Source organism: Gossypium hirsutum, chromosome D06, assembly GCF_007990345.1.
Source record: "Gossypium hirsutum isolate 1008001.06 chromosome D06, Gossypium_hirsutum_v2.1, whole genome shotgun sequence".
Classification (NCBI taxonomy): domain Eukaryota; kingdom Viridiplantae; phylum Streptophyta; class Magnoliopsida; order Malvales; family Malvaceae; genus Gossypium; species Gossypium hirsutum.
The window spans coordinates 3,243,558-3,387,736 of NC_053442.1; the positions used below are offsets into that span (position 1 = coordinate 3,243,558).

At 32.3% G+C, this 144,179-nt stretch overlaps 9 protein-coding genes and 4 long non-coding RNA genes across 16 annotated transcripts; 6 read left to right on the forward strand and 7 right to left on the reverse strand.

Annotated features, from left to right (window-relative positions):
• Nucleotides 1-20,982: 20,982 nt before the first annotated feature.
• On the reverse strand, nt 20,983-22,240 carry LOC121218720 (uncharacterized). Its single transcript, XM_041096410.1, has 2 exons — nt 22,184-22,240; nt 20,983-22,080 (listed from the first exon to the last, which is right to left on the reverse strand). Exons 1-2 carry the CDS (start codon nt 22,238-22,240, stop codon nt 20,983-20,985), a joined length of 1,155 nt encoding a protein of 384 aa, XP_040952344.1.
• Nucleotides 22,241-29,302: 7,062 nt separating this feature from the next.
• LOC107942179 (probable beta-1,4-xylosyltransferase IRX9H) lies at nt 29,303-32,182 on the forward strand. The gene is made up of 4 exons (XM_016875819.2): nt 29,303-30,228; nt 30,851-31,100; nt 31,212-31,426; nt 31,673-32,182. The coding sequence occupies exons 1-3, from the start codon at nt 29,474-29,476 to the stop codon at nt 31,380-31,382; spliced, it is 1,176 nt and encodes a 391-aa protein (XP_016731308.2). The 5' UTR covers nt 29,303-29,473; the 3' UTR covers nt 31,383-31,426; nt 31,673-32,182.
• A 307-nt stretch (nt 32,183-32,489) lies between these two features.
• Nucleotides 32,490-36,599, forward strand: LOC107942180 (putative disease resistance protein RGA1). Its single transcript, XM_041095026.1, has 2 exons — nt 32,490-36,063; nt 36,214-36,599. The coding sequence occupies exon 1, from the start codon at nt 32,490-32,492 to the stop codon at nt 35,655-35,657; it is 3,168 nt and encodes a 1,055-aa protein (XP_040950960.1). The 3' UTR covers nt 35,658-36,063; nt 36,214-36,599.
• A 318-nt stretch (nt 36,600-36,917) lies between these two features.
• On the reverse strand, nt 36,918-40,999 carry LOC107942178 (putative disease resistance protein RGA1). Its single transcript, XM_016875818.2, has 2 exons — nt 37,381-40,999; nt 36,918-37,130 (listed from the first exon to the last, which is right to left on the reverse strand). Exon 1 carries the CDS (start codon nt 40,851-40,853, stop codon nt 37,383-37,385), a length of 3,471 nt encoding a protein of 1,156 aa, XP_016731307.1. The 5' UTR covers nt 40,854-40,999; the 3' UTR covers nt 36,918-37,130; nt 37,381-37,382.
• A 485-nt stretch (nt 41,000-41,484) lies between these two features.
• Nucleotides 41,485-42,515, reverse strand: LOC107942175 (uncharacterized). The gene is made up of 2 exons (XR_001695784.2): nt 41,948-42,515; nt 41,485-41,837 (listed from the first exon to the last, which is right to left on the reverse strand). It is a non-coding gene; the product is annotated as an uncharacterized lncRNA (long non-coding RNA).
• An 84-nt stretch (nt 42,516-42,599) lies between these two features.
• Nucleotides 42,600-45,043, forward strand: LOC107942174 (uncharacterized). Its single transcript, XR_001695783.2, has 2 exons — nt 42,600-42,730; nt 44,408-45,043. It is a non-coding gene; the product is annotated as an uncharacterized lncRNA (long non-coding RNA).
• Nucleotides 45,044-46,418: 1,375 nt separating this feature from the next.
• Nucleotides 46,419-47,902, reverse strand: LOC107942176 (F-box/kelch-repeat protein SKIP6). Its single transcript, XM_016875817.2, has 2 exons — nt 46,850-47,902; nt 46,419-46,720 (listed from the first exon to the last, which is right to left on the reverse strand). Exon 1 carries the CDS (start codon nt 47,831-47,833, stop codon nt 46,856-46,858), a length of 978 nt encoding a protein of 325 aa, XP_016731306.1. The 5' UTR covers nt 47,834-47,902; the 3' UTR covers nt 46,419-46,720; nt 46,850-46,855.
• A 2,762-nt stretch (nt 47,903-50,664) lies between these two features.
• LOC107942173 (ubiquitin-fold modifier-conjugating enzyme 1) lies at nt 50,665-52,863 on the forward strand. The gene is made up of 3 exons (XM_016875816.2): nt 50,665-51,202; nt 51,283-51,344; nt 52,557-52,863. The coding sequence occupies exons 1-3, from the start codon at nt 50,870-50,872 to the stop codon at nt 52,684-52,686; spliced, it is 525 nt and encodes a 174-aa protein (XP_016731305.1). The 5' UTR covers nt 50,665-50,869; the 3' UTR covers nt 52,687-52,863.
• A 12,721-nt stretch (nt 52,864-65,584) lies between these two features.
• LOC121218194 (uncharacterized) lies at nt 65,585-66,666 on the forward strand. The gene is made up of 2 exons (XR_005914402.1): nt 65,585-66,051; nt 66,500-66,666. It is a non-coding gene; the product is annotated as an uncharacterized lncRNA (long non-coding RNA).
• Nucleotides 66,667-69,662: 2,996 nt separating this feature from the next.
• Nucleotides 69,663-72,218, reverse strand: LOC107942181 (E3 ubiquitin-protein ligase WAV3). The gene is made up of 2 exons (XM_016875820.2): nt 71,685-72,218; nt 69,663-71,600 (listed from the first exon to the last, which is right to left on the reverse strand). Exons 1-2 carry the CDS (start codon nt 71,916-71,918, stop codon nt 69,846-69,848), a joined length of 1,989 nt encoding a protein of 662 aa, XP_016731309.1. The 5' UTR covers nt 71,919-72,218; the 3' UTR covers nt 69,663-69,845.
• Nucleotides 72,219-115,854: 43,636 nt separating this feature from the next.
• LOC107941326 (auxin-responsive protein IAA9) lies at nt 115,855-119,755 on the reverse strand. 4 transcript variants are annotated; one of them, XM_016874882.2, is made up of 7 exons: nt 119,492-119,755; nt 118,332-118,793; nt 118,058-118,251; nt 117,757-117,983; nt 117,522-117,663; nt 116,871-116,932; nt 115,855-116,293 (listed from the first exon to the last, which is right to left on the reverse strand). In XM_016874882.2, the coding sequence occupies exons 2-7, from the start codon at nt 118,740-118,742 to the stop codon at nt 116,256-116,258; spliced, it is 1,074 nt and encodes a 357-aa protein (XP_016730371.2). In that variant the 5' UTR covers nt 118,743-118,793; nt 119,492-119,755; the 3' UTR covers nt 115,855-116,255. The 4 variants fall into 4 exon arrangements, with proteins under 4 accessions (XP_016730371.2, XP_016730373.2, XP_040950961.1 ...); XM_016874884.2 differs by having other exon boundaries at nt 119,258-119,499; XM_041095027.1 differs by having other exon boundaries at nt 119,194-119,498.
• A 14,425-nt stretch (nt 119,756-134,180) lies between these two features.
• Nucleotides 134,181-135,002, reverse strand: LOC121218195 (uncharacterized protein At5g65660). Its single transcript, XM_041095028.1, has 2 exons — nt 134,680-135,002; nt 134,181-134,592 (listed from the first exon to the last, which is right to left on the reverse strand). Exons 1-2 carry the CDS (start codon nt 134,899-134,901, stop codon nt 134,425-134,427), a joined length of 390 nt encoding a protein of 129 aa, XP_040950962.1. The 5' UTR covers nt 134,902-135,002; the 3' UTR covers nt 134,181-134,424.
• Nucleotides 135,003-141,404: 6,402 nt separating this feature from the next.
• On the forward strand, nt 141,405-143,033 carry LOC121218196 (uncharacterized). The gene is made up of 3 exons (XR_005914403.1): nt 141,405-141,556; nt 141,939-142,611; nt 142,718-143,033. It is a non-coding gene; the product is annotated as an uncharacterized lncRNA (long non-coding RNA).
• The last annotated feature ends 1,146 nt before the right edge of the window (nt 143,034-144,179 follow it).

Consider the following 144,179-nt stretch of genomic DNA (forward strand, 5'->3'; position numbering starts at 1 on the left):
CTGATGAATAGCTTTTAACCCTTTTCCTAGGGCCAACTAACCACATTGCGATTGGATCCCTTCATCAAGCAACGAGGGGATTTTAATAGGTAGAACTACCTCAATCCTGTAAACCAAAAAGAGAAGTGTTGCCCCAATACCGATGTTCGACAAACAATTAGGGTAAATGGTAATTTCTCACGTCAATCCTCGTAAGTCTCAGTCATTTTCCTTCAATTTTTGATGTTCAACTCTAGGAACTTCAGTGACGAATCGTGGTGTCCACTTCTGAGCTAATTTGAGACTTCAGCTATCGTGCTATTGTTTAACCTCAATGCATTCTCCAATACTCTCTTCTCTAAAATTCTGTATCGGTATACGATGACTTTAGCTCATGAAGTAGCCTCTCAAAATGAAACAATGCCCATTAGAAGTCTTCGATAATGGTGATGTCCATGCCCCATTGTGCTCAAAATTTGAGTCACCTTTTTCGGGATTTCATCTCAAAACCTTATTTGGTCATAAAATGCCCTTTGCGGGCTTTCGCTTTGGCCTCTCCCTTTTTTTCTTTTCTTTTTCATTCTGATTTTTCATCTAGATTTCTCTTTTTCATTCTTCTTTCTTTTTCTCATTTTCATTTTGATCTTGATTTTGATTTTTTCTTCTTTTTGTTTTTTATTCTTAAGCCTTTTGGGGCGCAACTGCGACAAAAACTTTGGATCTTCCTCTTTGATCAGGATGGACCCAACAACAACCTGAAGAGATGGAAATTCGACTTCAAATGGGCAAAGCTATGCTGAATTGACGAGAACGGTATTGCCCCGGTAAAGAATTGCATCGTTCGCACTGTAAATTTCTGACATCGTACTGTTGTGCAGGTTTTATTATAAGAATCGAGGCATACCCTGGTATGATCATACAAAGACATCTTTGAATTTTTCGTCTCTGTAGGCAGGTCAATTCTAGTCTTCATCAAGCTCACAATTTCTAATGATTCACTGAGAGGTAGGATCTGTTTATCCTTTTGTTCTACCATCCTCAACAAGTTTGGAGATAAGCTACGATCTGTGTCATCTTCAAAGTCGTGAGATCCCTCAAAACACATATCTCGCTCAAAAGGAGGTTCTAAGTCTGTAGCAGTGTCATTCATGTCGTTGATATCCAGGGACCTATTGTAGGTACAAAATAATATATAAGAATGTATGAATTTAAGAATAATTATCTGCATAGTATGATTATGAATGAATGAATGAATGATTTGGATGGAAGAATAGAAGTATAATCAATGAAAAAAATATTAGTTCAAAAGATCGCAAAGATGCATTCCATAATGACGTTCAGACATAAGCCTTTTTCACAAAAGACTTCTTGTTGCTCTAGGCTGAAAGCAACAAGTGTGTTTTGAATATTACTCTGAGTAAGCTCTAAATACTACAAAGGTTTCTTTAGAAAACTCCCAGGTTTTATAAGAGCGAACATCTAATAAGATCCTTTTTCAATTATGCCTTCATATATGGTATTGATGTGACAACTTCCCAACACTTTCTCATATATTGCGTTCACCCCATTGTTAATCATGATTGGGTGGCGAATTTTCTGCATTAGATGAGTCACCAAACTTGACGACACCCATGTTGATGAGCTTTTCAACCAGTTTCTTGAAGGCTATGCAGTTCTCTATGGAATGCCCCGTATTTCCCGCATGATATTCGCAATGTGCATTCGCATCGTGCCATTTGGGGTACGGTGGCTGTGGAGGTTTCGTGTAGAGAGGGGCAACAACACGTGCGTTGAATAAGCTTTGATACAACTCCTTATATGCCATCGGAATTGGCGTGAATTGAAGGTTCTCAGTGCCTTGCTTCACATACGATTCTTGTCTAGATGAACCTTGCTGACTAGTAATCTCCTTTCTTGGCTGTGTAATCGATTTGTTGTAGGTGTTCACATTGCTCACATCATTTTCCTTCCTCTTTAAGTCTGACCTTCTAGTATTCTCCCCAGCATCAATCTTTCCACTTCTCACGGCACTTTCAATCATTTCACCGCTCATGACTATGTCTAAAAAACTCATCGAAGCGTTTCCCAACATGTGAGTGATGAACGGGGCCTTCAATGTGTGGATGAAGAGCATCGTCATTTCTTTCTCCAGGAGTGGCGGCTGAACTTGAATAGCGACCTCCCTCCACCTTTGTGCGTATTGCCTGAAACTTTCATTAGGCTTTTTCTCCATATTTTGAAGGGTAATTCTGTCAAGGACCATATCAGCTACATGACTGTATTGTTTCATAAAGGCTTGTGCTAAATCCCTCCAAGAACTAATCTGGATACGCGTCAATTGATTGTACCACTTAGACGCTGCCCCTGTGAGGCTATCTTGAAAGCAGTGTATGAGCAGTTGGTCGTTGTTGACGTATCCGGCCATACGCCTACAGAACATAGTAATATGAGCTTCTGGGCAGCTGGTCCCATTATATTTCTCGAATTCCGGCATCTTAAATTTGTAAGGAAGCACCAAATCCGGAACTAAACTCAGATCTCTCGCATCTATTCCACGATAGCCGTCGATACTTTCTATCGCCCTAAACTTCTCTTCAATCCATTTCCATTTCTCCTCAAACTGCTTTGGTAACTCCTCCTTCATCTTGTCTTTCTCCGCTACTTCATCGAAGTCCGGGACAACCAGATTATCGTCAGGACTAGAACCAGATCTGCCCTGAAGGTTCTTCGGTATTGAAGCGTCACCTTGAAAGTGCTGAGGCCTAATCGAAACAGAAGATCTTCGTGGATGTGGTTCAATCTGAATTTGCGCTTGCGGAGGCGTGTATCCTGGAGAAAAAAGTGGCTCATCATTGTTTCCTTCTTCATCGCAAACCACAGGATTTTTCCTTTATCCACTCCATTGGTTATTAATTGCGTTAATTTAGTCATTAGTTCATCCTGAGACTCCTTCATCTTTTGTGCCATGTCTTTCTGGATCTTTTCCATATATTCTTTCATTTGCACCTGTAACTGGTCTTGCATCTCTTTTTGCGTTTGCTCCAGTTTCTCTAATCTTTGATCCATTTCTTTGGCTTTGTGACGAGTACCGTAAGGATGTTTGGTTGATTGGTTTTCCAGATTAGCTGAAATAATTTTACATAATTAGGGTCACTTCGTGAAAATCTAATGCATATGATGCAATGTAATGCAGATGCATGAAATGAATGCCTAAAGAGACGTTGATTCTGATTCAATTACATTTAGGAAACTTTTCTAGAAAGCAAATTCCCTTACATAAAACGGATACATGTACGACCTTACCCTCATATTCCAAGAAACAACATCGATTTTTTCTTCATCCGCATGTTTGAGGTAATCTCACCAATAGATGCCATTGCTAGCTCATTTTCTTGATCTTGGTCGCGATCCATCATCTGCCCATCTTCATAAAGCTCGTCAGCTTGTTGAAGGTTTTTGGACAATCGTCTCGAATCCCCAGGCCACCAAGCAAGGTCACGAACTCTTCCATCGCCATTCTTGTGTTTCTCAGAATATGTTTGGGAAGTCGTATTGTTTTCCACTTTATCAAGGAATTCGTATTCCATGACAAGCTTTCTAATTTAGTAATTGGATTTGAATCCATATCTCTTTCCTAAGATGCAAATGCAATGTAATGCAATCATAATCAAAACACAACAAGAAGGGTTAGTACAAAACATAAGCAAGCACAGAAAACAAAAAGTACCTAATCGGGTAGATAATAGGGGTTTGGAGTGGCTCTACCTAGGTTAAGTTCCTAAGTCTACTATATGAGGGTTGGTTCTAAAGTAAGGGTACCCGAACCAGCAGATTCCTCGATCCTCACCCATTATAGGCTCATACGGACTGAGTTCAGTTCAGGGGAATACATTTCCCTATGGCCATGCGGAGATGAAAATCTCACGAAGACATAGGTACGGATGTATCCCGAAAGCGATTCACTATCCCATGCGGAGGTGAAAACCTCACGAAGGCGTAGCTTCTCACTCCCACTTAAAAGGGTATGACCAACGGTCATGCAATGCAATGTGCAAAAATACATCTGAACTTAAACACAGCAATTATGAATCACAATGACGAAGATCATAATAAAGATAAATAAAAATACAATGAAAGGATCGTATATTTAAACTAGGTTTTTGATTTTTGACAAAAAGACAAAAAGTAATCAACTCATGGCTTGACTCTTGTGCTTGTCCCCAGCGGAGTCGCCAAGCTGTTGACACCATTTTTCGGATAAAAACGGGGTCGACTTGGATTTTGAAAAAGGAAACGAAAATGGGAGTCGCCACCAATCTTTTTTGATGAGGTGTGATCGGGTCACCTCGAAAAGTGGTTATTTTTAATAAACAATTTAATTTTTATTAAAACAACGCTTTTGGTCTACGAAATTCAGAAAAACAGGTTCGGGAGTCGGTTACGCTCGAGGAAGGATTAGCACCCTCGATACGCCCAAAATTGGTACCTAATTAATTACTTAATGTCTTGGTGTCGGAAATTGAGAACTTTAAAGAATTTAAAATACGATCCTTCTTATTAATGTTATTTTAAAATTACTCGAATAAATCAAAATGGAAAAATGCCTTCTTATCTCGAAGTAACAAAATGTCGCATCCAGTAAGTTAGGACACAACACATCGTATTTTTGAGAGTAAGCTTGCTTTTTCATTTTTATTTAAACCTCATTTATTTTAATTTTAAAAGGATATTCGATTATTTAAGATCAACGCGAGAAAAATCGAAGCTCAGAAAGTTAGGGCACGATTTCTCGAATCTTCTAAATACGGAATATTGCCTTTATCTTTGAAATTTTACCCTTTTGAATTTTGAGTATGATTTAGTGGAAATTTTTTTAAAAAACAAATGCGTGCGATTTTGATTATATTTAAAAAAAAAAAATTGTTCAGAAGGAAAAGAATACCGTACACGACCTATAATGAATATGCAACATAGACTTAAAATCCATAACATAATATGCGTCATAAAGTATACACATAACATAGATACAAATAAATCGAAATGCATGAATAATAATGTAAGAAACAATATAACAATAATATTAATATAATAACAAAACAAATACAATTCTAATAGATTTAGATTTTAAAACATTTGAAGATGACAAATAAATAATTAATAGAATGAAATTGCAATAATAATGGCAAGGATTAAAATAAACAAAATTAATATTTAAAATAGTGAATGAATAAATAAAATAAAACCTAAAGATAGGCATATATATATATATATGTTTATTTTAAAAAAAATAAAACGTATATTTATATATATATATATTAAAATGTATGCTTATGAATTATAAAAAATAGAAAATACATAAAAAGAAATAAATTTTAAAATATAAAGAATATGTATAAATATGCGTGTATATATATTTATGAAAATAAAAGAGGATATATAAGTATGTACATATATAAAATTTTAAAGTATGCAGGCAAATACATATATGTATGTAAGTTATAATATATAAATGTAAGCGTATGTGTATATAAATATTAAATATGTATATATATAGTAAAATTTGAAGTAAAATAAAAATAAAAAATAAGGATAATAACAGTATGTAAATAAAAAAATAATATCACATTTATCAATTTAATTAATAAGATAACCAAAAAATAAAGGAAAAATGGGTTAAATTTAAAAGAAACAAAGGAAAGAGGGACCAACTCGCCATACGCTGAAAGTATGAGGGAGCGAAGGAGAAAATATCCCAAGCCCCCTTGTGCGCGGCGTTTCAGTGCAAAGGGCACACATGGTCAGAGGACCCAATTGAAACAGGCACAGAACTCGCATCCCAAATTTAAATAAATAAAAAGGTCAGATTGCATTTCAACGCGAAATGGAGGGACCGAAGGCGCAAATTACCCATTAGGGCAAAAGTGCGCAGGTTTCCCTTTTAAACGGCGCCGTATGGAATCTTATAAATAAAAATAAATAAATAAATAAAACCCTAAAAAACAAATCAGCCCCCATTTCTTTCTCTTTTCTTTCAGACGAACTGAAGATCCCATACCCCTCAATCCCTTTTCTCGACCGCTCCAAATCACCGCCATGGCCGGTGGCTGGCGTCACGCGACGGAGTTCCCGGTCTGCGCAGTTGAAGCATATTCAGAGGGCCTGAACTTTTGAAAGGGGAGTCGAGGAGAAAACAAGACCTTTGGCCCCTCTCGAGCCGAATCCGACGACGGCAAAGGACCATCGCCGGCCAGTCCAAGGGCCGATTCAGGTATTCTTTTCTTTTCTCTTTTTTGATTTTTAATTACTTTAGAATAGATTTGCAAAGAAAAAAAACAAAATAAGATCAAACAAATAAGAGAAAACCAAGAAGAATAGCAAGGATTCAACCTTTTAAAATTTCTATTCCCTTTTGATTTCTGATGTGGGTTTTACAAAAAAAGAAAAAATCCCCCTAAATCCCGTGATGAAGCCCCCCTTTTATCCCCCGAAAATGATACAATAAAATGTTATTTTCTCCCCTTGGTCTCTGCTTTGCGTGTTCTTTCATTTGCAGGGAGTTAGAGGGCAGGTGAGGGAGTTGGTGGTGGCGTGGGACAAGGCGATGGCAGAGGGATGGGCACGGCGCTAGGCTTGGCTAGTGTTTCCGCCCTAGTCTGACTGAGTTTGGGGCCGGTTGGGCTTATTGGGCCGTTTGTCACTTGGGCTTGTAACGGGTAGTGGGCCACCGAGTAAATGGGCCTGCAACATACATTATCCTTAAAATATATCAATTCAAGATAATGAATTCTTGACAAGCGAGGCTAAGATAAAGGAGGTAGGCTATTAGGGATGAACCACTGTGTATAGCTTTTATACCCTTTCTCATATTTCAAAAAAAAAATTTCAAATCCCAATTTACCTCCCTCTTAGTATTTTTTTAGTTTAATATATCTAAACTAATTAGCTACAACAAACAATAATAATTCACTTAAAAAAGTTGTTTTTATTTTTAAATTTTAATTATTTTTATTTTAAAATTGATTATTTTTAATAATTATTATTTTTAACTCACATACACAAATTCTAGTGTTGGAGACCTTTGACATACTAAGTTCACACTTTACCATAATAAATAAGAAAACCTAAAACATGTAAATCTTTGAAAATTACTAGTGTTTCAAGGACACTCAAAATCAAGGTAGTCAATATTATACTAGTCGGCGTATTGTTATTTTTATATGAAACTCGATATATTTCAGTATATTATTTCGGGCTTATAGATGTTTAAATAATTTTCACATATTTATAGTTTATTTTTTATCTTAATAAATTATATATTATATATACATGCAAATATATCTCAAATACATTCATATAATTATTTATATGCAACTCTAAGTTTTAAATTTATTAATTAATTTCAATAGCTTAAATTTATAATTATATTTTAATTTAAAATGTATTTATAGAAAAATAAAATGATTAAGATGAAAAAAGAGAGTAAAACTTGGTTTAAAGTATCAAAACTTTGTACCAAATAGGAGCAAGTACAAGCCATTATTAGCCAAAATGGGCAAAAGCACACCAAAACGGCCAAATTAATGCACCCAAATTTTAAGCAAGACGAAACTTAGACTACTTAATACTTGTTTAGATTATCCAGAACGACACATACTGATTGATATGACTAGTACTGGTACTATACCGACCACCATATTGAAAACCTTTACAACAAGGAGCAAAACTCAGACAAAGATGCAATTTTGCAATTTTTTATGCCATCCAGCACCCTTTTTGGGTTAAAAAAAAGTTCTATTTCGATTAAAATTGCATTTTGGTTTAAAAAAATTAAGGTTTAGAGCTTATTTATAACGCAAATGCTAAGACTTGTTTGAACCAATGGTTAAAGTTTTTGTCTGGGATATAGTTGATATGGGTTCAAATTCAGTCATCTTCTTTTTCTCTCCCAAAATCAGAGGCAGTACTAAGGGGTAGACAGAGGTTTTGGCCCCCCTAAAATAGAGAAATTGTAGGTTTATCCTCTAAATTGTATAAAATTATAAATTAATACATGGTGAAATTTTAATTTAATCTTTTAAAAATTTTAAAAAAATAATAGCTAATACAATGATAAAAAAACATATATAACTTAATTCCAGTACTTTCAAAAAGAATTCCGACTTCACCTCTACCCAAAATTGTAAAATGTAATGATTAAAAAAAAAACTACACTTGCAAATTAAAATTTCATAAAGTTTAAATAATTTTGCATCGTCGAGTCTAGATCATATAAGCCCTTGCAGGCATTGGCATCACCTTGGGATTGCATGCAATCAATGCATATATCTAATCGTCCTTTTGCATGCAAATTGTCATTATTCCTTCTTCATGTATCGTCAAACCTTTGTAAACCCTAATGCATAAATGCATTTCATTTCATCAATCAAGTTGCTTAAAATAGACATGTTTTTCAAGTGACGTTTTGGTATTTTCATAAATAAAAATTTTTAACCAAGAAACGACAATGCATGTACTAATTAATTGATGAAATGTTGAATCAAAATCTTCTGTACATGATAGATGCCAATAAATGGGTTTTCATTGTAAGAAAAAATGGAGTCACCAATTCGTACATATCTTATCGAAAATCTATCTATAAGATTATGAAATAATGGATTGGTGATGAAAAAGAAGAAATTGTCTGACCATTCTTTTGTAAAAATGCTAAGTGATTATATAATGTGTAAACGTTAAAAGTTAGATTTTTTAGAATTGAAATTAAACTGACACAATATATAAATATTGAGGATTAAAATTGTTATTATGTTAATTCTAAAAGCTATCAGTGTTAGTCAATTGGTGAAAAAAATAACAAATTTGAATAGTTGGGTGATCAAAAAAGAAATTTACTAATAGTTAAGTGACCATTTTGTAACTTTTCATAATTGGGTGACCAAAAAAGAATTTTGCCAATAGATCCTTGATATATTGAAATCTTATTTTATTTTATCTATCAATTTATTTATCTATACATTGTAGGAAATCATCAAGTTATATCGTATAAGCTTAATGAATGAAATTAAAAAGGGACATTTCATAATCAATCATTTACCTCTTCAGTAAATACCTATGACAAGAAGATTAATTATTATTGTCGACATTAGATATCGAATAGAATTAGAAAGGAAAGGTAATAGCTATATATTGAATGATATGTTGGTTCAAAGATGGCAATCGTGTGGCATTAGGATCACCAAAGGACACCCAATTCCTTGTAAGGTTGCATGTTTGCAAATGTTTGGACCATTTTGCTTATAGTAATTTCTTTTTCTCGTTTTGTTTTGTAGGACAAATGGACCAAAGGACCGACAATGTCCACAATGATATTTATTTTGGTGTTAGGTGTAATGGGTACCACTAGAAGCAAACAAGAATAGTCATTTGTAGGCACCAAGGGGGGCTTTTAAGTTTTGGTGCTTTTAAGGAAATTGTTGTGTCAAATTTTGCTAATATATAAGTTGTAGATTTAGTTTATGTATTTTAATTTGATTAATTTTAAATTTTTTTATTTTTTAAATTGAAAATTTAATCCCGACTCAATAGAGTTGTCCATGAGTTGGGCTGTCTGAAAAACGAAAAGGTTTGGGCAAAAATATAGGCTCGGAAAATGGGCTTGAGCAAAAAAGACCCGTTAAAAAAAGGGCCAGGCCTCAGGTAAGATTTTTGCTTGAGCCCGGCCTTACCCAAATTTTCAAAAAAAAAAAAAATCTTGCTATTTTTCCACTTTTTGCCATTGTTTTGTTACCATTTCACTAGTATGTTACTACTATTTTGTTGTTATTGTATAACACTTGTTTTATTGTTAATTTTGCTACTATTTTAGAGATATTTGCTTGTTAAGTTACATTTATCTTAGTGCTATTTAAGTATAAAGACTTTTTTAATTTATTTTCAATTTATTGGTAAAAATTTATTTTAATATTTTGAATATATTTGGTGTATTAAATTTTAAAATTTTTTATATAAAAATAAAAAATTAAAAAATTAATACGGGTCGGGCTCGAGTTTTAGTATTTTTATCCGAGTCGAACTTGGACAAAAATTTAGACCCATTTTTCAAGCCAGGTCCACCTTGAACCCGGGCCTAACAGTTGGGCCTAAAATTTTGTTAGGACCCGGCCCGACTCATGAACAACTCTACGACTCAAACAGTAACAATTAAATCTATTTGGTTAGATTTTACTATTCGTCCTATACTATGACTAAGATAGTTATTAAATCTATTACTTGACTTTCTTTTTGTAAGTAATATGTAGAAATATACTAAGCTATCATGACATTACATGACAATATGTTTGTCTCATCGGATTCTGAAAATAACAAAACTTAATGAATTTAATAGTTATTAAAAATTCATAGCTAAATCAATCGCATTCACTTTTTATTTATATTTTCGTTTTTTTATCAATTCATAACTATTTGTTATCTTTTTAATTATACCCATCACTAAAACTAATTAAATTTATCGATTCTCAATTTAATTGATCTATTAAGTCGAATTTTAGAAATATTTGTGATCAGTACTTGCAATACTTTTAAGAGATAATGTTTAAAATTTAAAGAAATAGAATGTTAGAGTTTACATTATTTTCTTTATATAGAATAGAAGTCATCATGTACACTTTATATGATGATATTTTTGCTAATGAAAGTCAATTACAAGACAACCACTGACCGACCCTCCATCATCAAAGATAAGTCACCCACACTAGTGCAAAGTCTGTAGGATAATATTTATGAACTCTTTTGGCCGAAATACATGTGGATGATATGCTTAATAAATGGAGTTGTAGTAGGAGAACCTTGTTTAAATAAGTAATTTTGCTTTCAAACTTTGAAAGTGAATGAAAATAAAATAGGGGAAATGTATTGCGGAGGTTCTTGTATTAGGAGTTAGATTGTATTTTGTTATTTTTTTATTTAAAAAATGGGCAAATACATTTAGATTAAAGTGCGAACTGATTCTATTTTTAAAAATTTCATCCATTTCTACTGTTAAAAACTAGTCACTATACTTCAAAATAAGTCACATATGGCTCGCCACGTGTAATTGTGTAATTATTCTGTCAGTCAAACTAGTTTTTAATGGTAAAAATGAACGGAATTGTGAAGAGAAAGGACTAGTTTGCTCTTTAATCTAGCGTATAAAGATTAATTTATCCATTTTTTAAATAAAGAGGATAAAATACAATCTAACTCTTGATAGAATGATCTCTACGATATTTTACCAAACAAAGAGAGATGACTATATACATTTATTCTCATTTAGTGGTTTGACATTTTTGTTTGTTTAGCTTTTATTATATATGAGTTTTAAGTGTTTTTCAACCTCATTATTATTAATTTCTCCCTTTATTCGACAATCCAACAACAAATAATAAAGGGGGAAGAGCTAGAAAATGGAGTCCAACAAGCCAAAAACTCTTTTTTGAACCAAAGGAAAAAAACAGTAGAAGTATGTTGGATATTTTTGTATCACGAGTAACATTATATTTTATTTTTTATTCAATAAATAAATAAATTAGTCCATCTATATTAAATTAAAAAATAACTGATATTTTTGTTTAAAATTTTATCCATTTTTACTATTAAAAGCTGAAAATTAGAGCTAAAAAAAATTCAACAAGCTATGAGCTCGAGCAAATTTTTTTTTTATTATCAATTCTTACTATTAAAAAGTGAAAAACAAAGCTGGAAAAGTCAAACAAGCTAGAAGCTTGAGCTGAAGAATAGAGTCCAACAAACCACAAGCTCAAACTAGAAAATGGAGTCCAACAAGCCATAAACTCTTTTGCAACCATAGGAAAATAAAAAGAAAATATACCCAAACTTTCCTTCTTAATATTCCCTTTTAGACTTGATCGTAATGGGTGATGCATGATTACGTTGATGACCAGACTTGGTCAAATTCAAAGGAGAAAATAAGTACAAAGATTTGGGCCTTTCTAATGCCTGAGTCTTAGCAATGTGTAATACGAAAGCATGCCCACTCCCATCAATTCCCCAAGGACCGATGTTCATTTGGTTCAACTTTCATAATGTTGTTGTACTAAAGACTAACTTTTTCAAAGAGAAAAATTATGATTGGTCTAATGAAAAAGAGTTGTTCTCGTACATGAAATTTACTCGGATTCGAGTTTTCAAAGGAATTAGTGGTAGATTTTTATTCAAGTCAACTCTCTTTAGATATAACGTGTAGTGTATATGTAGTATGGATATTTTTCTACAATATATATTAACCCTCTAAATATACCCAAAAAAAATAAGTTTCTTTAAAATACCACCTTCAGAATCTTAGGTTAGGTGATGGTCTTTGCAATGAATATCACGAAATTATCCATACCAGACAAATAACAATACAATTTTCTCTCAAACAAACTCATATAGGCGGCGAGACTAAGTCCAAGTTTGCAGCTTAGAAGTCAAGAAACTTGTGTATATATCCATAATTGAGCATGTAAGAGGTTCTCTATATTTATATAAGATTATCAGACATTGTTGTATTTACATTCAAATATCTTAAGTAGGGACTTATGGCCTTAAATCTTTTAGGTTTAAAGTAAGTTGCAACCCGACCTTGTGCTGTTTGTCATATTTTTTAACATATATTTTCAAAAGAATTTGATTAATCATTTATATATTTTTTGAGGATTTTAAGCAATAATATACGAGATTATAGTTGGTTGAGTGATGGGCGAAGATATTTTATCAAAGAAATGAACTTTTTAAGAGTTCAGTGTGACTAATTTTCTCTGTTTGAAAATATAAGTGCCAAAGATTTCTGCTTATTTTATATAAGACCAAACGGAGCTCAATTTTAGCGGCTTATTTCGGTCATATTAGTTCACTAGTAGATCTTGTTTTAGTGCAAAATATTTTGTAAGTGAACTTTTAAAGAGAAATTGTTGGTGAAAGAGTGATATTAGTTGAATGTATAAAAATGGGATTGTAATTGGATAAGTTAAATTTAAATCATTATTTGTATTGTTCGTTCATAATGGATTTATTTCCGGACAAGACCTCTCACTAAACTTAGAAAAAGTTTTTAGATCCACATAATCGTTATTTAATATACAACCCAACACTAACAATTAACTTATTAGTTTAAATTACTTACTTTTTAAATCAATCAGATATATATAATTACTTTAAAGATTGACTTTTCATCTTTCATATGTCTATAAAATAAAATAAAATAAAATAAAATTACAACACTATAATATTTAATACAAATTATAATTTTAATAAAATTTACTTTACATATATGCAACATCAATTATAAAAATTAAAAAAATATATATTTTACTTAAAATTTATTTATTTTTTCTATGATGTTAATATTATATATAATAATTAAATTTGATATTTTTATATTAAAATTATTCATGGGTCAAAAGTCAAAAGCCAATTTTTTTCTTTCTCAATGCTCAGTTTAACATATTCAGTTTTTGAGCCTATATTTCTTAAATATTAAAAAAATATTTTTTTAGAAATATATTTTAAGATATAAAAATAAAATTAAGTCTAGTTTTAGTTTTGAAAAGTTTATTTAAGTTTATTTATTTTATATTTTATAAATATTTTTATTTTAGTGTCTCGATCTCTCTCTTAACTATATTCTTAACCCAATTTTAAATTACAATTATCGTATAGAACAATGATATTTTGAAAGAAATTATCCTTTCTTGACCCCTTACTAAAAAGAGGATCGAAGATTGTTCAGGGTTTAAATTTTGAATGTAGTGTCAATTATAAACTTAAAATTAATTTAAATTATCTGTCGTGATATTAATGATTTGTCGACAAATTTTTCTAGTTAAAAGAATTTTTTTTTTTTTTTGGGAATGTGAAGAAAGTCTAATTGAGTGGATGATTTGTAAGTAGGACAAAAAGAATAATAAGAGCATAACAAACTTAAAAACAACACACATCACTTTCTTTTGGTGCCAATAGAGTGCCGCATTGGGATAGTGATCCCTTGGGACAATTTTAGATACGGTAACAATGACATAGATACGTTGATCTTTACACAAAGACACTAAATCCCAAGAAAGCAAAAGACTGTCCAAAGAGGAGAAACTGAAGAGAGAACGAAAAGATGTTAAAGACAAGGTAGCTTTTTGGTTAAATGCAACCAAGCTTTGTCGGTTCATACATTCAACGTTTGACTGAGAAATTCTTGCCCTTACAAGTCACGATTACCACTTTTTTATGCATTTTGACTGGAAATTGTAGAAAGGTTATGGGGATGGGAATGGGGACCTTTCATGTAAGGGAATGGGGAAATGTCATTCAAGGAGCCAATGACCTAGAAGGAGCTACAAAGTAATATATACTTTTTTAGGCCCTCCAATGATAAAACTTTGTGATGATAAATCATGCAATGCCCACGTATAAGAAAGAAGAAGAGGGATAGGGGGGGGAGAAAGACAAGTGGCATAGGTTTAGTGGAATTAGGTAGCTGTTATCGTTAAAGTGATGAAAGAAGAAGAGGGATAAGGGGAGGAGAAAGGCAAGTGGCATGGGTTTAGTGAAATTAGGTAGCTGTTATCGTTAAAGTGATGATGTGAAATATTAATAGATTACATATGAACTGAGTTCGAATCTTGAAATTATTATTATTGAGAGAAATTTATCTGAATACTACTCTCAATTTAAAAGAACTCGAATCGTAATACAAATAAGAATAACTATGGACATACCGAATAGTGATTAAGGTTTTTTGTTTCCTATATTGTAATTATACCCAAAAAGAAAAATGGTTCAAAGAGAGAGAAACAAAGTAGGCATAGACAACTATCTTATTATTTAATTGGCATGTTGGCCTAGTAAGGAGCACCAATTTGAGCCCATAGAGACAAAGTTGATCCATCAATGCCGAAATACATGATAGGAGAATGCACTAAAATATATAAAAAAATATTTTAATTAGATAAAAATATATTAATATTTTTACCATTTTCCATGCATAGAATGGTGTGTTTCAAATATTTATTGATATCCATTATTTTCACTAAGCATGTAATTTACTACTAATTCTCTAAAGAAATGGGCTTGTCCCACTTTTATGATATTTCGGAAGCCTAATAATTAAGAAAAAGAAAGAGACAATATGAAAGCCCAACACTGTCATGGGAAAATGGCTACTATTGGCCTTACCGTTTCTTTTCATTCCCCATCACAACATTTCATGTGAAGTTGGGCTTTTTTCAATACATCTACCGATAATTGTCGGTGGAATTTTTAGATTCGTAAGTAAGACTGAGAGAATGATATAAAGTCGTAAGATATAATAAAAATAGTTAAATATATAGAAAGAGACACATGACATTATTTCAATCCCTTTTCTTTTTAGAGTCTAAAAATAATTACTCATGATATTAATCTTAGGTTTTCTTATACAAAGGCAATTTCAACTTATAACCCCTCACCCTTAAATTAGAGAAAAAGGAGTGCTTAAGTGCATTCAAATCTGTATCCTATTGATTGTTGCAATAACAACGATGCCAATTAAATTGAGGCTCAATTAGCATATTACTAGTTATGTTGTTGAGATACCTAAAGATCCAGTTAGATTGGAACTATCAGATTTCAGTACAAATACTCAATTGGAACCATGGGTTGCTCCCACAAACTTGGGAAAACTTATCACTTTCGAACCATGAAAGTTTATTTTAATGTTGTTACTAGAGAAATACGCGCATGGAATTTTCTTGAGTACCCATGTGAAAGAGAACTTTGGGATTTGATGATATGTAATGACAATTTGAAGTCTCTAGAATATAGTTATGTCAGATTTTGATTTGATCGGGAGAATTGAAAGATACAAGAATTTTGAACATTAGAAACCTATCGTTGTTGTTTTAACTATTAGTTTATATACTTGATGTTGACAAACTATCATTGTTTCTATATTGATATTATCATATGTAATTAAAGTCAAGGCCGAAACGTCGAGGGGCAAAGACAAAAACAGACGACGTGCAATGAATTTGGTTTGTGTTCGTATAATTTCTATCCTTTACATATAACTGTTAAATAGTTTGTTTTATAAGAGTATTAATACTAAATAATGATGCAGATTAGTGAGTTATGCCTTGCTGAGTTTGAGCATGAAAAAGGTAATAAGTGTTGGTTGAAGTGATGTCAAAATGACTTGAAAGTAATTCATAAAAATACCAAGTATATCTAAGAAATTGAGTGAAGGCATGAACAAGGTGTTATGCTCCTTGCGAGGAAAATACAAGGTACCAATTAAGTATCTATATAAACATCAATATGATGTTATGAATAGAGTTACATGTGAAATCATGAATGGAAACATATTGAATTATGCCATAATATTAAACAATAATGAAAATTGTTCGATTAACAATATCAAATAGAGTTCGGATATAGTTGCAATGCATTTTGGCACCTTGAAGCAATGCACTCTTGCACTTCGATGCAATTAATTCAAATACTTCGACGCAATTCATTCTGACACTATGGTGCATACTATGGAGTGTTAGGGGATTAATCTGTGTATCCATACTTTAGTTTGTATTCAGTTAATAGGGGCACATTAAGAAAATGATACATAAAATTATTATGAGCATGATATGAAAATCAATTATGCATATGAAATGTGATTGAAATAAGACTAAGAAAGACAATTAGCATTGAGAAATGATTTCATTATGATATGAATTATAGGGGTTTTTTACCAAAATATTACAAAAAAAATAAAAAATATATCAAAATATTATAAACTTTTTTTTATTTACCAAAATAATACCAAAAAAAAAAAGAGGCCGATGGAGGGGAATAAAAAGGCGGCACCAATGGTGCCTGTCCCATAGGCGGCACATGATTAAAGTATAATGATCTAAAGTTTCAAGGACCTGATGTGTAAATTTACCATTTTGAATTTTGCAAGTGAATTGGTGCCGCCGGGTGTGGCGGCACTAAAGTTGAAATGTGGTTAATTACCTTCTAAGCCCTCATTATTTATTATTTTCTTTTTATTCCCTTTAAACTCACTTTTTTATTTAATAAACAAGCCTCAACCTATTTTTGTAGTTAAATAAGCTCTTAATCTATGGTTTTTACTCATAAAAGCCCTTTATTTTATTATTAAAGTAAATATATTTTATGTTTATGTGAATTTGATGAGAATAATTTATCAAATAAAAAAATTTACTAAATTTGATAAGAATAGTTTATAATTATAATTTATTTTTTCTATTTGGGTTACATTTATGGGTGATCAGTTTTATTATTACTTTTAGTTTTTCAATAAAGCATGCCTGGTATTTATATTAATTTTTTTAATTAAATCTAATATTAGTTAAGTGATAATTAAGAACTTAGAATTCTAATTAAGTAATAACTCTACTTTACTTTAATAAAAGTAGCATTCAAATTTTTTAACTAATAACAATAAATTATAATTATAATTATCACAATTTTTTTTTATCTTTTTTCCTATATTTTATGCTTAGAGTTCTATTTAAATAACAATTCTATTTTAAAATTAGCACAATATTTTTAATAATAATTGCAGTTTAAATTATAATTATTTTGAAATATATAATTCTCACAACTTCTATTAAATTATAATTATTTTTAAATTTATAAAGAGTATTTATATAAAAAAATATTTTTATTTAATTAAAAAACTTGAATTCTTATTATTTTAAATTCATCCCATTATATTCAATGATTTTATAGGTTTATAGTTTTATTAATTAATAATATATTATGTTTTTTTTAAGTAGAGCCTTTATAATATATGACCAAATTAATTAATTTCACATTAATATATTATTATTTTAATTAATCTTACTTTTTATTATTATATAATAATATTAATAAATTATTGTTCTAATGTAGTTTAGTAATATAATTAACAATAAAGGATATTTTTGTCAGTTCAAAAGTTTTTTCAAGATTCGTGCTTTTATATATATTATAGATAGATATTTTTATGATTTTTATCGGAGATATGAAAGATTAAATCACAACCTGTCATATTTCGTCATCGAATTGGTCCGTTAATTGATTTTAATGGTTAATGTAACGAAATATGAAAATTATTAATGTAAAAGCTTAATTAATTTTTCAGGTTAATAATAAGGGCTCAACTGGGTTCAAATTAAGTCAAGGGGCTTAATAACTTTTTTTTGTTTTTTCTTAAGGGACTATTATAGCTATAAGCCTTTGATAAACATAAATTTTTTTATTTAATAAACTATTCTCATCAAATTCACATAAACATAAAATGCGAATTAGTTTATACTTTTTTAAATAGCTTTACTTTAGGTAAAATATATTTACTTTAATAATAAAATAAAGGGCTTTTATGAGTAAAAATCATAGAATAAGAGCTTATTTAACTACAAAAATAGGTTGAGGCCTTGTTTATTAAATAAAAAAGTGAGTTTAAGGGGAATAAAAAGAAAATAATAAATAAGGAGGGCTTAGAAGACAATTAGCCACATTTCAGCTTTAATGCCGCCACACCCACGGCACCAATTCACTTTCAAAATTCAAAACGGTAAATTTACACATCAGGTCCTTAAAACTTTAGATCATTACATTTTAGTCCTGTGCCGCCTATGGGAAAGGCACCATTGGTGTTGCCTTTCTATTCCCCTCCATCAGCCTCTTTTTTTTTGTATTATTTTGGTAAATAAACAAATTTATAATATTTTAGTATTTTTTTTGTAATATTTTGATAAAAAAACCCGAATTATAGACATGTAATGTGATCATATATATAAGAGCAAATTATGATGAGACAATCAATAAGGTATAAGAAACATTGAATGAAATATGATTTATAAGTGACATTGTGATTTATGGATATGAAATGATTATATATATATATGAAGAATCATGAAATGAGACAACAATGATATATGTGATGCAATGTATAAGAGATCATTGCAAAGTTAATTTAATGACTCAAGTAACCTAATGTTGTGAAATTGCAAGACATGTTAAGTACTATTGAATTGAAATGGATGCATTAAAATTAAAGATTATTAATTTGTTAATTTTTATAATGCTTTAATGTTTTGAATTCGAATTATGTTAGCATCATTAAGCTCTCTATGTTCAACATGTGGATATGTTTGTTTCGTGCGCATATGACAAATAGGTATCATTAGCTTGTGATTCTCAATGGCATCCAAGATCCTCGTCTCAACTCATCCAAAGTTTGTATTACTAATTTTGAATATTAGAAGTGTCTTGACATGTACCTAAGTTAATAGATAGTAGTTGGAATTTACTATGTTAATGTTAGCCCTTTTGGTATTTTGGGTGATTGTATAATTTGTCATAACCTAAGTTCAAAGCACGTATGCATATATTACGTTAAGTTTCAATGTCCTAGTTGAAGTATGAACTAGATGCACTTGAAAGCTATTTTAGCATATATGTGTTCACTTTGATTGGAGTTGTTAAAATATGTTTGAATGATGCTTTTGAAATTGATTTTTGAGTGTTATGAGTCATGGCTTTGATATGAGCATGTTAAGGCTCAAAATGTTGGAGCATGCCCAAAAATCAGTCATATGATAATTGTAATAATAAAAATTTACCTAATTTATTAATAAAGGCATTGCCATTATTGTTTTTAGTATTTATTTCTATATTTGAATAAACTAAATAATGATGATGTCTAAAGAATAATATAATTATTCTTAAATGTCTTTAGTCAAGTATTATTAATGTGAGCTTGGACAACAATAATACATTGAGACGGATACATGTTTGATTAATGATAAGTCTTGCTATAGATATGTGATATCAAATTAACACATAAGTAGATGTTAGAGAACAATTTACTGATTTGACCTACCATGAGAATGTTTCTTGAATTATTATGTAATAGTCACAACATTTTTCATAGTGATAATTGTATGTATGATCCTTATATTTGAGATCATCATTGTTCCAACATTGTGAGTCGTATGCTTTGACATAGCCAAACATCTTCCGTAAATAGTTGTAATATAAAGACTAATGTTTGGTGTGCCACAATCTGTGTAGTGAGCTGTAAGTGATCAAGATAAGATTTGTCCCTTCTACATAATGGGAGAAATAATTCAGGCATCTTGATCGAGCGAGACTAGAAATGCATGGCCAAGATTAAATTAATTGATATGAGATATTACACTTATTTGTTTATCTTAGTCTTCTTCGGAATCAATAAATTTGAGATTGGATTATACAAGTGTGACTATTCTATGAATTGTGTTCAATCTAGATATAAAGGACAAAAGGGATGCAGTACATAATAAAGTTTATCATAGAAGACCATGTCCAAACATGACTTCTTGCGACTTGGGTAGCAGTGATGCATTGCTAGATGTCAGTCATTGTTTGTAACGTTAGAATTGTTTTAATGTTACTGTCAACATTACAAGATCTCATAGGGTCACACCTTTTGGTTGGGACAATCAGAATGTAACGAAAGTTGAGATGAAGTTTAACATATCATAAAAGTTAAATTGATTATAGAAATGTTCTAATAATTAATTTAATTTGATAATGTTAAAATTATCATAATATATGCACATACTTGATACGCATATATAGAGGATTAAATTAAAATAATGTGATATTATGCTTCATGTATTTTAATTTATAAATATGTGTTTTTTTTGAATAGTTGACTGGGCTATTATTACATAAAAATCAAAATTCGAAACAAATCTCCAGCAGTGCTGGGCTGAACCAAATAAAATAAAGCATAGGCTACAAGCCCACATAAGCAAAACAAATAAAAAGCCTAAAAAGAAAAAAAAAACAGAAATCAAAACGTCATTTCCCAGTCAAGTCATCCAGCCTGGCCTCCATTATTTTCCAATTTATCATTTCCAAAGCACCAGACTCTTCAACTGATAGCCTTTTCTAAGAAATCATCTGCTTTAGCTATCACTTGCCGTTTCACTTCCTTCCCATCAAACCCTTTCAATTAGGATTTCTTGGCCATCTTCCTCCTGCATCCAGAGTTTCTCTCGTCTCTTCCACCAGGTAACTTCCCTCCCCTTTTCTTAGTGCCTCCTTTGCCAGGTCATGCGCTTTAACATTCTCTGCTCTTTGTATGTATCGAAAAACAATTCTTTGAAATCGGGTTTTATTGTTCTGAATATCGACTATAATCGCACCTAGAACCGATTTATCTCTGACTCCCATTTTGCATTTTTTGATTATTGTTTTCGAATCCCCCATTACCGTGACTGAGTTCAAACCCATACTGATGCCTAAGTTAGTTGCTTCTAAACATGCTAATGCTTCTACTACATATGGAGAGGAAACGTTGGAGTGAAGAGTAGACTTGGAGGCTGCGATTTCCCCATTCTGACCCCTGACTACCATTCTTGATGCGGATATGGAATTGTTGATATCGAAAGTTGCATCAAACTGTATAGACTCCCATAGTTCCTCCTCTCTGTGTTCAGATCTAACAGCCGTGGTTGTAAGTTTTCTTTCTCGTACACCTTCAAGCTCTATTAAAAAATTCTGCACTTTAAAAGCTAGATCCCTTCCTGATGAAATCTTCTTCTCATGGAGCATCTGATTTCTCGAGTTCCATATAACCCATAATGCGTAACAAAAAATGCGGATTTGCTGCTTTGTTCCTCTACTGAATACCCAGGTGAGCCATGTCCATGCACTCTGGTCTGTATGTTCTGTTACCCATGCCATATTGAGACTGATCCATGCATCCGTGCTTACAGGGCATTGCCTAAACACATGAAGGCTATCCTCTTCTGCAGAACAACCACGTGGACACCTTGCAATAGTGGTCACTCTCTTAGATCTGAGATTAACAAGTGAAGGGATGTAGTTCCAAGATATTCGCCATATGAAAATTAGGATTTTTGTTGGTAGCTGTAAATTCCATAATTTCCTGTAGAAATCTTTAGTATCTGCCTGTAATAAATAATTACTAGAATCCAAGTTAGCTTCTTGTAATAGTTTATAGGCACTTCTAACTGTAAATTCTCCGGAGGGTTCCCCTTTCCACACTTTCGTGTCATCACAGTCCGTTCTCGCAAAAGGAATCTGCAAAATTTTTTGAGCGGTTTCCCTTTGAAAGGTATTCACAATTACCTCTGTCTTCCACTTCTTGTTAATGTTATCAATGAGATCAGAAACCTTAACTCACCATTGTCACGTCTGTTTTGCCACATCTCCGGTTCCATCCCTGGTATCTAACGGTCATTCCAGATAGATATTGCATCTCCTCTCCCGACTCTCCAGATGAGACCGTTCAAAAGGAGCCTTTTTGCTGCCCAAATGCTTCTCCAGGTAAGAGATGGTAAGTTTCCCAACTGTGAATTTAAAAAACTGGACCTTGGGTAGTATTTGGCTTTAAAAACTCTGGTTAAAAGTGAATTTGGATTATTAAACAAACGCCAACCTTGTTTTGCTAACAACGCGATATTAAACTGATTAAAATTTCGGAAACCCAACTCGCCGTTTTCCTTTAAAAGACAGATTTTCCAAGAACACCAATGAATTCCCTTTTTTCCACTACTCTTTTGCCACCAAAATCTCGCAACAATACTCTCCAGTTCTTCGCATAATGACTTTGGGAGTAGAAAACAAGCCATTGAGTATGTCGGTATGGCTTGCAATACTGCCTTAATGAATATTTCTTTTCCCCCTAGCGATAAAAAACGAGTACTCCAATTTTCAATCTGCTGTTTCAATCTGTCTTTTAAAGCCTGAAAAGATTGTTTCTTTTTCCTACCTATCATATTTGGCAAACCCAAGTATCTTTCTGGCTCATCTGAACTTCGAACTCCCAGTAAATTGACTATTAGCTGTCTTTCTTCTTCAAGCGTATTTTTGCTAAAAAATACAGTTGATTTGGAAAAATTCACACATTGGCCTGAACAACTCTTATACTCGCTAAGAATCTCCTTAAGTGCTAAAGCTCCTTTCCTCGTCGCTTCTCCAAAAAGATTACAATCATCCGCAAATAGTAAATGGTTTACATACGGACCATTTCTGCTTGCCTTTACTCCTTTTAGAAGACCTTCTCTAGCTTTCATTCTCATTAGAATAGATAGTCCTTCACCACATATTAGGAAAAGAAACGGGCTCAAAGATAACCCTGTCGAAGTCTCCTTTTTGGGCAAAAAATTCCTCCAATACCTCCATTAAGCACTACTTGATAAGTGACTGTAGATATGCAATTCATAATAGAGGCGACCCATTTTTGCTCAAATCCCATTCGCAGCATTACTTCCTTGATAAATCCCCATTCCACTCTGTCGTAAGATTTGCTCATATCAAGCTTTACCGCCATGAATCCCTTTTTTCCCATTCTTTTCTGCTTAATAGTGTGCAGTAACTCATAAGCGAGCAGGATGTTATCAGAAATTAATCTCCCTGGTACGAATGCACTTTGTGCACTGTTAATACATTTGTCAATGACTCCTCAAAATCTGTTTTCTATTGTTTTGGCCATGATTTTATAAATAACATTGCATAAGCTAATAGGCCTAAAATGGGTCATAGTAGAGGGATTTTTGATTTTTGGAATACGAACAATATGGGTTAAGTTTATTTGACTGACCTCCATTTTGCCATTAAGTAGGTGTGGACAAAAAGCAGCCACCTCATCTATAAAATGCCAACATTTCTGATAAAAAAGAGCAGGAAAACCATCTTCACCAGGTGCCTTCGTAGGATGCATTCCAAATAAAGCCTCCCTTCTTCTTTTGTGTATTTCGCTATAAGATTCCTGTTATCATCCTCTGAGATACACCGCTCAATTCCGGAGCGTATACGCTCATAATTCGTTTGATTTTCTGACAAGAACATTTCTTGGAAATATGATTGTACAATTTGCTCCATCTCTTGACTATCATTGGTTTCCTGCCTGTTTCTATTCTGTAGCTTGCTTATCACATTCCTCCTCATCCTATGCGTTGCTTGACTATGAAAAAAGGCTGTATTCCTATATCCAAGTTTTAGCCAATTTAGTCGAGCTCTTTGTTCCCAATAGGCTTAATCCTTTTCAATTTCAAAGTTAAGATGGATCTTCGTGTCAATCATCTCAGCTAAATTTGAATCATCCCTGTCGGTTTCAATCAAAGTTGACAGTTTGGTTGTGAGAAATTCTTTCCTCCCTTATTTTTTCCTTTGCACCTGTCCCATCCACTTAACAAGCCCTTTTCGAAAAATTTCTATTTTCTTAAAAAAATCACCAGATGTCATCCACCATAAACGCTCAGCTTCATCAACAAATGAGTCTTCCATGATCCACTAGGCTTCGAATTTAAATTGATTATTCTTTCCCGTTTCTCTTTATTTGTGTTAACAAAAATAGGACAATGATCAGAAAAAGAATGAACCAAGTGTTCAACTCTTAGCTCAGGAAACATGGAGATCCAACTCTCATTAGCTAAACCCTTATCAATGCGCTCTTGAATGTTTGTGTAAGTTTCCTCTCTCTCAAGTGAACCATCTGCCGAAATATCCCATATCAGAAAGCTGGCAAAAGTTGAGAGCTTCTTGAAACAACTCTATTCTTTTTTCTTCTCTTGGCAAGCCTCCCTTCTTTTCGAAATCAAATAATATTTCATTAAAATCCCCACAAACCAGCCAAGGGATATCTTCCTCTCTATGGAGATTTTACAAAGTAGACCATGAATCTTCTCTATCCTGCGCATATGGAGCTCAGTAGAAGCCAGGAAAACGCCATTTCACACCCTTTTCATCATCCTCCACCTCCACATCCATGTGTCTTTTAGAGAAATTCTTCAGCATAACGTTTATGTTATAGCGCCATGCTAGACACAGACCTCCTCGAGATCCCTCAGAATCGACTTCAATGCCATTCCCAAATCCACATCTTCGTCTAATTCTTTCCATTCGGTTTCTACAAAGCTTAGTCTCCATAAAGAAGACTATTTGGGGATTTTAAGTCTTCAGCTTATGCTGAAGCCTTCAAACTGTCTGTAGACTCCCCAATCCACGGATGTTCCAACTTAGAATTTTCATTGCTGTCGGTCGGCTTGCCATTTGGCAGCTGCCGATGATAAATAACTAATGTCCACCATTTTCCTATTTCCCAGTATGTTCCTCAGTTCTTCTTGCCTTGTTATATCATTAGTTCCCCTCTAGGCCTCTTCTTTCCTTCCTCCCCTGCAAGAGCAACATTTTCTGGGTCCTGGTCCATCGCATTAGGAGTTAAATTCTCCATACCTCGTACCGCCTGAGATGAACCTCCCGTCAAATTTAAGCCAAGAACTGGATCAATATTTTGCCCATATCTTATTTTCCACACCAGAAGCTTATGTTCTTTTCTAAGGTTTCCAGATTCTACATTAATCTCTCCAACGTCCCCATCTCCTTCCTCCCGTAACCAGATGCTATTCATTGCTAATGACCTTCGTGATTGGGCTCGAATAGACAAATCCCAGCCCATTTCTGTAATTTCCACTCCAAGGTTCATTCTTTCCTCGCAAAACGAGTCATTATGTCCAAGTCTTCCACAATAGAAACAGATTAAAGATAAACGCTCATATTTAAAAGTGACATATGAGCAGTTTCCGCCAAAAGAAATTATCTTCCTCCTTTTCAAAGAGCGCCGTATGTCGATCTGAACTCTAATTCTCATAAAATTCCTGTTTCCTTTCCCCAAAAGTGAAATATCATGTTCCATGAAATTCCCCAAGAAATTACCTAATTGGACAGCCAGACTATCAGAAAAAAGACCAGTAGGGATGTTGTAAATCTGGACCCAAAAAGGTGTCAGAACTAAAGGGATCTGTAGAGGATCCTCCCCCAATTGCAATTTATAAAGCACCAGCAAATGATTGTTGAAGGTCCAAGGTGAACCTTTCAAAACCCTATTCGTATCCATAGCATGAAAAAACTGCAATAAATACCTTTTTTCTCCCAGATCACAGATTCGTACTCCCTTAACCGGATGCCACAAATTTGACATTGTACTTTTCATTGCAGGGAAGTGAATCGTGCTTGCTGTGAGAAAACATCCTACTAATTGAAAGATTTCGCCCCTATTTTCCGTGTTTGGATCTATTGGGATGTGGATAACTTCCTCCTCTTCATCATTAAGCGACAGTTGGGCTAACTCATTCTCCATTCTTTGCAGGTGAAATTCCAGCCTTTATCGATCACAAATCCTATTTCAAGAGGAGGACGGAAGCATGCCACAGATAACAAAAGTAGAGTAACAAGAAAAACAAAACTTTACGAAAACCTAAAAACTCTTGCCAGTGGCGGCAGACAAAGGCTTGCTAGGGTAGCAGACTTTTTAAAAAAGAGAAAAATGAATATAAATATGTGTTTTTAAATTTATTAAATATTGTATTTAATAAAATTTAATTAAGCAAAAAATGTTTAGGATTTAAATTAAATCGATAACTCGTTGGGGAGAAAATCTCGTTTTAAGAGATATATCTTATTTTTCTTCCTGATGATTGATTGCCCTTCAAAATAGTTTTGAATAAAAAGGAAGGCAAATCCCAAATTCAAGGTTACCCAAAATACTATCTTTTGACTAGTAGCTAAAAAAAAGAGTTTCTTTTTTCTCTCTAAAGTATTATGAGAGATTTTCTGATCGATTTCATCCAGGGTGGATACCAATAGAGGCCAAGACTTTTCTGTTGCGGCTATGGTTTGCGACACGGACAAAAGAATTAACGTCATACCAATGCTGCTTTCATATCATTAAAGGTATATTTTTCGTCATTTTTGGCGCGAGTTTATTCCTCGTACATGTATCCCTGGTTTGTGGTAGCCATAATATTTTTTCATTGTGCCAAGGGGTGTATTGACGATCCAACATAAAATAGTTGTATCAATGCTTGGATTGTGTTGATACAAGCATGACAGTGAGTAAAAAGCTACAGTAGCAAGGACTTGTATTGGTACAAAGTCCTTGGACTTGTCCTGAATCAACAAAGGTAGACTAGGGTCCCTTTCTTGTTTTGAGTTGTTTCAACTCCCAAGATTCGTAATTGGTCTTGGACACTTCCAAACATCTAGAAATCGTTTTAAAATGTTTCCAATATAATTTTAAAGACTAAAAAAATGAATTTTGATTATTTTAAATGACAGATCTAAGTGGTTTTAGTTTGGATTTCTTAATGAATTCAATGTATGATTAGACAATGAATGTGATATCTCGCAAGCTAACTTCGAACGTAATAATCACTTCCTTATATTGTATTTTGGGTGTGAAGTAAAATATTTATAGAGTAGAAATATTCTGTCATGATTGTCAACTTCTACTGTATTTAATAGGTGGGTGAGCCAATGACCAAATGAATAGCAAATTTTTGGTATTAAAACCTCCTCTTTTGCTCTTTGTCTTCATCATTCCATTCCATTCCATGTGTAAAATTGCAGGTTGTTTAGTTGCTCAAATGTGCAATCAAGGTGCCAAAAATAATATAAAATAAAATGTGCAAGCAATTCATAATTTCTATAAATTCAATCTTGATGGGTTGCTCAGAAAGTTTCCATTTTTTTAGGGTAAACTAAAACATCATTTCATTATCTTTTGAAAAAATAATGGAAGTTTGATAAATAATATTTATATTAAAGTGTCATAAGTATATAATTATCAAAATTTCAAGTTAAAAACCAATTATTATGAAAAATTATAAAAAAATTTACAAAATAAAACATAGATATAGTAAACATTGTAATTATTTATGTTAGATTATAACATATTAAATACAAGTGAAAATGATTATATAATAAATTTATTAAAATAATTAATATAAAAATTTGATTGAAATGATTAAGTTGAAAGAGTAAATGTTATTATGTAAATACACTAAAAATTAATTTTTAAGGTAAATTATATTTATAGTCACCAAATTATGATAGAATTTTTTTTACCACCTAATTATAAAAAAATTTAAAATAATCATCCAGCTAGGTGAGTTTATTTTTTCTAATCATTTCCCACTAAGTGCGGTTAAATCTATGATAATTTTAAAATTTATTTAATAACACGTTTATTAGTAGTTAATTGCCTTAAAATAGAGCACAAAATTATTACATTTTTTATATTATTATCTAATGATTAGCAAAAATGCCACGTAACCCGACAATAATAATAACACGGAAGGTGGCCACTAAAACATTTCCACACCATCACTCGCCGCGTGTCCTTTTATTTCCCGCATTATAATTCATATAAGGTTTAAACATGCTATTAGTCCCTGTATTTTTACAGAATTTGAGATTTAGCTCCTATAATTTAAAATCTTCCTATTCTTTTTTCAATTTAAAAATCGTAATTCAATCATTGTCTTGTTGATAGTTTTTGTCGGAATATATTTATCTTTTATCAATCAAATGTCATATCATATAAGAGTAGCCTAATTGATATGTCAAGTTGACAAATTTCAACAAAAATATTTAAAATATTAATAATTGAATTGAGATTTTTAAATTATTAAAGTACGAATTACTTTTTAACTTTTTAAATATCGAGACTAAATTTTGTCAAATCATGGTTTTCGCCGCTTTATTATATTTTAGCTAACTTTAATCCGTACACTAATTTAACCTAATTTGATCTCTTTATTTTTGTAATACCAGTATTTTACCTAAATAGTTAACATAGTTAAATTCTGATGTATTTTTTCACTTACTCTAGCTTACCCTTTTTTTGGATAAAGTACAGTTGGTCACTCAATTATTAAAATTTTTAATTTAATCACTAAAGCAACAAAATTTGCTTTTTTTAGTTAGATGACCTGGTATTTTTTTGTTGACATGGAAGCAAAAAAAATGTTTTATTGATGCCACCAAATTTCCACCTAATTTATTAAGATAAATAATAATCTCTTTAGTCCTTCTTTGTTCTCTTCTTTCAAACCCTAGCCACCGACTGCCGTCGTCGCCTAACCTTTTAGTGAGCCTCTCAGACCAACAGTGGCACCACCGTGATCCTCTTTGTTCTTAATATAAGATAAATATTTAAAAGTTTAGTGACTAAAAAATAATTTCTTAAATATTAATGACTAAATTAAAAATTTTCATAGTGGAATGAACAAAATAAAAATAAAATAATATTAGGTGACTAAACATGTAGTTTACTCTTTTTTTAAATGTTTGTTTTTAAGAAACATTCATATCAATATTTTAACCGATATATGATATTATATAAATAGAAGGATCAAAATTATGTTAAATTAAAGTACAAAGGCTGGATCTCAAATTCAAACATAATACAGGGACCAAAACTAGAATTAGATCTAAATAAATAAAACAAAATTAAGTCCACCCTCTCTCGAAGACGAAGAAAAGACGAAGACGAAGACGAAGACGAAGAGCCCTTTACTCAGCTCTCAAAAAATAGAAAACCAGTTCAGACTTCGGCCGCATTATGTAATTTATTAATTTTTTTAAAGATCCGGTTATGTAATTTTTTTTTGTGATTTTTTCAACCAATCAGATGGCTTCGATTCGTAGAACTCTGTCGCCGGCATATCACCACCGTTCTTACCAGAACGGCGCCGGATTCTCCTCTCCGTCTCACAAGTTTTTACCCAACGGGAACAGCAAGCATTCCTCTTCAAGGCATTTACCATTGTTATTCACCGCCGTAAATCTAGTCTACCGCAAAGGATGGCGGCGATCTTTGTGCTGGTGTCTCTTCTTTTTCCTTATAGGGTTCGTTTTTGGAATCACGCTGTTTGGAAACATGGATACCGATATCCGAGCCAAGGATTTCGCATTCCCGGAACTCAAGCCGCCACATGTTGACCTCCGATTGGACGATCAGATTGTTACCTCTGTGTCATTGGGCATTCATACCAGATTGCAAGAACCAAAGGAAGTTGACGATTTAATCGGGCCACCGTTAAAGCAATTAATCGTCGTTACGCCGACTTATAACAGGGGATTCCAAGCGTATTTCTTGAACAGGTTAGGGCAAGTTTTGAGGTTAGTGAAACCGCCGTTGGTTTGGATAGTGGTGGAGGAGAAAGTAGCGTCGTTTGAGACGGCAGAGATTTTGAGGAGAACCGGTGTTATGTATCGGCACGTGGTGTGCACGCGCAGTCCTAGTGAACCGAAGGATCGAGGTGTTCATCAAAGGAATGCCGCTTTGGAACATATTGAACGGCATAAGGTCGATGGGATCGTGTTTTTCGCCGACGATGACAATGTCTACACGGTGGAGTTGTTTGAAAGCTTGAGAACTATTAGGTAATTTTAGCTTTTTTAATTTTCTTCATTAATTTTTTTTGGGAATGTTTTGTGATTACAATAATTGTTGATTTTTTTTATGAACATTTTGTTTTGCTGGCAGTCGAAAATGGGATGTATTTATCGAAAAAAGGAAGTAATTTTGGTTTATATTTAGTGATTAACTATCTGAATATTATTGTCATTACTTAATGCATTAGTATTTTTGTTTATGAATCATATCAGCATGTTACCTCTTTACTATAGTAACAAGATCTAGTTTCATTTTCATATAACAATGGAATCATATAGCTTCGATGATCCTATAGTTCTAGCCTTTGCTTCATCTTCTGTTTATTGCAGCCTTGCCGGTTGCTGATGAATGTCGTTTTGCCGGTTTGTCATGAGATTTTAAATAAGGAATTAACTTAAGATTGTTTGCTGTTGATTAGAAGTTTTCTCTTTGTAAGAGGTTAATGAAGATGTCCATTAACTGTTTATTTTGATTTTGTTTAGGGTGATATGGCTTTTCAATTTTGGATTGCTTTATAAATTTTGTAAAGTAATTGTTATGAATTACTTTATGTTATTCTTGTGTTTCTATTTTACAATGAATCATAATATTTATCTTATTTTGTTCTAGACGATTTGGAACTTGGCCTGTTGCCATGCTTGCACCAAGCAAAAACAAGGCAATCCTGGAAGGTCCGGTATGCAATGGAAGTCAAGTAATCGGATGGCACACAAATGAGAAAAGTAAAAGACTTCGTAGGTTTCATGTTGATATGTCAGGATTTGCTTTCAACAGCAGCATTTTATGGGATCCAAAGAGATGGGGACGCCCCTACTCAAACCCAATTCGACAATTGGACACTGTGAAGGAGGGTTTCCAGGTATATATCATACTGTTGCATTTTGTAGTACTCACCTTGAAGCTGTTGTGTAATTTCTCTAGAAATGTTGCAGCACAATTCTGGGCTTTGCTCACAGTTTCTTTTATGCAGGAAACTACGTTTATAGAGCAAGTGGTTGAAGATGAAAGTCAAATGGAAGGTATAATACCTGGTTGTTCCAGAATCATGAACTGGCACCTTCATTTAGATACCAGCAATCTAATTTATCCCAAAGGCTGGCTACTTGAGAAGAATCTCGAGATTACCTTGGCTATCAAGTGACAGAAGTTCATCTCTACAATTTTTTTATGCTGAGGGCATAAATGGTATGCATTTTGATTCTGCATTTTATTTGTAAGTTTGGCTCTGGTTATCAGAGAGGTTGCCCACCTCAAAACAAGGGACCGTGATAAACACATAATTAGATGGAAAAAAGAGAAGTAATGGAAACAAGCAAATAAGTGGAGATCAGCCATCTCTTTAGCTGCTGAAGTATATATTAATTTATACATTCTGGCTTGATTTTCGTACGGAAACTAAGTAATCTTATACTGAAATATTTGTGATTGCAGCTAGTTTCCTATCACGGTTCTGCCTGTATATTTTGCTGGTGGCTCATTAGTTCAACTTTCATCAGCAGAATTTACTGCAACCATTTTCATATAGCAGGGCCTACATTTATTCATCTGGCAGTAACGAAGAAACAAAAGATTTGTGATTTTTTGTTTCTAGAATTTTGTAGTGTGACTGTGCGAGGTATTCATATAGAACAAATTCTTGTAGAGTTGTGGTGCTTGGTGTTTTGTGGGGTGGGAGGATTGATTTGTCTCATTAGGTGGTGTTTGATGGGGCTGCTTGTGGATCCATAATCTATGCCCTGTATTGAGGCATTGTATCAAAATCAAGGGTGATTTGTTACCTATCCAAGCATTTTTTCTTTACCTCATTCTTTCAAGGTCAGGTTCATTTGTTGTTTTCTCCCCCAATTGTGGGTATTGTCCACAATTGGGATGGTTGACAAAGTCTTACATGTTGACATTATTTTACTTTATTGAATAAAAGAAAGTGATTATTTTACTTTATTGAATGAGGACTGGGTATTCACTGTTCTTTTTACATAAAATCAGTAGCAATTTTGCTGATATGTAGGTCCTCCTATTGTTCGGTTAAGCATAGTTGGAGATTCAAAACTAAAGTCATTAATAAATAAATGCACCGTCAAATCAGGTACCTGATAGGTTGCCATATTGTGGAAAAGAAGTGAAAGTTGTGAACGATTGACCAAAGCTGCGTTGCGTGAAAGACTTGTACTACAGAGTCCACTTTACCACATAGAATTGTAGATAGGAGCTTGAAACCTTTTTAACTCACCAGCAGTGTGAAAAGATTATGGCGGAGATAGTTTTGTGTCCTATTCTGCAGGTTGTCTTTGAAAAGCTAGCCTCTCGGTTCCTGAAAGAGATTGCAGATCGATGTGGATTCAAGGATGAAATCAAGAAGCTTCAACGCACATTGGGCGCTATCCAGACTGTTCTTCAGGATGCCGAAGAGTGGCAAGCTACAGACAAAAGTTCAAAGTTGTGGTTAAGTGAGCTTAGAGAGGTAGCTTTTGATCCTGACGACTTGCTTGAAGAGTTTGGTCCTGAAGCGATGATACAAGAAAACGATAATAGCTTGACTGAACAGGTGACAAACATTGTTCCTTCTTTGAGACCTTTCATAACATATCTTAAAAAGTTGCCTGAACTAAAACAGATTAGGGAGAGATTGGATGTGTTATTGGATGAGAGGTCTAATTTCAAGCTCAAGAGAAAAGATGGTGATAAAGCGATTAAAAGTCAACAGAAAAGAGAAACTGGTTCTTTTGTGATTGAATCCGAAGTTATAGGGAGAGAAGAAGATAAAGAAAAGATAGTAGACATGCTACAGTTAACTGCTGAAAGTAGAGCCAATGAGGTTGTCTCAGTTATTCCCATAGTGGGTTTAGGGGGACTTGGTAAAACCACACTTGCTCAACTGGTCTATAATGATGAAAGGGTGATGGGAAATTTTGAACTCAGGATGTGGGTGTCCGTTAATGATGATTTTCATGTGAGAAAGATTGTTAATTTGATGGTAGAATCTGCAACTAGGAGAAGGTGTGATGATCCCATAGGGATGGATGTTCTTCAGTCGAAATTACGGGACTTGTTATTCAAGAGAAGATATTTGCTTGTACTAGACGATGTATGGAACGAAGATGCTGATGAATGGGATAAGCTTAAAAGTTTGCTGAAATTAGGTGCAGAGGGAAGCAAAGTCATAGTCACAACAAGAAGTGCAAAGGTTGCTGCAATTATGGGAACAATGTCTTCTCACCATTTGAAGGGTCTGTGTCATGATGAATGTTGGGGTTTGTTCAAGCAACGTGCCTTCGCAAATGATCAAGAGGACTACGCAAACCTGTTGCCTATTGGAAAACAAATAGTGAGAAAATGTGGGGGTGTTCCTTTAGCAGCGAAGGCACTCGGGAGTCTGATGCGGTTCAAAAGAGAGCCAGATGAATGGTTATCTGTGCAGGAAAATGAGATTTGGAATGTTTGTGAAGGCGAAAATGGGATATTACCTGCCTTAAGGTTGAGTTATAGTCATTTGCCACTACATCTGAAAGGATGCTTTATGTATTGCTCGATCTTTCCAAAGAACTACGTTATCAAGAAAGGGAAGTTAATCCATCTTTGGATTGCGGAAGGCTTAATTCAGTCTTGCCAATACCCTTTGCGAGGCACTCAATCACGTAAAGAAGGAACATCTCTTGAGAACAGCGGGAGCAATTATTTTAACGAATTAATGTGGATGTTTTTGTTTGAAGAAGTGAAGAAAAACAGCGATGGTAATGTAGTTGAGTGCAGAATGCACGATCTCATTCATGATCTTGCAAAATCTGTTGCTGGAGAAGAGTTTTTCATATTTGAACGTGGTTGCCTGCCGAAAAATCTAGCTAGAGTTCGATACTCGTCTGTAGTTTGCCATTCTGAATCTTGTACCATTCCAGAAGCCTTGTATGAGGCAAAGAAGTTACGGACTCTTATCTTTTTGTTTTCCAATGGTGACTCTGGTGAAATCCCAGCCGAGCTGTTTACACATTTTCTGAACCTTCGAGTCCTAGACCTCAGTTGTAGTGGCATCAAAAGGTTGCAAAGCACAGTTTCTTGCTTGAAGCATTTGAGGTACCTTGACCTGTCGAATACCTTTATTGCAACATTACCAGAAACTATAGGTAGCCTCTGCAAATTGGAGGTGCTAAACATTTCAGGTTGCTCTGATTTGACTGGTCTGCCAAGTAACTTAGCTAGATTGTACATGCTAAGACATCTGATCATAAATGATTGTGAAAGGTTAACTTGCTTGCCGGACAACATTGGTAAGCTATTTCATCTTCAGACATTGCCGATCTTTATCATATCAAACAAGACCGATAACTTTAAACAGTTGGCGAGGCTGCAGCTTAGGGGTGAGCTGACGGTCAAGAACTTGGAGGATGTGAAAAAAGAAACTACAGCAGTAATCTTGGGTATGAAAAACCTTCATTCACTGGAGCTGTCATGGGGTGATGATCATAAGCGGCTGGACTTGAATGTTCAAAACGATTCTAACTCCAAATTAGGTGAGAACGTGCTTGACTGCTTGCAACCATCAAAAAATCTCAAACATTTGTCAATAAAAGGGTATCCAGGAATCCATCTTCCAAGCTGGATAAAGACTCCTTCACTGCCTGTTTTAACTAAAATAGTGTTGATGAACTGCAAAAGATGTGAACATCTCCCTGCTTTAGGTCAACTTCCAGTACTAGAGATCATCCATATGCGTGGAATGGATTGCGTGAAGAATATAGGCAGAGAGTTCTACGGGGAAAACGAGAAGAAATTGTTTGCATCATTAAAGGAGTTATCCCTCATAGACTTCCCTGATCTGGAATTCTGGTGGGGTATAAGTGGAGGTGAAGAATTCCCCTCCCTTGTCAAATTAATCATCAATAAATGTCCTAAGTTGATGAACATGCCGCGATTTGCAGCGCTTAGGCATTTAGAGTTGCAGAGCTGCAATGAATCTATATTAATGTCAGCAGGAAATATAACCTCGCTATCTGTCCTCATCATTGGTGGCTTTAATGGACAGTTAATTCTATTGGATAACTTGCTTCGGAACAATGTTAATCTCTTGTCTCTAACTGTCAGCTCTTGTCCCAACCTTTGCTGCATCCCACAGAGTTTGGGGAGCCTTGTGTCCCTAACATCTTTGACGATTCGTTGGTGTGACGAGCTCTCATCTTTGCCAAAACAATTGCAGAATCTAACCTGTTTGCAGTCTCTAGAGATCAGTGAATGCCATGGCCTTTCTACTTCACCCCAGCATATCGATGGGTTAATTTCCCTCAAATATTTATCCATCGAGAACTGCAGTAACCTAATATCATTACCCATTGGACTGCTACATCTTACTTCTCTCGAACATTTAACCATCATGTACTGTCTCTGGTGTGTTTGCCAACTGAGTGGCATAACCTTTCCATGCTGAGGAGTTTGTCCATTTTATGCTGCCCGGAGCTATCATTTTTGCCCGAAAGTGTTAAACATGTTACAACACTGCAAAATCTTGAAATACATGGTTGTCCGGGTTTACACATGTTGCCAGGGTGGATTGCAGATCTTTCGATTCTTAGGTCTTTGGCAATATCAGATTGTCCTAATTTGAACTCACTTCCAGAAGCTTTTCAGAGCCTGGACACCCTTCAGCGTCTCTCGATTCATGAATGTCCAAGGCTTGAAGAGCATTGCAAGAAAAACGTAGGTAAGGATTGGCCCAAAATAGCTCATATTCCACATATTTACATCGGATCACCAGAGCTCGGGAAAGTTAATAATGTTGCTAGCAGCTCATCGCGTTAATGTCGAATACAAACAAAAACCTGATCGTGCTGTTGGTATGTCAACTTCATTCTGCCCTTGCATCTCATTAGTTTTTTCTATTATCTTCTATTTTTTTCCTTGTTCCTCCACTGTGTTGTTGCTATTGATAACTATGGGGTTCCTCAAATTTTGTAACTGATGAATTCTTCTTGTCCAACTTGCAGACAAGTACGGCAACCCTGAACCGGCAATGCCGCTCGTAAATGGTACTCTCCCATTGAATTAATTGATAAAGATACAAAGAGAGTATGGATCCACTTATACTGTAAAATCATTTGGTACAAAGTCATGATGCATGAAGGTGTCTTTCAAGAGATGATCGTGTGCGTAATGGGCATGAGTTTTCGTTCGGGGTTGCCTGTAGAATCATTTGTACTGCTGCCTTCGGCCCACCGTATGTACCGTTTTTGGGTTTTAAACTTTCAATGAACTTCGTCTTCCCATTTGCCTAATTGTTTTAAAGTTGAATCATTCCTTATTTATATATGTAATACAAACAATTATGGAAATATGTGAAAATAATTATTATCAATATGATAATATTTCTGTACCTATCTTTCTTTCTTTTTTATGCAGCCAAGTTTTCACTTTGTAAATACACACAAAAGATGATAAAAGTACTATAGAGACCCTTGTATTAATAGTTGAATTGTACTTAAAAAGTGAACAAATCAGTCTTTGTATGTTAGATCAAAAAATAAATTGATCTTTCTATTAAAAATTTTCAATTTCTACTATTAGCATGAGGTAAAAGTGACATCGCCACAAGTTACTTTCTGGTTATTCTATTAATCACGTCAGTTTTTAACAGTATAAATGGATGAAACTTTTTAACAAAAATGATCAATTTACTTTATGATTTAACAAATAAGAATTAATTTGCACATTTTTCGAATAGATGGGTCAAAATGCAATCTCACTTCTAGTACAAGGACCAAGACTCAAATTTTTACACTTGATATTTGAAATATCTACAGTAGTAATTTATTTCTAAAGAAATATCTACAAGAACATCATCCATTGCTGAACTCGTTGGTCTTGCTTCAACTACATTAATAAGCAAGCAATTGCAGTTCCCAATCTGCAATTTGTTCAAGACATTAAAGAAACCCTTGGTAAGACTAGATAAAAATAATATACATTTGTACATACATACATACACACATGGCCATGCACATACATGCATGCATGCATGCATACATACATATATACACACACGTGCATGCACACACACACATACACATCACGCACGCATCCATACATAATACATGCATGAAATGGAAAGTAAAGAACTGGCAAAACAGATAGCAATGAAAGGAAATTTTGCAGACCTTTAATGAGATGAGCTGCCTTGGGACTCTCTTGATCCAATATAGACATGAGCAACATGGCTTACTTTAGGCCAATCTTCACCAATATCCTTCCTGCACCTCTCTTCCAGAGCTGGACATTCTAGAATAGACAAATGCTGAAGTGAAACAACAGATTGCAGACCACTTGGGAGGGAACTTAGATTATGACAATCTGATAATGCCAAAGATCTAAGTGAGGGTAGCTCTGCTATCCATTCCGGCAGAGCGAGCAGACCTGGGCAGCCGCGGATTTCTAGATTCTGCATTGAAGATACATATTGCAACCCATTGGGGAGACATTTCAGCTCTGGACAGTTCAAAATCGATAAACTCTTGAGGCTCGACAGATGTTGGAAACTGTCAGGTAGAGAAGCCAAATTTGGACAGTACATTATGGTTAAGTGCTCAAGGGCTGTAAGGAACTGCAACTCTATTGGTAAGGACTTGAGATTACTGCACATCTCGATTGATAATGATCGTAGGGACCGCAGGCCTTGTATATCCTCAGACAAGGAAACAAGACTAGGACATTCAATGATCTCCAGGGACTCCAACAGGGTAAGATTTTGCAATCCTTGAGGTAATGAATGTAGCTGTTCACACCAGCAAATTGCTAATGATTTCAGGCTGGTGAGTTTCCCTAAACTTGGAGGGATAGAGTGAAGTTTTGGACAAGAACTAATCTTAAGAGACATGAGAAGAGGATTGTTTTGGAGCAGCTTCTCCAAGAAGATCAAGTGCTCTACAAAATCCGCTACCACAAGGGTGCTTAGAGAAGTCAGGTTAGATGCCGACCGTAGTACCATTTCGTTGCAGCTGTGCAGCTCCAGATGTTGAAGCGATGGCATCCATGGCATGTTTTGCAACTTGGAGCATTTCTTGATTGTCAATTTGACCAAAGAAGGGAATTCTTCTCTCCTGTTGAAACCCCACCAGAATTCTAGAGAAGGGAAATCTATTAGTGTTAGCACTTCTAATGAAGGGAACGGTCTACCCGTGCTTTCTCCATAGAATTCGGCTCCAATGTTTTTCACCGCTTCCATCCCTTGCAAGTACAGGACCTTAAGGCGGGGAAGCTCTCCCAACAAAGGGAGATATTTACATCTATGGCAGTTAATCAACTTGAGTTCAATTATATTTGGTTTCTGAACGGTCATCCATCTAGGCAAGTAGATTCCCTGGTACCCTCTGATAGACAACTTTTCAAGAAATTGATGTGGTTGGAGGTGGTTGAGCACTTCTAGCCAGTCATCATTGGAAAAGCTGTCATTTAGACCGTTAACATCACTTTCCCAACATAGACTCAGTGACTGAAGGTTTCGTTTTCCGATCAAGTTAGCTTCCATTGCCTCTGTTGCATCCCGTACATTCTGTAACTGTCTAATATTAAGCTCTCCACCAAGGTTTAGATTTTGCAGCTGGTTAAGATGTTGACCTTCACCAGTTCCAACAATAAACGTATGCAATGTTCGAAGGTACTCAAGTTTTCCTATCCAAGGGGGCATTGTAATGAGTCTTTCACAGCCATTTATCATCAAATGTCTCAGTTTATACAATTTGACTACATCACATGGTAGTGCAGTGAGATTATAGCAATCGGAAAGGTTCAACACTTGCAAGTTACGAAGGTTGCAGATACCTTCCGGCAAATTTTCGATATGGGTGTTAGAGATGTCGAGATATCTCAAAAATATAGTGGAAGAAATCGAATCATGCAGCTTTTTTATGCCACTACCACTTAAATCCAGGACCCTCAAATGTCTAAAACTTGAAAAAATTTCACTAGGAACTTCTCCAAGGTCACCTTTTGGGAGCAATAAGAGGAGTGATCGTAACTTTTTTGCTGCATACAAAGCTTCAGGGACTGTATATAAGTTGAAATTACAAACCACCGTTGAATGACGAACTTCAGATAGATCTTCTGTCATATTATCATGCTCCAACCTCTTGAATTCATGTCCCACTATTGACTGTGCAAGATCATGAATAAGATCATGCATCTTGCAATGGGTTATGTAGCCACTTCCACTCCTTTGAACGTCTTGAAAGAAAAACATCCATACCAAATCCTCGAAATATTCGTTTCCCAAATATTCTAATGACCTTCTTCCTTCCGGTGATTGAATTACACCGGCTGCAATCCACAACTGGATTAACTTCTCTCGTTTTATTATGTAATTCCTAGGAAATATTGCGCAGTACTCAAAGCAAGCTTTCAAATGTGATGGTAAGTGGCTATAACTCAATCTTAAGGCCGGTAAAATTCCATGTTTGGTTTGGGATACATCCCAAAGATCACTCTCTTGAACAATCAACCACTCTCTTTCGTTTCGTTTGAATCGCATTAAGCTTCCCAAAGTCTTTGCAGCTAAAGGCACACCACCACACTTCTTGACAATTTGCTTACCGATTGGAAACAAATTGTGATGTTCCTTTCCGTTACTTCCAAAAGCTCGTTGCTTGAACAAACCCCAACAATCATCATCTGATAAACCTTCCAATTGATGTGTGTACACCGATTCCATTATCAATGCCACTTTTTTACTACGTGTAGTGACAACAATTCTACTCCCTTCTACACTGTTTCTCAATGACATCCGTAACTTCTCCCATTCCACGTCGTCTTCGTTCCAAACATCATCCAACACTAACAAGTACCTCTTCCCGAGAAGCAATTCTTGTAATCTAAGCTGCAATACATCCATCCCCAAAACATCACATCTACTTTTACTAACAGATTCTATAATGGAAACCATGATTTTCCCAACATCAAAATCATCATTAACACAAACCCAAATCTTCAAATCAAATACCACTATGGGATTATTATACACTAATTGAGCAAGTGTCGTCTTCCCAATACCACCCAAACCAACAATGGAAACAACTGATACATCCCCCATTGAAGACCCATTATGGCTTGATAATAATTCTTCTATTACCCTAACTTTATCCTTTTCTCTCCCAAAAACCTCTGATTCAACTATAAAAGACCCAGTTTGCCTTACCCCTCTTTTTCTAATACCCTTATTACTCAAATTGAAACTAGACATTTCTTCAGCTAAAACCTGTAATGTCTCCTTGATTTGTTTTAATCTGGGTAATAAATCTATACAATCAGCTGCTTTTACCAAAGAAGGTATAAAAGAACGTACCTGTTGAGCAATGGTACTATGGTCCCTATATTGAATAGATTGAAGAGAGAATTCGTCAAGCAAATCTTCCATTTCATAAGCAACTTCTTTAAGTTCAGTTAACCAAATTGTGAGAGCTTTATTGGTTAATTGTTGCTCTTCAGCATCTGCAAGTACTGCTTGAATTATGAATAAGATTCTTTGAAGATTCTTTACCTCTTTTTTGAGGCCAAGTCTGTTGGCAATCTCGTTTATTAAAGGGTTGGCTAATTTTTCAAAGACTACTTGTAGAAGAGGAGATACAATTACGTCGGCCATTAGTGAAAAAAAATTTGAAACAAGTGGAGATGATGGATTTTAATGTTGATTGTTCATATTTGGTGCTATCAAGAGAGAAGGAACTCTCACTTGTCGGGGAAACGTTTAACTTTGGTAAAATTTTGATATTAGACGCTGTATTTTGAGTATGATATGGATTTCCTGCCTTTAATTTAATTTGATCAATTTTAGATCTTATATTCACCTTTATATGAACTAGATCGGATCAAGACTCTACCAAGGTATTAGTCTGGAGAAAGACTTCAAACCGGTTGAGTTATGAACCGATATAAAGCAGTTGAATTGATTTTTAATATTTTTATAAATTTTTTAATGATTTATTTAATTGAACCGTCCAGACTACGAATTGGTAGCCAGACCAATTCGACCACCATTCCGATTCTAAAAACCTTGCCTGTGCTTTTAAAATTTGTTGATTTTAGTCCTTGTACTTTTCAAATATTGAAATTTTAGTATTGACGAAATGGTAACAGTTAAATCTATTTGGTTAAATTCTACTATTAATCTTGTATTATGTGTAAAGTTGTAGTTTTAGTTTATGTTCTTCAATTGTATTATTCTTAGTTCTATATTTTTGAATCCGAAGGTTCAATCTTAATGCAAAACGACAAAAGTTAAATCTATTAACTTATTTTCTTGTGAATAATATATAGAAATAATAAGCTGAAATCACATTACACATACAATAATACGTTTATCGCATCACATTTTGAAAATAAAATAAATAGCTTTAATAGCTACCATTTGGGCAAGACCAAAATTTTAAAATTCTAAAAGTATAAGTATTGAAAATGACCAAATTGAAATATAAGGACTAAATCCATAATTAACGCATAATATGGGGACTAATAGCAGAATTTATCCTTTAAATTTCCTGTGGCGTAGGGAAGTGGAGACTTTTGGTTGGAATTGGAAGACTTGATGAGCCGCCACGCCATTGCTATCTGGTTCCCAGTTTCCTGGCTACTTCCAAGTAATTATGTGAATTAATAAATTACATGACTAACTTATTCATAAAAGTCAACAATTTAATTTTGAAATAAGTAAATTTATAAAGAATTAGATGATCTCACATGGTGAAAAAAATCTGGCACCAGGACATGAGGATGCAGCTTCAAGGGTTACCCCACCGGAGCAGAAAGGATAGACGAGGAGTGTGGCCAGAAGGAATGGACGTAGGTTCCCCCATCCATATGGCCAGAAGGATGCAGCTTCAAGTTGCCAAAGGAAACATATCGGGAATGAAGGATCTGCATTAATATAAGAGCTATATGAGGAACATTGGCTCTTAATTTTTATCTCAATTTGTGACTGCAAATACATGACTGGAAGTGATCAACTCCTCCATGTCTGCATGGCAGTGGTGTAGTTTCTTCGACTAATGTTGGCAGGATACTCAAATTGTGAAAGTGTGTTACATTGGCAGTGTCGTGAAAGCCTTTCAACAAATGGAATTGGACAAGCAGCAAGTAAAGTAGGCTAACTCCATCTATGGGTTTGCTAATCAAAGCAATGAGGTGAAAGGGTCGATCATGCTTCTAGCCACTCTTGGGAAGGAGAACCAAACATCAGCATACAAGGCTACTTTTAGGCGTCCACCGCTGAAAGTGGCCCTAACAACCTTCTGCGTGCAGGCAAAATTCCTCACCTCAAAAAGGGGAACCAGAAGGGTAGAGGCAGATTAGCATGTAGCAAGGCAGTGCCACATGGTGTCATTACAAATGGCATGAACCCAAGCAAACAAGGAACCATTTGGTGCCCGCCTTGAGAGACACACAATCAACAACTTTCAAGGAGAAATTAGGTGTTCAATGCAGAGCCAAGAGGGAAAATTGAAAACGTCTACTTACAACCAGGTTTGTCAATTATTAATATTTTTTCATGGAGTTATTACTTTTTGTCGAAACTTTTTTTTTGAAAAACAAAAATATGTTATCGACTTTAAAAACAAAAATTAGAGTCGCCACCGATCCGTGATTTAGGTGTGACCGGCTCACCTTTAAAACAAATTTGGTCTACGAAATTTGAGAAAACGGGTTCGGAAGTCAGTTACGCACGAGGAAGGGTTAGCACCCTCGTAACGCCCAAAAATCGGTACCAAATTGATTATCTAATGTCTTGGTGTCGAAAATTAAAAAGATTTTGTTAAACTCAAATATTGAAATCTGAAAAGGATAATCAATTATTCAAGTCATGCGAAGAAATTGAGACCCAATACGTTAGGGTACAATTTTTCAAAATCCCCAAATTTTGAATATCACTTTTCAATTAAATTTTTTAAAGAAAATCTTCATTTCGAGAAAATAATGTCATGCCCAATGCGTTAGGACATAGCATATTGAATTCCCGAAAATGATTTTTGTTTATATTTTAAATAACGAACATTCTCGATTATACGTTAGGGCTCAATTTTCCTCGAGAATCCCTAACTTTGAATATCATTTTTTATTTTGAAAACCTTCGAATCATAAAAAATAATTTTAATGTTTTGATAAAACCAAAATATTTATTTTTTAAAGTATATTAAAATATTAATGCAATGTGAAACAAATATTTTAATTTAAATTATGTGTATACAAAATAAATTATGACATATAAGTAAATTTTAAAATAAAATGCCTATGCATACATTAAACGTATATATAAAAATTATGAAAATGAGGTATAAAATATGTATAGGTATAAAAAATATAAGTAAAATCTATTTATAAAAATATGAAAATGTGTGCATATGTATGCGAGACAAATGCAAAAAAAATATATTTAAATACTTATGAATAATGTATATACATATATATATATATATTTAAAAAAACGTATATAATTGAATTTCTTTAAAATAAAGAAAATGATACGAAAATTAAATAATATAAAAATATATATGCATATGTATATAAAACTAAGAAAAATAAAGTGATAATAAAATGTATGATACGTATATAATATATATAAAAAAACAGAATTGTAATAAAAAAAACGTACTACATATATATTTAAATTTTAATATATGTATTCACATATATATATATATATATATGCGCGCACATACATACATGTAATAATATAGTAATAATTAAAAATAAATAATAATAATAATAACATAATAAAAATAAAAAAACAAATTAAGGACTAAATTAAAATATCAAACAGAAATGGAGAACTAAATTTGAAAATAAAAACAATAGAGGGGTAGATTAAAACAGGTGCAATAGATAAAGGACCAAAAGAGAAATTTTCCAACTCGGCCTAAAGCACTGCGCGGTTTTGGATCAATTTGAAACAAAATTAAAAATGCATGGTGAAATTTAAAATAAATAAATAAGTTAATTTTAAAACACCATAAATCATGAGGACTAATCGAAAAAATAGTCCATTTTTTAAAGAAACGCGGATCTTTCTCGGGTCGGATCAGGTTGCATGCGGGTACAATCAATACGACGCCGTTTTGGAGCCTCTGAAACAGGCCCTAAACGACGTCGTTTTTACGACCTATATACACATAATTTTGAAACCCTAAAATCATTTTTCCTCAGCCCCTCTTCTGGTGCGCCGCAAATTCTCTCAAAGCCCCCTTCTCTGCCGCTCCGACTCCCACCAGAAAACGGCGAAAAGCGGCCTTCAATCGCCTCCAAAAAACAGTAAGCCCTCCTATTTTCCCCTTATCCCTTTTTGTTATTCAAAGAAATCAAAGAAAAACAAGATAAAAGAATAAAAACAGTAAAAAGAAGCAAGGAAAAGAAACCCAAATTCGTCACCTTCAAAATGTTTTTTCTTTCTCTGGTATTTCTTTTTCAGTTTTCAGTAAAAAAAAAATTTGCTCACCCCTTTACAAAATTTTGAATGGCTTTTTATAGCCAAATCCGTTTACAAATTGCTATCCTCTCCATTTTGCTTGCTGTTGTTCGTGATTTGCAGGTACGCGCGAAGGGCTGAACGTGAGCGACGTGGATGTTGCCGAACGTGGGGGCAACGTGCGGCGCCCAAACTGCTGTTAGTCACTGCTTAGGGTTAGGCTGGGATTTTGGCTTTAGACTTAATTGGGCTGGGTCAAAAATTGGATATTACACTTTTAATTTTAAATTAATTCAAATATTTGTTTCCAAAGCAAAAGAAAAAAAAAATTGCAATAATTTTTCCATCCTCTTAATCTAGAAAGTATAGTTATTGTTGATTTTTTTTTATTTCATAATATCTATAAATTTATGGCTTGAAATGATTTACTTGATCAAAATCATTTCTTTACTTTGAATATTATTTTGTTGTTTAAACTATTGAATTTTTCATATGTTTCTATTTTAAACATCGAACTATAAAAATTTTTAATTTGATCATTAAACTATTCAAATTTAATTTTTAGTGCCACTAAATTTGAAAAGGATGGATGACGTGATTAGTATAAATTACATGAATAGTCATTCAATTATGACAGTGTTTCTTCATCATCCAACTATAAAATTTTTTTTGATTTAGTCGTTAAAGTTTTCAAAATTAAATTTTTTAGTTGCGGTGCCATTAAGTTGATAACGTAAATTTGATGTAACCTTTTTTTATTGACTTAATAAAAATGTTTTTTGTTTAATATTTGTACATTCTATCAATTTCGTCCTAATTTTAAAAATAAATAAATTTGGCCCTAATCATTCTTACTAGCATTTGGTGCTAGTGCTTGTATAAATAGTTTTGGCACTGTCAATGTAAATTACACCGTTCAAATTAATCAAGTTATTCAATATTCGAAAATTTTAATCAAAAAATTCAATTTTTGAATTAATTCGGATCAACTCGAATAAAAAATCAAAATTTCGATCTAACTCAAATATAATTTACACAAATTATCTAAATATCCGAATAAGAAAATACAAAACTTTGCCATTTGGATAAATATTTAACTTCTCTAAAGTTAAAAGTCAAAACTATTCAGTTTAAAGACAAAACTATATTATTTTGATAAATGTTTACCCATTGAGTATAAATGATAACATTAGTTAACTCGAAATTTTTTTACTCACTTTAATTAAAAAAATTCAAATTAATTTATATTGTTAAAATAGGATTATCAACTCAATTAACCCAAAATTTTTTAAATCGATTCGACTTGACTTAATCAAATAGAACAGGAGTGTCTTTCATAGTAAGGTCCACCACATAAGAACCAACCAATTATGAATAAAAAAACATATGTTTTACATTATGGAAAGATTGAAGAAAACGTATTTAAAATTGACCATTCAAGTACAGAGGTTGAATATCAGATTCTGGCATTTTTTTCAAAATTAACGATTTAATATAAAAATAATTTAGGTGTAAAATTTTGTACGAAAATAACATATTTTCTATAATGATACCATCATTCCATTAACGACACCACTCAATCATCATTTAGCAACCATCAATTTAAAAAAAAAAATTCGAGTGCACATATTTAAAATTCATTCAATTAGTTGTTTTATTCAAATATGACGAACAAAACAAGACATAAATATATAAATTAAATTTTTATTTGATTTTAAAAATAAAAATAAAATATTAAAAAATTAATTATATAAAAAATCAAACCGGTGATATTACTAGTTAATTGATTATATATAGAAGGGACCTTAAAAGAAGTGAATAATAGTGAAAAGGACTGCAAAATGAGAACAGTATATAGTCAGATGTTACTTTTGTAGTTTTAACTTGTTTTTTTTTTATGCTTCGTCAATGTGTCAGTCTGGGTATCCAAATGAAAGTACCCAATTCGTTCAAAGTTTCAACCAAGATAATTGACATTGTCTTCAAAGTTTTTCCTTCACCATCAAACGTGAGTCTTGACTCAACTCTATACACCAATGCTTTCTGGCTGAGGCCTACAAGAGGGGGGGAAATCTTCATTTAGAGCAAAACCAAATATAATGACAAGCAGCATTTGGCAAATGCATAATCAGTCACTTTCCAAGGATAGAAATAATTATGATGTGAAGGGGGGGGGCTCTAACCTTCATTTAGGGCATCAATATTGTAGGATTAACGGATCCAAATGAAGCAGAGGTTCTATATCCATCCACTGCAGCTGCATAAATCCCTCCATGCCCGTTGCGCCACATTCTGAATATAAGGTACTCAAAACAATTAAGCGTAATGCTGCGCCAAACCATAGACCACTTGTCATTGCCCAAATGAATCAGAGGGGCACCCACAGGGGCAGTGAATGGTTGATATAATGAAAATTCTGTTAACCACTTGACGGGCAACCATTTCTTATCCTGCACATCATACGCCTTCCAAGAACAGATGTCGTCAGAAATCTCATGGAAAACATACAGCACATTGCCCACGATTCCGACTGTGGGAGACCAGTAAGGAAATTTTCGATCGAGGCAAACCCATGATTTATCATTATAGTAATAGGCGTAAAGAGATCTATATCTATCGCCAGAGAAGTGCACCAAAATCCGAGATAGGGAAGAATCTAGGAGAACAGGGCGACTTACTTCTGAATATTCCGCAATAGAAGGGACGCACAATGGAACCCAACTATCCCCACTTATATCGTAAACCTCGCCAAAACAATCACGAGATCCCTTGAAGACGTAAATCTTTCCTTGTGCAGCAAGAGCCTCGGGAAGACCCCGAGGGTACAGCATAGAACTAACTTTTCTCCACCCACGTTCAGCGTGCTTAAAATCAAAGCGGAAAACATGGTTTAATGAATGAAGGATACCACCCTGAAGGATCGTTCCCCCAATGGTGTAAACGTGGTTGCCACAGGTAACCACAGTGGAACCAACAGGGACATCAGGTGGCGTCGTACTCAAAACGTCAGAGATTTCACCTCTTTCCAGATCCAAAAAGTGCAAATCAGTCCTGCGTTTACCTTCGGTATCGCGCTGTGTCTCATCGAGGAAAAACAAGCCCTTGATCTCTCCATATCGTTGTCGCGCATCAAAGTAACTCGAGCAATTACGAGTATTGCCGCTCATGGTTCACCTGCTTTGTTTTCAGTTTTAGGGTTTAGTTTTTGGCTAATGGGATGATATGCATGGCCTTTCGCTCTAGATAGGAGTGTTGTTGCTGGGGCCAATAAGTTTTGCGGTTTTCATGGGCTCCACGTTTCTTGCAATCCGATCTGATGGCCCCGACCTTAGCATAGTTTAGCTTCTCTAGAACATTCTAACTTTGAGTTGACTATTGGGTTCTATTTTAAAGCCGTAACCATATAAGCCCGTTATGTGTTGCGGGCCCAATTCGGTTTAAACTTAGGTCATTTTCTAATATTAAAATTCGCATGAATAATTTTTAAAACTTTTTTCCTGGGGTAAATTACCAATAAAAGCTCTTTTTTTTCAAAATTTATCGAAATGGGCCGATTTTCTAATTATTTTCTGGAATGGTCCATTTTTCGAGAAATCGCGTCCACGTCAGCGCGATGTCAGTGTACGCGTCAGGACATCGCGTCCATGTCAGCATTTCGAGCTGACGTGGACGCGATTTCGGCCTGTGAGTGAACAGTACCCAACGGTCAAAAAAATAAAATATTGGGCCCATTTCGATAAATTTTAAAAATATAGGGCTTTTTCGGTATTTTGAAAAAATAAATTTTGAATCTTTTTGTACTTGTATTTATTTTTTTAATCAATTAACTCTTCAATATTACATCAATAGCAACAAGTACAAAACAGATTCAAAATTGTTACCAACAATATTTGAACCAAGATACTAAGGGAAAGGAGCAAGTATCTTAACCAACTAAGCCAAACTAATTAATTGACATATTATAGAAATACTGTTATTATCTTAATTATATTACTTACGTTCTAACGATTTATCGGATCCATTCCATACATGTGTCAAATCAGAAAAAATAATACAACAATTCTGTAAAAAAATCCGGTGTTTACTTCAAATAAATAAGGAAAATAATGATTTGAATATTTCAAAATTCAATTTTAAACCGAAAAAATCGAAATTTAGGGGCAAAAAAGGATCTTTTTCGATGAAAATTGAGGCAAACCGCCTTCAGCTATTTGTCAGCGCGTAGATCTCGAAAAGGTGTTCTAAATAAAAAAATCGTCTCAATCGGACAACCGAGCCAAAAGTTATGGCCTTTCAAAGTTTTCCAAGCTAAAAAACATAAATTGTTCATCCACGTCAGCAAATTGCGTCCTCGTAGGCGCGATTTGTGTCCACGTAAGTAAAGCGCGCTAACGTGGACGCGATGTTCTGACACGTCTCCTGACATCGCGCTGACGTGGATGCGATTTCCCGGAAAATGGACCATTCCGATAAATAATCAAAAAATCGGCCCATTTCGATAAATTTAAAAAAAAGGCTTTTATTGGTAATTTGACCTTTTTCCTGAATGATTATAAATTAAATGATAAATATATTTTTTTATTTTTATTTTTAATTCATACTAAATATAAGTTCACCAACTCTGATTCAAAGTCGGCATAAATGCAATAATATTTCTCTATGATTTTAAAATATCAAATCTTTAAGTTAATCTAAGCAGTCTTAGGATTTTTTTCTGTTCTATCAATAAAAGAAAGTTTTTGTTCAAAAAATTTTAAGGTTTCAAATCATACCAAAAGAAAGGTTTATCAAGACAAAGACGATAGAAGATGATCCATCAAGACTCAATATTGCTGATGAGGAGGAAGAAACAGTTCAAAGGTAAGACTCGAATTGAATTTTGTTCACCCTAGCCGCAAACGTAGTGGTAAACCACCAAACGATAGCTTGGTCACTTCGTTAACTCTACCGTTGGGTTGAATTGGGGTATGATTTTGGGATGGTGACTATGGTTCAATCACGTTGATACAAGAGGTGGTGGGTTTCGATGCGATTTTGAGAGTGCTGTTTGTAGGAGCTTTTGGTGGTGAGAGCCGTAGGTTGAGATGGTGATGGAGAGGGCCAAATGATATTATAAATGGAAAAGGTAATGAGCTATCGGTTAGGTTGGTGAGGGTTCAAGGTTTAAACGATATGAAGGAGCGAGCAGAGTGGTGGTGCTGGAATTTGGAGTTAGTGAAGATTGAGGGAAATGGTGACGAGTTTAGTAATGGGGGTGGAGCTTTGGAAATTGATGGTAATGAGGGTACGTAGATTTTCGTAAGGTAATGGGTGAAGGGCTATAGTGATGGTGAGGGTTGAAGATGATTTGGACTGTAAGGTGGCAAAGGGTTTTTAGGACTTAAAGAAACAATTCTCTCTTTTTCTGTTTTTTGCAATGATTTTTCTGGGTAATGAGATACAAAAAGAAATTTTAAGGTTTCAAACATGATTCAGCAATTTGGTTATTTTAGAGATTCAGCGACAAGCACAAGGCTATGATCTTTGTAACCAATTTATATAATCAATATCAGGGTTGAGTAAAATTCGATTCGATTCAAAAAACTTGATAAAAATTTAAATTATCCGAAAATCAGAATAAGAAAAGGCAAAATAACGTCGTTTTGATAAATGTTTAATTTTTCTAAAGTTAAAGTCAAAATCATTAAGTTAAACAACAAAACTATGTCGTTTTAATAAATATTTACCCATTAAATTAAAAGGTAAAATAATTTTATTGTTTATATAGTTAAATAATATTGTACTTCGTCTACTATGTAAATACAACAATGAGTATAAATAATAGGATTCGTTAACTCGACTCGATTCAATTCAATTCGAAAAAAATTTAAATTGAGTTCAGTTGTTAAAATTGGATTCATCAACTCGACTAACTCGAAATTTTGACTCGACCAAATGCTCATCCCTAACTTCAGTAACCAAAATAGAAATACATGAAAAGTTCAGTGACTAACGAGGAAGTTTAACCTATTTTATTTTTGCATGCTAAAGAATGAATTTCCAATTATAACCTCGTCGAGTCGGTATAATAACATACGAGAAAATAATGGAACTTTTTTAACGGATACTTTCAAACTGAAACAGGCGCTGATGCTTCAATTTTTCATCTTCTATCAAGAATAAAATCTAGGGTTAGGGTTAGCTAAAGAGGGTAAACCCGGAAAATGGAAGGCTGGGACCCGAATACGAAGTCGACGCTGACCCAGATCCCGCTATTGACGACGAAGGCGGGCCCCAGAGACGGAGCGGCATGGACTCAGAGGCTTAAAGAGGAATACAGAGCTCTAATAGCCTACACCCAGATGAACAAGTCCAACGATAACGATTGGTTCCGTATATCGGCAGCCAATCCCGAAGGTACCCGTTGGACAGGCAAGTGTTGGTACGTCCATAATCTCCTTAAGTACGAGTTTGATCTCCAGTTTGATATCCCCGTTACTTATCCCGCCACTGCTCCCGAGCTTGAGTTGCCCGAACTCGATGGCAAGACTCAGAAGGTGAAATTTTTAAATTTTTTTGCTTCTTTGTTATTTGTTTTGATGTGATTATTAATTGTTGGTTGTTTTTTTTATGGCAGATGTATAGAGGAGGGAAGATTTGTTTGACCGTACATTTCAAGCCACTTTGGGCAAAAAATTGGTATGTTGAATTTTAGGGGTTTTTTTTGGGTTTTAATTCGTTGAATTTTTTGTTTTCATGATTATATTAGGAAATAGAAGAATTTAACTTGTTATCTCATGTGTTTGTAGTGTGTAATTGCTAATATAACTATTGGGTGTTGATTGGAATTGGCATCCAAAATCTAAATTGGGGGCATAATATAACCTTTGATCAAGTAGAGGGGGATTACATATTGGCTGTGTTCATAATCATTGTTGGAAAATTCCATGTTAAAGTGCACCAATTGTCTGTTTGTCCGTGTAAAGTATCCCCTATTTCGAGTTCGTAGTTGAACAGATTATTTTGTATGTTCAATGATTGTCCAATACAAGCAAATAATCTTCAGTGTTGTGTTCTTCGGTAACAGAACCATGGAGGCTCTTGTACTAGAAGTTAGATTGCATTTTGCCCCTTTTACTCAAGAAATGGGCAAATTTGTCCTTGTACATTAGGTCAAAGAGCATATTGGTCTTTCTGTTAAAATTCCATCTATTTCTACTGTTAAAAATTGGTTACTTTACCTCAGCATGAGGCACATGTGATATGCTACATGTCACTATCTAGTTATTTTGTCAGCCAAGTCAGTTTTAACAATATAAATGAATGAAATTTTTAACCGAAAGGACCAATTTGCTCTTTGATCTAACATATAGAGACTAATTTGCCCCTTTTGTTTAGTAGAGGGGGCAAAATGCAATCTGACTCCTAATACGGGGGCCTCCATGGTACTTTTACCTGTGTTCTTCCTAAAGCTGTATTAGCAGCAAAACTAGGTTCAGTCAGATTGAAAATTAGAGGAAATATAATCTGGAGTCATATAAAGGAAGATAAAGAGAGCAATTCTGAGCAAGTCAAATAGAGCAAAGAGCCGTAAAAAAATGAGATTTGAATGTGTTTGTATTATGCAGCATCGATGTTGGAAGGCTGCTTTTTCCAGTTTATCTAGTTTAAAGGGTCAGTATGTTTCATCATTATACTCCTTTAAATCATTAAGAGGTGGCTTGTATTGAGCAAGTAATGGATGTTCACGTATCTGGTTTCTTAATCTTTTGTTATCGGATCAACCGGGATTGAGCCATGTTTTGAAGGATAATCAGTGTTGTAACCCTTTTGCACTTATTCATATTGTTTATGCTGTAATCTTTGCTCAGTAGTTTCTTCTTTTCTGAATTTGATGATTTTGTTGTGCAGTCCTCGGTTCGGTATAGCGCATGCACTTTGTTTGGGACTTGCTCCATGGCTTGCTGCAGAGATTCCCATTCTTGTGGATTCTGGTATGATCAAGCATAAGGATGATGCGACCACTTCGGATGAGTCTTAGCAGTTCTGTTGTTGAAACTTTTAAGGTGTACCTTGAGTTTCAAAAATAAATGCTTATACAATTTTACAGTGTTTTTTTTTTTTGTTAAAGTGTCAAATTATCTGTCAAACTTCTTGACTTTGTACTTTTAAATGCACATATGATCTGATATATATATAATTTAATGCTTTTGTCAAAGATTGTATGTGAAGTCATGGTCATGGTTTGTGTTTTAAGTCTTTTTTTCCCATTAAATGGTAAAAGTTAGGGTTAGTATATGATTTTAGGAGAGTTTTTTTTTTTAATTTCTCTAAGTGGATTTCCATTTTTTTTTTTGGAAGCAAAGGCTCTGCAGGACTAATGGGCTAAACAATGCGCAACACCATTGGTTGATGGATAGGCATAACAAAAAGAAATATAAGCAAACCAATCATGTAAAATACAGTGCTCTTTAATGATTCGGCCATAAATAGATAAATCCAAACAATTGCTATTAAGTCTGTTAATAGTAACTAAACAGTTTAACTTAACAATGATGATACAGCGGAAGTCCGAAGTCTCGGGCCATCCCAAGGATTTCAACAATGGCCATTGCCTCGGTCGCCAAAGCATCAGAGGCACCCTTAACCTTGCATGCGCAACTAGCATGCACCATACCTTCCGAATCACACGGATCACCACATCATAGGACATTGCACGCTCCCTAGCCCTCTAAGCCGTGTCAACATTGATCATAAGGTGTTCACCATGTGGAGCCTCCCGTCTCTCGATCTTCAATCTCCTAGGTACCAACGGCGTACAAAGACGATAATGAACCTGAAGTCCTTATTGAGTGCTTGAGCACAAATGAAAGCATCCCGAGAAATCGTAGTATTTGCTTGCACAATCTCCAAGTTTCTTGCCTCCTATAACTATCAAAGAACCACCAAAAGGCTAGTAAGGGCATCCTTATCAAATTTCCTCATTGCAAACTCTAGTCAATTCACCCTGCAAAAAAGCAGCACTTAATAAGTTATCATCAATACCACTCAAAATCAATACCTTTTTGAGAAAAGGACAGTTGCGGACAACATGCACTAAGTATTCTATCAAATCACATCTCTTGCACTAAAGGTCATTGACCAATAAGAATTTCATAACTCAACCTCCAACCAAATAATTTAATCTTAGGAAAGATTTTTAATTTCCAAAGTTACAAAAAAAACTCTCTGAGGGCCAAACCTCATCGAGTTAAAGAAAAAGCCAATTATAATCAAATCTTGTTGAATAAACATTTGTAGAGGCATGTCCCCAGACCAAGATGTCACCATGAGTATTATCGCACAAAAGAATAGCCAAATATGATCCTCATTCCATCTAGGCCTATCCTCTACTAATAGATTTGAGACCATGGAATGAAGGCAAAGAATATCATTATGCACAAGATCCTTCCCATCAAGACCCTTCACTCCCCTCAAATCAAGTCCTAGCTTTGTTTTTGTTTCCAATGTGCTAAAAAAAGCCTAGACATAAATGAATCCAGTGTAGTCATAAATCCTTTTCCAAACAAAAAAAAAAAGGTTAATCAACTTATTTGCAAAGAAAGATGTCACTTGATGGAAAGTATTTGGTTGACAACACTCTAAAGCACAAGGTATCCTTTTGGTGCAAGAGCCACCAAATTTGCTTGCCGAAGAGTGCTATATTGAAAAGTCTAACATTTCGAGAGCCTAGGCCCTCCATTCATTTCGGTTGTCTCATAGTGCTCGAAGCCAACATAGCCCACATTTTATCCGTGCCACATTGAGCCTACCAATACCTGCAAATAACCTGAACAATATCATTGGTGACACATTTAGGTAATAAGAAAGTACTCAATGTAAGAAGGAATAGGGCAGAGCCAGAAAATTTGAAATATGGGTCAAATTTTGAAAAATAAAAATATTTATAGAAGCTATATAAACTAATGTACGTATTTCTTGATAAAACAATGTATAATATGGTTAGATATAAAACTATTACATAGCCCTCAATTTTTTTGGTGAAAGTTGTGATTACGAGGTTAACAAGGTACCTTCTGCAAACATGCTATTCTTATATTATTTCTATCATTTGGATGATAATTTGTAATCTCACTCTGAAATTTAGATAAGCTGGAAGGTTTTAAAGGCTAAACTTAACTTTTTTAACCCTTTTTTTATATTGATTTGTATTTCTTCTACTTCACTAGTAGACTTTCATTTAAAATATTTTTCCATTCTTATTAAACATTTAGAAACAAATAAATCTATGCCTTAAACACTAAAATTTTCACGAAATCAACAAACAACTAGTAATTTTTTTCACAAAAAAAATCACGTAAATGCTTTTTAGCGTCATGGGTATGCAATAAGTCAATTTTCAAACACAAGATTCACAGAAATAATACTAGTAATAACAATTTATAAATAAAAATACTAAATTTCTAGTCAATATTCAATAAACTTAAGATTATAAATACAATCAATCTCAATTTCTTCAAAGTTTAAACTCAAAAAACTTATTACCCAGTCAAGATGTTAAGGAATCTCATACAAAACCAATATCCAAAATGGTTCAATTAATAAAAAAAATCTAAATCTTGCATAAAAATCTTAATCTACTAGAAGAAAACCACAATCTTAATTTTCTAGATATTAATAATAAAGCTTGAAAAGAATAAAAGAGTTGTTACCAATTAGGGAGGACTCACTTAAAAATATTGAAAAGAATAATTTTCAAATTTTTGTGGGATCAATTCACCCGTTATTATATATGTGTATATATATTGTCGAAACTATTTTTTTGATAAAAGGGGTTGACTTGGATTTTGAAAAACGAAAACAAATATGGGAGTCGCCACCAATCTTTTTTGATCACCTCGTAATTTAATCATTTTAATAAAAGTTTAAATTTACTAAAACTATAAATTTTTTTTGGTCTCAAAAATCCAGGAAACGGGTTCGAGAGTCGGTTACTCAAGAGGAAGGATAAGCACCCTCAATACGCCCAAAATTGGTACCTAGTTGATTACTTAATGTCTTAATGTCGAAAATTGAAATTTTGAAAAAATTTTAAAATACGATTCCTTTTTTATTAATGTTAATTTTAAAAACGCTTGAATTAAATTGAAATGAGCAGCAAAGACCCACTCGTCCCGCGATAACAATATGCCACATCTTGTAAGTTAGGATGCGACATTTGAACCCTCGAGAATAAGCTTGCCTTTGATTTTTATTTAAAACTTGGGTATTTTAAATTTAGAAGGATGATCAGTTGTTTAGATTTAACGAGAAAATCGAAACCCCGTAAGTTAGGGTGCGACTTCTCGAATTTCCAGAAAACGAAACATCGCCTATTTTTTTTTAAAAAAATTTGTTTTTTGAATAATAACAATTACAAAACCTAAACGATGCGTGCTATTTAGTTAAAATATATAAAATGGCCTATTATGGATAAAGGGAAAAAATTAAGCGCGACCTTTGAAGTGATTTCAATGAAATGTGATGAAATGATAATATATAACATGGAGAAATAATTTACGAATAAAATGTTGCACTAATGAATCACAATAGCATGAAAATACGAATAAACGAATTATAATACACATAATGACAATAATCACACAACACATCATTTTTTAATACCAATATTAACAAAGAAAACGAAACAAAATAATATATATAAAACAATTTAAAGTAAATAATAGTTTAAAATAAATAACTTATAAGAACAATTCAAAATAAATAAGAAAAAGTTTCAAATAAACAATATATAAAAAAACTTAAAATGAATAATAATAAAACAGTTTAAAATAAATAATATATATAAAAATAACATATAAAACATTTTTTAAAACAATAATGTATAAAAATTTAAAAGATAATATATATAATAGTTTAAAATAAATAATATATATAATTTAAATAAATAATATGTAAAACAGTTTGAAATAAATAATATATGAAAGAAACTTAAAATAAATAATAATAAAGAGTTTTCGTTTTTTTTAAAATAAATTAATTAAATGGATTAAGGACGAGATTGAAATTGAACTAAAATTTGGGGTTTAAATTATATATAAATAAAAGAAGGTTGCTAGGGACCAAAATAGAACGCGCTTAAAGAATTAGGGACTGACTGGGAAAATATTCCTAGCCCTTATGCGCAACGTTTCAACATGGACCAAAGTGAAACAAACAGAAAATTATGCAGCAAAATAAAAAAAACCAACAGGGGCCAGATTGCACTACGTCGCAAAAGCGAAGGGACCCCGCGCGGAATTAGCCTATTCACCGCAGAAACACGCAGATCCTGTGGACGGATTGGGTCGGTGCATTGATCCTAGGGGTAAAACGACATCGTTTTAGGGCTATTGTGGCAAGCCCTAAACGACACCGTTTAATGGGTTTATAAAAGTCAATTTTTTAAAAAAATTTCACTCTCTTCCCTTTCTTTAAAAAAAGCCCAAAAAAACTCTCTCAACCTCCCTTCTCCTCTCCAAGCCTCGGTCATAGAGTGCCACCATCCGTCCACCGTACTACCGTACAAAAATGGGCTTTTTGGCCCCGTTTTCAACAATTTGAAGGCCGAGCCTCCTTAACCCCCCAAAAAATCGAAAGAAAAGGTCCCTCCCCCCTTTTAGGTCCAGTTTCGATGACGGAGAAGAGACCTCCGACGACAAGACCGCGGGATGTTCAAGTGAGTCTTTTTCTTCCCTTTTTACTTTTATTATTATTCATATGTAAAAAATTGAAATAAAAAAATGAAAATAGAATCAAACAAGAATTTAAAACGAAAGTAGAAGTAGAAAATCACCTCTGAAGTTTTGTTTTGTTTTGTTTTTTTAATGTGTGTAAAAAAAATTACAAAGATGAAGTTCGAGCTTTTATAGCCGGATTAAACAACTCTTTGTTTCTATTTTTTTGTTTGTTTCTCCGTTGTCTGCTTCTGCTTGGCCTCTTGTGTGTTGTTCTTTTTGTAGGTGGTGGTAGAGAAGTGTCAGGCACATGCGGCGGCGGCAGGCCTAGAGGCGGCTGCTAAGAGCGGCAGCTGAAGCTCTTAGGCTAGCCCTAGGGTTTTCTTTTTCTGAAATATTAAGAGTGGGCTAGGGTTTATTTGTTTTGGGTTTGTGATTGGGTAGTGGGCCCTTTTTTGTAATGGACTATTAATCTTTTTGGACTTTTTATTTTTTGTTTTGTTTTTTTTTATTTGTAATTTGGGCCCAGGCTAAAATTGGCTTATTACATATATATATTAAAAAATTATAAATAAATTTCTTTCTCTTTCTCTTTGTAGGGTCAATGGACCCCTATAACCAATGTAGCTCTGCCTATGGCTTAAAGGAAAGATTTAATGAAAATCTCCTTTCCTACCAAGGGTAAACCCATGTACATATCAAGCTCCTCTACCACCCAAATATTATGGATGTCACTCAACAAAGCTCGAGACTCCATGTAACACCCCTTAATCGTATTCGACACCGAAATAGGGTACGAGGCATTACCGGAGTTTACTAATTAACTTTCAGACATTTCATTTTTATCTAACATTCATATTTATAACCAATCAAAATCAAAACATTAATGAGCTAACGTTAACCAATATAACTTATACACGCCATTATAACCAGAATCAATTCATCTAAAATTACAGAAAGAACCAATAGATAATGTGATATATCTCCAACAAGCTTCCGATAATCATTTCACTGCATCTAATAATTGTACATATTACCAATAATAATTCAATTTTAATAATAAAACACATATCTATTTAATATTCATCATCAAATAACATTCACTTTAATTAAAATTATATAGAATATAGTTCATACGAACTTACCAGGCTAAATTGCAGAAATATCAAAATTTAGGGACATTTTAGAAATTTTCTACTTTTCTCGAATTTCCACCCAATCTTGATCTAAATTAATATTTCATTCAATTTACTAACTTAGATAATAATAAAAATTCATTTCATGCAATTTGGTCACTTTTTGACATTTTTACAAATTTACCCTTAAATTTTACTTTCATTCAATTTAGTCCCTGAAACATATAAATTGGTCATTTTTTTTTTATAAAAACTCATGCTAGTTGAATAATCATATATTTTCCTCCTCCTCCTCCTCCTCTCCATTCCACATCCTTAATATATATAACATGCTTATATGTAACATTATCTATAATCTCACATGTATTTATATTCATTCAAAGCTGTCCACTTGAGTCATAGTCACTAAATTATTTATATCTTGAGCTACAGAGCTCCAAATTGATATACGTTAATTTTATCTGAAACTAGACTCATATATATTCTTACCATAAAATTTTTAGAATTTTTGGTTTAGCCAATAAGTACATTTTATTCTATAAAGTCATCCCTATTCTGCAGTCTGACAGCTCCGACCCTTCTTCACTAAAACTTAATTATCTCCCCATTAAGAATTCAAATGATGTTACCGTTTGTTTTTATTGAAAATAGACTCATTAAGTATTTAAAAATATAAATTTAAGCCTCTAATTATTTTTCTCAGATTTTTGGTGATTTTCCAAAGTTAGAACAGAGGATTTCGAAATCATTCCGACCCTGTCTCACTAAAATTCAAATATCTCAAAATACACTATTCTTTTGCTTTCTCTGTTTCTTTTATATGAAAGTAGACTCATTAAGATTTAATTTCACATCTTATTCATATTCTAATTTGATTTCCATAATTTATGGTGATTTTTCAAAGTTAACCTACTGTTGCTGTCCAAAACTGTTTTAGTTCAAAATGTTGATTACTAGGTGTATAACTCCCTTTCTCTATAATATTTCCCATCACTTCTACTTATTTTTCTTCACTAATATATCAAGAACATAAGACCATATATAAGAAAACTCTACTATAACATTATTTCCATGCTTTTTCAATAATATCAAACTTAAAAGTAAATTGAAATCTTGATGTTCTTACCTTGTGCTATTGATTTCAATCTTTAACTTGATTTTCTCTCTCCTCCAGCTTCTATTTCTTGAATCTAACTTGATATTCTAGCACCCCATAGTCTCTTTATCAATTTTCTCTCTTGGTGGCTATGGAAATTTCTTTGATTTCTAAGTGAAGATGGTGAATTTTTGGTGGGAGGACCAAATTGTAAAGAAAGGAAACTTCTTTCTTTTTCCTCTCTTCTCACGTTAGTTTCATGGAAAATGAGATGATTTCTCGTCATCTTTCCTTCCTTTTATACTAATCATTTATTAATAAAATAATACTAAAAACATTAATAAAATAATAATTAAATAACATTTATCTAATTAATTAATTAAAAATATCACCAACATCATCATTACCTTCTAGAATTCTCTCTCCTTCTAATTGACCATTTTGCCCTTCATAATCTTTTGAAATTCCATCCTTGAGTCATCACTTAATTTGGTGAAATTGCAATTTAGTCCCTCAAAAATCTTTACCTTTTCAATTTGGTCCTAATTCATCCATTTTCCCTAGTTTCTAGATTATTCCACCCTTAAAATATTTACACTATTGGTCCTTCAACCTTTTCATATTTACACTTTAACCCCTCAAGTTTTGAGTATTTACTCTTGGGCAACAAAAATTTTCTCACTTTTGTGATTTAATCCTTTTCCTAAATTAATATGTCATAATATACATTCCTATCATAATGCAACCCATGTCAAAATTTTAAAATAATTTTTTTTTCTCGTCAGATTTGTGGTCCCGAAACCACTGCTCCAACTAGACCCAAAATCGGGCTGTTACACTCCACCCTAGTATTAGGACTAAAGTAACATATATTTGCTCAAATTAATGTTTTGCCCAAAGCTCCCTTCAAGTCTTAGCCTCCCCTTCTTAATATGAATGAATAACAAGCTATCATCATAAAATAAAAGGTGTTTCTTCCTCGGGCCATTTTGGCTCACCCTAACGCCTATGAATTTTCCATCCTCTTGCACCCAAGAAAGCAGAGCTAAGAGACCCTACATATAGAAAAGAAAAAAGATAAGGTGACAAGGGGTCAACCTGCCTCAATCCTCTCTCAAAGTCAAAAAATTCAATTAGATTATCATTGAATAGAATACGATAAGAGACAGAGAAAACATAATGTACCATTAAATTAATCCACCTATTTCCAAAACCCTTTTTAGCTATCACGTTCGACAAAAAATTGTCACTCAACCCTATCATAAATTTTGCTCATATCAAGTTTAAAGCACAGCCTTTATTAAAGTCATTTTTTGAGCTTCGCGAGTAGTGAAAATGTAACACTCCCAACCCGTATCCTTCGCCGGAATCGGGTTACGAAGCATTACCGGAGTTTACAAATCAAACAGACAGAAATTTCAAACATTTCGTATCATTAAAACAAGTCATCAAAGCATCATTTTAATCCAAATTATAAAAATATCAAATCCAAATCAATTTTGCCTAGTTCACGAGCACTTAAACATAGAATTAAATTCACATGCACCTATCTAGATTTAGTTCAATTTATCATGCTATAATATGGCTTCAAAAACAAACACATATATATATGTATAAAACCAACCAAAATTAAACTTATAACCTCATTTACAATCAAACCACAAAATAACTATTATTTAGACACCCTAGGTACATGCCGACACAAAGGATAAACATCACCACATTTGAGTTCGGGATCATTGTTGGATGCTGAATCGGTGATCAAAAGTTAAGTACCTAACCTGCGCACGGGAAACAAAACCGTACGCTGAGTATAAACTCAGTGGTATTTCTATAATTCAAATATCAAAAGATAAGAAATTACAAATATACAATTGAAATATGAACACATATTAATATTTAATTATTACAACAACCATATTATATTTCATTTGTTTCACAAATAACCCAATTCTCATACTTGCTATATAAACAGCTCTTCACAATTTATTTCACATTTCATTATACAATTACAATATCCATTCCATAGTCATTTCATGAGTAGATAGCTCATATATTCCATATATTTGCAACATATTTTACATTTTATTTTCAATTCACTATTTCACTTCCATTTCTCATACCATACCATTTCAATATCAATTATAAAACTTTATTATTCATTTACCCTTATTAACACTACTCGGACTCGGACGGATACACAGATCCAACCAAAACACACTAGTTTGATACCCAGTACCTCATCGGATAATTCGAAGTAATAAGTTGACACTCAGTGTCTCATCGGCTAAATTGAAGTAAATTGGCACCCAGTGCCTCATCGAATTAATCCGAAGTAATAGATTGACACCCAGTGTCGCATCGACTCGAAGACGAAGAAATCCCTAAACTTTTCTAATCCTATGGCATGCCTTCTATATCCGACTCAGCCCAATACAGTTAATAGAGTTTCAATTCACTTTTCAAATACAACCAATATTCATTTCAATTCAAATAATCAATATATTCAATATATATACCAATTCAATCAATATAAATTCGATAAATTCATCACATACTAAATCAATCCCTTTCAATTGCAAAACACAATAATTCTCACCTCAACACTTACCATATACATTAAATTGAATTATAACAATTAACAGTTAAATTCAGATCATAGAAATACAAACCAGAAATTTCAAACTATTCCTCATCGACTTTATCTTTTCCCTTTTTAATCGAAGATTTCAGTATGACGTTAGCAATTGAAACAATTGAAACCCTTAGCTTTTCTTTCTCCTTTTCTTTCTTTTTTTTTTCTTTCTTTTTCCCTTCTATTTCGTTTCACTTTCTATTTCTATTTCTTTCATTTATTTGTTTTATTATACATTATTATATTATTATCATAATATATAATATATATACTTATATATTAACTAAACTTATTTTAATATAATATATATTAAATTCACATATATTTAATTTATGCCGCCTCATAAAGAAACAATGACATAATTGCTTCTTTAGTCCTTTTAGTTTTTCTTTAATTTATAATTCAACTTTCACTCTATATGCAATTTAGTCCTTATACCTAATTTACTTTTAATTCAAGAAAATTAACTTAAACCGAAACCTAATTAACTACACAACTAGCTTCGTAAATATTTATTAAAAATATTTACTAGTCCGATTTAAGGGAACGGAGTCCCGGAAATGTACTTTTTTTTAATTTGATCCTTTTTAATTAATTAACCATTGAAACGTTAAAATTTCTTAACGAAACTTTAATACCACCTTAATGACACTCCGTATATATTTATAAAAATATTTAATGCTCAGTTTATAAAAACAATGTCCCGATATCTCATTTTCTAAAACCACTTGAACTTAATAAATCATTTATATAACATAAATTATCAAATCAAAAACCTTTTTTTAAAAAATCACATTTGACTCGTAAAAATTAAATAATAATATTTACGAACTTACTTGTCGGATTTGGTTGCCCCAAAACTACTGTTTCTGACACCACTGAAAAACGGACTATTACAGAAAAATTTTATGAGCCATAATCGCATTATCTTGAATCATCCTCTAATTTTTCTAACTTTTTTTATTGATTTTATTTTTTTTAATTCAACTTATATATTTGAACTCTCGTGATTAGTTTAGTGGTTACGAATTGTTCACCCATAAAACCCACCTGGGTTCACTCCTCTAAGGGAGCAGTGGTAGGCCTTTATTTAGACAGTTCCCTTTGAACTTAGTGTGTGCATGTAAGTATGTCTCTAACGTGAGTGTTCAAATATTATCCCTTTAATTGTACATCACCAAAAAAAAAATTATTCAATTGAATCATTATCAACTATTCTAATATACGATTCCAAGTTTTACAATCATGGCTATAACTCTCAAGCCCCTTTCCTCCGAACTTCTTTCTCTCTAAATATTAAAAGCCAAGACCACACAAAAATCAAACTAGAGGTGTGTGTGTGTGTCCCTTGTTTGCTATGATGTCTGATGTTAGCCCTAACGAACCGCATTTTAAGAACAGTAAGACTCCAAAATTCAAAGGCAATCCCCACTCTACATTGAGACAACAACACAGAGAGGGTCCTTTTGGGCTCCCTAAAGCTATTAACACCCACAAGATTTTGGACCCATACACTTTCTCATCAACAGTTGCACATTCTTTCCTTTTTCTTTTTTTTTTATCAAAATTAAGCATTCAGCACCGAAAATAATAATATTAATTTGATCAAGTCAAGAGTTTTTTTTTGAAGAGTTAAATGGTTAACCATAAAATATGCTCTATTTTCATGATGGAATTAAATCCTCAATCATATAATTAAGGGACGACGGGATAAGCAACCACGCCACACCTTATGGTTACAACAGTTGCACCCTTTTATTTTTACAAAGCTTTACCTGTCGAGGGACAGATTGTAATAAAGGTCAAAGAGCCTTAGCCCATTGTGGAAAATTTTAATTAATCCTTAAAAAATTAGTCCTAAGATCCGCCACTATCAGCCGACATAAAAATAAACTAGCAATATTATTGGTGAATAATGTTTGATAAAAGTGCATTAAAATTAGGACCAATTTTTGGTTTTGTCATTTCGACATGAAAGGGTATTATACGAAGGACGAAGAAGCTGTAATTTGGAATCGAAGGACCAAAATAATTGAAAAAGGAGAAGACGTGCATGTCTTTTGTAACCACCGGTTGCCCTTTTTCTTGCTTGTGTTATTTAAGGACTGCAATTTGGGGTCCCACGATGTCGTTTTCGAAGGATATAAGAAGAATCAGATTCTTTTGTTATTAGTTGGCAATTGTTAAACACTAATCGCGGCAGTTGAGAGAGACTTCCAAAACTGTCTAATTGTGATTAATAATTGGATCAACTACACTCAATATTATTAAATTATTAGTAACTTTAATTTTTTTTAAGTCTATTTAGCGAACTTTAAATGACAATTTAACGATCGATAGAATGGATTAGTACCAGTTAATGAGTAGAAAAACAGACCTTAGATCCAAGTCAATCTGACAGCTAGTTGCGGAAGATTGGAGAAGAAAGTTGTTTGGATTTTGGTTCGTAGATTCATAACATTCAAAGTTATTTTATGAAAAAAATCAAACTATAGAAGAGAAGAAAAAAAGATTTTAATTAGGCGATGCGAGCAGAGAGGATTATACAAGAAAAATTTTAACAATCCAATAACTTAAATGAAAATTTTCTGATAGTTTAGTGATCATTTTATTACTTTTAGAAGTTGAGTGACCACTTCTAGTTTGGTGACATTAAAGTACTTTACCCTTAATAACTTACATTTAGTTCCCTATTTAAGGGCTCTTTGAAGCTAAGCACACTAAAAGGTAGTTTTTAGTTATAATTGGAATTAAAGTATTCATCATTGATAACGGTAATTAATTTATTCACAATAGAAATACTCTAAAGAAGTAAATTGCTGATCGCAAATTATATTTCATTTCATGAGCGAAAATCAAACCTCCAACTAAATAACTAACTAACGAGCTGAATTTTAGAAAAAATAATTAAGTTAAAAATTGTGATTTTAAAATTAACTATCATATAGCATTAATGTTTGAAATGTGTAGTAAAAACTTGAAATTTAAAAATATATATTTAAAAAGTCATTCTATATAAAGTTTTTATATTATGAGTTTTTAAAAAATATAATCTTCCAATTATAATTCAGTAAAAGCCGTATATTCAACATTTTTGTTTGCTTATTGGGTCTTTGACACGTGTAATATTGATAATGTTATCATCATGTTTACAAGTCTGCTAGCTAAAATTAAAAAAAAATTAACAACCTGATAACTGAAATAAAACTAAACTTTTTGAATAGTTTATTAACTTAAATAAAAACCTTCAAATATTATAGTAACTATTTTATTAATTTTTTAAAATTAAGTGAGTAAAATATAATTCTACTAATAATTTAATGACCTTTGGTGCAATTTTCCCTTAAAATAATTGAAGAACCCAAATGTACGTTTACAAGTTATAACAATAACAACAAGAACATGTGGATGACTTGTAAAATCCGATTTCAAGTACTTGGTTCTGCTAACCAAACGAGGAGGGGATCGATCAGCTGTGAGTGATGTTTGGTTGAGAGATGAAATCACCACCGTTTGCTGTGATGTTATGATACGTTGTTTTTAGGGGCCCCAATCCATTGCAGTGAGCAGCACAGTGAAGCAGACTGACACAGAGTAGTAGGTAGCTGTTGAAGTTACTGATCAATCACTGTGTGAGAGTGAGAAGCTGTAAACAAACAATATTAACTACGAGAGCTTAAAGTAGCACTCCAGCTGTTTGCCTAAATGCCACAATGAATCAAAAGGTCACAAAACCCCACGTTGAGAGGTTTTCAACGATTGGACGCTTTGATTTACTGTCACTCCCCATTTCCAATCCCACCTTTTCTTCTACAGGGTTCAGGTAAATGTTTTAATGAAGGATTAGTTTTTGTTTGGGTAAATTGCACCCAAAGTCACTAAACTATCAGTAAATTTAAGTTTTGATCACTCAGTTTTAAAAAGTTACAAATTAAACTATTCAAAAGTCTTAATTTAAGTCATCGAACTATTGAAAGTTTTTATTTCACTGAGCTATTAAGTTTTTTTTTTAAAGTTCAACTAGTTAGCTCCAAGAGACAATTAAATGATCGGTACGGCGGATTAGTACCAATTGACGAGTAAAAGAATATACATTAGATCCAAGTCAATATGATAGTCAGTGTTGAAGATCGAAAAAAAAGTTATTTGGATTTTGGTTCACAAATTCGTGACTGATAACATGTTAATTTGCATGACATTTTGTGTTTAATTCGGTTTATTTCTGAATTTATCCCTGCTAAATTAGTACTTTTATGTTTTAATCTTGTCAGGGATGCAATTGGGACGCTAAGAGACAAAAACGAGCAGAAAAGGACCAAATTGAAACACAATAAATAAAATGAGGTCAAATAAAAATGTAGAGAAAGCCAAGTACTCATCAGATGTTTTGACTTTGTAAAAGCTAAAAATAGAAAAAATATATTATTTTATTTTTCTATTTATTTTTTATTTGATTTTATGTTAAAGTGACTAAGGGTGAGTTTGGATGGGCAGTGCGTTTACCTGCGGTTGGTGTAAAAACAGCGATGGCGGTGAGATTAGATACTGTAGTAATACTGTAGCGTGAGACAAAAAGTAAGCTAAACGCACCGCATCGCACCCAATCGCCCATCCAAACCCACCCTAAGGCCAAAATTAGTAAATTCCATGGCCTTAATGTACATAGGAAGGCACTTAATTATACGTTCTGACTTCAGTTTGGAATTGAATAGAATTATTTTCTTTTTCTTTCAATTTGGCGTGAGCATAATGCTACTTTCATTTACATTTCCTTGTTTTTACAAAATTGGTCTAATTCCTTCCAAGTACCTTTCTTTCCCATTCTTCACCATCATCATCAATTTACCTTTCAAAGTCTACAAAGCATGAATAATTTCATGCTTCACTAAATTTTATCTTAGCTTTAGGCCGGTGTTCTTTTCGGTCAGGAATCGTAAGATACGTATTCGTGCTAAAAATCCTCCCAATCGATATTTATTTTTTTCCTAAGTATCGGGATAGACAACTCATCCCTTAAAGTTAAACTCGATTTCAAGTCAAAGTGCACGTTGGGTTGGAGTCGTGTTTGCTGACAGTTGGAAAAACGAGTCGGCCGTGCTGTATTTGGATCTCCTAGAACAAATCAAGGAATAAGTGATCGGGTTTAAACAACCTATGCGGTTGAGGTCGTTGATTTGAGTTGGGTTCTTCAAAGCGCAAGGCTGCCAGAATCTTGAATCGGGAACACGTGTATATCAGTTAGATAATCTGTAAGGGTTGGTTTGCAGGCCTTATCGAGACCAGCTATGAGAGGAAGAATTGGTGGTTAGGACGTTCTTAACTACTATAACCAACTTATTGTTTGGAGGAGAAAATTAATTTTCAGGGATCGATTCAGAAATCCGGAATCCACTGAGTCTAAGGCTAAGACTTATTATCTCTGTTTACAAAATTCTGAATTTATTTCCCGATCTAAATTTATTTCTAATATTAATTAATTGTTTATTTCCGTTGATTTGAATGTTTACTTTCTAAACATTTCAAAACTCCCCTGATTTATTTGTTTATTTTTGAACTGGTCTGTTTGGAGTCATCGGCACGACTTTTGCCACGACTTTCGACATGACAAAAATTCTGATCACAAGTTAAATACGGAAGTTGATTATAACATTCAATCCATGTGGACTCGACCCTACTACCACTCTTTAGTACTATTTAGAATTATTTTGTAGGAATTATTTTTGATGGTTTTGATGCCCATCAGTGACCTTTAAAGTTGTTCGGTGAAAAAAAATTTTAACTATAGAAGAGAGAGGAAGGAGCACTTTTAATTGGTATAGGTAATGCGAATAGAGAAAGCCACACAACAATTATTTTGAATATCTTAATGACTTAAATAAAAACTTTTAAACAATTTAGTGACCATTTTATAATTTTTTGAGGTTGAGTGATTAAAACGTAAAATTATAAATAAAAAAATTTACAAAGATAAGCACTAACCTATCTTTGCAAGCTCCCTAAAACTCAAATATCAATTCTTTTTTACCATTTGCAGAGTGGGGAGTAGGGGACCATTGTGTTAATTTATAAGAAAGGAGACAAAAAAAAACTATTTTTGGGGTCAAGACGCATGGCCAACTGGCGAAGAGCAGCATCGCCACCATGTTAGGCGGCATCTTTATTGTCAATGTGATTAGTCGATCACGATGACCAACCCCTACAAACATTCTATGTTTTTTTGTTTTGAAATTTTAAATCAGTGTGGCCAACATGTTAGGTTACACCAGTATGTTCAGTCGTATTTCCTCAATATTTCTTCAGCATTTTATGTTTATAAAATTAACACGGTTAAAAATATCGATGTCACCACCCTACTTGGCTACATCACTTAAAAAGTAATTTTTTTTCAACTGAAATGATTTGCTTATGATGGGTGTGTTGTTGAAGTCGGTGTCGCCTGATAATATGGAGTGACTGAATTTTACTGTTCAAAACATATTATTCTTGTAAATAATCTACAACTGACCTCATTTTCGTAAATAATTTTTTTTATGTAAAAAAAAAACCCAAGTTAGATTTTTAAATGGAGTAAAGTTTTCTTTTTCTTTTAATGTTTTCTTCCTCCACAATACTTCAATTAAGAACTTACTTAAAAGATATGGAATTGATGTTTACCATTTGAGTCATATTTTTATATGTATTAAAATTTTAAACATAACAACTCTGATGTTTGATCCATGGACCAAAGGTGTTAATCCTATACCCACGTCACGAGATCAAATGCCAAAAATTACTTATTAATGATATATATATATGTGTGTGGCGGTAATTTTATTGTTTTCATGGAATTTAGCTTCAAATGATATATATATATAGTATTAAATTTATTGTTTTATTTATAACTTTTTTTCTATTTAAAATTAACAAATCTAATAATATAAATGTTAATATTGGGTACGTATTCTTTTTATTCTACAAGCAGTTTTAAAAAATAGTTATGTATCCTTTTTATTAAAACATTTTACTATTCATTTCTTAACCCTACGTAGAGTTCAAAAACTCATTATACCAACTTATTGAGTTTTAGCTCGATTGACATGAACATTATTATCAATATAAGACGTGAATTCGAGTGCGCTAAAACGCATTATCCTCTTATTTATGAGACTATAATAAGATTATTAAAAAAAAAAACCTCATTCTACCAAATATTGTTGTATAATATATGAATATAGATATTAGGTAACTTCAATTATAGGTTATATCATCATTATTATTCAAAGTTGAAAAAAGTAAAATAATAACATTAAATAGAGAGAAAGAATGATAAGAAAATGATTCAGTCATCATTACATTTTCACGTCCTATCCCAATCATTCTTTTAAATGATAGCATCATAATTATGAATAATAAATTCACTTCCAAATATAAAATAATTAATTAAAAGACAAAAAATAAAAACTAAAAGAAATTGTTTGATCATAAAAATTTCCTACAAATACACACATTTTCCCTTTTTACTTAAATTGAAAAAAGAGGATAAATAAAAATCCGAATTTTCCCCTAATATAATCATATATATTCATTTTAACTTCTTCTTTTTTCATTTTTTTATTAAAAATAACAATATTAGAAAAACTAAAATCTAGCATTTTCGAAGCCGTGTAGATCACTGACTTTATTCTTCACCATGGCCACTTTAGCCAACTTCTCAGCCGTTCTCCAAGCCGATGACGGTGTTAGTGGCTCCCCATTCTCATCCATCACCACCATAATCGCCTCCCTTTCTCGTTCCCTCTCGTTCACTCGCCGCCGTTGGATTTCCACCATCTGTTGTTTCATCCGCTGCAATTCCGTCAGCTCGGCTTCTAACCCTCGCACGTACTCCGCCACCGTCAACGAATTCGACTGCATTAACAATGCTCTAGCCGAAGCCAACAGATGGTGTGCACTTGTCAAGTCGTTACCACACTCAATTAACCTCCTCGACTCGGCTATGGCTCGAGTCGTTATGAAAAAGAATCTAAACTGTTCGATCTCAGGAGCCGGTGATCGAACGGCGTTCGGCTGAGGAACGAGAAGGGATTGATCTCGGCCGTATACGACTTCTTGCGAAACCGGATCTTTGTAAAGACAACGAACACACATCACGTGATTGGACCTGACCGCCGACGTCGGAACTTTGAGTTCCACGAGTAAATCCCTTTCTTCCTCGGCGTAGAAATCACCCAGCCGGACTGAGCCGGAAGTTAAAACGGTCGGCTTCCCGTTACATGAGTAAACGGCTGTGATTTCAGCCGGAGCTGAGTCAGGGGCAAAGCTGAGCTGGATTCTCAAATCTTGAACCACGACACTAAATATCCCACTCATACATTTAGCAAACGCGTCCTCAGCCGGGTCATGACTAAACCCACCGGTTTGCCCCAAACCGAAAGAGTGAACCGGGATTTCAATATGAGCGAAACGAGCGGAAGACACGTGGCTTGAACGAAGCCGTTGATTTGAACCTCTTTCATCGTGACCGTCAGATAACAACATAATACCAGCAACCGGATTTCTCTCCCTCCGATCTTCAAGCACTTTCGTAGCTTTCTTAAACGCATCGCAAACGCTAGTCCCTTGACCACACACAAGCCGATCAATAATGTGCCGAGCAGCTCGTTGACCTTGAGCCGTCATCCTCCGTAAAGGCAACAACCGTTTTGAACTAGCCGAGAAAGCCACAATAGAAAGCCTATCAGCAGAGCCGAGCGAAGAAATGACTAAACGCATCGCACGTTTCAACATCTGAAGCTTACCACCGTTCATACTACCGCTCACGTCAAGAAGCGTAACCAAATCAATAGGCCCACGACGTGAAAGGTCCAAAAACGACGCCGTCTTACGTGAAGGGGCTTTTATTTTCAAAGCCACGGCATAAGTTTCATATCCACGGCCAACTGAAACAACCGCCGTTTCAGGTGATAACCGAACTTGTACATTCCTCGAATCACGGCCGTTGAATGGGTGTACTTCGATGGATGAAGGGTTGGGATTCACGAAGAATCCTTGAAACTCCTCTACATCGCCGCCGATTTCTTCTTCGTGTTCATCAGCTTCTGGAATAGGAACGAAACGACCACCACCAGCGGTTGGTGAAAGCAATGGCTCATCGTCATCGTAAGATCTCAAATCCGGTTTGGGCTTTGGCTGGTTAATACTTCTGGGGATTTTATGAATAGAAAGAAGTGGAACATCTTTCCAAGTAGTATTACAAACAGGACAAACAAGTGAATCATATTTACGAACATGAGCAGCTATACAAGGAAAATGAAAAGCATGTGAACATTCCGCCGTGTAAATCGCCGTCCCTTGACCTGTCTTCACACTATTCAAACATATCCCACAAGTACTCTGCCAAAAAAAGAAAAAATTCGAACTTTGTTAACAAGAAGATTCAAACTTTATCCACATTTCGAAATGTTAAAATTCACTTACTCTGAACTTGAAGCTATTACGAAAAAGTGAGAGCTTTAGTGGTGAACGAGGAGAAGAAGGATTTGATGCTTTAGGGGTGTTTTCATTTGTGGAAGATGGTTGAAGACGAGGAGTAGAAGGGTTACTTCCACTACTAAAAAAGCTTAACTTTGCACAATTTTTAGGACTAGGAACAGTGGTTTCAGGTTCTCTAGGGGTTGCAGTACAAAAGGCTCTTCTCCAACCAGTTGCCATTTTCTTTTTTAATTATAAGAGACGAAGAAAAAAGGGGTTGTTTTTTATGGATCTAAGGCTGAGGCAGAAGAGGAGACAAAAGGGTAAAGATCAAAGGTTTTAAAGATACAAGCATGGGAGGTTTTAATTGCAGAAAAAAGATATTATAAAGAGACAAAGTAATGGAATTTTTAGCTTTCTTTTTTCTCTTCTCTCTCTTTTGCTTTAAAGAATGGTTCCCTAAAAGGTTTCTGCAACTAAAATGGGGGTTGTAGAGATCTGCAGCTTCTTTTTTTCTCTTATTTCCGAAACCTAGAGGGAAGGTTCTCTTCCCCGATGAATATTTATATTCGTTGCAAATGATTAATTTAAGGTCAAAATTGTATAAAAAGTCCTTCCACTATGTGGATTTTGCGATTTTAGTCATCTATTATAATAGTCTCTTATTTCTCAAAATGCGTGTATTTTCAATTTTTTTTAACAATTTTATTATAAGTTCTGATTATATTTGTGTTCTTCTTGACAGAATGCCTAAAATTACCTATAGTCCATTCTCGACCCATAAATAGAAGGATAATATGCTTCAGCGCACTTAAATCCGCGTCCTCCTATATTGACAATAATATTAATATCAATTGAGTTAAGACTAAATCTTGAGGCCAATTTGTTTCCCTTAATTATTTCTACTACCTTACCACTTGGCTACACCCCATTTAGATTTCTATTTGAAACTACTAAACATTAGTAAGGGTATTCGTTATTCGTCAATTTCAGTTCCAAATAACTATAGTTATGGAATAGATTAGATTTTTGCTATGATTTTTACACATATAGATGGAAAATTAAATGAAATTTATTCATCATTACATAGAATTTAATTAAGATAAGTGTATGAAAGTATGATTTCTTCTTAAAATATATAGTTAAGAGAATATAGAATTTGACTTTTTTGGCCAAACTATAGAATTTGACCTTAATTAAAAGAGATTTTAACATTGTTTGACCGCCACGTGTGGGTTAATTGTTTTCAACGTTACCGTTCAAACAATGAGGTGAGAAAGTATCCAGTCTTCATTCACCACGTTATCCCACACCGACCCGTTAAAATATTCATGCTCCATGCGCTTTGTGTATCCCTGTCTTCACGCGCCGCTTCGATGCGTGCTCTTCATTCTCGTCTCCTGCGAGTGATTGTTGTTCAGAGGTGGAAAATCCTTTTGAGGGCTCTGTTATTTCATGCATGATTCACATACGGTAGGTTGTCAGTGATATTGTATTTAAATGCTATGCATATCATTGTAGTTTTTTAAATTCTGCTAATCTTACCCGTTCATCAACTTGAATCATTGAGTTCATATTGAAGATGATTTGGAACTAACTACCACATCATCATCATCATTCAACCATTATTTTTCTTCTTTTTTTTCTTTCTAAAATTGGTATAAAAGTTAAATCACAATTTTTATAATTTATTTCAAATTTACAAACTAGTAGCATTCTCGATATTTTATTTAATAGCTTGTATTTTATTTTATCTACTTAAAAATTAAATAAATTGGTCATTTTTATTAAATTTTTTATTTATTTGTACTGTTAAAAATTGGCATGGTTAACAGAATAATCAAACAACGACACATGACATGCCACATGTACCTTGTGCTCACATGCATTGATCAATTTGTAACCGTAGAAATAAATGAATTTTTAGCAAAATGATCCGTTTTGAGTAAAAATGATCAAATGCAATTTGACTCCCAGTAGGCCTCTATGGTACTTTTACCAATAACACATCAATGTGATGGTTTAAGATGTATTCTAGTGAATTAATTTGGACTGCATTAATTATTTAGTTCTATGTTTATAATGAATAACTTCGGTATTAATATAATTGTAAAGTATAACTTCCAAAAAGTCATGTAGAGTGTAATACTAATACACATTAGACTTTTAAATCTTAGAAATAACATTGTTAAAAGAGATAGTCATGATTTCTGAAAAATAAATTTTCATAAATCGTAAAAAGAATATGAAAAATACCTTGATTTCACCTTAAAAAAATCTACTAACATTGTTATTAATATGATAACATTTTATATTTATATATTATATGTATAAACAATTATTTTAAATACCAAAATAGATGAATTAATTTACTTTTGAAGGACACATAATAAAAACTAAAATTTTATTTGTATAATAAAATAAAGATAATTAATTTTAGTAGGAATCTAGGATGGCAGAGTGGCAGGGTAGAGAGTGGTTAAAATTTTAGTAAATAAAATAAAAGTAAGGGAACCATGAAGTCAAATTCAGCAGGCTTTGGGAATTTGCAAATCTTTGAAATTTTAATTATTGGATTTTTATCAATATATATATTATTATCAATACAAGAGAATATATATTTAAATATATTGAAGCGCATTATTTTTTTATTTATGGGCTATGGGTGGTTTTAGACATTATCTTAAAAAAACGAAACATATATGATTAAAACATATAATAAAATTATTTAAAAAAATATCAAATCTTTGTTGAAGGTAATTTCACACTCCTAACAAAATTACTCAATTATTAATTTTATATTTAGTATTGTATTATTATGAGTACATATAACTTAAAAAATATTAAAATCATTAAAATAAAACATATAACCAATATCTAATGATTAAATTAATAATTAACAAAAAGGTTATATTTTACTATTAGTCCCGACAATATGCATAAGCTATGAATTTAGTCATTATACTTTAATTTGATCTTTTCAATCTTTGTACTTTTCAAAATTTGACACGGCAAATATATTATCATATGTTAGTGTTGTGTCTGTTAGTTATTTTCGTATATTATTCACAAAAAAGTTAGTTAATGGATTTAACTACAGTTGTTTGTGTCAAGACTAAAGTTTTGAAATTCAAAAAGTTTTCCAAACTAAGAATGACCCAATTGGAGTACATGTATTAAATCTACAATTTCACGCATAGTATATTATTAATAGCAAATTTTAACCAATTGAATTTAACTATTATTGTTTGGATCATGATTAAAATTTTAAAATTTGAAAAGCTCAAGAACTAAAATTGACTAAATCAAAAAATATAAAGATTAAATTTGATCAAATTAAAGTATAAGACTAAATTCATAACTTACCCAAATAGCAAACTTTAACCCTTAATAAGAATATTAATAAATATCTAATCACACTTAATTTAAATAACTCTTAACCTCTCCCCCTCCAAATAAAAAATAAAAAATTTGGGGGCTTTTGTGTTTTTAGTTTTGATTGATAGATAGCAAAATGGTTAAATAACCTTTTGGTGCTTGAACTTTGCAACTATTCTTAAATTAGAGTTTAAATTATTTTTTTGTCTAAATTAGTCCTTGAATTTTGCAGTTGTTCCTGTTGTTCCAATAGGGTCGGAAGCGTGTAAATTATTGTACTAAAAAATCACACAAAGTTCAATTCCCAGGGAAGAGAGGTGGATCACATGGATCTCTTAAATACCAAGTCTTTCCTTAGACAGAATATCCCTTCTATAGTAATTTAATAGCACAATTAAATACTACTATTATACCCTCAAATATTGAAAGAAAAATAGGACAAGAAAGAACACAAGAGATTTAACGAGGTTCGGTAAATTATACCTACGTCCTCGGGCACTAACACCAGATGATAACTTTACTATCTCCAAAATATTACAAACAAATAGAATTCCTTAAGAATTCTCAAATGGGAGAAGAGAGAAAACTAAGAGAGAAAGATTGGTTGGGATGGTTGAAATGAAAAATGAAAAGGCCTATTTATAGTTGAGGTTCAGGGACTAACTTGCAAATGGCCTAAAAAATTAGGGACCAAAATTGCAATTATCCCATTCAACTTTTCAACATTCGGTGCAACTTGCTCAACCTTTTTAACAAGTTGCTTCCTACCTTTGTTGACTTTTCAACAATCTCCACCTTGAAGATTTGATTAGGATAATCACATCTTCACATACTTCCTTCAACTCCCCAAATTCGATAAAGCTATCTTTTGTAGTGCCTCCAAATGCGCTCTTGAGCGCCATACACCTAAAGGTGCTCAAATTCTCAGGATGTTAATCAAGTTCAAACAATGATTAAACTTGATTGTTGTTACCACCTTGGTCATCATATCTGCGGGATTATCTGCTGTCGGAATCTTCTGAAGTAGAATTTTTCCTTTTTCAAAGACTTCCCGCACAAAGTGATATCTTACGTCGATATGCTTGGTTCTTGAATGATAGACTTGATTTTTCGCTAAATGAATAGCACTCTGACTGTCACAATATAGACTAATGTGACTTTGAACAACTCCCAAGTCTTTCAATAATCCATTAAGCCAAATAGCCTCCTTAACAGCTTCTGTAACTGCCATATATTCTGCCTCTGTAGTAGACACAGCTACTGTAGACTGTAAGGTAGACTTCCAACTCACTGGGGCTTTCGCAAGAGTAAACAGATACCCCGTAGTTGAACGGCGTTTATCTAAATCACCAGCAAAGTCGGAATCAACATATCCAACTACAAACTGACCAAGTGCTTCATCCTGTTCAAAAATTAAACCAACATCTACGGTTTTTCGAAGATACCGTAGAATCCATTTCACAGCTTCTGATTCAAACAAAGCTTGCCTCTCTGTCTATCTCTACTTATCTCCATGCCGAGAATCTTCTTGGCCTCACCTAGATCTTTCATCTCGAACTCTTGATTCAACTGAGCCTTCAGCTTATCTATCTCATTTTGGCTCTTCGAAGCGATTAACATATCATCAACATACAAGAGTAGATAAATGAAAGATCCGTCATGCAGCTTCTGCAAATACACACAATTGTCATATTTGCTTCTTGTGTACTTCTGCCTTCTCATAAAGCTATCAAATCGCTTGTACCACTGCCTCGGGGATTGCTTCAATCCATATAGCGATTTGTTAAGCTTACAAACCCAATTTCTACCACCAGCATCTGTGTATCCTTCTGGCTGAGTCATATAGATCTCTTCTTCTAACTCACCATGCAAGAAAGCCGTCTTAACATCAAGTTGAGCTAGCTCCAAATTCAACTGTGCTACCAAGGCCAACAAAATTCTAATGGAGGAATGCTTCACAACAGGGGAAAATACATCATTGTAGTCAATTTCCTCCTTCTGAGCGTAGCCTTTAGCTACCATTCTTGCCTTGTAGCGAATATCCTTCTTGCTAGGAGATCCATCTTTCTTTGCGAATACCCACTTGCATCCGATTGCCCTTTTACCTTTCGGTAATTGCGCCAACTCCCAAGTATTGTTCTTCAGGAGAGACTGCATTTCTTCATCCATGGCGCTTTTCCATTTATCACTTTCTAAGCTTTGCATTGCTTCTTGATAAGTGATAGGAATATCATCAACAACGGGAAGGGCGTAGGCCACCATATCAGTAAATCGAGCAGGTTTACGAATTTCTCTCCGTGGCCTTGCAACTGCAACTGGTTCTAGTGTACTTAGTGGTTCTTGGGTCAGAACCTCTTCAACCTCTAATTCCTCCATTGTGGCTGGAGAATTAGACTTATTAACTGGGCAAATCCCCATCTGCTCAAACTCCACCTGTTTTGGAGTACACTTCACCTGCTGTGGAGTATTGCTCGTCTGAATATCTTTATCTGCTACCTTTTTCAATGTGGCAGATTCATCAAAGGTAACATCTCTGCTACAGATCATTTTCTTTGTGCTTAAGCACCAAAGACGAAATCCCTTCACTCCAGAAGTGATTCCCATAAAGAGAGCTTTCTTTGCCCTCGGATCTAACTTTGACTCCTTCACATGGTAATATGCAGTGGATCCAAACACATGTAAGGAATCATAATCTGTAGCCGGTTTACCAGACCATACCTCCATAGGAGTTTTTCTTTCTAATGCAGATGATGGCAAACGATTAACAAGATGGCCAGCGTATGTCACAGCCTCAGCCCAAAATTGCTTGCCCAACCCAGCATTGGACAACATACATCGAACTTTCTCCAGCAATGTTCGATTCATACGCTCTGCCACTCCATTCTGTTGTGGTGTATCCCTAACTGTGAAGTGTCGAACAATACCATACTCTTGGCACACATCGAAGAACGGATCACTTTTATATTCCCCTCCATTGTCCGTCCTAAGCCGCTTGATTTTCTTGCCAGTCTGGTTTTCGATCATAGTTTTCCATTTAAGAAAAACTCCAAGCACTTCATCTTTAGTTTTCATGGTATACACCCAAACTCTTCTGGAAAAGTCATCAACAAAAGTAACAAAGTAGTGTTTTCCTCCCAACGAAGGTGTTTTGGAAGGCCCCCACACATCTGAGTGAATATATTCCAAAATACCTTTTGTATTATGGATAGCAGTGCCGAATTTCACTCTCTTTTGCTTTCCCAGAACACAGTGCTCACAAAATTTTAATTTGCAAGCCTTTGCACCTTTCAACAATCCTTGCTTTGCCAGAATTTGCAAGGATTTTTCGCTGGCATGTCCCAACTTCATATGCCACAACTGCATTGAGTCCAAGTCTTTGTTACCGGAAGCTGCAACGACTGCTCCAATAACTGTACTACCTTGGTAGTAATACAAGTTATTTTTCCTGATGCCCTTCAATATCACAAGTGCGCCAGATGTCACTTTCAAAATCCCATCTCTCATAGTAACAACTGAACCATTGGATTCCAAGGCTCCCAATGAGATGAGATTTTTCTTCAAACTGGGCACGTACCGAACATCAGTCAGAACTCTGGTTGATCCATCTTGATTCTTTAATTGGATTGAACCTATCCCAACAGTTTTACAGGCATTGTCATTGCCCATATAAACAACTCCTCCATTTAGTTCTACTAAATCAGAGAACCACTCCCGGTTAGGGGACATATGATAGGTACAACCCGAATCCAATATCCACTCATCTGAATGGAACGACGATGATGATGCAACCAGTGATAGTTCAGAGTCACTAGTATCATGCTTTGCAACACAAGTATCTACAGCAGCTTTTCCCTTATTCTTCAGCTTTGGACAATTTTTCTTCCAGTGGCCTTTCTCATGACAAAAAGCACATTCATCTTTCCCGAGTCTGGACTTTGACTTTGATCTCCCCTTTTGAGTTTTCTTCCGAGTGTATGAACGACCTCGGACTACTAAAGCTTCTGTATCTCTGATTGAGTTTTTCTGTTTGTCCTTCTTTCTCTGTTCATAACTGTATAAGGCCGCACAGACTTCGCTCAGAGATATATCACTCCTGCCATGAAGTAGAGTAGTTTCTAGGAACTCAAACTCCTCAGGAAGTGACCCCAACAGCATCAAAGCCAAATCTTCATCTTTGAATGTCTCATCCATATTCAGCAAATCTGTGACTAACTGATTAAATTTGGTGATGTGATCATTCATTGTGGTACTTGGGACGTATGTGAAGCGAAACAGTCTTTTCTTCAAGTGGAGCTTATTTTGACTGTTTTTCTTCAAAAAATTTTCTTCAAGTGCCACCCACAACTTATTTGCAGAAGTCTCCTTTGAAAAAGCATACCTCTGCTCTCGAGAAAGGCATGATCGAATTGTGCCACATGCCAACCGATTGATCGCCTTCCAATCTTTCTCCTGTACATCATCTGGTTTCTCTTCATCAATGGCAATGTCTAGACCCTGCTGAAAAAGGGCATCTAGAACCTCACTTTGCCACATACCAAAATGGCCTGTGCCATCAAAGATCTCCACGGCCAATCTTGCATTTGCAATTGTCGGTCTTGTCCACATGGACGATGTTGAAGCTCCTACACCGACCGTTTTCTCCATAATCTTTCAATATACCTAAGGAAATCTTTTCTGATGTGGAAGATCAGTTTAAACTGCAACCACAGAGCATACTACGATTAACCTTCGGCTCTGATACCACTTGTTGTTCCAATAGGGTCGGAAGCGTGTAAATTATTGTACTAAAAAATCACACAAAGTTCAATTCCCAGGGAAGAAAGGTGGATCACATGGATCTCTTAAATACCAAGTCTTTCCTTAGACAGAATATCCCTTCTATAGTAATTTAATAGCACAATTAAATACTACTATTATACCCTCAAATATTGAAAGAAAAATAGGACAAGAAAGAACACAAGAGATTTAACGAGGTTCGGTAAATTATACCTACGTCCTCGGGCACTAACACCAGATGATAACTTTACTATCTCCAAAATATTACAAACAAATAGAATTCCTTAAGAATTCTCAAATGGGAGAAGAGAGAAAACTAAGAGAGAAAGATTGGTTGGGATGGTTGAAATGAAAAATGAAAAGGCCTATTTATAGTTGAGGTTCAGGGACTAACTTGCAAATGGCCTAAAAAATTAGGGACCAAAATTGCAATTATCCCATTCAACTTTTCAACATTCGGTGCAACTTGCTCAACCTTTTTAACAAGTTGCTTCCTACCTTTGTTGACTTTTCAACAGTTCCCACTTTATTTTGTCAAAATTAGCCCCTGATATTTCTTTAAAAATCCTAAAGTTTAAGCCCCAATGCAAGAACAATTACCAAGTTCAAAAACTAACTTGGACAAAAAAAAAGTTCAAGCCCTAATGTTGAAACGATTGCCTAGTTCAAGCCTTAATATGAGAACAATTATCAAGTTTAAGGACTAACTTGAATAGTAAACATTCAAACCCCAATGTGAGTTGTTAACAAATTTAGGCCTCAAATAAGAAATTTAACCCATAATAGTAAACTAGTGTTTTTTTTTTCATCTATAAAATATGAACACAACATTTTACTTATAAAAAAGATCAAATTTTTTACTATTAAACCCTAAACCCTATGTATTAGGTGACGTTTTTGTAAGAATAGTCACATGGGGAAAGGTGATGAAAGTTGAAACTGATGAGATTCAGAAGCATTTTTTTGTCAAAATGTCAACTCCTTTGTTCCACACCCAATCTTTAATGTAATCATTATTTACACTTTTAATCCTAGTTAGGCATACCTAAAACCCCACCTTTTCTATTTTCTTGTGAAAAATAAAAAATAAAAAACCCAATTTTTTTTTTACCTCTAGTTTAGGGTTTAGGTGGCTAATAGTGTGTATTTGTAGTGATGTTTTAACTAATTGTTGTGCTTATGTTTTGGGAGACAACACTCAACTATTAGCCAAAGTTTTATTACCATACATAGAAAAACAGAAAGCAATAAATGCATGCAAGTCCTTATTAATTAATGGTGTGAGGGACTAATTTATTAATTAACTTCGGTATTTGTGGACATTCCAAATTTGGGTAGGAATTTGTCTAGCAATGTAGTAGTGAAATAATTGTTTATATGAGGTTCAAATCCCTGGTCTCTAGGGTACATTGGAACTGCAAATTTGATAGTTTCTGCGACAAGCAAAGGGAAGTATAAAATTAGAAAATTTTAGTATACTATATTGATAATAAAATAAAAAATAATGTGTACTATTTTGATGATATGAGTTTGGGAATGGGTTGATTATTGACCAAATGTCTACTTGATGTTGTTTCATTTGCCTAATGATTTTTTTAAATATATAGAATAGTACCATAAATAAATCAAAGGGTGAGAAATAAGAGAGTTTATATTCAAATACCATTAATCCATCTTCAAACTGAGATTTTATGAAAGAATATCTGAAATTTTATCATTTTTAGAGGTTCAAAGTATAATTTTACTTTTATTAATTTAAAACATTAAATGGCCAAAATGGTCAAGCACCTGGCCCTGCCAACCCCCTAGATTCGCCCTTGACCTTGAAGTCATTATTGGTAGAAGTGTTTTTACTTGAATGCCACCTGGAATTAGATAGGACTGTGCACAAACTGTAAAACGGATGAGGACACCTGTGGTCAGAGGCAAATTTTGGGGGGATTAGCAACCGTGCCCTAAAATTTTTAAAATTTCTTTTAAGTCCCTTTAAATTTTAAAAAATTTTAATTTGATATTATAATGTGGTGTCTAAAAAAGGACAATTTTGTGTTAGGCCCTCAAAGTTTTTCAATCTTTTTAATTTGATTTATTTTATAGAATTTATAATTTTTTAGTGATAAATTTAGTAACATTTTTAGTTTAATTTGATAAATTAATATGGAGTAGTATCTAAATATTAATTTGTTAAAACTAAAGCTTAGTAGTTGCAGCATGAATAAGATAAAAGATAACCTTAAATAATTATAATATCTAATAAAAAAATTGAGCATTTGGCTTGTATTATAAACTCAAACCCTAAACTCAAGTTTTAAACTTTGGATTTGAGGTTTAAGGTTTTGAATTTGGGATTTAGGGTTGGGGTTCGAGGTTTGAAGTTCGGGGTTCAAGATAAAAAGTTATCAAAATTATGTATTAATAACAAGAAAAAAATTATTGAAATGTCTTAAATAATTAGAAAAGGGTCATAGATAATGTGGCGAGAGGATATATAAAATGATTTCTCCTCTATTAACCCTCTTTTTGTTTATTTAAATTTTAAGCTTAAAAGTTAGAAAATATATCTGTCACCAAATGTATTTAATTAAAAGGAATTAGTTTCAATAATTAACAATTTTATAAAAACAAAAAAAGACATTGAAAGATTTTCTTTGAGATTTCTGAAAAGTAAAATGACTAAATTCCTTAAAATAAAAGTAAGATGACTAAATTCCAAATACATGAAGAGAATAGAAACTTGGAGCATATTTAAACGTATTTTGATTTGTGTAATACTGTAATCTGTTTTTCATTTTCTTGGATTTTTCCATTTGTAATATTTAATTTTTTTTTATTGAAACTAGGATATTCACCATCGGTAGTAGTGATTAATTCCTTCTTCATGGGTATTCTTCGAATAGGCAAACAACTAGCAATAAAATGTGCTTCAATCTCATAAGTGAAGATTGAAACCTCGATTACATAATTAAAAGATGGGATAAACAACCATCACACATATCATACCTTATAATTCATTTCGGGTATTAATTTAATTAAGTTAATTTCTAAAATAAAATCAGTTCTCAACCACATGAATTAATTTGTTGAATAATTATTTTGGAGGCTATCTTTTTTGTGAAGCACATGAATTTTAATTAGGTTTGGAATCAGATTTGCATCTGATTTGGGTACAACTCTCCATATTAATAAATTTAACTGTCTTCAATAAAAAAATTTATAAAAAAATAGTGTTGATTATATAAAAAAAATCTCACTATATAGAGGAGTTTAGTCCATTCTTATTTTGTTGAATTAATTTGAATAAAGTTAATTATTTAATTGAATGTTTAAAATAATAGTATTTAAAAATTAAATATTATTATGTCGATTCAATATCAATTCAATAAATACTGTTGTTATTATAAAAATAAAAAAATATTTATGTTTGAATGTATTTATATATGTTTTTTTCTCTAATTTAACAAATGAAAAAAAATTATACATAAAAGCAAACATTATATAAAAAAAATTAAACTATCATCATCAAATCAAACCCAACAACAATAAAAAAAATTGGCCTTGAGAGAACACTTATTTTTGTTAATATATTGCTCTAAATGATAACAAAAATAACATATTATATAAGAAATGAAATGGAACAGCTAACACTATTCTCTTTGATGTAATAATTATTAAGATGGTATCATGTTGTCTCATTTGAGAAATCAAAACCTAAATCAATAATAAAATAAACTACGAAAGTTAGGTGAGATTGTAAGGGTCTTTCCTGTCTTAATCAGTGGTCGAGGTTTCGATCCTCACCCTGGGTATGAAGCAACTTTAAAATTCGTTGTCAATATCTACCCCTTAATAGACCTAGACAATACAGAAAATTAATTACTGAGCTTACTCCGATAAATACAATGAAAAAAAAACTTATTCATAACCATCCTTACATTATTATTGTATAATTAATAATAGTCCATCGGAGATCATTTATGTTGTTTCCCATTGGACATACCATTCACACTATTGATTAAGGATTCACATTAAAAAGAAAGGTAGCCAAAAATAGTATTGTAAATCCTCAAAACAAATAATAATTATTTTATGTAACCCAATCTCAACTATCCTTGTCTATTGATATGTTGTTGCATCAATAGTTTTATATGCATAATGAGTGTTGATGTATTAGAAAAATGGGGGGGAAATGTCCACAAATCACATGACCAAATTGGACAACCCATATGGAAAAGATCCCATCATTTGATAACCCCAAGTTGACGATGGTTGGTTGCTTGCAATTTTTCAATGCTTAATTTAATTAATAATACATGCTGCTAAAAGATATCTTAATAATTAAAATTAATGGTTTTGACTTAAAACCAATTCGGACGGAGCATCTGTATTTGGTCACCCATGTTCAATGACCATGCTATCCTTCAATCTTTTTTTTTTCCATTTAATTTCAGTCCATTTATGTGTCTAATTTAATTTTGTTATACTTAATCATTTTGCCTTAACACCTCATCAGTCAACTATTTTGATTATAAAAGGCTTCCCTAGAGGGATTCAATTATAGAAGCGCTTGTCCACCTAAAGGTCATTATGTGATTCTCATGTGGACTGTCGCCATACCATATCAGGGTCTATTCAGAAAATTCTCTTGACACATCTAATAAGTCCCTAAGAAGTTAACTCTACCATGTATTTGTAGGACACTCTATCTTATATGGTAAGAAACCTATTTAAAGGGGACCACACCAAGATCCTCCTCTATGTAAGCTCACTCCATCTCCAAGAGGACTCCAAGCAACCTAATAACATTGACACTCTGTCAAACCACGTTTACAACTTTTCCAATTATTATTTGACCATTATTAACGACTTTTGACACCATATATGAATTGCTCGCAGTTTCTAAAACTAATTGGCCTTGTCTGTGGGGATTAGAGCAAAAATCATGTTTCTACCCGATGAAAACAACCTCAACATCCCAACCAATTACCAACAGCAATACAACCTCGTTGCCTTCTCCATACCATTCAATACCAATACCTACTCCAAACACACAACAATACTCTAAACTACAAGCTTAACTCGAACTTCTTCAAACACAACTCCAGCAATAAGAAGAAGAAACATTGAAACAAAATGCTCAAGTTATCCAAAAGCTTAAGGCACAGCAAAACCCACCCCAAATCAGACAATTGTTAAGACAAAAGGATGATACCTCCTCAATATCGGGCCACCAATGCAAACAGAAAAAAGAGAGAACATGCTAGTCAAAGAAATCACAAAAAGTATCAGTCCTAAGCGATGGCCCCTTAGAACCAAAATGCCCCTTTAAAGGGATAAGTAAAAGCTTTAAAAAGATAGATGTAGTCTCTTCAAAGAACAAAGCTTTACGGTGTAGAATGCGCCTTTTATTTTAAAACCCCCTCGCTTCAGAAATTGTTACGAAACAAATGCCTCACTCCTTTAAGCCATCAAAGGAAACAAACAATGGAACAAAAGACCCCATGGATCACCTTTGCCAATATAATAACTACATGGAAATCTTGGGTGCATTTGACACACTTAAATGCAATGTCTTCTCTATGACATCGAGGTGACACATAAGTGTGTGGTACTTGACCCTTCTAACTGTCACTTTTTTAAGCCTTGAGAAGTTGGCACTTTAGTTTTTTATCCATTTCCTCGCCAACAAAACCACTTACAAAAGCCTTACTAAACTTATCATTATTAAACAAAAGGAAAGTGAGCCATTAAGAGACTATATTTTTCATTTCAACACGGAAACCATGGAAACAAAAGATTTGAACGTTGACTTGGCGATTTAGAGATGTAATGACCCGAAAGTCAGTGGTGTTGAAAAATACGATTTCAAGACCCTATTTCCATAAACTAAGTCTGTAAATATTTATTATTAAATGTTTACGAAGATATTATATAGATGAATTGAATTTTGGATAAGTAATTTAGTTGAAATTGTGTTTAATTGGGGTCCAAGGACTAAATCGTAAGATTCAATCACTATAAATTTTTAATTAGAAAAATGGCTTGAGGACCTAAATTTCAATTAACCAAAGGTTTAGAATTGTAATTAGACCATGATAGAATTCATGATAGTGGACGGTGGTGTAATGGATAGTCAATTAAACAATAATTAAAATTAATTAGCTTAGTTAAAATTAATTACAAGATAAACCTAGTATCAAAGACAAAATAAATGAAATGTTGTCATAATTTTCTTTGGCACAAAATGAACAAGAAAGAAGAAGAAAAGGGGGACAACATTTCTTTTAGGGTTAAGCTTTTAGCTTTAAAATTCAAGTAAGTCCTTAGTTATTTTCTTGTTATTTTTATGTTTTTGAGATCATGAGAACTAAATCTAGCTAGCCTGTGTACCAATTTGTAAAAATGTTAAAGTTTTGAAAGTTTTCATAGTTGAGAATTGAAAGTTTTAGGTGTTAATTTGATAGATTTTAAGCTTAGACATGAAAAAATGACTAAATAGTAAAGTTATTAATAGTTTTGTATATTAGGGACTAAATTGAATAAAATGCATAGTTAGATGTATAAATAAGAAATAGGAGGTTGCTAATAGACAGTAATGAAATTGGATTTCAATTTGGAGTTTTAGATAGAAAGTTATGTTAGTCCCGATTTTAAGGAGTAAATTGAATAAATTTAAAAGCTTACATATAATGAAAATTGATTGTGAAATTGGCCAATTATTGATGGTCTTTTATTTTTATGTTAATCCATAGCTAATGTTGATCTGGATTCCTCGAGAGGGAGAGGAAAAGCTAAAGCCGCTGACGAATAACTCGAAATTTTTTGTTTGTAATTCTATGATTCAAGACTCAATTAAATGTTGCATTTTCATGTAATTTTACATCAAACATTTTTGAGGTAAATCATTAATGATTAATTGAGTTGATTTGATATATTCGGAATTGAATATAGAGGTAAGGACTAAATTGAATACAATACAAAATTTCTAATTTATTCGATACGTAATATTTGATAGGAAATATGGTTGAAACATGCTATGTATGCTATGAATTTGTGAAATGGTGGTGGATTGTGCATATTGGAAAGCTTATTGAACTATATGTAATGAAACAGAAATCGGTTACCCTATTCGCTGTTGGAGTACTTTGTAAAACCATCCTTCCCGGGCAATCCAGGGTGACAAATTGATTGAGTTGAGAAAAACCATTATTTATGGGCAATTTAGGATGGTACTATGTAACGTTATAGCGTCATCATTGCCGGGTAACCCGGGGTGACGGATCTGTTTATCCATATTGAGTCCGTGTCAAGTTAATAGGGTTAAAAATACATGATTTCATTAAATGATATTGAATTGAAATGTTTTGAAAATGTGAAATTCTATGTTATATAGTTTAAATTGAAAATGAGGCCCAAGGGCTAATGGATCAAGATCGAGCTTATAGACTCGGAGATTGTTAATATGATACTTGAAATTGAGTAAATATGAATATGTATTATATGATAAGAATTTGCAATTACACTTGTGACCTGTTGATGAGTTATTTTATATGGAAAAACTATAGAAATGAGAATGCAAATGAATAGGTTAGCATCATCATGTACTTGAGTAGGTAAATGAGATATGTATTTACTTAAAATTTGAAGTAGTTGAGATGAATGGCATGAAATTGTGTACGAAATAAAATTGACTTAATTGTATGCATTTTTGTTATGTTAACTTGAATCATAGTTTACCACTGAGCAATTTGCTCTCCGTATGATTGTTTTTTCGTGAGTAGGTTAGTAGATTCCCAAGCAAGCAGCTAGTAGATCTCAACATCCAAATGACGACCCCTTGACTCAACAATGTTTGTAAATCCTATTTTAGTTTTAGGTTGGCATGTACCTAGTTGAGTCAAATTTTGGATTGTTTTAAGTTTTTGAGACTTTTGGAGTTTGTCATTTAATGATATGAATATTTTATGAAATCTTGCTTATATGTTCTTATTTATAAATGGATATAATGTTAATGGCCTATGGGGAAATTTAATAGTAATGTGTAAAACATTGAAGCTATTGAATTTATAAATGGATATATGTACACATGCTTGCCTATATACTAGAGTAAAGTGTCGATGCTTTGGAAAAAGTACTGATACATTTTGAAAGGTATCGATGCTATTGAATTTTATTCAATTTGTTTAAAACATTGAAGCTTAAATTGCTATAGATACCTGGCTAGGATATCAATACCTATTCTACAATTTTGGAAATGTTGTAATTTGGTCTTTTTTCAATCTCGGGTTAACTCTTGCACGTACATATGCTCGTATAAGTTATGATAAGGGTTGAATATCACGTTTTTATATTGAAATGTTTATATTTACATGAATTATGCTCTATAATAAGAGTTTTGTTTTCGTGCTCCGGCAATGAATGTGACATCCTTCTGCTCAGACTTGATGATCAGGTCAAGTTTTAAGGTGTTACAAGAAATTTATCTCACAGCTCGATCATAGGCATATATGTTAAATGATGTTGCAATGGAAGGGATCTTTGAGTGCTCACCATCGATGAAGCCAAATCGATAAAGACTACATTCTTCAAATAGATGCCAATTCCATAACAATGTAGGGCATCAAACTAAGGATTGTGTTCACCTTAAAGATGCCATCAAAGAAGCTATTAGGTAAGGAGAGCTTAAACAATTTGTAAAACAGTCCACTCACCAATAAGAGCAAAATAAAATTAGAACTTTCAGCTAGGTCAAACATGATGAAGGAAAGAACCCATCAAAGGCATAATCAATATGATAAGGCCACCACTAATGAGTAGGTCACTTTCAATACTAAGAGAAAGGCTCACCTGAGGAGTGCTAAGTCTATTATCTTTTCGATGAAAAAGTCATTTGTGACAGAGAAATGGTGAGTGAACTTTGATGAAAAAGATTAATATCCGATAATCAATGATGACGGTAATGACTCTTTGGTGATCATTAGTATAATTGCTAATTATGAAGTAAAAAGAATCATACTTGACAATTACAAAGCATTAGAAATACTATATTAGGTTGCCTTTAAAAAATGGGCCTCTCTAAACAAAAATTGAAAAGGGAGAACCTTATTTTCGACTTCACTAATTAGCTTATTGAAGTAAAAGTCTGGATAACTTTATCAATTACTATGGGCAATAGGAGACATATTTCCACTATTATGGTAGCATTTTCTGTCATGGATCAATTGTTGATGTACAATGCCTTCTTTGGACAACAACCAATGAAGAGAGCCAATCTTACTTGGGCAGCATCCGCATGAAGGCAAAGTTTCCTAAACAAATGGGGGTAGGTTATATGCAGGCCATCCACCAAATGGCAAGAAAGTGTCACAATCATTTATCTCTAACTAACCCAATAGAATCAGAACTCTAGTAATGCGAGGTCTTTCGAACATGGCAATAAAGAAAGGGGTCGTGACTACACTATACTAGGAAAGCCTAGATGTTATGGGCGAGATGAGTCAGTTTAAGCTAAGCCTTTTCAAGCATCCTGCTTTTTCAACCTTAGTGCGAATGTAAATAATAGCTTTTTAGCATAAAAGCTCAATAATACCAAGAGGGGGTGAATTGGTGCTTAAAAATTTCAAACAAAAAGATAGGAAGATTCAAATAAAAGTGGACACAATAATTTATAATGGTTTGACCGCAATTGCCTACCTCCACTACACTAGCTTCCTTTGCTATGAATTTTCCTAATTCACTCTATTTAAATTGATACCATTCAGGAATAAGATATAACTTTTAAATTTCCCAATCTTTTGAAGGTAAAGATATCACCTCAAAAATTTCCCTAAGGTTTCCTATAAAAAAGAAATTCAAATAATCTCATATATAAGAGAAATAAGGCGCTTAGAAGAACTCTCAAATACAAATAAACATTTGAACAAAGAATTAAACTGAGCCCAACAAGTGCTTAGAAGTAAAATTTGGATGTAAGAAGAAAAGATGAAAAGAATCAAGTCCAATTTTGGGTTTAAATTAATTAATCAACATCCCTAAAGACAAAAAGGTATTAAATACTTGTTCTTGAATCATGAAAAGAATCTAATCAAATATGGCACCTTTCTATGCAATTGTAAGTCATATGGGAGATGTGTGCGTAAAATCAGGACCGAATCCTTAAGGCAGATATCTTCTATAATGATACTAATTGATCTTTTGTTTAATTTGATTATGAGATGCCAAAACTGCATGAGGGGCCATTTAGATTGATTTGAGAGATTACTTAGATTTTGTTATGATAGTGGCATTATGGATTACAAAAGATGGCATTTGTTTTCTCTCTTGGATCATATCTTTGGGTTAGATATGATATTTTGTATATTCCTTTATATTAAATATAAAATATACAAATTTAATACACTTATATACAGCATATATGAAGATGAGATTGTAATTTTTTCAATTTTCAATCTCAAGTATCGGAGTAGGTGATTGGGTGTTCCAATAAGATTTACTCATTATTATAATGATTGTCTAAATATGTTAAAGCGCATAATTATTATATGTTAGTGTACTAAAATTTTGATTTCTCAAACACAAGTTAATTGATCCTATTGTATATTCAATCTGTATTGTATTCAATATTTTTAGAATTATATCGGTGGTCAAATCAATTAGAACACCGGCTCTTGATCTAACCGATTCATCCAATTCAAAATTCATAAATTATTAAAAAATATAAAAATATAAAATCTAATATGATATCCAGTTCAACAAATTCTTTAGTCCAATTCAATCAGTCTATATTGATTCACTAATTTATCGATTTTTTTCTCTCTTTGAACCGATACTTCGATCCCAAAATTGATTTTATTATTTTCACTCCGATCTTCTGAAAAATGAAAATATGGTCGGAAAAAATTGGCCCGCTGGCAACGGCGTGGCCTTGTCATAACCGTCAGCTTAATCATGAAAATTACTATAAAATTTTTATATATGATATAAAGTTCTCAGATTTATAAAAGAAAACGAAGATCCATGATGAAACGATGATGGAAATATTCATTTTAAAAAAAAAACTCATTTGGTGAAACAGGACATGAATGAGAGAGAATGTAAGTAATTTAATCACTGAATTCTGAGAGAATGGAGGAAATTAAAAGTTTAATTTTAGTTTTTCTTTTATCTCTTTACACGAGGATGAAAATAAATTTGAGTTTATGGTAGGGTTATTGAGATTGTTGTGATTAATAATACGTGGCAATGGTTAAATAAAATATGTACACCAATGGTGGAGTCTGAAAATTTTTTGAGATTTGAATTAAATTGTATATTTTTACAATAGTAAAAATATAATTTTATCATTTTAATAGTTTATATCTTTATTATTTTTAAATAGGTAAATAAATTTTTTTTATCATTTTTGGGACCAAAATATAAATTTACTATTATTAATTTAAAGTTTTATAAAGTATAAAGGACCTAAATTAAAAATTTACCATTTTAGGGGGCCGTACCCACTACGCTTCGCCGCTGCTGTACACTATATTTTCTTTAAATCTTTTTGCATGCATAGCATGGCTAATATTCCTGATATTGTTTACTATTATATCATGTGTATATATGAATTTTAATTTTGTGTAATTTTATGTATTGTATTTTGATATGACTCGATTTTCACAAATCACTCGCATCATCATTGATATAATAACATTTTATGTTTACATATTATAGACACAAATAATTGTAGTTATATAATATGAAAATAAATCGATGTATTCATTTATTTAAATGTGTACAACTGAATCAAAATAAAAGTTTTATGCTAAAATCAAAGTTTAATGTGTATAGTTACACAAAATTAAAATTCATGTATCAAATTGTACATTAGATCAAAATTCATATATAGTTTTTATATTTATCCCTTTATGAAACAATTTAAGTGGAGAAGTTCATAATGCAACAGGTGATTAAATAATAATTAAAATAATATTTAAGACTCATTATTGATCACAATAAATAACATTTTCAACTATTTTTGGAATTAATTAAATGTTATCATTTGAATTTGGAACAAATTCTGTTTAATTTTATTTTGTCATTTACATTATTATTAAATGAATGTGTCATTTTTAATTACTATTTTTATAGTTTGTAGGTTTTTAATATTTTGTGTATTATGTTTTTTTTTACTTATTTCTTGTTACTTTTAAAAATATTCATATATATATAATTTAAGCTCAACATTGGCATGGAAGATCCAATTATTTCATAAAATTAAGGAAAAAAAATAAGAAATTTACTTTAACATCTCACATCCGATCTAGACGTTATGATCAAATCTTGAGAAATTATATAAGCTCATTTTAAACATTGATTTTAAATTCGAAAAACTTGTATCTTAACATTATTAATTTTGCAAACCTCTTTCTAGTTTTTAGAAAATTCATGTTTTTAGTTGTTCATTTTACAGAAATTTGTTTAATTGATAACTTTGTTTTGCACCAGAAATTCTAGAGTACTAAATTTTAAAAACTGTGAATCTAGTTTGTAAAAACATAAAACTTTGTAGTTTAAACATATCAGTTATCAGATCCAACAATAAATAAAAAAAAGCCAAAAAGTGCAGAATAGTTTAAAAACGTGAATTATCATATTTAATTTACTAAGAAACTAGTCCGAGCTCCCGACTCCACCCGATCATATTTAATTTAAGGTGAACTAACAAGCTCAGTGTGTAACTCAGCCCACACAAGTAAAACAGATATTAAAGTCGAAGTCAAAAATTGAATAGAATACACAGCATGGCATACTATGCAATGCAACATACACTACAACAGAACAGGTTTTTAGCGGCCTTTTTTTAGGCCTTTAGCGGCTCTTTTTCACGCCACTAAAGCCATTTGCGGCGCTTGAAGAAGCGCCACAAAAAATGCCGCTAACGACAACATCGCTAACTTTTACGGCGCTTACAGAAAAAAACGCCGCCAAAGATCATGTTCTTTAGCGGCGTTAAGGAAATAAACGCCGCTAAAGATCATGTTCTTTAGCGGCTAGCGGCGCTTTGGAAGAAAACGCCGCTAAAAGTAATGTTCTATAGCGGCGCTTGTTCAAAAACGCCGCTAACAGTAGTGTTCTTTAGTGGCGCTTATTTCACAAACGCCACTATTTGATATGACTTTTAGCGGCGCTTTTTTAAAAAACGCCACTAATTTTGGGATTTTTTTAAAATAAAATTTTCTATTTTTTTTCAGCCCTCCTGGAACAACAAATCAAAAGCAACCAAATCTAACCTACTCAAAAATAATAAATTTTTATAATATTTCAAATTAAATGGCTAAAATAATATTAATTGATATAAATAAAAGTGAATTCATACTTTTCTTTACAAAAACGTTAAAAGTTAAAATAATAAAAAGATTTATACAATATACACTATGACGGCGGAAGTTGCGACTGCTGAAACATCTTCATCATAATCTGAAGCTGCTGTTGAAGTTCGTCGTACTTTTTGCTCTGCTCTGCTTCTCTCGATGCCGCATCTTTTTGAAGTCGTAGCTGTAGTTCTTCATATTTCTTTTGAACCTCTACTTCTATCGCTGCTTCTCTCGCTGCGGCCTCTGCTTCTCTTGCTGTAGCCTCTGCTTCTCTCGCTGCCGCCTCTGCTTTAAGTTGTTGCTAAAGTTCTTCATATTTCCTTTAAACCTCAAATGTGGTCGCTTGCATTTGAGCCATCTGGTCTTTTAACCTCTGAACTTTAGCTTGAGATTGACTCCCCAAAGCCATGTATTGGTGCGAGCTGGATCCAAAATATTGGGTTGGGCTGATAAAAGATCCTTGAAATCGAACCCGACCATACTTTTCAGGACCCAAAACTTCAGTAATAATCCGGTTATCAATGTCTTCAAGATGAACATAACTATCACTAGAAGCAATCGCTTCGTACTCCGTCTTTTTTCCTTTAGTTTTTCCTAATAAATAAATCACATAGTTAGGAACGCAATAGATATTAAAAAAAACAAATGCAATATAACAATAGTCGCATTACAAGCAATGAATTAAACCATTAACAAGTCAAATCGTATTAAGTAAACGTACCATAATTTCACTAGCTTCAGGAGTCATAGCAGATCCATCTTTCTTCTTATGTGTAATTTCAAAAAGTTGAAGGCGTCCAACTTTTTGATCGGAGGACCGTTCCTACAATATAGTAGTAAAAGTATTATTTAATAGAAAGTTATACATATTTGAGAATATTAAAAAATTAAAAATACCTCCGCCTCAGCTACACATGCAAAACTTCTCGACCCGGCTGTGTGAGTGAATTTTTGTTGCTACCGGCTGCTTTTTCCAACTCGTTCACGATCCTACGTTATAAAATTTTTAGTACGTAAATAGTAAATACTATAAACCAAAATAATTACAATAGTTTGGAAGTACGTCGTACCTCGCCTTTTTGATAATGCCAAAATCTAACTGCATCTTCCCATTGGTACCTCAACATACCCGGCAGGACATTTTGCAATTTCTCATCGAGGGTTGTTTTTGTCTTATAATAATTTTTCTTTAAAGTACTTTTATTGTCTCTCCATATTTTTCCCAATGCCTTCTTTACATAAGCATCCGAGACCTCTAAAGTAAACCTCACCTACAAAAAACACAAGTTAATAAAGTAAATATAAATGAAACTATTTCCCAAGCATTACAGATGACATTAACATTTTGTTACCTTAATATTATCGAGGGCTTGATTTTTGTTGCTATCAGGCATTTGACGCCATGACTCGTAGTTGATAGGCAACATATTCGCATTTCGTGCTGAAATGCCCATGTATCCTGCTAAAAGTCGAGCTTCTGATCCAACAGGCTGACCAAAACTGTTTCTGCATACCTTGACACGCTCGACTGGATCTAACTCGTATAACTCTCTAAGTAGCGTACGTCCTCGACCTCTGCGCGTCCCACCATTTTCAGCTACAAATGGTATATTATAATATAAGAATTTGAAAAATAAATCAATTATAAGTCAACACGCATGTAATTAATGTAAGTTACTTTGAACTTCCGTAGGATCCTCAGGTGTAATCGGAACATTCGAAGATCCAATTGCTGTTTTTTGTTCAGTACTATTTGTGCCTGTCGAGTTTGGATCATTTTGAACAATGCTTTCCCTTATAATTTTTCTTCTAGGCATTTTATCTGCAATACACATAAAATGTAAATAAACTTAATAACTAATTACAACAATAACAGCACATATAAAATAGTTGAAATATATAATAAGACCAAGATTTAATACTAATTTAAGTTACATTTAATTAAACAATCGTAAAATCTTACTACATCATTATTCGTAAATATCTTCATCCGTATCCTGACGAACCCATTGAAATTGTGCACTAGTAATAGGGATATTATCGTTTAAGTTTTGTTCTGGAAATGGCAAAGTTTCTGATCTGTTGTCGATGTTATCTCTACTTCCACTGCCCATGTCAAACAAGTCTCTAGGGATGTTACGGAGTACAACGTACCAACCCTCATCAGTTGGATCTTCTAAGTAAAAAACTTGTTTGACTTGACTTGAGAATACATACGGCTCATCTATCAGTTGTTGTCCTGTGTTAATCAATCGGTCAAAGTTCACCATTGTAAAACCAAATTGATCTTGCTTGATTCCACGAGCTGTATTAACATCGGCCCAATCACCTCGAAATAAGACAACTTTCCATTTGCCGTAGTAATCCAACTCAATTATGTCAGTAAGATGTCCGAAATATTCCACATTTCCCTCGACAGGATTATTGTCCCTAGCACTAGCATAACTTGTAATTGCAGAATTAACAACTATTCCATAATTTTGCGTTCTCCTCAAACCTCTCGCGATATTTTGTATGAAATCTGAATCAGTTGATGAGGAACGCAATATATCTTTTAACCACTCGATTTGGACCTTGGGAGAGCCATTTAACTTCGTCGTTTACGCTCTTCTCACTCCAAACCTATTGAATGGAAAGTAAACTGAGTAATTAAAAATGTTATGAGAAAGCATTATAATTTGTAAGCGGAAGCTCCAACTGCATATCGTTTGACTTAACCATTCATAAAAAGATTCTGTAAACAACTTATTGATATCTCGATATTGTGTTCTTCGAGAGCGCGAACGAGATCTCAATATTTGTTTGTACTCACTATGTTAAAAAAATGTGATCTTTGTTAGAAGATAAACAATTTTTAGTTTGATAAATATTTATAAAATTTGTAGAACTTACTTCCGTAAAGGTTCCAATGATTCGTGGTGAAACAGAACATATCGATGTGCTTGTACCCACGATAAATGATCTAATTCTGCAATTTCAACTTTGCCGATTGGTTCTCCAAAACTTTGGAACAAATAAGTATCAGCTAAGTTATAGTCCGTGAGTCCAGCATTCCTATTCGGTCTGTTCAACCTTGCTTCGGCATCTTCCAAATATCTTGAGCAGAAGGTCATACATTCCTCTGCCAAGTAGCCTTCAGTAATCGATCCTTCTAGATATCGCTTGTTGCGGCAGTAAGACTTTAATTTGGATAGGAACCTAAACACAATATACAACATTATCAAAAGTTGTAACTAAAGGCATAGAGGTGAATGAAGGAAAATTTTAAAAATACTTCTTTAACACCTTTCTATGGGATACATCCATCGATAGAAAATGGGTCCGCCAAGAATTGCTTCGTGCGGGAGATAAATTATCAAGTGAACCATAATGGTGAAGAAGGAATGTGGGAAGATTTTCTCCATATTGCATAAAGTCAAAGCGGCTCGATCCTGTACCTTCTGAAGTTCTTGAACATCCAAAACTTTGCCACAAATGGCTTTCATTATGTTGGATAGTTCAATGATACAAGACGTCACCTTCTTGGACATACAACATCGTAGAGCAATTGGCATTAAATCTTGCATCAAGATGTGATAGTCATGTGATTTTAGCGAATATAATCTTCGATCTTTAACACTAACACATCGAGATATATTTGATGCATACGCATTTGGAACATTTATATCCTTCAACACCATGCAAAACAGTTCTTTCTCCGTCTTGGACATTGAGAAAATAGAAGGCGGCAACCGATATTTCCCATTCGAAAGTGGATTGGGATGAAGATTAGGCCGAATTCCCATTTGGACTAAATCAAGTCGACTCTGAAGATTGTCTTTTGATTTTCCGTCGACGTTCAAAATTGTACCCACAATGTTCTCGCAGACATTTTTCTCAATGTGCATAACATCAAGATTGTGTCGTAAAAGGTGATGCTCCCAATAAGGCAACTAAAAAAAATACTTCTTTTTTTCCACAAGTCCGCCTCATTAGGATCGTCCTCTTCGTCGGAGCTTTCATCCCCTTCATCATTTGATCTTCTGTTTCTCTGCGTGTTTGGCGGTTGGCTCATCTTCCCATAAATGACATTCATATCTTCCAACATGAACAAGATTTTAGAGCCACTGGTCTGGGAAGGAGCTTCCCTGAACTCTTCAGTGCCGTCAAATACAGAATTCTGAAATCTAAATCTATGATTTTTTGGTAACCACCGACGATGCCCCATGTAAGAAAACTTCTTCCCATTGTACAACCATTGCGAACATGTTTGTGCAGCACAACAAGGACACACATAACGACCCTTGGTACTCCAACCGAATAAATTGGCATAAGCGGGAAAGTCATTAATGGTCCACATCAAAGCCACACGTAAATTAAAGTTCTCTTTTCTCACCACATCGTATGTCTCGACACCAGCCCATAATTGTTTTAACTCTTCAATAAGTGGCTGTAAATAAATGTCGATATCATTCCCGGGCCCTTTCTCACCAGGGATAATCATAGATAAGATAAGGTAAGATTGCTTCATGCAAATCCACGGAGGCAGATTATAAGGAACAAGCAGTACTGGCCAAGTACTGTACGCAGTGCTCATGATCTTGAAAGGATTAAATCCATCAGATGCTAGCCCAAGCCTCACACTCCTAGGATCGCTTGCAAAGCTTGAAAATTTATTGTCAAATGATTTCCAAGCTAAAGAATCTGCCGGATGCCTTAGTAATCCATCATCGGTTCGTCCATCATAGTGCCACGTCATTGACTCCGCTGTCTTGGACGACATGAATAGCCTTTGAAGCCTTGGTATCAGGGGAAAATACCGCAAAATCTTGACTGGCTTCTTTCTCGACTGTGCACCATTTTCATCGTCCTTCTCATCTTCTGTGTTTCTACTAATCCAACGGAATTGGCCGCATACATGACAGCACTGTTGGTCATTTCGATCGCCCCAATACAACATACAGTCATTTGGGCAACTATGGATTTTGTTGTACCCAATGCCTAAATCTTTTATCATTTTCTTCATATCTTTGCATGACTGAGGGATTTTTGCAAACGGAAACATTTCTCTTAAAAACTCTAACAGCATTGTCAATGAGTTTTCGGTCCACCCTCCCAAACATTTTAACTGAAAAAGACGAACAGAGAAAGACATTTTTGAAAATTTTGATCCCTCATACAGTTCTTCGTTTATGTCATTAAGTAGCGCGTAGAACTTCGCCGCTTCTTCATTCGGCTCTTCATGAGGTACACTACTTCCCGGTTCGGTAAAAGCATTTCTCCCAATATTACAATCATCAGAAGCCACAAAGTCCGCTGGGAATGACTGGACACCATGATTGTGCATATTAAATGCATCCCGCAACATACCTTCCATGTCATCCCCTCTATCAGACTGATCGTAAGCAGGACCAGAGTAAGATACATCAATCGTTGAAGAGGAAGAACTAGGCGGGCATTCTCCATGAAAAAATCATTGTTTATAACCCCAAACAAACCCATCAACAATTAGATGCTCGTATACAACCTCACGACAATGCCAGTTTATGTTGACACACTTCTTACACGGGCAAAGAATCATGTTCTCCTAGCTTGCATATTGAAATGCAAAATTTAGAAAATATTGTACTCCATTTCGATAACCGTTGCTAACCCTTGACAAATTCATCCAAGACCGGTCCATTTCTTAATTCTTGAAGTCTGACGTTGACAATAATTTGCACAGGTAAGTTAAAACACCAGTTATAACCATAAATGAATTACAAAAATTTGTGATATGATATATTTTTATGTATTATGTAAGTTATGTAAGTTATGTATTATGTATTATGTAAGTACTGTAAGTAATGTAAGTTATGTAAGTTATTTAATTTATGCAAGTTTATGTAAGTTATGTAAGTTAATTAATTTATGCAAGTTTATGTAAGTTATGTAAGTTACTTAATTTATGTAAGTTATGTAAGTTATTTAATTTATGTAAGTTATGTAAGTTATTTAATTTATGTAGGTTATGTAAGTTACTTAATTTATGTAAGTTATGTAAGTTATTTAATTTATGTAGGTTATGTAAGTTATTTAATTTATGCAAGTTTATGTAAGTTACTTAATTTATGTAAGTTATGTAAGTTATTTAATTTATGTAGGTTATGTAAGTTACTTAATTTATGTAAGTTATGTAAGTTATTTAATTTACTCAAGTTTATGTAAGTTATGTAAGTTACTTAATTTATGTAAGTTATGTAAGTTATTTAATTTATGTAAGTTATGTAAGTTATTTAATTTATGTAGGTTATGTAAGTTACTTAATTTATGTAAGTTATTATGTTATTATGTTATTATATAAGTTATTTAAGTTATTATGTTATTATATAAAGTATTATGTAATTTATTATGTTATTATATGTAAGTTATGTAAGTTATAAATTATGTAAGTTATGCAAGCTTATATACAAGTTATGTATTATAACATAAAGTATTATGTAATTTATGTTGTTATTATATATAAGTTATGTAGATTATGTAAGTTATGTAAGTTAATTAATTTATGCAAGTTTATGTAAGTTATGTAAGTTATTTAATTTATGTGAGTTTCTATATATGTTTATATATTATGTAAGTTATGTACGTGTATAAGTTATGTATTAAGTAAGCTATGTAAGTTGTGTATTATGTAAGTTGTGTCAAATATTTAAGTTATGTAAGTTTTTTGTATTATGTAAGTTATGTTATGTTATTACGTAAGTTATGCAAGTTATGTTTATAACGAGTTAGGTAAACTATGTAAGTTATGTAAGTTATTTAATTGGTATATTAAGTTATGGAAGTTATTATGTAAGTTATGCAAGATTATAATATAAGTTATGTATTATGTTATTATGTATTATGTAATGTATTATCAGATTATATATAAGTTATGGAAGTTATTATGTAAGTTATACAAGCTTATATATAAGTTATGTATTACGTTATTATGTATTATGTAAGTTATGCAAGCTTATATACCAATTATGTATTGTGTTATTATGTATTAAGTTATATACTAAATTTTTGTAAGTTATCTAAAATTAAACTTAAAAATAAATTAAAAGTTTGAAATTTTTTTCCATGATTCAAATTAAATAAAACAAAACAAAACAAACTAAATTTCGGTGATTAAAATAGCAACTAAAAGAAAAAAATTTGTTTTGGAGGAAAACATATAAATATTTGCAAACTATACAGGCTTTTAACCAAATGTTTATATTATTTAGACATAAATAACCTTCATTTTCGAAATAATTTACTTGCTATATGGAATAATATGTATACAACAGTTAACCATATTTGATATCAATGAAACTGAAATGTGAAAAGAAAGTGGATTAATTTGTTATTGAATGTAACGTATAGTTCTGAAATTTCGAATAATTTTAAAATAAAAAATTTTAATCCAATTCCCGGTACAATTTATTAAATTGCTTCTATTTTGCTTAACATATATAGCAATCGTTGATGGATGATAACAAAAAACATAAGTCAGAAAAGTACATGGCAATTGTAAAATAAGTAAAATGAAACATAAGCTAAAGGAAAACAACCAAAACCAATTACATGTATACAAAACCAGAGCCCTAAAAGAAACATTTTTCAAAAATCATCTTGCTATTTGTAACACCCCTTACCCGTATCCAACACCGGAATAGGGTACGAGGCATTACCAAAACACATACACTTGTAAACGTATTTAACCGAGTTATAAAATTTCATCAAAATTAAAACTTTCAAAAATAATTAACATGTTTCTATAACTTTTCACAATATATCCTCAAAATATTATAATCATAATAATTAGGGCCTGCGAGACCCGATACATGCTCATGCAATTTAATGCTTCATTTCCATTTCATTCAATTCGCAATTTCTCATGCTCATAATTTAAATCATATCACTAGAAATTTCCATTTAATTCACGTACAATTCAATGACATCAAATTCAAAACTAATACGTATTTACCATTTAACTCAATGTTTATTGATTATACCATTCAATAACACATTTATGAAGTTCTCAATTTAGCAATGAAAATATCACTTTAGTTTGAATAACAACATCGTCCTGATATAAATACACTACCACTTATCCATTTACTTTAATTCTTTTGGGCCCATTTGTCACTTACCATCCTTAATCAAATTAGGGAACGGTCACGGAAAATTGAGTACTTCACTTTCACTTTGCCATAGTATAACTATGGTCTTACGTATGATCACTTATCACTTGTCCCTTGATCAGATAAGTGTAGCCACTTATCACTTTGTTTCTTGATCAGATAAGTGTAGCCACTTATCACTTTGTCTCTTGATCAGATAAGTGTAGCTAAAGCTATCACTTATCACTTTGTCTCTTGATCAGATAAGTATAGCCGAAGCTATCACTTATCACTTTTCACTTGTCACTTGATCAGATAAGTGTAGCCGAAGCTATCACTTATCACTTTCCACTTGTCACTTGATCAGATAAGTGTAGCTGAAGCTATCACTTATCACTTTGTCACTTGATCAGATAAGTATAGCCGAAGCTATCACTTATCACTTTTCACTTGTCACTTGATCAGATAAGTGTAGCCGAAGCTATCACTTATCACTTTCCACTTGTCACTTGATCAGATAAGTGTAGCTGAAGCTATCACTTATCACTTTGTCACTTGATCAGATAAGTATAGCCGAAGCTATAACTTATCACTTTATCACTTGATCAGATAAGTATAGCCGAAGCTATTACTTATCACTTTCCACTTGTCACTTGATCAGATAAGTGTAGCTAAAGCTACCACTTATCACTTTATCACTTGATCAGAAGTACTCAAATCCGGCGTTCCGCTCAATTTGATCATTTATTCATATATCAGGCTTACCAACATATGTTAATTCATAAACCATTCATGGTATTATTTCATGCCAAATCATATACTGAATATACCATACACACATACTATGAAACTTTATTTTCACACATGAGCTTAAACCATGACCAATAATGCACAAAAATAAGCATCATTCATATTTCATCGTTTATGAGTTATAATCAAACATATGACCATTTATACACGAATCATTCATATATTTCCCAATTTTCCTCCTCCTCCTCTCCATTCCACATCCTTAATGTGTATAACACACTTAAACAACATTAACCATAATTTCAATATTCACTAACATGTATATTCAAAGCTGTTTATCCGAGTCAGAGTCACTAAATTATTTTTATCCGGAGCTACAGAGCTCCAAATTAAGATCCGTTAATTTTCCCTGAAACTAGACTCACATATCTTCATACCATATAATTTTCATAATTTTTTGTTCAGCAAAATAGTACAGTTTATTCTTTAAAGTTTCCCCTGTTTTGCTGTCTGACAGTTCCGACCACTCTTCACTAAAAATTAATTATCTCATTGTACAGAATTCGGATGATGTTTTAGCTTGTTTCTTCTAAAAATAGACTCATTAAGGATTCTAACCATATAAACTATAACTCATAATCATTTCTGTACAATTTTTAATGATTTTCCAAAGTCAGAACAGGGGAACCCGAATTCATTCTGACCTTGTCTCACAAAATCTATTATATCTCATGATTTACAATTCCATTGCTCACATCATTTCTTTTATAAGAAACTAGACTCAATAAGCTTTAATTTCATATTTTATTCATCCTCTAATTCAATCTATACAATTTTTGGTGATTTTTCAAAGTTACACTACTGCTGCTGTCCAAAACTGCTTTAGTGCAAAATGTTGATTTCCATTTTGCCCCAAATTTCACAGTTTATACAATTCGGTCCTTTCTCAATTAACCCCTCAATTAATCTAATTTTCTCAATTAGTACTTTACTAGACATTATAAGTTGTTACACAACTATTGAAATTCAGAATTCCACATATAACTCTATCTTCAAACTCTTTTACTATTAGGTCCCAAACATTCACTTTCTATTCAATTCTTTCAATAAAATCAGCATATGAACAATTTAAAGCTCTAATTTCATGCTAAATCATCATATACTTCCAGCACATATTCATATCAACTTTCAACTTCTTTCATAAAATCAAAAACTAATGAATTTAACAAGTGGGCCTAGTTGTAAAAGTCATAAAAATACAAAAATTTCAAGAAATAGTCAAGAATTGAACTTACTTGTAATAAAAATATGAAGAACCAGCTTGAAGAAGCCCTTCCATGGTGTTTTAGCTGATGAGAATTCAGAAAAATGAAGAGAAATCTAGATAATTCCACTTGGGTCCTAACTTTATTAAGCAAATTTTGCAATTTTCCAATTTTGCCCTTAATTCTCCTTACTTTCTTGCTGATTTCATGCCTCTGCCGTCCAGCCAAATAGACCTTGGGTCTATTTGCTTTTAAGCCCTCTTCCTTTTATCATTTAAGCTATTTAATCATTTCCCAAAATTTTGCATTTGTTACAATTTAGTCCTTTTTGTTCAATTAATTATCGGAACTTTAAAATTTCTTAACGAAACTTTAATACTAACTTTTTAACACTCCATAAATATTTATAAAAATATTTATGGCTCAGTTTAAAATCCCCGAGGTCTTGATACCTCATTTCGATTCTAATTATTTTAATATTTATTTCTAGTGCACTATTCACTATTTCAAAAATTTTCCTAACTTCATATTTAACTTATACTTGCTAAATTAATAATATTTTCTACCCATTTGTCGAATTTAGTGATCTCGAATCACCGTTCCGACACCTCTGAAAATTCAAGCCATTACATTTTTTTTTCGTCGGATTTGTGGTCCCGAAACCACTGTTCCGACTAAGCCTAAAATCGGGCTATTACACTATTTCCATGTAATATTCACAAAAAGTCAGACCTTTTTAGTTTATAGATTTACTGACCACTATATTACAGTTTTAAAATTCTAAAAATACAAGAACTAAACTTGATCAAATTTCTGAATCGGCAATAAGTCCATATGATTAACTGTGCAGTGACTAATAATGTAACTTATGCATAGTATAAAGAAGTTACTTCAACAACAAATGTTATCATTAATCTAGACAATAAAATCAAAAGAATCAAAAAAAAGATTGAATCTCAAAGTTCAGCCTAATAAAGAGGCTGAAAGAAGATTTATACCAAAAATATTACTTTGCTCAGAATGTAATTTGAACTTACAAATATTACTTTGCTCAGAATGTAATTTGAACTTACAAATTTTGAACAGTGCTGTAGTGTTCCGTTCCTTGCCACTATTGGATTTTTGGAATAGTATGTATAGTAGCCCTGCCATAGCAAACATTAATAGATGTGAATCAATAGGTTTTGAGAATGAATCTCAACATCAATAACCTACCCCTCATCCTGAGCTATTTTCGACAGAAAAGAAATAAATGATTAAACAAGGTAGTAACGTACTAAGTTTACAGAGAAGAATTCTTCTCTTAAAACCATTTTCACTGTCTGATCGAAATGGTTAAGGTTATGCAAATTATTACCTAAAAATGTTCTTACTTTCTTAACCCTAATTTGAATTTACCGTATTAATACCTAAAAATGTTCTTACTTTCTTAACCCTAATTTGAATTTTCTTATTTCAATGGCTACTTGTCACTTCAGTGACTATTTCTCAACTAAATACGACGACCCTCGCCAGTCGGCTGGGTAGAATAAAAACTGAAATTTATGTTTAAAAATTAAACTCTACGAAAAAAAAGAATTATGTGAAAACTACTACATTACACGAATAAATATAGATGAAAATGCTGAAATATGTGAAAAATGAAAACACTTGAACTACCGTTGGCAAGAGAACAAACCTCTAAGTTGGCGATTTCAAGGCTGCTGATTTCGGGAAACTCGTTGGGCTGCCGATTTTCAGGTGAACTTAGGGATTTCAGGGGGAATTCTCTAAAAATCTTAAAGTTTGGGGAACTAATTAAGGCTGCTGGGGAAATGAATATCGAAAGTCTGCTGGGGAAGAAGGGGGAAATAAAAATCAGAGTAAGAGGAAAATGGAGGGGAGCAAAACGACGACGTTTTGCTAAATGAAATAAACCCTTGTGGCGTTTAACTAGACGCGCCGCTAAATCCATGGCAATTGCGGCGTTTCAAAACAAACGCCACTAAAAACCCACAAAAACGGTAACGTTTGCATTAATACAACACAAGGAATTGCGGCGTTTTTGACATTGCGCCTCTAAATCCTGCACATTTACGACGTTTCACCAAAAATGCCACTAAAGAAGCTATCAACACGACGCCGTTTTGCTGAAAACAGATTCAGGGTAAGGGCAAAACAGAGGACAGAAAAATGACGACGTTTTAGTAATAGAAATAAACTATTGCGGCGTTTATTAGCAACGCCGCTAAATTCCTACCTATTGCGGCTTTTAATCCAAAACGCCACTAGAGAACCTCCTAAACGGCCGCGTTTGGGTTAATAGAAAATGACGTTTGCATTAATACAACACAAGGAATTGCGGCGTTTTTGACATTGCGCCTCTAAATCCTGCACATTTACGGTGTTTCACCAAAAACGCCACTAATGAAGCCATTAACACGGCGCCGTTTAGATAAAAATAGAATTAGAACAAGGGACAAAATGTAGGAGAGCAAAACGACGGCGTTTTACTCTCTGCAATAAATGTTTGCGGCGTTTAAATAAAAACACCGCTGAAAACACACAAAACACAGCCGTTTTGATAAACACGGCGCCGTTTTCATTAAAATATCTTATCTTTTTGCGGCGTTTTCTGTATTGCGCCGCTATAGGTCCACATATTGCGGCGTTTCCCTGAAAACGCCACTAAATAAGCCTATTGAATGGCATCGTTTTTATGAAAACATAATTCCTTCAGTATGAAATTTGTTTCTATATTTGAAAGGTTTAATTATTTCTTAAATAAATTTAAATTAATTTTTTTCTGTTCCACGCTATATATTTAATATGTAAAATTTTAATTATAATTGTGTACATGAAAATAATTTTAAATAATATCAAAACTCGAGCTAGATACATGTCTTCCTGCTGAAGAATATTATGTAATTTTTTGTATTAAATTAAGAAGGCAAAGCTTATGATGTTACGATAGAATCGAAAAAATTAGAAGGATCAAAACAATCCGAAACAGAAGTTCATGAATATTGGTTAATAGAAAGGATCGATATATATATAATTCTATTCCCTTGACTGATTTTGATTTTAGTTCAACTAGTATTCGTGTCCGCGCGTGTCTTCAAACAAGAGCACGAACATATGACATTGTAAGAACCCTACAATTAGTAAGGGTGAAAAACGCTTAATTAAAAAATACTAATTAATCAAAACCCCAAAACACTAAACCTCAAAATTATACACCCTAAACACTAATCCCAATTACCCCTAAACTTTAAACCCCAGCACTTAAACCCTAAACTATAAAACATAATCACTAAACCCATAATCCATAAACCTTAAATTGTAACTCTTAAATCTTAAGCCATAAACATTAAAGCATAACCCTTAAACCCTAAACTACAAAAACCAAACCCTAAATCTATCCCCATAGCCCCTTAAAGCATAACCCCTAAATCCCCCTAACCCCTAAATCATAACACATAACCCTTAAACCACAAAACCCTAAACCTTAATTCCCAAACCTTAAATCCATACCCCGACCTACTCATTAAACTCTAAACCATATACTATAATGATAATTAATTCAATATTTTAAAATTAATACTACCTCTTTTACTATTATATAAGAAATTATTTAATATATAAATTAAAAAAATCAGTAATGTATCCAAAAAACTTTAAAAATATTTTAAATAAATTTAAATCCCTGAGCATTAGCGGCGCTTTATTAAAAACGCTGCTAAACCCCCTGAAAGCTAAGAAAACGGTGTCGTTGGGTTTAATTTTATTTGCGGCGCTTTCATAAAAGCGTCGCTAGCCCTAGCATTAGCGGCACATTATTGAAAACGCCACTAAACCCCCCGAAAGCTCAGAAAACGACGTCGTTGGGCTTAGTTTTTTTGCGGCGCTTTATCCAAAACGCCGCTAAAACCACAGCATTAGCGACGCTTTACTAAAAATGCCGCCAAACCCCCGAAGGCTAAGAAAACGGTGTCGTTGGGTTTAATTTTTTTTGCGGTGCTTTCATAAAAACGCCGCTAAAGCCCTAGCATTAGCGGCGCATTATTGAAAACGCCGCTAAACCCCCCGAAAGCTCAGAAAACGGCATCGTTGAGCTTAGTTTTTTTGCGGCGCTTGATCAAAAACGCCGCTAAAGCCCTCAGCATTAGCGACGCTTTACTAAAAACGCCGCTAAACCCCCCGAAAGCTCAGAAAACGGCGTCGTTGGGCTTATTTTTTGTGGCGCTTCTTATTTTCAACGGCGTTTTCTATTCAGCGCTGCTAATGATCAATCTTTAACGGCGTTTGTTATTAAAACGCCGCTAAAAGCCAATTTTGGTGTAGTGATAATAATCAAATCTGATACCAATAGCATGGCATATCATGCGATGCAACACTTAATACAGAAAAAATATTGATCCTACCTCCATCCGCTACACACCACCTCCATCCATTCCAACACATCATATAGGATAATAAATACTCATCTGCAATCAAAGCTGCTAGAAATAATGCGATAATTCGCCAGAATCAGATAAGTGTGGTTGAGCTACCAGAATAGATATGTGATTTAAACCACTAACTAAGACATATCATTAAACTGTCAACGCTTCCTCCATCACATCATTATCCCACCCAAATGCACATACAACCACTAACCATCTATCTAGATGCACACAAATCATACATGCTTTTACACATCATAACATACTAACATGTATTCAAAAATTGCACATATAAAAGCAGAATATCATATTTCATATATATAAGTCATACATATCACATAACCGTCCCTACGATGTGGCTAACTTCGAAAGGCACTTCAAATACGACCCTAACTAAATTTTACAAAAAATTGGCCCACGAGCCCATGTGGCGTTGATAATATGCTTTTCGACTTCGCATCGTTCATTGTTTTTCGGGACAGAAAATACACATCAGGTCGTTTTTTGATGACAACACAACAACGAGGGTTCCAAAACCTAAAACGAAATTTAGAATGTGAGAATTATCAATGATATGCTAATTTTCAGGTCACTAATTTGACCGCAAGCACTAACTATTCGACCATAACACCGAGATTCGGCCTTAAATAGGGCATAGATCACTTGCCCTTAAAAGAAAAAATAACTTTGAATAATATCTAGATCGCCGAAGGATTAGACGTCTCGCGATCCTCACTTAGAAAAACCAATGTGATTAAAAATGGGGAACATAACACAACAAAATTGTCAACTATGCATAAGGAAAACTAAAAACCTTATTACCGGAAGAAGGGGGTACAACAATACTTACACCAAGATTAAATTATGATCAACTCGCTCAAAATCACCCTAAGAAGCGAATATTTTAGCATACATAAATACTAATAACATTTCTTCGATTTACAACTACTCTATCATCATCATCATACATCTTTATTGAGCATTTCAGTTTTCACTCATGATTCACAACTGTCATGAGCTTATTTGCTTAAAATCCCATCATTTTTGTATCTCTTTGGCCCATTTGGCAGGCAAATCAAGAGGTGGTTCAGTTAATGGGGGGCCAAATTCTAAAAATAGTAGCAATAAACTGTGTCTAAAACTCTGCTGATTCCCCTTTTACCTACTTGGCCAAATAGATGTAATCCTTAGCCTAACATGGGAAAGTAGGTGCCTAGATTGCCATAAAAAGAACACTTTAAACACATTTTCTTTCTTTAACATGCCTGTAATGAGAGTTCTAGCTACTTCAGTTTCTTAAATCAATAAATCCAAAACTCAGAACCCCTTTTCCTTTCGGCTATTCAACTTTTTGGGTAGTTCATGTTTTTTGATATGCATGTTGTCATAATCTTGAAGTTAAAAAGTGGTCTACATCCAATTAAAATTATGCCCTAATTATTGAGTTTATAAAGTCATAAGGGACAAGTAGGTGTGCCTCTTGAACTCAAATACTAATCTATATTATCAATAAAAGTATTATGGAGATTCTTATATTAAGATTTAGATTACATTTTGTCTCTACTAAAAAAAATAGAAAAATCAGTTTCTATATGTTAGATCAAAGAACAAATTGATCACTCTATTATAAATTCCATTCGTTTTTTCTATTAAAAACTAGCCTATGTATGCCAGCATGAGGTACACATGGCACGCCATGTGTAATTGTCAAGTTATAATTTTATCAGTCACGCTAATTTTTTAGTAGAAATGGATAAAACTTTTAACATAAAAGACTAATTTACTCTTTAATCTAACATATAGAGACTGATTTACTCATTTTTTTTTAAGTGAAAGTAAAATGTCATCAGACTTCCCATACAAAGACTTGCTTTTATCCTATATTATCTTATTAACAAATCAACTAATAACGACTTCAATACTTATCCCTTAAACAATGTCTCGGATTCAAGTCTTATACGAAAAAAATAGCACTACGAGAACTTTACCCCCTTGGTTAGAGGTGAACAGTGAAGATTGGATGTGACTATTGAATATCTATCTTTGAATGTGGTTGGTAATGGTGTGCATGCTTGAAAAGTTGCTTTAGTTGATGTAACCAGGCTAGTATGTATTTCCACTTATTATTTTTCATTGTTTTTAATTCGTCTTTTAGTGCTTGCGTTTCCAATCTTCTAACAGTAACCTTTGAATTTGTCACTATCTAAAAACTGAGCAGTGGGGTTTCAATTTCCCGTTTACAAACTTGAATACATCATGAAATTATACCAAAACAATAATACTTTGAACAAATCATGTGGGATTGTTTTTAATTCAGCAGTAGCAACTGTTAACCATGTTCTTGGTTTTTTTGGATCATTGTCTTAACTATATTTATGACTAACCCTGTTCCATTTTTGTTCTACAAAATGTCATGTCTGAAAGTTGCAGTCCCAAAGCCAATGGATAGAGTTGAAATTGAATGGAATTTGGACATTATCAGATAGCTTACATTATTGTTTATTGCATTAAGAGTCAAAGCAGGCATTATGGAACTTGTTTGGGGGGGGGGGAATTAAAACAAACCAAGAATTTTCCCTAATATATCATTGTTTAATAAACTTTGCTAACCACTTCAACTTTCATTTAGGATATTAAACTACATAATACCCCAGTTTCAATAACTTGTTTGACTAGAAAATTCCATCAAAATTATTGATTATAAATTTTGATTTTATTCGATTATATACATAAATTTTAAATTTTATCTTAATTCATATATCATTAATACCATTATTAATATGTCAAAATAATTGTTTCATGTACACTAAATTAAAATTAACTTATTGCATTATATATTAAATAAAAATTTATGTATAATTTTAAGTTTTAACTCCGATTATAATGCTTTGAAAAATAATGGATGGGTGGAGATGGGGAGGTGGTTTTGGACTAAACTTTTCCAACATTTTGTTGCAGAGGATAAATGGATATGGGATTATAAAATTATGCACTAAAACCAAACTTTCATCAATCTTTTCAATGTCATATGCTTTACTTTTAAATTTCTTTTACAATTTTTTGTTGGCATCTTTACTAGCATAAAATGGGTGCTTTTTATCTTTGCCATTCTTTGCTGTTATATATCTTCTGCAATCTCTCAGTCATCTGCCAATATTTCAGGAAGATAGTATCCATAGATGGAATGGGCAAAGATATGGAGGCGGGTCATGTTGTTTTAGTCCTTTCAATATCCTCTAGTAACGTTAAATCTCTATTAAATTTGAAATCGAGTTAAGTCAGGTCTCTAAATAGAAAATAAAATCTTTTTAAAATTATTTCTTTTTATCTACAAGACTCAAAGTTAAAAATTTGCTTAAAATTCGAATTCCTTATCAACTAACAATTGTTCATGGGTGTTTTTTATTATTATAGAATTTAATAGTATTAATATCATAGAGGCTCTTGTATTAGGAGTTAAATTGTATTTTATCGCCTCTATTAAAAACTGGACAAATTAGTCTCTGTACGTTATATGAAAGAGCAAACTAGTCATTCTGTTAAAATTTTTATCTATTTTTACTATTAAAAACTAGTCTCCGTAAATGAGCATGAAGTACATGTGGCACTCTATGTGTAACTATTTAATTATTATTCTGTTAGCCATATCGGTTTTGAATAGTAAAAATGGATAAAATTTTTAACAAAAATGACTAGTTTACTCTTTAATCTAACGTATAGAGGCTAGTTTATCTATTTTTTTGAATAAATGGGATAAAATGCAATCTGAGTCATAGTACAAAGACCTTCATAGTACTTTTACCACAATTAGATTCATGCAATAAAATGTAATCATTAACTCATGTGAAGTCAAAGAAACTTATCAAATTCATTTGTAAATGATAAATTTAAGATTTGGACATCAATTTTCCTTTAAAATTTCGAACACTCCTCGAAGTACAAACTCCAACATCCCTCATGTTCCGATAGCGTTCCTCCTCTAAAGACTATCAACAAACTTATCTCAATTCATTTGTAAATGATAAATTTAAGATTTGAACATCAACTTTTCTTTGAAATTTCGAACGGTCCTCGAAGTACAAACTCCGACATCCCTCATGTTCCGATAGTGTTCCTCCTCAAAAGACTACCAACAAACTGCATAATTATTAGATGATAAAAGAGAAGGGAAAAAAAAGGTCAATGAGAGTGGATATTATAAAGTGCCAAAAGGACATATACATTATTCTGAAAAGTTAGTAGGTAAAGGTGAAAGGTAATGAATATAAGCAAAAAGAAAAGAGACCAATAATACAATGTTCAAAAGATGTGAAGTTTCAGAATTATTCTTTATATGGTAGTTAGGACCAAATACATTTTTGTAGTTTTGGTGTGTAAGACAAAATTGCACCATCATTGCTCTTTGGCTTTCATTCCCCACAAGCTTTATTTTTTTTGAATCAAAAGATGTGTATAAAATGGTCAAGTTATGCAATGAATGAGGATTTTGACTAAATATTGAAGTCTTTTTAAGTTTAATGCCTACTGCAGAGAAAAAAAATTACTAGTTTTAGCATTACATGATTAAAAGAAATAAAGAAAAAGATGACCCAATCCAGCAAAAAGGCTGTTTTCTATTTTTTGGTTAGCATCGGGGCTGTCTAATGTTAGGCTGTAAACCAAAGAAAAAGAGAGAAAAGGCAAATAATTATCTTGGTGGGGTGAATCCCAATAGTTCATAAATCATTCAAAAATATGAGAAAAGGGTTTGCTCCAAAATATAAAAAAACTAATCTCTTTAAAAAAAAATTAGGTTATTTAATCTCAGTCAAATTTGAAAGTAAGCAATTAAGGGTAATTTATCACGACGTTAATGTCTTTCATCAATTAATATGCATAATTTTGATAAATATAATAACAAATTTAACCCCTCGATGTTTACATATTTATTAATTTAGTCTTGATTCTAAAAATTCAACAAATTTACCCTCACCATTTACACATTTATAAAAATATTGTGGGCTAAATTCGTTAAATCATGACCAAATTGATAGAATTTGTAAATTATGAGAGTTAAATTTGTTATTATACTAGTCAAATTTATGTAAAATTGATGAAAAATATTAATGTTGTGATTAATTATCCTTAGTTGCTCACTTTCAAAATAAACAAGGATTAAATTGCTTTAATTTTTTTAGAGGACCAATTTACTCAATCTCGAAATTGAGATGAACTGAAAAGGTTTTTTTACTACAAATATAATAAGTTTTTACAGGGCGTCAACTATGATGAGATTATGTGATATGTATGATTCAAATTGTTCTTTAACTTTTAGAGAATAATAAAAAAAGAATATATCGAAGTTCTATTAACCATCGATGATATCAAATGAAGAACTCTCTTTTTACCATCAACTAGTTGAATCAGTTATCACGATTTAATTAATTGAGTGCATAATAATACGGGTTATTTTTTGACAAAATCTCATTTTACTCACTTTTGATCGAATAAATTTAAATAATTTGATTAATAAGAATGATAAATATTCTCATAATAAAAGCTGTAAAAACAACCAGTTTTTCAATTTCCTATGCAAATGATGTAAGGGGGGAGAGAATTTGTGAAAGTAGAGGAAAATGTATGAGAGTTGACAGAAAGCTCATTACCTCAGCAAACAACAGCTCTCTTCTCCAACTAAGTTGGCCCAATACAAAAGGTGCTTTGCATCCTTTACCTTTTCACAGCTTTTTCTTATATCTGTGAAGCCTTATTGAGAGACTTTCTATGCCTGTAAAATTTTACTTGAACTCACCACGTTGCAACTCCACTTCTGTGCTTACAATTTTACATTCATGCCAACTAAGTAATGCAAATTATAATATTTTGTCTGCTTTTACTTAATTATTCTTAATGGTTGTGAGAAATTGAACGTCGATAATGGCAATATATCGCAAAAAAAACACACAATTTTACGTAGAAACTCTTTCAGAAAAAAATCATGGGCAGAAGAGAAGAAAATTCACTATGTCAAATTTAAATGATACAAGAGGAGAGACAAATACGTCTATTTATAGTTTAAAAACCTTATTCTAATCAAAGTCTAATAGACGTAATACAATAAGGTTAAAACACATTATTCTAATCAAATATCAAATAGAGGAAGTAAACTTCTATATGGATTCCACTTGTGTAGCCCTCGGCCTTTGATCTCCCTATTTTGGCACTTATATTTTATTTTAATAGGAATTTGAGCCACGCAACTTTAACAATGGTCATTATCTATTCTTATTTTGCAATCACAATTTCATTTAAACCCAACTACATATCTTATCATTAATTTTGATGATGCAGATATAAAACTTAACGTCACCATTATAGTAATTAATTTCACTGAAAACCAAGCAACGAATTTCTCTCCTAAAACCTTACCAAACATTATTTGAAGGACCTTATCAACATGTTACATACAAGGAGACAAGTTAGATTTTAGAATAAATGGATATAAATTTTGTATGTATATGTATATATACATCTATTTTACAAAGCTCATCTAGGTTATGAAAATAACTTTTTACTTCCAAAATCCTTTATTTTATTGCAACAAACAATGGTTTTTAACATTGAATGGACCTTTGTTAATATAAAAAAAATTTTGGGTGTGTTTGATAAATTAAAATTTTAAATGTTGAAAAATTAAATTTCGAATTTTTATTATTAAATTTTATAAGTGCTATCTACCTACTTATCTTATTCAACATTTTTTAAAAATAATTATATTAAATAAAAGACTAAGATAATTATCAAACACATTTAAAATATTAAAAATTAAAAATTTTCATTGAAATAAAACATTAAAATACCTTATTAAAATCTGAGTTTATTTTTCAAGAATTTTAAATTAAATTAAAATTTCATTACATATGTTTTAATAATTGGTTATTTATTAAACATTAAAATACTTAAATATTTTTATTTTATTATTTAAGTTTTAAGTCATTTCTTAATATTGAATTGATTTTATTGTTATAATTTTAATTTTAATTTTAAGTCATTTCATGATCAAGTTAACGTTGAGTCAACAATAAAAGGAAGTAATGATTAAGATTTATTGTTAGCACTCATAATTGGGTAAAAGTATTATGAAAACTTTTACATTAGAGGTCGAACTGTATTTTGCCCTATCTACTCACAAAATGAGCAATTTAGTAACTTAATCCTTCTGTAAATTTACATTCATTTCTACAATTAAACATTGATCTCTATATGTCAACACGAGATACGTACATGTCAATTTTTAACAACACAAATAAATGAAAATTTTTAATGAAAATAACTAACTTGCTCTTTAATTTAATGTATAAAAATAAATTCATCCATTTTTAAATAAAGAGAACAAAATGTAATCTAACTTCTAATATAAAAACCTTCATAGTACTTTCACCTCATTTAAATATCATTATCGATACCTTATAAGTATCAAGATTCAAACCCTGTTAATGTAATTCTCATCCTCGTAACACCCTCATGATAAGGTTTAAACTCTGCTAATGTAATTCTTATTCCCGATTTGTAACTTGACTTTGTCGCAATAAAAAGTCTGTAATAGCATAGATTAACATAGATATAACCAAAATCCACGTGCATTGGGTGAAAGTGTTGTAACTAGTGAAACTGTGTAAAATATAGAGTAGAAAGGACAATCTGATCTGATAATAAAGACAATGTGGCACCGGCAGCTCTTTTCTCAAGGTCAAATACCATCAATGGCAAACAATATGTACTTAGCCTTCACCTTAGTCCCCACTCCCCCCTATTTTTACATTGTTTATTCTGAGCAGACCACAACAATGATGCAGTGTCTCACATGCTTTGATAGGGCTACTTCCCGACAACCATATCTTAAGTGCTGCCATTATCTCTATTGTTTATATACCAGTCTTTGATATCCAATGCATAACGAATGCTGAAATTAATTCAATATTTCCTTTGGCCCCGACCACTTCCCGGATCTTCTTTTGATGGGGTTGAATTTAGCTGAGTATAGCAGCATACTCAGAAAACCATGTTTATATTAAGATCTGGGTCGAGTCGGGACTTGATGTAACTACAGGACAAAAAAACATGCAAGCAAGTCACACACTGTATAGATAATATGTCGAGGTCTTTCATCATTCAAACACGCACCATAAAAGTTCAACAAGCAATGCACTTTACAAACTAAAAAGATCATGCTTTGAAACAGGGACTCGTTCGGACTCATGACTGATAGAATCTTAAAGTTCCTCACAAACGCTAGGACTAGGAAGGTTTTATAACTTAATGTAGACTAACAGGTTTATTTGCTACAAACACCGACAAATGGTTGTGCCTACAATGGGAATTTCTAGTTCTTGCTTATAGCAGTAGCCTTACGCACTGGATACGACTTTTTTCAGTAGAACAAAAACAGGCTTACATGATGATCTCCTACCCACTCCAGCATCATGTCATCTCTTTCAGAAATAATAATCTTCGGTGTGTGGGAAAAGATCATGTATGATGGTAGCTAGTTCCGGTTCCTGCATTTTTCCATGGCCCTCGGAGCTGCTCACAAAAACAAAAAGCTCCATGTAAGCAACAAAATTTATAGGTATGGACAACAGTTAACATGAACAGGCATCATATGGTCTAGACAAAATAAAGCTCTTCTTGCCGGCCCTCATAGTAAGATGATTGAGCACAGTTTATGCTTTGTTTGTTATGACAAATGATGGCCCTTTTTCAGAATTGAGAGACCCTTTAGTCAAACTTGGTGAAGCAGTGATTCTGGCAGACTTTTTAATGAGAAGTAATAGCACTTAGTGATCTTGAGAAGGACATGTAGGAGATCCCACAATGTGTTATAATAACTTTAGATATTAGTATTTACTTATCCTGAAGGGGCAAAATAAAATTAAAACGGCATTATTTCCATGCATTTGTTTTGAGCTTCTTGTGATGGTTTGGACCTTTAGATGTCCAATTTATAAGTTTAGACAAATACGCGTAGGAGATTTCTCATACTGTGAACATGTATGTTAAACATTTCATTGGAACAAGATGTAAATTATTGAAACTGGTTCCTTACTAGCAAACGCCATGACACTAAGTTAAAGGATAATAACCATATAAAAGTATTTACCGAGTCCAATGGCATCAGAGCTTTTCATGATCCTCAACCTTTTGCAGGTGTCAGTGAACATCCTGAAACAAGTACAAACTTTGGGTACAGTGAACAGCCATTATTTGAGTACTAAATTAAACACTAATAAGCTGAATCATATATATACACCAATATTCTGGTAAGGAACTTATGCCAAATGAAGTGAAAGAAATAAACAGACAAATTAGTGGTCAAGCTAATGTTTCCATGCATGCTCAACATTATTACGCAATTTTCACAGGTGCTAAGGAACAAGGGTTCCATCCCTTTTTTCAAGAGCTTCCATGAAAATCTGATAGATACCATATTATAAATAGTTTGCGCCTCGATCTTATTTGTATATCTTACAGATTCTAATAAGCTCTTAGCAATTTTTTTTAGTGTTCAAGACAGATCAGAAAGCTTAATAGCAAAACAAAATTCGTTTCACACCTTGCTTTAGAAGATTCCACTTCTTTCACTGCAATCTGTATACCATACCCAGTAAATGACTGGTATTTTGCTAAATGTTGAAACATACATTCTTATAACCATGACTTAATAGCTAGATATGGATAAACAAAATAATCAAACTGGAAAGAAGCACAAAATGAAAAGCAACGATATAAAAAGGGAAGGATTAGAGCTTACTCCCATGGAACATCACCCACAAGCATCCAGTCACCATCTTTATCCTCGTAAGTAAGAACATATTCTGATCCATGAAGTAGATCCTTGAGCTTGCTTTCGCTCAGCAGCTCCCTGCCCGAGGTTCCATGAGATCCATACTGACCTGAAATTCATAGTTATATAGCAGTAACTGGATCTATGCAAACAAAGTAGTATGAATAAGAGCAGCTTATGAAGTACATGCATAATAGCTCACCTATGGTAAAACAGCTGAACATCTTCTCAAGTGCAGAAGACAGCTCCTGATATTTAGTGTAGTTTTTCAAGTCTACTTTCCTCAAATACGGAGCACCATCCATGCTAACCTTCACAAACAAAGCACCAGGCCCTGCCTTCCCATCGACTTCATCAGTGTTCTTCGACGCCGAGGCCAATGAGTTCTTCCTAAATGATCTGATAGGTGGCCAACCTACAACCTGTGCCCTGCAAATGGAAAGGATCAGATAATCTTCCCATGGTTATGCCCCAAAATTTTATTACAAAAACACAATACTTACTTGTTAGCAGGTGCTCCACTGTTATTGTTTGCAGATGCATTGGGATTAGGCCTGGTCTTGTCAGCAGCATGAGGCCTGTCATGCACCACGTTTTGGCTCGTGATTTCTTTAGCTTTCATTGGTTGAGCCCCGAAGTTTGAAGAAGGCCTAGGTGACAGCATAACATCAACTTTTGAATCAGAAAGAAACTTGCCCTGCAACAAAGATTAAGAACTTTCCATGTTAAACTCATTAACATTAGTCTCGGCAATTCATCAATAGCAACAATTCTTACCTCTGAGAACCCATCCATTGCATCAGAGAACCCTCTTTTATTCCCTGAAACAACACTCTTCTGTGATGCAAAGCAGTGACCATCACTTGAAGGATGCAAAGGGAAAAACGGCTTCTCATCAAGCTGAGAAGAACTTAACAAGCAAAGCTCTGGATTTCTTTCAGGCGACTGCAATCCAGGAAGTCCGAGCCTAAGCTCAGTCGCCTTTAGATTCAAACTAGCCTTTCTTTCCTCGGACGGAGGGGAAAAAACAGAGCTATCCACTGAAGAACAATCAGACAAGCCCATGTAGTTCCGTTCCTTCAAGTCAGCACTATTCTGGCACACACTTTCCATTGAGCCTGAAGAACCGAGTAAAGTAACATTGCTCTGAATCCCTTCCTCCTCCACGCCAAGCAGCGGCGGAGACATCAGTAATTATAAAAAAACAACAAATAATAAACACCCTCAATACTTCACAACCTGCTCATTTTAAAGAGAAACAAAGTTTATGAAACAATCAATTGAACCAAAAGTTGCATATATACAAACACAGAGAAACTTATGATTAACTATTGACTATCTCCAATCAAATTAAAAAACAAAAACTTTCAAATATAGCCTTAAACACAGTGAAACTTATCATTAAATACCTTTTTTTTTTCTTTTAACAAAATCCAGTGAAATAGTTAAGATCATAAAGACAAATGTAAAAGAATGGACTTAAACCAGTAAAGCTGAAGAAATTTCAAGCATTCTTGTAACTAAAAGAAGCATAAATTAAACCATAATATAAATAAAGATTTCGGATTTGTATTAAGAGTTGACAACTGTAAAATGCATGAAAAAAATAAATTAAATTAGAACACTAAACCGTACGCACGCGCCAAAAGGGGAAATAAGAGCAAAAGAGTTTTTTTTTTTAAAAGAAGAAATGATAGTACTACATTAAAGAAGCTTTGTAGGGTTGTAACATGTTTGGTTGCTGAGAAAGAACTGGAATTTAAACTTTCAGCTTTTAACGCTTAACTAAGAACAAAAGATTCCTGCATTTTTTTTAGCTTTCTCAGGAAACAAACACCAGCTAACAAGAAAGAAAGAGCCCAACACAAATTTTTCTCTTAGAAACAGAGAGTAAAGAAAAAAAGAAAAATGAGGATAAGAACAAATTACAAAGATACCTGATTCAATTGGTGGATGAGAAATTGCAGAAGAAAACCAAAATCTTTGAAATTTGTTCAAAGTTTAATTTTTTTTAAATATTTTTATGTGTGATTTTTTTTTTTAATTTAAAAGAGAAAGCTAAGGACCCTCCATTCGTCACAAAGTAACAAAAGCTTATTTGCTGTTGGATGTGAAACTCTATGCTTTTAAAAATCAAACAAAACTTTAAAAATTATAAAATAAATTTACTTTTGTCTCACCAATATATATATATATCCTTCTGCCCCTGCTTTTAGCTCAATTTTTTTTATTCTGTTTTTGGGTAACTTTCACTCCATTTTAGTCCCTTAATTTCGAAAAATTACAAAATAGTCACTAAATTATTCGAAAATTTTTATTTAAGTCACTGAACTATTTGAAAGTTATTAATTCAGTCACTGGATTGTTAAGTTTTTTTTTTTAAAGTTCGGTTAGTGAGCTCCAATAGATGATTTGATGATCGGTAGGGTGGATTAGTACCAATCAACGAGTAGAAGAAGATACATTAGATCTAAGTCAATCTAACACCAATGTCGGAGATCGGGGAAGAGAACTGTTTGGATTTTGGTTCGCAAACTCATGACGTTTAAAGTTGTTTTATGAAAAAGAAAATAACTATAGAAGAGAAGTGGGATGAGAGCTTTTGATTAGTGCAGGTGGTGCGGAAAAAAGAAAGGCTATACAGCAGCAATTTTAACAGCTTTCGATTGACATTCAAAGTTGTTTCACGAAAAAAAAAAGTTAAGTGATTAAAACATAAATTTATTAATAGTTTAATGACCTTGAGTGTAATTTACCCTTTTGTCATTTTATTTTAGTTGTCCGCCGAATATTTCGAGAAACTGCATATCAACGGTTATTGACTGTTGATTGATTCAGCCCGAGCCGTTGATCTTTTTTCTCTGTGATGGATCATTGATGAGGGGGTTTGACCTTCCGTTTGCCCAAATTTTCATTAGCGTGCATTCTAACAAATTTAAAAAATAAAATTTACAATGGTACAATCATAAATGATGAGACTTAAACTTAAGCCTTTAAAATCGAGGCGTTAATGTTTGTCAATTATACCAAAGCCTTGTTCATCTAAAATACTAAACATGATAGAGATTATTTTAATCATCGGAAACTCGAAAAGTTAATATGTATGTTTGTAAAAACATGAACTTAAATTGTTTGAATTTCTATTTCTATGCATATATATAAATTACGTTGATTTCCAAGTCAGTGATAAACATTAAGGTTTAATAACATTACCCAATTAAATTAATTATTCTAATAATTTAAATCAAAGAGACTAATTTTTCAATGTTTTGCGATCAGTGAAAAGTAATTATTTTAGAACTCGTGGCCTTGGTGGGCATGTGTTCTTATCCAATAATACCATTTAAGGGCATGAATTCAAATCCGTCTAAAAACTCATTGGGGCTCTCCTCAAAGTTGGGATACAATACTTAAGACTAGAATCGAGTATAAACACTCCGAGTACAATACCTCTATTATTTCAGAATTCCAATCGGCTACTCAATAAACGACATTTCAAAAACTTATTCTGAAAAAAAACCCTAAATAAACATAAAAATTACATGAGTAATTTACTATCAATCTATAAAATACACACCTCATTATATCAAAATATGAAGGAAGCAATTGATGGAAGGATTAATCATGTATGGATAGAGGGAAAATGTCATCTCTTTCATTATGATGTTCCCCATAAGATATTGATCATAAGTAGTGGGCAGATCAATCAAGTGACCCCACCTTGTCTTTTGCCCACCCTCACTTCTAGTTGCTTCAAGCTAAATTTAACACTAGCTTAGCTTTAATAACTAATAATTGAGTTAAATTGTTATGAAATATTACCTAAATTTAATAAATTTACATGTGATTGTGAATTATAAATATAATTAAAAAAATGTAATATGCAAAGCTAGGATCAATTTTGCAAACACAATTTTAAATTTTCAAAGCTAAAATGGTTGAGATTGGAACAAATCAATGGGCAAAATTGTCTTTTCACAACGACATCCCATCAATCAAAACCTAGGATCACAGCCGTTTCCCACAAGAATTGAGTTGAAGATAGGTCCGATTAGACCATGTTATCCCCAATCAACCATGCCTAACGGATTTCAAATTTTATCAAATTAATCCTTTTATTATTAAATGAATCAATTTAATCCTTATACTGTTAAAAAAGAATCAACGAAGTTTAATTGGGATATAATTAGCATTTCCTGTTTGAAAACTATAATTTATTGTTTATCAGAATTAATGTTTTAAAGTTTTTATTGTTTTGTAAATGAAATATTCTGTTTGAAATTAAACTGCATTTAAAAATAATTTTCAAGACATTTTTATACAATCAATTTTAGCTATGTTACAATTTGAACTAATTCAATTCTTTTTAGTAGTATAGGGACTTAATTGATCCACTTAATAATAAAGAGACTAATTTCATCCAATCCTTATAATATAAGGATCTCCCAATTACTTTAACGAACAAATATGTGATAATATTTGAATTACACGAGTACATTTGGAAATAATAAAAAAAACCAAAAACATATACAACATCTAGATTAGGACATATTCATGATGTAAGTGAAAAGAAAAAATATAAATATATATATATTTATTAAAATTTTATACAATATTTCAAAGAAAATCATTGTTAAAATGGTAAAGTTGATCATGTTAAAATCAAGGTGTTTTAGATTCAAATCTTACCATGTGTGAGATTTTATTAATTTTATATGAAAATATTTTTAAAAGTAAAAAACGCACACATAATAATATAATTTATTTTGTATAAGTAATGCTTCTTTAATCATTTCTCAATCAAGTTGATACCTAGTTGACTCGTAACACCAACTCAGCTAAATGTTTAAATAATATTGTAGATATAGATAATATCATATAGATTTCTAAGCTTGGTTCAATAAAAAATACGAGTCTTAATTTCATTTAAACCAGTCAATATTTATAAATGATTAACACAAATTTGTTTAGGCAATTTCATATTACTTTTTTAATTTATTTTTATACGATATAAAAAAATAAGTCAAGATTGGCTCTGAGCTTCAACATATAAGTTCAAATTTGACTCATTTTAAACATACTTCTTTTTTTTTGTCCGAACTCTTCTCTTTTTTTAGCGTAATATTTAAAAAGTAGCTACCTCCCAATTTATTCAACTCAACACTTTTTTTTTGTTAAAAAATTTGAATTGAGTGAAAACTTATTATTGGTATCAAATATATTTAAAATTTAAATATGTTGAAATAAAAAAATTCAATAATTTATCAAACACACTCTAAATTAACGTGATTTCTAACACAATGGACTAAGTGTGCGTTTGGACGGCACATAGTGATTCAAAAAAGTTTAATTATTAAGATAATAATTACTACCTCTGGTAATTATAAGAAATTATAATTCCTTAGATATGTTTGATTGAAAAGTGTAATTGTATCTCAATTCCTTATATCATGTTTGGTATTTTGTTTCTTTATCAATAAAATATAATTAAAAAAATTTGAAAGTTATCAACGCTAATTGCCTAAGTAATTCCTCTGATTCTCAACCCCACTCTTGATAATTGGAGAGTGTAATTTGGATGCTCTAATTATACTCAATTTAGTGAGATTCACTAATTACAATTGTTACCAAAACATGTCATACATAATTTCAAGCAATTATACTTAAATTCAATTATTGAATGACTTTCCAAACATACCCTAAATTTATCATGATGTAATATAGAGATCAAATTTGTGATAGGAACTAAAATTAACTATCATACTTTTATAATTATATCATTTATAATTCATAATTCGAATTAGATCAATGCATTCGATTTATTAAAAGAGTAATTATTCTATATATTGTTAGTTGAATAAAAAATTATACAAGTGAATTAGGATGTTGTTTTGTCTTTATATAAAAACACAAAACAACATATGGCAATTAGATGTGTTCATGAGTTAAGTAAGATTGGGTTCGGGTCAAGCTTAAGTATGGTATTAGCACAAAATATGCTTGCCAAAGTTTGACCCTACACGAAATATAGACTTAAAATTTGTAAATGGATAACTCTAACCCATTTTAGGCTAGCTTATTTTTTTTATTTAATATTAAATATTTTTATTTATTAAAATTATATATATGCAACTTAACATTTTTTAAATGTTTACATTATAGTATAATATATTATTATAGATTTTTTTCTATGTTACAAATTACATAATATATAAAAATAGAATAACATAATATATTAAAAAATTGAAAAATAAATCTGACTTAAGCCTTGAATGTTAAAGTTCGAGCCCGGCCTATTTTTTAAACCTAATCCCATCTTTTGAATCTAATATTATTGTTCAAATCCTTTCAAATTTCGAACGAGTATCCTAAAACCGGTTACGAAATTTGATATTCCATTCACAAAATAATAATAAGGAATTAACAAAACTCTTAGGAGACAAGTCTACTCAATGCCACACACAATGATGATGCTTTTTTTTCCTTTAAATATCATAATTTTTTTTGTATTTATACATTTAAAGAAATTTTACCAAGGGGGAAAGAAATCCAAAAATTCAAAGTTATAACGAGAAGGGAAAAAAATGAAATTGTCATTTGTTTAGCTACATATAAGAAATTCAACCACCCCACTCAAAGGCTCATATGTCTCATTGCTCAAACTTGCTTCTATTTTAACAAAATGAAGATTCCTTTCTCCATTTGTGCCCTCAATGGCCATGTGTTTGTGTTGCATTGCTAATATTTCCTAACTTTAATCTCATATAGACTCTTTCACTCACATGAATGAGACCCCTGTTGGATCCCACCTACCATTTTCACATGCTTGCGGGACATCTAATTGGGTCCCCATCGGTTTCACCTAAAGGGATATGTATTAATTACTCCTCAAGGTTTTCATTATTACTAGAATTTAAGATGGGTAAAAATTTAATTTTATAAAAGTTAAGTTTTGTAATGGTAATTGTTTATTAAAATTTAAACATCTTAAATACTTCTACTGTTTTTCATTATTCTAACTATGTTTTTTTTTAATTCTTAATTGTTTGATGTGAATCTAGTTTATAATTAACTATATATTTATAAAAAGAATAATTAGGTGTAATAGAAAAATAGGTATACTGTTGTGGCTCGACCCATATAAACAACGAGATAGCAAAAGTGGAAAGAAACGAACATAAATATTTTAAATAGAAAACCCTCAAAGAAAGAAAAATCATGGGCAAAAGAGGTATCGGCTTTTCAGTAAACGAGTAAACAAACGATAGTACAATATGAAAAAAATAAACCTAAATGTACAAACTGTACATTACCCAAAACCCTGAATACAAAGCTCAAAATCTCAAAGAGCAAACCGGTAAACAAAACCTTAAATCTTATAGGGCATTCACAAAAGAGGTACAAAATACTCTCCATAATTATCACAAAACTCTCACCAAAACTCATATGCGACTGCATCTTGTAGCCCTCAAAGAAAAATCCTTGTTGATTGGCCTCTCAAAATAGGGAAACAATGACCCTTTAAATAGGCTTAGATTTGAGTTCTAATCATACTAGAATATTTCTGGAATAATCAGAGTTCAACGGGGAGAAACAGTCCTACTTGAAGTCTCAAACGCGGCTGCATAACTTGGAGAAATCATCACGACGTCCTATGCAAGCTTGTCATGATGTTGCCGTCACGTTCATTTGGGGGTTTCGTTGTGCCATTATGACATCGCCTCTATTTTACCTTTTCTTCGGTAAATCATCGAATGTCTTTGTAACACCTCATACCTGGTCCAGACGTATTATTTTTTCCCTTGTGTTTTCTTAAAGATTTTTCGTATTTCCTTTGCGTTTTTCTAAATTTTTTATATTCTTTCGTGATGGTTTCGAGTTAGAAACACACACTTGATTTAGATTCGATATAGATTCAAGAACAAGAACTCCTAAGCCTAAAAATCATCAAGCAAACTCATCGATTACTACTGAATATTAACACCAAAATGTGGATTTTGGTAAAACACATGTCAACAAACAATTCCCAAAATTAACATTCAATTCCTTACCCCAAATCTCGCAATTAGTTAACAATTACACCCCAGGCGAACCATGCTTCACGAGTATCACCTAACAAAACCAAATTCCTCCAAAATTAACACAACCCTTAGCCATAGAACCAAGTCCAATTACTTGTCAAGATCCAACAACTCAAAACTTACAAATTTTGGGGAGTTCCAGTCTTCTTAAGTGCCTGCAGAGTGTCCAATAAATGCGAGGCACACTCCGCATATACTATATTGGCAGTCATCCAATTATTAAAATAATATTTGTTAATTAAAAAAGTTACAAATGATCATCCAACTATTTAATTTTTTCTTTTTTGGTCTCCAACCATTAAATTACTAATGGAAATTTGACGTGGTTACTTTTAAAATTAACATAATAACAATTTTAACCTTCAACAGTTATACATTGTGCCAACTTAGTCTTTATTCTAAAAAATTGATAGTATCAACATTTACACATTTTGTAATTTGATCATTTTTTGCATTTTTACTTTTCTTTGTGACATTTTCTAATGTTGTTCCTACATTTGATTCAACAGAAAAATGAACAGCAAGAAACAAAATGACCCAAATTTTAAAAAATAGTCAATTCAATTGCTTGAAAAAAAATACTCGTTTTGTTAATTCAACCCAAGTGTAAGTCTAACAATTTAAAAAAAATTGATTTGTTTCATCAATGGCAGTCAGCTCAAGCTAACAGAAAATGAATTAATATCAATGAGAGATACCAAGTTCTTAGTAATTTGAAGTATAAGAAAAATAATGTATTTAAGGATTGTCCGATTTAATAATAAACAGATTTTTAAAAATATATATAATTTTGTTTTTATTTCTATTTTACAAATTATGTATCAAATGATATTTTCATGTAAAAAATATGATAAAATTAGGTAATGTGTAAAGATTGAGGGCTAATTTTTTTTTAAATACTAAATTGGCACGATGTGTAAATGTTGAGGGCTAGATTTGCTATTATGTCAATTTTAAAAGCTGCCATGTCATCTTTCCATTAGCCATTTAACGGTGAGTGACTAAAAAAATTGAATAGCTTGGTGACCATTTTGTAACTTTTCATAGTTGAGTGACAAAAAAAACCCTTACTCATAATTTAGTAACCACCGATGTCATTTACCCTAGAAAAATAGTGGAATAAACTAAATTAACCCTATATATATATGTGTAATTTTTAGAATATTTTCATAATAGCGGAAATAAGAGATATTAAAAAAATATTACTAACATAATTTTATAAATATACTAAATTATTACACTCGCAATGTGGGTGAAAAAATTATATAACAAATATACTTATTAAAAATTAATGTTATGAGCAAATGATGTTTTGGTTGAAATTAATGTTATAAATATATTTTTCCAAGTTTATTCTTGATATAAATTAATATTTTATAAATTTATACATTTTTAAAAATATTTTTTTATTAGGATTTGCCACATGTCATTGCCGCATGTTGTCTTTCTATTGGCTGTCAATTCTACATCAACAAATTTTAATGGAATTATTGTAGAGGTACCAATGTGTGTGGCATAATCCAAATTGAGGTACTAAGTCCAAAAATAATTTAGGTACCTACTAAGTATAAGTGGACAAGTTCAATGGCAAAATACATATTGACCTATATTACTAAATTAAGTGACACCAAATTAGTTAGCCACTTTAATATTGGTGAAAATTTTATATATATATATACTTCAAAAAATTATCATAAATAACTAAATGAATTTTTAGTTGAAATGGTGAGATTAAATTTTTAAAAACCTGGTGTATTAGTAAATTTTTAAAATGTATTCCAATTAAAAGATAAAATTTAAATTAAAGAGTCCAAACAGTAACATTTGTTATTTTGTAAAAAAGAATGGGCTTATAGTAAATTTCGAACTAAGGCAACTTAAACATTTTTTTGGTGTACATTACAAGCTTACAAATCGAGGGAGGGGATGTAATAGCCATAACTCGAACCCGGATTTGCTCCTTCATATTGTTGGAAGATGATAGATAATCGGAAGAAGAGAGAACATTACCAGATAAAACATTTTCAGTAACTAGTGATGAAAGATTTTCAATCGTCGGTATAGTAGGATTAACATCAGAGGGTCCCATAACTCCGAGGCCTGAGAGCTCCGGTCACCAGTAGACGTCTAACTTTGATATCATATCAAGATACACACTAAACATAAATCAAGAAAAATATATGATACTGAAATATCATCCTTATGCAAAGATGATCTCTTTACAATATAGTCTCTATAGCTATTTATACAAGAATATGTAACTGTTGTACCTAACTCTTAACTCCTTAGCAGACCAACGAGTAGCAAAAAGTTACAACCGAACCAACCGTATAATAACTTTGACTAACAACTATTCTTGACTAACTGCTACTAACTATCCTTAGCAAGCGCGAATGGAGACTGGGTGTTGAGTCCTGAATTTGCTCAAATTTGATGGTAACTACTGCATGTGTTATGCAATCTTGATGTAAAAGAAAAAACCAAGAGATTTTAAGTACTAAATGATAGAATTTGATGGTAGTTGACAGCATTTGTCATTGTATTCGACATCTTTTTTACTTAAGATATATATAATCATTCTTGTGATTGGTCTGATCATTTAAGAGAATATTCATCCATAAAAATTGACTCAATTTTGAACCTTTATTTGGGTAACTCCTATTGGACATAGTGTGTACGTATATAATGTACCATAGTGGTGAATTTCAAGTTTTAATCTTATGGGTGTTTTAAAAAATCTTATAAAAAATATTATTTGGTTTTTTTCCATCTTTAATTTGTTAACATGTTTGAGTATTTTTTTTAAATTTATAATTTTTATAATTAAAGCAAATAAGAAGAGTAAGAAGCCTAATTGACAGAAGTTGAAAGGGTTGATAAATAAATTTGTGATTATATCTGATTTTTAAATAGAGTTAGTGGTAAAAGTTAAAGGATGGGCTGAAAAAGAACAATTCGAAAATAATAAGATTAATTTTGAGCAAAATTTGTAGAAATTGATAAATACAAGGACTAGTCTTAAAATATAACCATAATTTTCATCTTTAAAAAAGTTTATTTCATCTTCAATAAAACCATCAACTTTGCTTCATTTTTGCATGAATCTTTTCTTCTAATTCCTCACTCTTTTTTATACACTAAACATATAATTTATTTGTAAGTTTAATTCGCCTAATATGTTTTCTTATTTGTTTTTGCTTCAATCGTTTTTTTTAAGACATTTTGGTTGATTTTTTTATTTTAATAAATTATCATGAGTTTTGAGAAAAATATTTAAGAAACCTTTTTAATTCTTACTATTCATAAATTATAATTTCATGGTTTTTTTTATATTTTTTGAGATTTTAGGAACATTTGATTTTATATATTTTAATATTCATACAATTAAAATTTCTATTAAAAATATATAAAAATATAAAAAGAAAATGTACGGAATTAATTTGGATAAAATGACGTTTAGATTCATTTGAATCTGGATATTCATTTGTTCAGATTTATTTTGAACATGAAATAATTATATATTTTTAAAGATCTATTTTTAATTTTTTCTATTAGTGCTTATCACATGTCATAACATAAGATTGTTACATGTCATCGTATTATTGGTTGACGTTGCCACATCATCACATTCTCACGGTGTTATAATAAAGTTATTAAAGTACGTAACAAGATCTAAGTTTAGAGTACCGCTTAGATTTTTAACAAATACCAACTAAATAGAAGTGGCGAAGTTTAAGGAGCAAAGTATACATCGACGCAAATAAAATTAAAAATGTTTGTTTATTTATTCTGACATAATAAATTAAAATGATTTAAAGTATTGATTTAATATATGAACTTTGATTTCATATAATTATACATATAAAATTTTGATTTTGATTCAACTGTACACATTTAAATAAGATAAATATAATTATTTGTGTATCCAATATGTAAGTGTAAAATGGTTCTACATCGATATTCGTGTTAGTGATTTATAAAAATTGAATCAAATAAAAATTTCACAAAATCAAAGTTTACGTATAGCCTTACACATTGAATCAAAGTTCATGTATAGTTTTGAGATTTATCCCCTTAAATATTCAGATGACACAAATTTAACACTAGTTGAACAGGATTGATTTTATTTTCATTTGACTGTAATTGTGTTACTAGATAACAGTAGAAAAAATCATGTTTTCACTTTAATAGTAACTAACAATGTTATCAATTTGGATATACTAATAACAAGTAGAAGGATCAAGCTGAATCAAATTAAAAAGGAAAAAAATTACATCTTAAATTTCATCATAGTAGAATGACTAAAACCATAATTAGACCATTAAACAGAAGTATAGAAAAATAAGTAAAGAGGGGGACAAAGAGAAACAGATTGAAGCGATATGATGTGTTTGGGGGACAAAGAAAAAAGCTGCTTTATTATTATTTTTTTAAAAAAATTTCATTTTGGATTGCCGGCTAAAGAACGCGACATATAACTTCCTTCACTGCTTTTCTCTCTCATACTCTTCTACGCGCTTTTTGTCAGTATGTTTAATACAGGAACCAATCAGGAAACAAGGATGCTTGTTAGTGGAAGTGAATGAAATATGAACGATGTGGGACCCCTTACGGTTCCAAGGGAGTTTTGATGATGATGGTGGCACGCGTGTTGATATGTGATTTTGTGGGAGTGGGACGACAAGGACAGGAATTCTTTTTAACTTGGCTTAATTTGATCTTAGTCCTTCTATTATGCTAAAATTAAGATTTAATCCGTATAATTTAATTTGGCATAATTTTGTATCTTTAATTTTATTAGTAGATCCAAATTTATTGCCATTAAAGTTATGATATGAATTCTTTTAACTGTTATTTGTTTAACAATCAAGGTTGAGTGAAAACATAATTAATCGTGTTTAACAAATAATAAATTTACATGTCTATTGAATGGGTAAAATTGGTTTAAAATTTTCACATTATCACATTAACGATATCAATTAATTGTGCCATCAATTTAGACATTCTATTAATACTGTAAAAATAGAGAGACTAAATTATATAAAATTAAAAAAGAGGGATTAAAACTATAATTTCAACATAGTAGAGGGAATAGAACTAAAATTGTGTTTTAAATAAAAAAAATTAGCTAAAATATTGCTAATATTTTAGTTTAAAAAAATATTTGTTTTATAAGGAGAGGGGATTGAGAGTGTTTAGGAAACTCGGAGATTTCATGTGAACCAAGATCTCTTTTCCACAAAAATGAAAACCTTAATTCATGTATATGCGTGGTTCAAGAGTTGGACTACTTGTTAAAGTTGAAAGTAATGCTCGAAATTTAGGAGGATTTTGACAAAAATATTAAAAGCAAAACATGACATTTGGACAAAAAAAAGTTCATTTAAAATATTCCTCACATGCCCTGATGCACGGTACGAATGGAAGGTGCTACTGGAAATTTTTAGACTTGAACCCAAAATTTATTCATAAAAACGGCCATTTCACAACGTATTAATTTTATTTAAATCACCACTTGTATCGTACGTTGGGACGGGTGAAGGGTGTTACACATTCGAAGGCCCAATCTCAGTCCAACCAGATATATATTTTTAAGTATGTAATATATTATTTTATTAAAATTTTAATAAATGATTATATATAAAATTATTAAATGTTAAATTAAAAATAATATAAACTTATTCCTTTGAATTTAAAAATAATATGTACAGGCTTAAAACAATTTAGGTTAATCATTTATAAATATGGATAAATTTAGTCAAATTTGAGGTTTATATTTTGAATCAATCTAGCTTAAGCAGACATAAATCATATTCGGTACTTATAATATAAAAGAGTAATATTATATTAAATAATAGTTTAATTTCAAAATAATGGATGACTAACAATCTAATCAAATATAACGAAAATATGTTAATATCGCACGTAAACCCAAATCGACCAATGAACTTCGTAGTTATCTCAAATATTTTAGTTTACGATATGCTCCACCTCATTGCCACGTCATCATCATAAAGTCATGTAACTAAACCTATATATATGTGGTTAATTAAGTCTTAGTTCGTCTGGCATCAACATTATCGTTAATATAGGACAATATAGATTTGAGCATGTTGAAACATGTTTATACTCCTATTTAAGTGTTAAAGAAACTATGAATAGTTCTGAGCATTGTATAAAAAAAAACTTATATATATATGCGAAAGATTTTTCCCTTTTTTTTTTCACATGTTACTTTGTTTATTTGTTATTAAATCCTATAATGTGAGTTTCCTTAATTCGGATTATTTAGGGATGGCAATGGGGAAAGGCAGGGCGGATTTTTGCCCACCCCGACTCTAACCCGAACCTTGATGAATTCGCCTCGACCTTGACTCGACTCCAACTCTTAAAGGAAAAAATTTGTCTCAAACTCAAACTTGAAAATTAATAAGAGATCTGACCCGACCCAACATTTATTTATTTGTTTTATTTTTTATTTTGAAGTAAATAAAAATATTTTTTTTAGTTTGTACTTAAAACTTAATATATATTTATATATATTTATTTATTGAAAGCAAAAACTTAATATAAATATATATTAATGACATTTTTGTAAATATCTCGAGACAGGCAGGGCAGATTTACCTCAAACCTGATCCAACCCGACCCGATTATTTTTTTAAATCCACCCAATTCGACCCTCCACGAACTTGATTTTTTAAAAATAAAAATCTAACCCTAATAAAACGAGTCAAGTCGAGTCGAAACCAATCAGATTAGAGTTTTGTTGATCACTAAAGTTATCTAATTTTATTTGATTTGTATTATATATACACATGTAAACCCTAAACCTTGATAGTGTCACTAATTGTCCTTCCAATATTAAAATGGTTAAAGCTAATCTATTGAAGGGGTAGTTAATTTAATGGTTAAAATAATCCTTTGAACTAATCATGTATTTATTTTATAATAAGCTAAGCCCTTGACATAAACAATAATAATTTTCTCTCAAACATATATTGGTAATATTTTTTCTCAATCCTTTCCTTTGAAGATAATTTAGTTGGATGCCCAATATTTCAGCAGATATTTCGGGATTTTGTCTTGAGAATTTTTTTATAAAAAAAAACATGATAATAAAAATTAAACATCAACCATAATTAAAATTTTAATATTTAATTTTAGTTTAAGCTAACTTAAGTAAAAGCTTGAATTGAGAGAGTTAAAAGAGTAGCCCCATTTTTATTAGATGTTTAATTTTCATCTAAATTTTCAATTAGATATGTCCCAGATTTTCACTTCAATCTGACTACATTCAGTAAAATTATTATAGAGGTCATTTTATTAAAAGTTGGATGGTATTTTATCTAATCTATTTAAAGAATGGGCAAATTAATCTCTACACGTTAAATCAAATAACAAATTGATCATTCTGTTAGAAAGTTCATCCATTTCTATTATACATCACTAGTCTTGTACTTGGCGTGTCACTGTCCAATTATTTCATCAGTCATATCGGTTTTTAATAGTATAAATAGATGATTTTTTTATAAAAAGAACAAATTTATTTTTTGATCTAACATGTAGGGACTAATTTACTCATTTTTTGAATAGAGAGGATAAAAAGCAATCTAGCTCCCAATATATGAACAATGAAATAAATGATCAAATTGGGCCGAATAAAATTCAAACTTGAGCTTTGGGCCATGGCTTGATGGACCCATGAAAATATCTAATTGTTTTTTTTTATGAACAAGTTCTTGGGGTGGGCCTCAATCTTATGGCAACATATGCTAATTTGTGACATTTTTCTTGTTATAAGATCTTGATGATGAACCCATCCAATTGAGTCCAATCTCTATACTTGTGGCCATGTTTTTGGTCCATGTCTTTAATTTTAGTTTGATTTTACATTAATTTGATCATTTCTAAATACAAACTTCAAAAAAAAAAAATGAGAAAAAATATATAAAGAGAAAACGAGTATATAAATTTGTCAAATTTTATATAAATATATGGCTTCAAAATATAGTTATGATACATAACCTTGATGAATGAGGCTATAAAATTATCCACCGAAAATTATTTTTTTTGGACAAAAATAAATATATGTAAATAGACCTATTCATGATTGGGTTGTTCGTTCAGCCTTTAATTGAAATTTGGGAGAGTTTAGATAAAAAATTATGTTTGAAAATATGGGTCAAGTTTAGATTCGAACATTCAAGGCCCGCACCTATTTTCTAAAATCTTAATATATTATATTATATTATATTATTTTTATATATTATGTAAGCATTTAAAAAATGTGATGCTTATATATAGAATTTTGATAAATAAATAAAATATATAAAATTATTAAATACTAAATTAAATGTAATATATTTAAATTTAAAAAAAAATTAAAATAATTTAAGTGATTCTAAAATAAGCTTGAATTAACTATTTATAAATATAGATAAATTGAAGCAAAATTTTAAACCATGTTTAGAACTGCGTCGAAGTTGAATAAATATAAAATGTTTTAGTATGATAGCTTGAATAATTGCAACTTGTTTGTGACGTTAAGAGACATGTATTCCTGTCCATGATATTGATGATCAGAATTTACAATAAACAATTTCTTGAGAAAAAAAAATTACATATAGATATATTCTTTGTTTGGAACATTGCTCTGTCGTGAATTATATACAGCGTCTAATATGCAATCTATCAGCAGAAAAATTTTCATCATCAAATGTACAGTAAAGATGCAATTTAATGACCAATTACCAGTAATACCTGACACGAGTAGATAGTTTTAACGATCACGAGTAATAAAACGGCACCGAAAGAGCCGGAGGTTTTGGTACCGTTATGGTTATCGTCTCCGTTCTTGGTGGCTCACATGGAGAAGCCATTGCTATGAACCTTGGTACCTTATCTCCTGGCATCAAAACCGGCATACTTTGCCCTACAATTTTACCTTTTGGCTTCTGTTTCCAACGTAAGCACAATCACAATCACAATTACGAGTAAACGAATACGAAAGAGAGAAAGAAAGAAAAAGAGAAACACCGTACCATGACAGGAGATGAAACTTCGAGGTCCGGTGAACGACCGATATCCGATTCGATATCGTCCTGATCTTGATCAGACGATCGGAGGATAAGGGCACGAAGCTTCTGCCAGTTTAGGTAACAAAGAAGGACAGCACTTATGCAGAATAATAAGATCAAAAGAAGGGCTAAACCCAGAGGAAACCCTATTGATGGTCTACTTGACGATGATTCTTCATTCTCCATTGTTCTTTTCCTTCATGTAAATGATAGACGTAGCAAAGAGAGGAAGATGGTTGGAGGTGGGTGCATCTTGGGTCATAAAAATACATTGAAATTGATGGGAGTGTTGGTGGTGGGTAGGTTTTGCTTAGTGCTTTGAGCACGTTAAATTTGGTCGTAGCACCTGATCAAGTACGGAAACTATGGGTCCCTTCTCGTCACTGTACTTTGTCTCTTTATAATATGGTTACCAGATCATACAAATTCTTGAATCTCTACAGTGTTTAATCGAATGTACTTCATACGGGTTTACAAATTACTTTATTCTATCATCTCATTTTAAACACAATATTATACTAATCTTAGCTAAAACATAGTGTAATTTATTTACAAGTTTTATTTAGATTTATTTTAGTTTACGTATCTCATTTAACTCTTAAAATTTTTAAAAATTTTATTACCCCCTCAAAAATTTAGTTCCAAGATCTACCACTAATTTCATCTAATTTGTACTTTATAATAATTAGTCTGCTTGTATATACGATTTGTTATAGGTTTCTAGGGATAATCTTGTTTATTAATTTCTTGGTTAAATTATGCTCTTCGTTCATGTATTATGCGTAAGTTGTGGATTTAGTCATTATATTTTAAGTTGGTGATTTTCAATTCTTATACTTTTAGAATTTTAGTCTTGACCAAATGGTAGCTATTAAATTCATTAAGTTAAAGTTATGTTGTTTTCAAAATTTAGAGCAAAAAACATATTATCACAAGTGTAATAACTATGTCAGTTTTCTATTTCTATATATTATATTGAAAATTTATAAGTTACATTCACCATCCAATTAATATTGGATTATATTATTATTTTATATAATATTTAGAATTACCCATAATCTCTTTTTAATATTTAAATATGAGAATAAATATATTTCAACACGTTTGAATCTATATCTTCTTACACCGATAATAATATCGATACTAACTAATAAATTTCATTATTTTAGTACAAAATTAAGATGCTTTTGTGCTGCCCCACGACAGCGCTCCCATTATGTACTGACCCAATCCTTCTACGACTATAATCATGGTGTTAAGCACACAGGTATATTCTTGTAATCTCATACACCCCTGAAACCAATTCCTTCAAAAACTGCAGAATTTCAGTTCATATATCTAAGTGCTGTACAGCTCGGAAAAAAACAACTTTATATATATAGCTTTTAGGTCGCCTCCTTCATTATATATGCTCTCGTCTATTATAAATTACATTTTAAAAACATATAATTTAGTCACTAAATTTTCATTTAAGTTATTGAGTTTACTTAAAAGTTTTTATTTGAATCATTGAGCTATTAAGTTTCTTCTTTTAAAAAAAATTCTACCAATGAGCTTCAAGTAACGATTTGACGATCGATATGGTAAATCAATAGCCATTGATGAGTAGAAGAATATACCTTAGATCCAAGTCGATTTGACGGTTAGTATCGAAGATCGAAGAAATTTTTTTTTGAATTTTAGTTTGGAGATCCGTGACATCCAAAATTATTTCATGAAAAAAAATCAGAATTGTAGAAGAGAAGGGGAAAGAGAGTGTTCGGTTGGTGCATGTAGTGACAATAAAGAATGCCATGTAGTATAGATTTTAGTTCAGTGACTTAAATGAAAATTTTTTAATAGTCTAGTAACCAAATTGTAAGTTTTTTTAGTTAAGTGACTAGAATTTAAATTATTATTATTTGAATCGCATTATAGGTTCCGGTCATATTTGATCTTTTTGACACAATGCCTAAAACTACCCATAGCCCCTCCCCAATACATAAATAGGAGTATAATGCGTTTTAGCGCGCTCGAATCCATATTCTCCTACATTGGCAACAATGTCAATACTAATCGAACTAAGACTCAATCGACTAAATTATTATTAAAATATATTGAATTGATAAAATTTTACATTATAATCCATAATATTACATATTAAAATAAAATTATATGGTTTAAATTCTCAATATTTCTAAGATCAAAAGAAAGATGGTGCGTTTGTATGACTTTGTGTCGTACAAAAGATATAAAATCACGTAACTTTACTAATAACAAAATATGTAAATATTAGGTCCTTTGAAATTGATATATATTAATTAGGTCCTAGTCTATTCCATTGTCTAATTATCCATCAATTCCTCTGCTTCTGCATTCCACTTTCAACCCAAAGTGGAACCTGCAATCATTTAGGATAATAGTAATCAAAGGAATGGGACAGTATACAAATAATTTCTGTAGATTCAAGGGCATCAACTTATCTTCACTAATTAACTTCGTCAAATTGAGTTGAAGACTTATTTCTTATTTGCAATGGGAAATGCACAATTTTCATTTACTACATTTTTATATATTAAATTTTAATTTTAATCCAATTTTCACATTGTTATCTACGTGACATAATTTTCCGTTAAATCATATATAAATTATTGACATGATATTTTATTAGGTTAAAAAAACAAATAAATTTAAATTATTTCTATCTAAATTAAAAAAAAGCACACACTTGGGAGAAGAGTTTCTTATTTTTCTCCAAGAATTTTTTTTAAAATGTAAGTGGAAATAATTTAAATTTATTTATTTGTTTTTTTAACCTAATAAAATGTCATGTCAGTAATTTACACATGATTTAATGAAAAATTATGTCGGATAAATAATGGGGTGAGTGAAATGTATAAATTGGACTAAAGTTAAAGTTTGATGTATCATTTTCGTATTTATCCCTTTTTTTTTCTTAAAAAAATTCATATAAACATTTTACTCAAAATTGTTAACAGCTTTAGCTATTTCAACTAATTCCCGATATTATAAAAAATTATACCAAATTAAAGTACAAAAACTAAATTCTAAGTTTGAGTGTGGTAGAAGGACCAAAGCTAAGATTTTACAGTAAATAAAAAGATTAAAGGCTAATTGACTTAATGACGAAATCAAAAGTGTACATTATTAATGGTTGTAAAAATTGAATGTCGATAATGAAAATATAGAATTATCACAAAGCAATAAGAAAGAAAAATAAAAATATATAGATTTTACGTGGAAATCCTTTCAAGAAAAAATCACGAGCAGAGGGGAAGAAAATTCACTAATGTTGAATTCGAATGATATAAGAAGAGTTTCGACTGCATCTATTTATAAGTTAAAAAATCATATTCTAATCAATGTCAAATAGAAGTAGTATAGGAAGACTGTGATATCAAATAGAAGAATTGTACTTCTATACAGATTCTACTTGTGTAGCTTGTACCGTACCCTCAGATCCTCTATTTTGCCGCTGTATTTTATCTCCTAATGATGAATAATGTATTAACAAATTAAAACAAATCTAATAAAAGCATACCTCCACAATTTTTCATTATAATCTTAATCATGTTAGGTTGGAGTCTCAACTTATGTAAAAATTTATAGTTTCTTTAATTAATTAATTAATTAATTATTCGATTTAATTATTAAATTAATATTTCAATTAAATATTTATAATAATCGAAAAAAAAAGTCAAATTTCATGATAGTCTTAATCATTGCTTGAAGAAATAAAGGATGAATTCCATTGAGCAAGTGTAATAAGTAATCTTTACACCTTCATTTAAAATATTTGAAAAAAAAATCTAAAATGATAAATAGATTACAAATTAAAGCGTGGTTTTGTACCCACCACTGTAATATAGAAAGTCAATTAAAAACTTAATTTAACCTAAATAGGATTAATGCCTTTTTAATATAATTAGGATGTGAGTGAAAAAATTTATACAAAAAAAAGTTGATAGTAAATTTGAGATGTTGAATATTAAGATGTCTTAGGTTTAAATATGATCGTATGTATGTTTTTTTTTTTAGATTTTATATAAAAGTATAAACAAACGAAATTACGGCCTCTAAATGATATTTTTTATTTTGTAAAAGTAATGAAATTTTGATAATTTTACAACTAAATTTTCTATTGATGGATAACACTAAATTAAAAATGACATGAAAATTATTATTATTTATTTGCAAATCAACTACAAACAAAATATTTCATTTGTAGAACTGTTGAGGCCGAAAAAGTTCCCGGACCACAACAATGAGAGCATTGTTTCTCAAGTGTGAAGGGTTATTGGTGAGCGAAGGCGAAATGTTTTCAAAGATGACCTTAGATGGCGACAATGCTCCAGATGATTCTAGATGAGGTGTTAGGACGACGTGTGAACTTTAAGAGGATCTCGAGATGGTTACAAACGGGATGAGGAGCTATGGGAGAGCTTCAAGATGATTCGATGGGTGATCTTGCTGTGGCTAAGGTCCTTCCTGAGGTAGCGAGTCATCAGAGATAGCCTTGGAGATGATCGAGTGAGATGATTCTGATGTGACTTAGCCTCCCAACGAAGTAGATCACTAAGTTAGTCCTTGATGAGATCATGGAAGATGATCTCATAGGAGATGATCAACTAAGATGACCATAGGAGATGATCAAGTGAGATGATCCAGACGAGGCTTGGCCCTTTTGGTGTATTATTTATTATGTTAAATATAGAGAAAAAGAAAGAGATATGCAAAAGAATTGTATAATAAATATTGTTTATTTAGTTTCCATTTTCCAAGAGATAGCTTTGGAAAGTAAAAAAAAAAGAAGGTTTGAATGTAATTCTTTGAATGCTAAAGCTGAAACTTTTTTAAAAAGTATTTGTTGACACCATTTTTTGATAAAAACGGGGTCGACTTGGGTTTTGAAAAATGAAATGGGAGTTGCCACCAATCCTTTTTGAGGTGTGATTGGATCACTTTGAAAAGTGGTTGTTTTTAATAAACGATTTAATTTTATTAAAACAACGATTTTGGTCTACGAAATTCAGAAAAACAGGTTCGGGAGTCAGTTACGCACGAGGAAGGATTAGCACCCTCGATACGCCCAAAAATTGGTACCTAGTTGATTATTTAATGTCTTAATGTCGAAAAGCTGAAAACTTTAAAGAAATTTAAAATACAATCCTTAAAAAAAACTCGAATGGCATGGATTAAAATTCAAGAGAATATTTTGGCAATTTGTCTAAACGAGAAATCGAAACCCAGCACATTAGGGCACGTTCCTCGAATTTCCAAACACAAAACATTGCCTTATTTTAAAAATTTTTAAAAGGATATTTAGCTATTTGGTTGAACGAGAAAAATAGAAACCCAGCACATTAGGACACGTTTTCTCGAATTTCCCAAACGCTAAATATTGCCTTGTTTAGAAAAACCTTCCTTTCGATGTTTGGTGTTAATATGACAATAACGAATATAACAAGTTAAGGATAAATGGTACAAACAATCATAAAAAATGGAATAAATAAATATAAGAGATGAATCGATCACTTGATAACAAGTAAATAAACAAATAGAATTAAAATGTTCTTTTAAAATAATAATGAACGTATACGCAAACAAATAAATGAACATCAAGTAACACGAAAAATGAGATGTGTGTTTCTATATATGTATTTTAAAATAATAAAGTATTTTAAAATATGTACATTGTAAGATATAGGTATATATACGTATTATAAAATGTATAGATGTACGTAGTTTGAGATTATAAAATATATGAGGAACATATGCATATAAATATAGATAAAAGGTACGTATATTTATATTCATGAAAATAAAATGTATATAGGTATATATGGAGATGTATACAAATTATAAAAATATGAAAATAAGTATATGTTTATATAAAATATTTACATACAGATATATTTTACAAAATGTATGCATATATGTAAAAATTTAAGATGTATATATAAATTATATGAGAATGTAAAAATATAAACGTGTATTTATTTATAAAAAGGAAAAATGTACACACGTGTAAAGTATAAAGTATAGATGATACATATTGAAGTAGGTATATTTATACATATATATAAATTTAAAAAATTATGTGTGTGTATATGTATATAAAAATATGAAATGTCTAAAATATAAGAGTATGTGTATACATGTATATTTATAATAAAGATAAGATATATAAGTATATATATATATGAAAAAAAATTATACGCGTATATATATATTATAAAAATATATGATGGATATAGACATATATATGTATGTGTAACAAACGTATGTATGTACATAGCAATAATAATAATAATAATAATAATAATAATAATAATAATAATAAAATAACGGGACTAAATTGAAAACAAAACAAAATCCCAGGGGAGAAACCAAAAATAAAATAAGGCCAAAGATCAATCCGTGACGCGCGCAGAGGGAGGGGGACCGATTGGTCAATTATCCCTAGCCATATGCGTGTCGTTCCACGTGGGACTAAAATGAAACAACTATAAAATTTTATGGCTAATTTAAAATAAAAGAAAAGAATGAAAAGGGGGCTAATTGTAACGCACTGCAAAAGTGGAGGGACCGCACGCGTAAATAACCCATTTCATGCAAACACGCGGATCCCCCCTGGAGCGGGTCGGGTCGCGTGCGGGTCATGGAGGCTAAACGGCGCCGTTTAATGTTTTTATTCAAAACCCCTAAAAAAAACCTAGTTTATTTCAGCAGACTAAAAAAATAAAATAAAAAAAGGCAGAGCCTCCATCTGTTTCGGCCCTCCGAGCTCCGGCGCCAAACTCAACCCCCTCTTTCCGATTTAGACCCGGCGATGGCGCTGGTAAGTCCTCGTCCTTCCCTTTTTATTATTTATTTCTTATGTAGAAGATAAAATAAAAATAAAAATAAAATGAAACAAACAAAAACGTAAATAAAAAAAATCACCTTCAAAAGTCTGTTTTGTTTTTTTTTTATTTCAATAATCGTAAAAGCAAAGGAAGAAGAAGTTCTTCCTTACAGTAGATTCGGTTTTAACCGAAAAAAAGAAAAATAAAAGAGAAAAAAAAATTTCCCCCTATTACAGTGATTTCGCCCCCTCTACATTTTACAATATACTAGGCTTTATAGCCGAAAGAAAAAATGAAAAATCGAGGGAAAATCTCCTCTTTTGCTACTGTTTTCCTAGTCTGCTTCCATTTCTCTCTTTTGTTGCTTGTTTGCAGGTACACAGCAAGGTCAACTTGCCATTTCGGTGAAAGGAGGGCTGGCGGTGGCAGACATCGGGCGTGGTGCGCGCTGAAGGCGCACATGGCGTAGCAACGGCGCGAGGGGCGCCAGAAACCCTAGGGTTTCTGGCCATTCCAAAATTTTTTAAGGTTTTGGGCCACCGGGCTTTGTTTCAGTAATTGGGCTTAATTTAGTTTGTTGGGCTGGAGCAAATTTGGGCTTTGTACAGTATTTATTATATATGGTTAAATCGGTGTATAACCTATTGAATAAGCGGACAAAAAATTAGTGGTTTAATCGATTCAATCAATAGTTTTATCTTGAAAACCATGCCCGACATAGCAAATCAACTAACTTGTCCTCTAGAAATGATCTCAACATGGCTAGGCTTCCCTTGGGGTAGCAAATCTACTAAGCTAGCCTATGGAGATTATCTCAACGTGGCTAGACTTTTCCTAGCATAGAGTATCAACTAACTTGGCTTCTAAAGATGATGTCAACGTGGGCTTCTCCCAGCGTAGCGGATCGACTAAGTTAGCCTCTCGGGAGATGATCAGGTTGATCTCGGACTATGGAGACTTACAAGGACGTCTGTAGAGAAAGGGATAATGTTAGCGGGCACCAGAGGACTTCCTTCCGAGGCATACTCCAACTCAACTCAATGATCAGGTATAACTTAATGCTAGAAAAGAAGAAGTTTTGAAAAAGAGGGGTAGAAGATGCTTTTCAATTGCTATGTAGTGAAGTATATGACTGGTCTTTCTGTGAATGGCAGTGAATCCTTCCATTTATAGCCAATGGTGAAGTAACTTGGTGCCATGTGACGTTTCATCATTAGCTTGGTGTTGAGGTATCTTTCTGAGATGCATTGAACCTTGGTCAAGTGGTCTTGCAAGTGGGAACCAGGTCTTGGAGGGTCTTCCGTTTGGGGCCTTGCCTTGGGCCTAGCTTTCCTTGGATTAGTCATGTTGGGTGCTCTGGAGATCATCTTGAGGGTTTTGGTTGTCCGTTACCTTCTGCGATCAACTTTTATTTTCATCTCAACAAGAACCATAAAATATTTAAAGATATCAACTTTTTTAAATAGTAAATGACATTTTTAAAATTGTAAATGTTAATTATCTTAAAGTTTGACCTTATTTTATTTTTTTAATAAGATATGGATTAAATTGATTCATTTAATGGTAAATGGACTAATTTGATAAAGATCTTATAATAGAGGAACATTTTAGGTAATTTAAAACCATATATATGCTATGTTTAAATATTAATTAAGTTGGTGTAACGAGTCCAATCACCAATTCAATTAATATATGACTAAACAATCTTTTGTTTTTAAAAAGTAACAAATTTTAATATAAGAACAATTTTATCTTTTTATCTTTTTATGTAAAATCAATAAAAAATGTTTAAACCCAATATAGGATTCAACATGAAACTCCAAGATTTTCAAGGCATTAAATTTGCCATTTAAACTAAAATTTCATTTGATTTTAACATCAAAATTTTAAATAAAATATGGTTTTTGTGTAAATTTTTTTCTCACACCGTGCGTGTGATAATATAGTATATCTATACTATAATAAACTCTTGATTGAGTTAATGTCACGAATTAATCAGGTACTAACTTTGTTAAAAATAGTTAAACTACCTTTTTTTTAACAAATAAAAAATATGATTATAAGTGTATTTATGTCTTTTAATAAATTATGTAAAATCTTTAAAAGTAAATATCTTAAAATAAATTATCAAGGTTTGAACTTGAAATACTCCGCGATGTGTTATGTATAATTTATTTATACTATATTTAAGCTCTTGATTGAATTGGTGTCAAGCTAACACGATATTAGCTAAATGATACATCCTTTTTACAAAGTAATAAATATAACTATGAGGGTGTTTTGTTTTTTTATATTAAATAAAACAAAAAATAATTTATCCATACATGATATAATTTAAACATGAGGATCGTAGATTTCAAAGCTTTAATTGTACCATTTCAATTTTCGACTAAACCCATATTTGGTTTTTAATATAAATTTCTTATAGATATACATGATGGTATTAAAAGCATGCATGAATGTTGAATTTAACATCTTTTAACTCTTAACCAACCTTTATTTATTTTTCTTACATAAATGTTCATATCTTTCACTAAAATTTGGATTATATTGTGGCACATTATACTTTTAAAGCCTAAAATGCAACTCCATATTTCCTCAAAATTGGACAATATT

Excerpts from the sequence above, each read along its gene's own strand:
- LOC121218720 (XM_041096410.1), bottom strand. The coding sequence starts at position 22,240 with ATGACCGTTAGATACCAGGGATGGAACCGGAGATGTGGCAAAACAGAC. Across the intron at positions 22,081-22,183 it reads GCAAAACAGACGTGACAATG|ATTCCTTTTGCGAGAACGGA; the intron begins GTGAGTTAAGGT and ends AAAATTTTGCAG.
- LOC107942179 (XM_016875819.2), top strand. The coding sequence starts at position 29,474 with ATGGCTTCGATTCGTAGAACTCTGTCGCCGGCATATCACCACCGTTCT. Across the intron at positions 30,229-30,850 it reads GAAAGCTTGAGAACTATTAG|ACGATTTGGAACTTGGCCTG; the intron begins GTAATTTTAGCT and ends ATTTTGTTCTAG. Across the intron at positions 31,101-31,211 it reads CTGTGAAGGAGGGTTTCCAG|GAAACTACGTTTATAGAGCA; the intron begins GTATATATCATA and ends TCTTTTATGCAG.
- LOC107942180 (XM_041095026.1), top strand. The coding sequence starts at position 32,490 with ATGGCGGAGATAGTTTTGTGTCCTATTCTGCAGGTTGTCTTTGAAAAG.
- LOC107942178 (XM_016875818.2), bottom strand. The coding sequence starts at position 40,853 with ATGGCCGACGTAATTGTATCTCCTCTTCTACAAGTAGTCTTTGAAAAA.
- LOC107942176 (XM_016875817.2), bottom strand. The coding sequence starts at position 47,833 with ATGAGCGGCAATACTCGTAATTGCTCGAGTTACTTTGATGCGCGACAA.
- LOC107942173 (XM_016875816.2), top strand. The coding sequence starts at position 50,870 with ATGGAAGGCTGGGACCCGAATACGAAGTCGACGCTGACCCAGATCCCG. Across the intron at positions 51,203-51,282 it reads TCGATGGCAAGACTCAGAAG|ATGTATAGAGGAGGGAAGAT; the intron begins GTGAAATTTTTA and ends TTTTTATGGCAG. Across the intron at positions 51,345-52,556 it reads CCACTTTGGGCAAAAAATTG|TCCTCGGTTCGGTATAGCGC; the intron begins GTATGTTGAATT and ends TTTGTTGTGCAG.
- LOC107942181 (XM_016875820.2), bottom strand. The coding sequence starts at position 71,918 with ATGGCAACTGGTTGGAGAAGAGCCTTTTGTACTGCAACCCCTAGAGAA. Across the intron at positions 71,601-71,684 it reads GTAATAGCTTCAAGTTCAGA|AGTACTTGTGGGATATGTTT; the intron begins GTAAGTGAATTT and ends TTTTTTTGGCAG.
- LOC107941326 (XM_016874882.2), bottom strand. The coding sequence starts at position 118,742 with ATGTCTCCGCCGCTGCTTGGCGTGGAGGAGGAAGGGATTCAGAGCAAT. Across the intron at positions 117,984-118,057 it reads AGTGGAGCACCTGCTAACAA|GGCACAGGTTGTAGGTTGGC; the intron begins GTAAGTATTGTG and ends TTCCATTTGCAG. Across the intron at positions 116,933-117,521 it reads GTGGGTGATGTTCCATGGGA|GATGTTCACTGACACCTGCA; the intron begins GTAAGCTCTAAT and ends TACTTGTTTCAG.
- LOC121218195 (XM_041095028.1), bottom strand. The coding sequence starts at position 134,901 with ATGGAGAATGAAGAATCATCGTCAAGTAGACCATCAATAGGGTTTCCT. Across the intron at positions 134,593-134,679 it reads AAGTTTCATCTCCTGTCATG|AAGCCAAAAGGTAAAATTGT; the intron begins GTACGGTGTTTC and ends CGTTGGAAACAG.